General features: G+C 37.3%; 1 protein-coding gene across 1 annotated transcript; it reads right to left on the reverse strand.

The window, feature by feature from the left end:
• Positions 1 to 15,903: 15,903 nt before the first annotated feature.
• On the reverse strand, positions 15,904 to 119,782 carry PTH2R (parathyroid hormone 2 receptor). The gene is made up of 13 exons (XM_022567555.3): positions 119,457 to 119,782; positions 89,501 to 89,603; positions 70,712 to 70,822; positions 70,482 to 70,603; positions 62,660 to 62,757; positions 61,734 to 61,923; positions 60,649 to 60,802; positions 53,950 to 54,010; positions 46,789 to 46,855; positions 24,964 to 25,058; positions 22,014 to 22,152; positions 19,965 to 20,006; positions 15,904 to 18,862 (listed from the first exon to the last, which is right to left on the reverse strand). Exons 1-13 carry the CDS (start codon positions 119,517 to 119,519, stop codon positions 18,467 to 18,469), a joined length of 1,641 nt encoding a protein of 546 aa, XP_022423263.2. The 5' UTR covers positions 119,520 to 119,782; the 3' UTR covers positions 15,904 to 18,466.
• Between the last annotated feature and the right edge of the window lie 2,114 nt (positions 119,783 to 121,896).

A 121,896-nucleotide genomic window follows, 5' to 3' on the forward strand; every position in this document is an offset into this window, starting at 1 on the left:
CTGTATCTACCACAGAGCCTGGCACATAAAAGGCCTAAGTGTTAGTTGAATGAATAATATGTGAATGAAGTAGAAATCCATTTGGGTTAAAATGAGGGGTAGGATTTGTTCCTTGGTGGGGGGGACACCAAGCTCACCTCTCTAGTCACATCTTTCTTTCTTACTCATTATCTTCAAATAATACTGATTTTCATTGCATTTTTAGAATACTCAAAGGTCTTCCTTGCTGAAGAATTTGCTTTTGCTGTGCCATCTTCCTCAAACATATTTCCGTAGCTGGCTTTCTGGTCTCAACTCAGAAGCCACATCCTCAGAAAAAGACCTTCCCTGACCTACTGTATCTTAAGCATCCTCCCCAGTATTATTCTGTCACATCACTCTATTAATTTTCTTTATAGCAGCTAACTTAATCTGAAATTACCTCATCTATGTAAGACTTCATTTGTTTACTGTCTATGCTCTTTTCCCAAAGAATATAATCACCTTGAGAATAAAGACCCTGTCAATCTTGTTCACTGCTTTAATCCCAACTCCTTGAACACATGGCACATGTGAAATATTTGTTGAACAAATAAACTTCTGAATAAAGTGTGACTTTTTATATCAATATACTTTGGGCTGAAAAGGCAGAAAAACCTCAAGTAGCAGAAAAATAAGGAATTTATTGGTTTCATCATTAAAGAGCTCATACACGAAGTGAAGGGATTCTTACCACAAAACAATGTCACCAGGATGCATGCGTCAGCTTTGCCTCTTTGGGGCCAGCTCCATTGTCAAGCTCTGTATGATGGCAGCTTCAATAAGGGAGTGAGCTTCTTTTCCCCAAGAGCCCAACCTATTTCTTCTTCGTTACACCCTTGTCACCAACCCAATAACCGGCCAGAAGAAAGAGGTTGCTTAATTGAAACCTAACAGGTGGCTCTTGGAAGTCACAAGTGGCATCAATCCCACCCAAATCACATGGCTGAGAATGGCAGAGGGGTGGTTTCCCAAAGGAAATTTGGAGTATTATTACCAGAATGAAAGAGAACAGATGCTGGGCAGCAAACACAAGATGCTCTGTACAGTACCTTTCTTTGAATCCTTTAATTGACATCAATGATAGCTAGATTCAAACCTAGCATTTTATTTGAATGTTATTTAGTTTTACACAGTGCTGCTATTTCTGATCAGAATAAGGAAAACAGAAAGGAGGGCAGAGGCTATGTTACTTAATATTCCTTTCATTGTTCATGAATATTTCTACAGCTCCTAACAGCAGGTTACCACTCTGCCCTAACACCTCCACAGGGAGGGAGATCACCATCCCCATAGAGGCTCATTCCATCCTTTATCAGCCTTAAATTATGGGACCATGACTCTTTTCTTTTAGCTGAAACCCGATATATAATACTTAGGAAAGTCTCAGTGGTACAGCCTGCAAAGCTCTGGTTGCTAGAGCCATGGCAGACAGTAATTCCTTTGCCTCGGAGGAAATTTCCTCTGCCTTTCTTTCTGCTCCCATCCTCAGGCTACCTCGACTTAAAGAGCTCTCAAATTCAGCATGTCCAACACTGGAACTACCAGCTTCTCTCAGTAGTACTTCTGCCTGCCTTCTACGTTCTAAATACAGGTTTTCCCCCCGCTATCCAAAAGTAGAGTGTTTTTATGAAACCTTTCATAAAATGGTAGAAAGCAAGAAAGCACGTACCTTAGGACACATCTTGCTAAGGGATGCACACAATGAAATGAGATAAAACACAGACGCTCAAACCCAGTTCAAAGCTCTGGTGACTTGATGCTGTGGTGCTGAGTGTAGTTCCAGGTAAAGCAGCTTGGCGGTCCCACTTTCACTGCTCAGGGTGTACGCTGCCTCTGGCTGGAAAACAAAGGCTGAACGCTATTTTTGCTTTTCGCCTTTTTCCATAAAAGCGAAAATTCTCTTTAAATTTCTTTCAGTTAACGAAAACAGTACATGCTAATGTAGGTCTTTTCCTAATAGCGAAATGGTCTATAGCGAACTTTCGAAGGGGGTGGGGGAATACCTGTACCTTCTCTCCATTTTCACTGCCCTTGTCATACTTTAGACTCATGTTGTATCTCATCTGTGTCATTGAGTCACCTCCTAACTGCTTTCTTTGCTCCTACTTAACCTTTTCTAGCTCATTCTCAGACAGTTTTAGAGTTATTTCAAAAATACACACCTGCTTCTTTCCTGCTTATAACTGTTAGAGATGCCTTACTCCCTTTAGATTATAGTAAAGGATAAAAGCCCTTCCAAGTATCTGCCCTGTCTCTCTCTCCAGCCTCAGCTCTTACAGCTACTCCTTCACAGATCACACGTGATCATGAAACCCTGGAATCTCCCTGGAGGTACCGCATTCTCCCACACTTTTGTGGCTTTTCACCTGCGGTTTCAACTGCCTAGGACACCTTCCTGCCTTCTCTGACTGCTCACTTCTACTCTTCTTTAGAGATTCTACTTTACCTCCCAGGAAGCCTCCTTTTCACTCTGTGTCTGAACCAAGTGCCTCCTCTTTGTGGCCCCATAACTATCTTCTCTCATAACAGTCTTTACATTTGACTGTGAGCTTCCTGAGAGTAGGTATAGAACCTGTTATTTCTGTATCTTACACTTAGGGTTTTTAATCAGAGTTCAATAGATGTTGGTCAAACAAAAGAGTTGACAATCACTGTTGCTCAGTTGGAAATTTCCAAGATTGTAAGGGCACAGCCTAAAACTCGACAAAGATGAAATTCCACACATTACTTAACTCCAACTCTAGTCAATCAATGTATATATGTATAACAATTATGATGAAAGGAAAACATGGAATTATTGTGACTATTTCATTACAAAGGGAAATGTGTAATCTAGATTGCATTATAGAAACTGATACTTTCATAAAAGGGAAATTGCCAAAAGGAAACATGCAGAAGAGCACATATTATGTGCTGGATGGTGTCACAGCTAATATAATAAAACTACCGGATTTGAGCTCCAAGTCTGACCTTTTAGCAATTCTCTTCAGTGTAACAGAAATTCAACTAGAATAAAAACAGCATTCAAAAGATGGGAGGAGAGGCCTTACCAGTGAAGGAATGGTGACAAAATAACAACTCCAAAAGATAAGGCCTCCAGACCACACTTTCAGAATTTACTGTTTTTTTCCAAAGCTTTCAAAAACCTTAAGGTTCGATTGTAACTAGAAATTTTACATTGTAATAACTGAATATGAAAGAGGTAAAAGGTTTGTGATGGGAACAGATAAAAACAAACATTTAACATTTTAAGATAAAGGCATTCAGTAATTATTAATTATTCACAAAAGCGGGATTAATATTAGATATATATTTATAAGCCAAAGGATCCTGGTGTATGATTTTTGTTATATGTCAACTTATATTAAAAATTCAAGGAGGAGCTTCAAGATGGCGGAAGAGTAACACGCGGAGATCACCTTCCTCCCCACAAATACATCAGAAATACATCTACACGTGGAACAACTCCTACAGAACACCTGCTGAACGCTGGCAGAAGACCTCAGACCTCCCAAAAGGCAAGAACCACCCCCCCCCCACGTACCTGGGTAGGGCAAAAGAAAAAACAGAGACAAAAGAATAGGGATGGGACCTGCACCAGTGGGAGGGAGCTGTGAAGGAGGAACGGTTTCCACACACTAGGAAGCCCCTTCGCGGGCAGAGACTGCGGGTGGCGGAGGGGGAAAGCTTCGGAGCCGCGGAGGAGAGCGCAGCAACAGGGGTGCAGAGGGCAAAGCAGAGAAATTCCCGCACAGAGGATCAGGGCTGACCAGCACTCACCAGCCTGAAAGGCTTGTCCGCTCACCTGCCGGGACGGGCGGGGCTGGGAGCTGAGGCTTGGGCTTCGGTTGGCGCGCAGGGAGAGGACTGGCGGCGTGAATACAGCCTGAAGGGGTTAGTGCGCCACGGCTAGCCGGGAGGGAGTCCCGGAAAAAGGCTGGACCTGCCGAAGAGGCAAGAGACTTTTTCTTTCCTCTTTGTTTCCTGGTGCGCGAGGAGAGGGGATTAAGAGCGCTGCTTAAAGGAGCTCCAGAGACGGGCACGAGCCGCGGCTAAAAGCGCGGACCCCAGAGACGGGCATGAGGCTAAGGCTGCTGCTGCCGCCACCAAGAAGCCTGTGTGTGAGCACAGGTCACTATCCACACCGCCCCTCCCGGGAGCCTGTGCAGCCCACAACCGCCGGGGTCCCGGGAGAACGCACGGCGCGCCTCAGGATGGTGCAACGTCATGCCGGCGCAACGTCACGCCGGCGTCTGCCGCCGCAGGCTCCGCCCTGCATCCGTACCCATCCCTCCCCCCGGCCTGAGTGAACCAGAGCCCCCGAATCAGCGGCTCCTTTAACCCCGTCCTGTCTGAGCGAAGAACACACACCTTCAGGCGACCTATACGCAGAGGTGGATCAAAATCCAAATCTGAACCCCGGGAGCTGTGCGAACAAAGAAGAGAAAGGGAAATTTCTCCCAGCAGCCTCAGGAGCAGCGGATTAAACGTCCACAGTCAACTTGATGTACCCTGCATCTGTGGAATACTTGAATAGACAGCGAATCATCCCAAATTGAGGAGGTGGACTTTGGGAGCAACGATATATATTCCCCCCCCATTCTCTTTTTCTGAGTGTATATGTGTATGCTTCTGTGTGAGATTTTGTCTGTATAGCTTTGCTTTTACCATTTCTCCTAGGGTTCTGTCTGTCCGTGTTTTCTTTTTTTTACTTAAAATTTTTTTTCTTAATAATATTTTTTTATTTTAATAATTTTATTTTACTTTATTTTATTTTATCTTCTTCTTTCATTCTTTTTTTTCTCCCTTTTATTCTCAGCCAAGTGGAGGACAGGCTCTTGGTGCTCTAGCCAGGCATCAGGGCTGTGCCTCTGAGGTAGGAGAGCCAAGTTTAGGACACTGGTCCACAAGAGACCTCCCAGCTCGACGTAATATCAAACGGTGAAAATCTCCCAGAGATCTCCATCTCAAAACCAAGACGCAGCTCCACTCAATGACCAGCAAGCTACAGTGCTAGACACCCTATGCCAAACAATTAGCAAGACAGGAACACAACCCCATACATTACCAGGGAGGCTGCCTAAAATCATAATAAGGCCACAGACACCCCAAAACACACCACCAGACGTGGACCTGCCCACCAGAAAGACAGGATCCAGCCTCATCCACCAGAACACAGGCACTAGTCCCCTCCACCAGGAGGCCTACACAACCCACTGAACCAGCCTTAACCACTGGGGACAGACACCAAAACAACGGGAACTATGAGCGTGCACCCTGCAAAAAAGAGACCCCAAACACAATAAGTTAAGTAAAATGAGAAGACAGAGAAACACACAGTAGATGAAGGAGCAAGGCAAAACCCCACCAGACCTAACAAAGGAAGAGGAAATAGGGAGTCTACCTGAAAAATTCAGGATAATGATAGTAAAGATGATCCAAAATCTTGGAAATAGAATGGAGAAAATACAAGAAACGTTTAACAAGGACCTAGAGGAACTAAAGAGCAAACAAACAGTGATGAACAACACAATAAATGAAATTAAAAATCCTCTAGAAGGGATCAATAGCAGAAAAATGAGGCAGAAGAACGGATAAGTGACCTGGAGGATAAAATAGTGGAAATAATTACTGCAGAGCAGAATAAAGAAAAAAGAATGAAAAGTATTGAGGACAGTCTCAGAGACCTCTGGAACAACATTAAACACAACAACATTCGAATTATAGGGGTCCCAGAAAAAGAAGAGCGAAAGAAAGGGACGGTGAAAATATTTGAAGAGATTATAGTTGAAAACTTACCTAATTTGGGAACGGAAATAGTTAATCAAGTCGAGAAAGCACAGAGAGTCCCATACAGGATAAATGCAAGGAGAAACACGCCAAGACACATATTAATCAAACTATCAAAAATTAAATACAAAGAACAAATATTAAAAGCAGCGAGGGAAAAACAACAAGTAACACATAAGGGAATCCCCATAAGGTTAACAGCTGATCTTTCAGCAGAAACTCTGCAAGACAGAAGGGAGTGGCAGGACATATTTAAAGTGATGAAGGAGAAGAACCTACAACCAAGATTACTCTACCCAGCAAGGATCTCATTCAGATTTGACAGAGAAATTAAAACCTTTACAGACAAGCAAAGGCTAAGAGAATTCAGCACCACCAAACCAGCTTTACAACAACTGCTAAAGCAACTTCTCTAGGCAGGAAACACAAGAGAAGGAAAAAACCTACAATAATAAACCCAAAACAATTAAGAAAATAGTAATAGGAACATACATATCGATAATTACCTTAAATGTAAATGGATTAAATGATCCAACCAAAAGATATAGATTGGCTGAATGGATACAAACACAAGACCCGTATATATGCTGTCTACAGGAGACCCACTTCAGACCTAGGGACACATACAGACTGAAAGTGAGGGGATGGAAAAAGACATACCATGCAAGCGGAAGTCAAAAGAAAGCTGCAGTAGCAATTCTCATATCAGACAAAATAGACTCTAAAACAAAGACTATTAAAAGAGATAAGGACAGTACATAATGATCAAGGGATCAATCCAAGAAGAAGATATAACAATTGTAAATATTTATGCACCCAACATAGGAGCACCCCAATACATAAGGCAAATGCTAACAACCGTAAAAGGGGAAATCGACAGTAACACAATCATAGTAGGAGACTTGAACACCCCACCTTCACCAATGGACACATCATCCAAAATGAAAATAAATAAAGAAACACAAGCTTTAAATGATACATTAAACAACATGGACTTATTGATATTTATAGGACATTCCATCCAAAAACAACAGAATACACATTCTTCTCAAGTGCTCATGGAACATTCTCCAGGATAGATCATATCTTGGATGACAAATCAAGCCTTGGTAAATTTAAGAAAATTGAAATCTTTTCCAACCACAACGCTATGAGACTAGATATCAATTACAGGAAAAAATCTGTAAGAAATACAAACACATGGAGGGTAAACAACACACTACTTAATAACCAAGAGACCACTGAAGAAATCAAAGAAGGAATCAAAAAATCCCCAGAAACAAATGACAATGAAAACACGACGACCCAAAACCTATGGGATGCAGCAAAAGCAGTTCTAAGAGGGAAGTTTATACCAATACAATCCTACCTTAAGAAACAAGAAACATCTCCAATAAACAACCTAACATTACACCTAAAGCAATTAGAGAAAGAAGAACAAAAAAACCCCAAAGTTAGCCAAGGAAAGAAATCATAAGGATCAGATCAGAAATAAATGAAAAAGAAATGAAGGAAACGATAGCAAAGATCAATAAAACTAAAAGCTGGTTCTTTGAGAAGATAAACAAAATTGATAAACCATTAGCCAGCCTTATCAAGAAAAAAAGGGAGAAGACTCAAATCAGTAGAATTAGAAATGAAACAGGAGATATAACAACTGACACTGCAGAAATACAAAGGATCATGAGAGATTACTACAAGCAACTCTATGCCAATAAAATGCACTACCTGGAAGAAATGGACAAATTCTTTGAAATGCACAACGTTTTGAGACTGTACCAGGAAGAAATAGAAAATATGAACAGACCAATCACAAGCACTGAAATTGAAACTGTGATTAAAAATCTTCCAACAAAACAAAAGCCCAGGACCAGATGGCTTCACAGGTGAATTCTATCAAACATTTAGAGAAGAGCTAGCACCTATCCTTCTTGAACTCTTCCAAAATATAGCAGAGGGAGGAACACTCCCCAACTCATTCTACGAGGCCACCATCATTCTGATACCAAAACAAGAAAAAGATGTCACGAAGAAAGAAAACTACACGCCACCCTCACTGATGAACATTGATGCAAAAATCCTCAACAAAATACTAGCAAACAGAATCCAACAACACATTAAAAGGATCATACACCATGTTCAAGTGGGGTTTATCCCAGGAATGCAAGGATTCTTCAATATACACAAGTCAATCAACGTGATACACCATTTTAACAAATTGAAGGAGAAAAACCATATGATCATCTCAATAGATTCAGAGAAAGCTTTTGACAAAATTCAACACCCATTTAAGATAAAAACCCTCCAGAAAGTAGGCATAGAGGGAACTTTCCTCAACATAATAAAGGCCATATATGACAAACCCACAGCCAATATCGTCCTCAATGGTGAAAAACTGAAACCATTTCCACTAAAATCAGGAACAAGACAAGGTTGCTCACTCTCACCACTATTATTCAACATAATTTTGGAAGTTTTAGCCACAGCAATCAGAGAAGAAAATGAAATGAAAGGAATCCAAATTGGAAAAGAAGGAGTAAAGCTCTCACTGTTTGGAGATGACATGATACTATACATAGAGGATCCTAAAGATGCTACCAGAAAACTACTAGAGCTAATCAATGAATTTGGTAAAGTAGCAAGATATAAAATTAATGCACAGAAATCTCTGGCATTCCTATACACTAATGATGAAAAATCTGAAAGTGAAATTAAGAAAACATGCCCATTTACCATTGCAACAAAAAGAATAAAATATCTAGGAATAAACCTACCTAAGGAGACAAAAGACCTGTATGCAGAAAACTATAAGACACTGATGAAAGAAATTAAAGATGATACAAATAGATGGAGACATATACCATGTTCTTGGATTGGAAGAATCAACATTGTGAAAATGACTCTACTACCCAAAACAATCTACAGACTCAATGCAATCCCTATCAAACTACCACGGACATTTTTCACAGAACTAGACAGAAAATTCCACAATTTGTATTTAAACACAAAAGACCCTGAATGGCCAAAGCAATCTTGAGAAAGAAAAATGGAGCTGGAGGAATCAGACTTCAGACTACATTGCAAAGCCACAATAATCAAGACGGTATGGTACTGGCACAGAAACAGAAATATAGATCAATGGAACAGGATAGAAAGCCCAGAGATTAAACCCACGCACCTATGGTCACCTTATCATTGATAAAGGAGGCAAGAATATACAGTGGAGAAAAGACAGTCTCTTCAATAAGTGGTGCTGGGAAAACTGGACAGCTACATGTAAAAGAATGAAATTAGAACACTCCCTAACACCATACACAAAAAATAAACTCAAAATTAATTAAAGACCTAAATGTAAAGCCAGACACTATCAAACTCTTAGAGGAAAACATAGACAGAATGCTCTATGACATAAATCACAGCAAGATCCTTTTTGACCCACCTCCTAGAGAAATGGAAAAATAAACAAATGGGACCTAATGAAACTTGAAAGCTTTTGCACAGCAAAGGAAACCATAAATAAGATGAAAAGACAACCCTCAGAATGGGAGGTAATATTTTCAAATGAAGCAACTGACAAAGGATTAATCTCCAAAAATTACAAACAGCTCATGCAGCTCAATATCAAAACAACAAACAACCCAATCCAGAAATGGGCCAAAGACCTAAATAGACATTTCTCCCAAGAAGATACACAGATTGCCTAAAGACACCTGAAAGAATGCTCAACATCATTAATCATTAGAGCAATGCAAATCAAAACTACAATGAGATATCATCTCACACCAGTCCGAATGGCAATCATCACAAAATGTACAAACAATAAATGCTGGAGAGAGTGTGGAGAAAAGGGAACCCTCTTGCACTGTTGGTGGGAATATAAATTGATACAGCCACTATGGAGAACAGTATGGAGGTTCCTTAAAAAACTAAAAATAGAACTACCATATGACCCAGCAATCCCACTTCTGGGCATGTACCCTGAGAAATCCATAATTCAGAAAGAGTCCTGTACCAAAATGTTCATTGCAGCTCTATTTACAATCGCTAGGACATGGAAGCAACCTAAGTGTCCATCAACAGATGAATGGATAAAGAAGATGTGACACACATATACAATGGAATATTACTCAGCCATAAAAAGAAACGAAATGGAGTTATTTGTAGTGAGGTGGATGGACCTAGAGCCTGTCATACACAGTGAAGTAAGTCAAAAATAGAAAAGCAAATACCGTATGCTAACCCATATATATGGAATCTAAGAAGAAAAGAAAAAAGGTCATGAAGAGCCTATGGGCAAGACGGGAATAAAGACGCAGACCTACTGGAGAATGGTCTTGAGGATACGGGGAGGGGGAAGAGTAAGCTGGGACAAAGTGAGAGAGTGGCCTGGACATATATACACTACCAAACGTAAAATAGATAGCTAGTGGGAAGCAGCCGCATAGCACAGGGAGATCAGCTTGGTGCTTTGTGACCACCTAGAGGGGTGGGATAGGGAGTGTTGGAGGGAGGGAGATGCAAGAGGGAAGAGATATGGGGACATATGTATATGTATAACTGATTCACTTTGTTATAAAGCAGAAACTAACACACCATTGTAAAGCAATTATATTCCAATAACGATGTTAAAAAAAAATTCAAGTGGGGTTAGACTATAGTACTTATACTGATTTCCTAAATTTATTTCTAACTTGCTAAAATGAGATTTTTTAAAGACTTTTTATTTTGGAATAGTGTTGTATTTACAGAAAAGTTGCAAAGATAATACAGAGAGTTCCAGTGTACCCCTCATCTCACATTGGGTTTCCTCGTTTGTTAACATTTTATATTACCATTGTATACTTGTCAAACCTCAGAAACTAATATTGTCACATTTACTATTAACAAAATTTCAGACTTTATTTGGATTTGACCAGTTTTTGACCTTTGACTCTTCTTTCTGTTCCATGATCCCATTCAGGGTGATACATTGCATTTTTATTTTTTAAGTATCTTACTAGCTTTATTTAGATGTAGTTGACATATAACATTATATAAGTTTAAGGTGTACAATGTGTAGATTTAATACACTTCTACATTGCAAAATGATTACCACCATAGCATTAGCTAACACCTCCATCTCATCATGTAATTATCATGCCTTTTTTGTGGTGAGAACATTTTTTAAATTCTTATTCAAATTATTTTCCCAATTAGGTTGTTATATAATATTGAGCAGAGTTCCCTGTGCTATACAGTAGGTCCTTGTTGGTTATCCATTTTAAATATAGCAGTGTATACTGAGTGAAGTGAGTCAGACAGAGAAAGAGAAATATTATATGATATTGCTTATATGCAGAATCTTAAAAAAAATGATAGAAATGAACTTATTTACAAAACAGAATTCAGACTCACAGACTTAGAGAATGAACTTATGGTTATCAGGGGCGAAGGGTGGTGGCGAGGGATAGTTAGGGAGTTTGAGATTGACATGCACACATTGCATTGAGTTGTCCTGTCTCTCTGTCCCCTCTGATCATGACAGTTTCCTCAGTCTATTCTCTTTTCATGACTGACAGTCTTGAGAAATATTAGGCACGTACGCTGTAAAATGTTCCCCAATCTAGGTTCGTCTGTTTTCTAATGACTAAACTGAGACAAAATGAGATTTTTCAGGGAAATAGCACTTGCTTAAGTAGTCATTTTAAGAAGCCCTTTTCTTTGTGTGCCATAAAAGCCTGTGAAATCCTTCTTAGTTTATTCAGCCCCTAGTCAGACCCCAAAATAAGATCCAGCAAGATTAAATCACAATTGCCAATTTTTATTTTAAACAGTTGTTATGATTTATTCAGGCACTCTTTCCAAGTTACAGTAGCTTTGAAAATGTTAGATGTTCTGGTTGTCAATTGGAATGGAATTGGGAGTGCTGCCAGCGCCCCTCAATTAAGCTGAATTGGGGGTGCCCGCCTTTTGCCAGCTCAGGTTGGCATTTTTCTGAGGCACTGAACTCTATTGCCATGCTCTGGGGGGGTCAAGATCAGACTCTGGAAATGTCTTTGGTCATCAAGAATCTGCTGTATGTGCTAGAGTTGCGGGAAAAATGTTATACAAATTCAGAGCTTCATCTACTAAATTTGTTTTCCTATTTAGCCATTTAAATCATTAATCAAATGAGCCACGTAAGCCACCCAAACGAATGTGGTTTTGAAAGAGATTAAGGGTCTAAGTAGGGGCTGAATTTAAATGCTAACAGCATTAAATTAAGAGTCGGTGAGAGATAAGGACATTTACCATTTTGCCTGGCTCTACACCATTTACAGATACTTCCATTGCTGTGAGTGATTTTTATAATAGTGAATAAATAGAAGCCCTACATAAAAGTTCTCTTTAAATGCCAGAGAGATGAGTAATCTAAAGGTAAAGTTGTTCAAAGTCATTTTTGCAACAATACGGGGGCAAATTTTCCATGGTCTCATTAGGCAGCTTAAGAATAGGACTTAGATATTATCAAGATTCTTTAGCTAGATACGCAGGATAGAAACACTTATTTAATGGCTTGGAAATCTATGTGTCAAATATGAAAGTAAAAAGAATGTTCCTTATGTTTAAAAATATATTGTATATTCAGAAAAGAAATACATCATGGGAAGCAGATCCTCCTGTTTACATATTTACTGAAACTACATTTCCTTTAATAACTTGAGTCATTGATGTTGCACCTAATTCTTTATAATAATAATACTTTATTTTTACCAGGATTGAAGAATCCAAAACAAAACATGATCTGTGGCCTTTCTCTGGGTAGAAAACTGGGATTTCATTTGTAAAATAAGTAACTAAGAACAGATCATGTGCAAAGATTGGAGTATTGCATGTTAACTGGTGAAGAATAACTGAATTCCTTAGGAGTCAGAGCTTTTAGAGACGCTCTTCTGCATTCTGTGCCTTTAATTATATGACCTTCTCTTTTTTTTTATCCCTCCTTACTGTTTATAATGTAAATATTAGCTCCTACATTAAGGTCAGTAAGTTTTTAGAAGGGACCAAAGAGAAAAAATTTTATACTTACACAATGTTGAATTTATCATTTAATAATTTGACTTTATTATAATATTTATTACTACCTTCCCTAACAATATAGGTTAACAATATAAAATTGTCATTATTGTGAATCAAAGTGATTGAATATATTAATAACTTTTAACTATTAATTCCAAAGGAAGACTTTAGGAAAACAGGGATCAGCTATTTGGTTAGTAAATAAAATTGTCACTTTGAAACCCATTTTACTTTAAAATATATGCTGATACTTGTCATACAAATTGTTTCTGAAAAAGACCTTAATAAAATTCAGTTCTTATGTTTTCTTCTGCGGGGCATTAAGGGAAACTTACCTTGTTTACTGTACATCAAATTAAAAAGTTAACAAAATACTACTTTACATACCAACTGTCAATAAACACAGCATGCATATGTTCTTAAAAATAGGATTTAGACCTTTATAAACTTAAGTTAGATATTTTGGGTGAAATTTTAAAAAGAGCTTAGAGTCAAAAGTTTTTTTTTTATTTTGATAGTCATGAAATACTGGGAGATAAAAATGCTCTTATTAAAAACCATAATCATGTTATTATTTCTTTTTTACATTCTTGTAACTATTGCTAATTCTACCATCAAAATACTTGAAACTAAATCTTTTTTATTTCCTCATTGACTTGCCATACTATTAAGCTCTTGATAAAGAAAGTAAAAAAGGGCCACATGGGTGAGAGAACAATCAGGGGCCTTGGAGTCAAACTGAACTGGGTTCAAATCCTGACTCAGCTACTTTGATCTGGAGCAAATCATTTAACTTCTGATTATCATGACATTTTTGAAATGGTGATAACTGCATCATAGTGTGTGATGAAGATTATATGATAAAATATACTGAAAATACTGAGCTCAGTTCTTAAAACAACGCCAATGTATATTGACTGTTTATCTATGCTATTTCTAAACTGCCCATCTGTTCAGCATAGAACTTCTGGGAAGAGCAGGTTAGAGATTTACTGAGCAATTGCTTCCCTGTGTGTCTTAGGGACAGGGTCCAAGAGTGGAGGACATAGGCAGAACAGGTCTAAAGAGAGAAAAAATGAACTAAAATATTTAATAACTCATTAGAAAAAATGAGACTGTCCTCCACAGATTTTTGAATAAACTCAACCATATAAATATTTACTTTTCTAAAATGAAATAATCGCTGGTAAGAAAGTGAGTTCTAATGACCATACTACCCAAGACAATCTATGGATTCAATGCAATCCCTATCAAACTACCAATGGCATTTTTCACAGAACTGGAACAAAATAATTTAATATTTATATGGAAACACAAAAGACCCCGAATAACCAAAACAATCTTAAGAAAGAAGAACAGAGCTGGAGGAATCACGGTCCCTGACTTTAGACTATACTACAAAGCTACAGTAATCAAAACAGTATGGTACTGGCACAAAAACAGACACAGAGATCAATGGAACAGGATAGAAAACCCAGAAATAAACCCACACACCTATGGTCACTTATGACAAACAAGGCAAGAATATACAATGGAGAAAAGACAGAATCTTCAATAAGTCGTGCTGGGAAAACTGGACAGCTACATGTAAAAGAATGAAACCAGAACATTCTCTAACACCATACACAAAACTAAACTCAAAATGGATTAAAGACCTAAATGTAAGACTGAATACTATAAAACTCCTAGAGGAAAACATAGACAGGACACTCTTTGACATAAATCATAGCAATATATTTTGGATGTCTCCTAGAGTAATGAAAACAAAAATAAACAAATGGGACCTAATTAAACTTAAAAGCTTTTGCACAGCAAAGGACACTATAAACAAAATTAAAAGACGACCTGTGGAATGGAAGAAAATATTTGCAAGTGATACAACCAAGAAGGGACTAATTTCCAAAATATACAAACAGCTCATACAGCTCAATATCAAAAAGAAAAAAAAACCCAATCAAAAAATGGGCAGAAGACCTAAATAGACAGTTCTCCAAAGAAGACATACAGGTGGCCAAAAGGCACAGGAAAAGATGCTCAGTGTCACTAATTATTACAGAAATGCAATCAAACTGCAATGCAGTATCACGTCACACCAGTCAGAATGGCCAACATTAAAAAGTCTACAAATAATAAATGCTGGAGAGGGTGTGGAGAAAAGGGAACCCTGCTACATTATTGGTGGGAATGTAAATTGGTGCAGCCACTATGGAAAACAGTATGGAGTTTCCTTAAAAAACTAAAAATAGAGTTACCATATGATCCAGCAATCCCACTCCTGGACATATATCTGGAGAAAACTCTTAACTCGAAAAGATACATGCACCCCAATGTTCATTGCAGCACTATTTACAATAGCAAAGACATGGAAGCAACTTAAATGTCCATCAACAGATGAATGGATAAAGAAAATGTCATATATATATGTGTGTGTGTGTATGTGTGTGTGTGTATACACACATACACACACAATGGAACATTACTCAGCCATAAAAAATGAATGAAATAATGCCATTTGCAGCAACATAGATGGTCCTAGAGATTATCATACTAAGTGAAGTAAAAGTCAGAGAAAGACAAATATCTTATGGTATTGCTTATATGTGGAATCTAAAAAAAAATGAGACAAATGAACTTATCTACAAAACAGAAATAGACTCACAGACATAGAAAGCAAACTTATGGTTACCAAAGGGGAAAGTGGTGGAGGGATAAATTAGGAATTTGGGATTAACAGATACAGGCTACTACATATAAAATAGATAAACAACAAGGACCTACTGTATAACACAGGGAGCTATATTCAATATCTTGCAATGATCTATAATGGAAAAGAATCTGAAAATATATATACACATATATATGTATATGTATAACTGAATCACTTTGCTGCACACCTGAAACATTGTAAATCAACCACACTTTAGTAAAAGAATAAAAATTACAAAAAAAGAGTTCTAGTTTAATGGCAATCCTTGATAAGTGCTCAATATTTTACTTGATAAAATCAATGCACAGGTATAACTTACAGTCCTAGCTGTCTAATTGGATGCAAACATTATCAAAACCTAGAAGAAAAAATGTGTGTACACAGTTGAGATAAAGACTCCTAGCAACTGAGGGGTTGTTTGTTCCTTGAAGGAGTAGATTATGCCTTACTTTTTGTTATGTCCCTAGCACATAGCATAGTATCTGTCACATAATAGGCTCTAAGTAAATGTTCACTCAATTTGTGAATGACTAAACTTTGAGTCACTTGGTGACTCACTTAAACTTTGGTGAGTCTGAGGGCTTTATTCTTACTTGTTATTGTAAAGAAATAGTGGTCTAGCCTTGGAATTTGGGGGTGGCTTAGAATGTTCTCCACATTATCAAAATATATATATTCTTATAATTATTATGTTGCAATGACCAATGAGTCCTTTTATAATATAATGGGGCAAAATGAAATTTAAACAGTAAACAACCTAAACCAAGTATCAATATTTGTATGGAATTTTTATTTTACAAAGTGCTTTCAATATGTGATTTCTCTTATCACCTGAACATTTCTCTAAGGTAGTCAGATATCTTCATTTTAAAGATAGAGAACTTGAACTACAAAGAAAAGTAAGTGATTTATAAAGCCTTGCACAAAAGTAGCAATGGAACTGAACTTAATCTCTGGCTCAGCCCATGATGGTTCTCCTAACAGGGAGGTAGCATTAGTATGTGACAATATACTAATGATCTATAATGGGAAAGAATCTGAAAATATATATACACATATATATGTATATGTATAACTGAATGACTCTGCTGCACACCTGAAACATTGTAAATCAACCACACTTTAATAAAAGAATAAAAATTACAAAAAAAAGAGTACTAGTTTAATGGCAATCCTTGGTAAGTACTCAATATTTTACTTGATAAAATCAATGCACAGGTATAACTTACAGTCCTAGCTGTCTAATTGGATGCAAACATTATCAAAACCTGTGCATTCAATATAGCATTGAATCAAATGAATTAAGTATGCACAACGGCACCTTCGTAAACAGGATGGGAAGGAAATGACCTCTGTCTGTCACAGGGGAGGAAGGAAAGAATGAACATGGGAGAAAAGTGCAATATTTTTCAAGAGGGCATGTAGACATCAGAGTACCTTTTTCATCATAACACTATTTGCATATTTAAACCATTCAGCAAAGTAAGATGGATCAGCTTGACCTGTGTCATTTCACCTAAAAACACATTACTCTGTGATGTTTTCATTTCCTATGTGTATTTGGCTCTCCCATTAGAGTGGAAACTTCATGAGGGTCAGAGGCTAGACCATACTACAATAAGAGTTCCTAAAGCATTCTCTACCCAGAAGGAATTCATTTATTTTTTTGTGAATGGGCAATATATACATTGGCAACAGTATGCATATGGCTAAGAACATGGGACTTAAAGTCAGATCTGTGTCTGAAACCGTGTTCTCTCGATCACTAGCTGTGTGACTTTGGGCAAGTCATTCCACCTCTGTGAGTCATGCTGTTATCTGTAAAAAGGGGGACGGTGATAAGACTTACTCCATAACCTTGTGGTGAGGATTAAATAACTTAATGCTTGTAAAAACCTAGCAGGATGCTGGGTACCTAACATGCACTCAGTAAATGTTTCAATACTGCAATACACTGAAATTTCAAGCTCAGTGAAGTTCTGGGGCTACATGCTGATCTCTGTAGATGTGGAGAAGAGACATTTGGTTGATTCCCAAAAACAAAGGTAGGTGCTAAGAGAACACTTAAAAAAGTGACCCAAAATATATTTTTAAAACAAACTTTTAATTTATCCCACATGCCATCTGGAATAGAGTAACAGAACAAAGAAAAAAAACATAGAAGCAGTGTGACTATCACTATAAATGATTACAAACAAAATCAGCTTGCAGACACAAGCTCACTGACTAAGAAAACCTTGTGACATGTCAAGGTTTACAAAAGAGTGAAGACTTGAGATTTGGCTGGTCACAGAGGGGACATTCAAAAAGAGGAATACGTGCAATATTCTTTTTTGAGTAATTTTCCTTATTCCTAGAAACAAGTTTCTCACACAGTTATTATTTTAACAAAGTCCAGCCAGCTTATTTTCCAGTGTGTATTTGTTCCCAGATCTTTAATCTTTCAACGTATTTTCGGATCCTAATTGCTCCGATGAACAGGCTAAATGAATGCAATGATAGAGGTCCCTTAAAGTGAGAAAGAGAATACTAATTTGTTAAAAAGAAAATGACACATACTAAATGATCTCTATCATATTTCGAGTGATATTTATGAGAGAAAACTAGAGTAGAGCAACTGAAACGTTTGTTCTACCCAAAAGTAGCAGAAAAATGAACAATCACAGAGCAAGTACTACAGGTACTACACATCAATTCAGAAGACAATGTGATGCCAAAATAAGGTAATTATTCCACTGACACTTCTCCTTTTGTGGCTTTAGTATTTACAAGAGCCAATTCATAGAGCCTAAAAAGGCTGTGAACACTTGAATTCTGACTGTTCAGCTCTGGGGCTCAAGCAGAGGGACACTAGCCAAGCTCCTCTGCCACAGCCAGATGGATCAGCTCCTATAAGACACAAATGTTGATTCACAGCGCATCTTCGGTTTCTCCTTTGCTTCCTTCAGGGTCTGGGTTAAATTCTAATGGCGTGGATGACTCCTCCATTGGAATCGCATCTCCCTGCCTCCTGTCACTTTCCTTGGTCTCTGCATGGATCAAGTGTGGCAAGCAGTCCTGCTCCGAGTTACTCCAGACGTAGCCGGGTAAAGTCACGTGGTTGTCGGGCTGCCGGCTGGCCGTCTCGGCCGCTTTGCGGGAGATGAGCACCATGCGTGTGCTGGCCGCCACCTGCGACTGGCTGCTGGTGCTGGGCGTCACGGTAGTGAGCACGGAGCCGTATCTGTGGCCGCCGCATGGGGGCGTCCTTTTCCAGTCCACAGAGAGATTCCACCGACTCCACATCTTCTTCACCTCAGACTGAACCTAAACCGCAAGGACCATATTGTGCATCAGAAACCATCAGAGATCCCGGAACCTTGTTAGATGGATGTCTGCCTGATTTCAACGATAGTAAATCACTAAGGTTCCACTGTGCGCCAGGGACTTTATATATACAGTTGACCCTTGAAGAACACAGGGCTTAGGGGTGTCCGCATGCCCCTGAAAATCCCCTATGACTTCACAATTGGCCTTCTATATCTGGGGTTCTGCATTGGTGGATTCAACCAACCCCAGATGGTGCAGGACTGTAGTACGTATTGAAATGCAGCCAATACATATATCTGACTCATGGGAGAGGAAAAGAGGACATGGGGTTGGAGGAGAAAATGGGATAAATAGTGCCAGCTAAGGCTGTGGACGGGCATGGAAGGTACTCAGCTGGAAATGTAACTGTAACACCATCGCTTCTGCATGGGCATACTGAAGGAGGGAAATTGAGAAAAGGATTGGATGGTGAAAAGTGGGTGCTGCAAGGGCATTCGTTGTAGGGTGGGGCTCTTGTTTCCATTCTTGCTGCTGAAGATTCAATTCTGCTATTGCAACTTTCCAGAAGGGAGCTTTTTGAAAGTTCCATTGGAAGCAGTGGAAACCTGGTAAGCTGATGTCATCTAAAAGATCGGTACCATTCTTTCTCTCCAGCCAACTCCTAAATGAACTGAAATTGTCCCATCACCATCTTGTAGTTTAAAAAATGTCAAAATGTTCTAATGGATTATTCCCAGGGAAAGTTATATTTGAGTTTCTTATAGAACTTGAAATAAAATATAAGTTGAAGCATTGACTGGAATATGAAGTTCACGGTCCTTCCAAGTATCAATCTGCATTCCAGTTAAGTTGGGTTTTTGATATCAAGGGTTGCAACTGAATTGACATTGAAAAGTGCTGGAAGAGGAAGACCTTGGCTTATTTACATGAATTCTTCCTTTCTCAAAATAATTTATGATTAAAATATCTCCCTTCTCTGGGTCCACTTTGTCCTGTAACCCCTGAGGATTCTAAAGAGATTCCGGTCACATTGCGATGGCCATTTACGAGCTTACTCGGAGCTAGACCTGCAGGAGGTATGGGGTTCCTTCAAACTTACCTCTCCATTGCAGTAACAGTAGATGATAGACACAAAGAAACCCTGAAGGAGAAAATAGAATGTTTTAATTAATTAATTTTTAATTATGAAGATCACAGCACTGAAGTGTCTTGTGCCACAATGCGTAAGTTGAAAAACTGGGTTCTTTTTTAATGATTCCTCCAGAAAATTATGCAAATTATCTCTCCTAATATTTCGAAATCCTTAAATATACATGAAATTTGTCTGAGATCTTTCCTTGGTATGAACTGAACCAAATAACTAAATAAAACACGCCAAGATACATGAAGAACTGGTTTTTGTTACATTCGTTTCATGGGTTGCCACCCCAGGACCACAGAACATCCCCCAGTCAGTAAGTGAAATTTTTACACTGTGAATGCTGGAAACTACAGACATAGGGTCTTATAAGGTGAAAACACACAGAAACTTTTTTTTCACTCGTTCAAAAATATTTATTGAGTTTATACAGTGTGAAATGCTCAGCATGACAGGGATAAACAGCTTAATCAAGACAGACAAAGTCCCTGTTCTCTTAGGGCTTACATCCTAGTAGGAAATACAGATGGATAAAATATAAACAAATAGGGGCTTCCCTGGTGGCGCAGTGGTTGGGAGTCTGCCTGCTAATGCAGGGCACATGGGTTCAAGCCCTGGTCTGGGAGGATCTCACATGCCACAGAGCAACTAGGCCTGTGAGCCACAACTACTGAGGCTGCGCATCTGGAGCCTGTGCTCCGCAACAAGAGAGGCCGTGATAGTGAGAGGCCCATGCACCGCGATGAAGAGTGGCCCCCGCTTGCCACAACTAGAGAAACCTCTCGCACAGAAAAGAAGAACCAACACAGTAAAAATAAATGAATTAATTAAAATATAAACAAATAGCCACAGGAGAAAAATGTAAGATGATAAGATAAAGGCCATGCAGGCAAAACAAGTGGTATTGAAAAAGAAGATGGAGAAGATCTATCAAAGGGGGAGCTCAATGAAGACCTCCCTGAGGGGGAGACATTTAAGCTGGTTTGAGTGAGAAGAAGAAGCCAGGCCATGTGAATATTAGAGGGAAGAGCATTCCAGGCAAAGGAAACAGCAAGTACAAACCCCTGAGGCAGAAATGAACTTGAGGTACAGAAATTGTGGAAGAGCTAGTGTGGCTCAAACTTAGTGGGCATCAGGGAGCATGGTGTGAGGTGAGGTCACAGCTGGGCAGGCTCCCCGCCAGGAAGGGCTGTGCACACCAGGAAACTGCGTTTGGATTTTATTCTGACTGCAATGAGAAGCCTGTGGATATGTTCAGCAGTTCAGTGACATTATCAGATTTATTTGTTTATTTTATTTTTTATTTTTTTCCAGTACGCGGGCCTCTCACTGTTGTGGCCTCTCCCGTTGCGGAGCACAGGCTCCGGACGCGCAGGCTCAGCGGCCATGGCTCACGGGCCCAGCCGCTCCGCGGCATGCGGGATCTTCCCGGACCGGGGCATGAACCTGCGTCCCCTGCATCGGCAGGCGGACTCTCAAGCACTGCGCCACCAGGGAAGCCCTATCAGATTTATTTTTAAGATTCTTCAGACTATTATATGGAGACTAGATTGAAGGCAGGAGGTGGCAGCAAAGGAGTAGCCGGAAGAAGAGTTAGGAGGCGCCTGTAGCCTCCACGTGAGGGAAATGGTATCATGCTTTCAAATGAGATCAAATATAAGGAAGCAACCTCTTCCTCTTACTTGTCTCCCTTTCTCTTTTTTCCTCTCCCCTGCCTATCCCTTCTTTTGCTTTCACGCACATGCACACACACACATTCCTGCTCTGTAGGTGTCACATATTTTACAACAATGTGCTTTCTTGTCTCATAGCCCAAGCTTGTCTGTGAGAAACAGCTCCTGCTGTGGTCAGAGGTTAACCTGACTGACCGCTGCAGGATAGAAATGCGCAGGTGCCAGAAAATAGCCCCTTTCCTGGCCCTTGGGAGACAGGTGCGTGAACGCCAGAGGGAGGGGCAGAGGAAGGAAAAAAGCAAAATACAGGAATCAAATTACTAGTAGCACACTCTACCTGAAAGGAGTTGAAAAAGAGCTCACAGTGCATCCGGATCTCCCACCCAAGCCCAGCAAAGGAGTGGGGCAGGCACACGAACACGATGTAATGCACTCCAAAGACCAGCACCAGCACCAGCGTTGATTTGGCGAGTTTCCTGGAAGAGAATGGCAAGCCTTTTAATTAGTCAATGTAGAGTGCCTTTCCATAGAGACAGCTTGCTGGAAAACATAAAGCTCATTTAGCAGAGCTACCAGGGGCTGACGTTCCCCCATCTCTTTGGATCCACTGCTTCTGCTAGTTTTTTTTTCCTCTCCCTCTTCTTCCTGTCACTTCTATACTAAATCAGGTAGTTTATTCTCACTTCCCATGATTACTATCCCCTAAGTCTCTTTAATCTCATTTCCACTCTTCTTGCTTAAAGGATACTATTTTCATAAAATTGTAAAATGCCTTTTTTTTTTTCTCTGTCCTAAGTCTTCTTTAACTTCTATGTTTGAGACTTAAAGAGGTACCACCTCCATCCTCAATAACTGTCTTTACTTTCACAGGCAGCATTTTGGCTTGTTCTGTTCATTTTAGAACCAACTACTCCCTGGTCTCTTCTTACACTTGGATCTTCATTTATCATTTCATATTTTCTTATGAGCTACATGTGGTCAATACCTCTTGCCTTCCCTAAATATTCTCTGTCAAATATTCTGTCTCAAATTATCTATAGTTGTAGGTTTGTTTGTTTGTTTACAAACTAAGCAATGTGACTTTATTTCCTTTAACTGCTTCTTCATACACATTTTCTTGTGTATTTAGAGGAATCCCAGTTTCCAATATAATGGATTGACTTTAACATGGCCCCTAATGATTCCCAACCTTCTGGTATTTACATCCTTGTTAATCCTCTCTGCTTGAGTGTGGGCAGGACTTGGGACTTACTTCTAACCAATCAGTTATGGCCAAGATGGTGGGATGCCACTTCTGTGACTATGTTGTCCGAGAGTGTAACATACATTTTAGTAGCAGACTCTCTCCCTTGTTTGATTCAGTGAAGCAAGTTGTGAGCTGCTCTACTGAGAGGCCCATGTGGCAAGGAGAGGTGGCATCTGACCAACCCAGCAAGAACATAAATCCTGTCAACAATCACGTGAGCTTAAGAGTGGATTTTTCCCCAGTCCAACCAACTGACATCCCAATTATATCCTTGTAAAGAGACCCAGAAGCTGAGGACCCAGCTAAGTCACGCCCAGATTTCTGACAAGCAGAAACCATGAAATAGCCAGTGTGTTGTTTTAAAGCCACTAAGTTTGTGGTAATTCATTTTGCAGCAATAAAGAGCTACTCTATGACCCAAGCACATCATTTTCTAGTTAGGTTTTGGTTTTTTGCATTTTTTATCCAAGAAACAGCCAAATCAGGTTTCTTCTTTATTTCTCAAATATCCTTCTTTTTCTAAGAATCATTAATGCCCCAGTAATCTCAAATGATTATAACCTTCTTCCTTTCCTCACTAGTCTTTCTTTCAGTTTCTTTCTTCCTTTCTCCCTCCCTCCCTCTCCCTCTCTTTCCCTTTTTCTTTCTTTCTTTCTTTCTTTTTCTTTCCTTCTCTCTCTCTCTCTTTCTTTCTTTCTTTCCCTACTTACTTATTATTTTTTTTTTTTGCAAATAAGCTGTCTATTCTGTCTCGGTTTAAAGACAAGCCACTCTTTGTTCTCTCCAGAGTTTCTCAAATCTCCTCAGCAACTTTCTACTGAAAGTATAATTTCACATCATTCAGAAATTCTAGAAATTAGTAGCTTTTATTCAGAACTATAGAAATAAGTAGCTTTTATTCAGAATGAGAGAAATAAGTAGCCTTGATTCAGAACTAGAGAAATAATTAGCTTTCAAACACGACTGCACTTTTTCATTTTATGAAGAATGAAAGGCTACTTACATTTTCCATTTTTTATCATCCTTTGACCTTTGTCTTCACCAATGGAATGAGACATGAGACAAGCTATTCTAGTATAGCACAGACCCTTCACTGTAAACATAGGCATGCTTTTAATACTACCACTTGCAGCATATTGAAAATGACTGGAGCTAGCAGCTGACGGTTTGTTCATACTGTGCATCCTATTCTAGACGTCAGTCCATCTGTATCTGTACTCTTTTCTCCCTGACAGTAAATGCTGCCTACACGGTGCACGGGAATGATTCCACAAAGGACTTAGAGAACGTTTGTGAGAGAAGATCGAAATGTTGACTATGATTTCTTCCTTTCTGTGTCTGCGATAGCATTTCATGACAATGTGAGGCAGAAAGAAATGGATTCTTGTTTGGGGATTACAAAAACTAATCCACATGCACCTGACTAGTGGTGCATATGTTCAGGTGGATAGAAGCCACTTCCAAAATGATTCAGAACTTCCAAAATGATCATCGGGAGAAATGGACACACTCTTAAGATAGTTCGATAATGATTATAAATACTTAATTTGTCCTTTTCTTCAGCAAAGACTGAATAACAGACCTCCTTCAATCAGTACATTTGAAAGTTCTTAAAAATCAATATTTGGGAGGTACCAATTTGATGGGAAGATTGGAAACAATATAGCAAATACACTTTCTTGTTTTTTTTTCAGTTATGACATTATTTTAAGAAGGCAAGTGAAATTGTCTGCCAAGATCATCAACAAGAGATTACATAGTTACATAGGTTACACAGTTAATGGTAAAATCCCCGCTGCTAAGAACAGATTTTTTAAAATATACTTAGAATTTAAGCATATTGGGAAGGTTTGTTGTTATTTATATTTTCCTAAAATATATATATACTTTTCTGATAAATAACACAAGCACAATAAAACCAAACGAAAACACACATTCACAATTTAGTCTCTTACAGACATTTCAGATCAACTGATATCTGTCCTTTACTCTAAATAGTAACCAAAATATTTCCTCTGATGGATGTCTGTCCTGGAATTACCTGTATTGTTTCCTTGTGTCATGCCCAACCGCATTCGTCTCCCAAATTTTGGTAGCCAGAACTCTAACGGTATTCAGAAACAGAATAAAGTTCAGCTGAAAGAGAAGATAATATTACAAAGAATTATTAAGTTAGTCTTCAAGTTGTTTGTAAAAATTTACATAAATTGCACCTCTTTGTATTCAAAGACTGAACATTACCCATTCTGTAAATGTGAATGAGGAAATCTGAGGTAAGATACTGGAAAGATAGGGATTCTTGATTTGCCTTCATGAAAACACAGAGATAAAAGTTCAACAGCACTAGAAACTAGAAATACCAGATGATAATCTGCCAGAATCCATGGGGAATTTCCAAACCAAAGTTCAGATGAAGTTCTGTGGCAGACTTGCTGGATAAAGGATAATAGTTATTATACAAATGTAATTGACAGCCCTTTTTGAAATGAATTCCCAGCTTCCGTATCTATTTTAAGGAGAAGAATAATAGGGTTGATTTGGGGATGATGTCTCTCTTACGATGTATGAAAAGCACTGGGTGAAGTATACAAGGTTAAAAAAAAAAAAAGCCAGGTAAGATGCTGTATAAGAAAAAGTCTCAGTGTAGGCAATTAAATTGAGGTGTGGGCACCACCAGACAATCACGTTCTGGCTTTAAAACGAGGGAGGGAGGGCTTCCCTGGTGGCACAGTGGTTGAGAGTCCGCCTGCCTATGCAGGGGACACGGGTTCGTGCCCCGGTCCGGGAAGATCCCACGTGCCGCGGAGCAGCTAGGTCCGTGAGCCATGGCCGCTGAGCCTGCGCATCCGAAACCTGTGCTCCGCAACGGGAGAGGCCACAACAGTGAGAGGCCGTACCGCAAACAAAAAAAATAAAATAAAAAAAAAGGGGGGGGAGGGAAAGTATTGGTGGGATAAGACATTTTATGTCCAAGGGCCTCAAGGATCAGTGAAGAGGTCCAAAATGAAGAGGAAGAAAAGATCTCCAGGTCAGGGGTCATAAGGAGGTAGAAGCCCGAACCCCTTGGGTCCCTTAATTCAGGGAGATGTCTACAGTCCAGGAAGCGCTAGTACTTAGGAATAATGGAATTGTGGATTGCCAAGAGTGGGTTTCTGTTAATGCCAGAGCAACAGCTAGAAGAGAGGACCCATCAACTCTGCATTCCTGGGGATAAATTATCCTGCAGAGTCTCCAATCACTTCTGGAGTTTGGAGAATTTTGGTATTGGGTGATTCATGTGCCCCACTACCCAAACTAGTTGATTATCTGCATCAGCCCTTAATTCCAACCACCTTCTTGGCCATCCTACCACTGACTACCCCATGGGCAACTCTCACCAATTTCACAGCCTCCTACAAGAACTGGGGGCTGGCTTTTCAATAAGTGGTGCTGGGAAAACTGGACAGCTACATGCAAAAGAATGAAATTAGAACACTCCTTAACACCATACACAAAAATAAACCCAAAATGGATGAAAGACCTAAATGGAAGGCCAGACACTAAAAAACTCTTAGAGGAAAACATAGGCAGAACACTCTATGACATAAATCACAGCAAGATCCTTTTTGACCCACCTCCTAGAGAAATGGAAATAAAAACCAAAATAAACAAATGGGACCTAATGAAACATAAAAGCTTTTGCACAGCAAAGGAAACCATAAACAAGATGAAAAAACTACCCTCAGAATCAGATAAAATATTTGCAAACGAAGCAACTGACAAAGGATTAACCTCCAAAATATACAAGTAGCTCATGCAGCTCAATATCAGAAAAACAAACAACCCAATCCAAAAATGGGCAGAAGACCTAAACAGACATTTCTCCAGAGAAGATATACAGATTGCCAACGAACACATGAAAGAATGCTCAACATCATTAATTAGAGAAATGCAAATCAAAACTACAGTGACGTATCACCTCACACTGGTCAGAATAACCATCATCAAAAAAATCTACAAACAATAATTGCTGGAAAGGGTGTGGAGAAAAGGGAACTCTCTTGCACTGTTGGTGGGGATGTAAATTGATACAGCCACTATGGAGAACAGTATGGAGGTTCCTTAAAAAACTAAAAATAGAACTACCATATGACCCAGCAATCCCACTATTGGGCATATACCCTGAGAAAACCATAATTCAAAAAGAGTCATGTACCACAATGTTCATTGCAGCACTATTTACAATAGCCAGGACATGGAAGCAACCTAAGTGTCCATCGACAGATGAATGGATAAAGGAGATGTGGCACATGTATACAATGGAATATAACTCAGCCATAAAAGGAAACGAAATTGAGTTATTTGTAGTGAGGTGGATGGACCTAGAAACTGTCATAAAGAGTGAAGTAAGTCAGAAAGAGAAACACAAATACTGTATGCTAACACATATATGTGGAATCTAAAAAAAAAAAAAAGAAAATGGTTCTAACGAACATAGGGGCAGGACAGGAATAAAGACACAGATGTAGAGAATGGACTTGAGGACATGGGAGGGGGAAGGGTAAGCTGGGACGAAGTGAGAGAGTGGCAGTGACATATATACACTACCAGATGTAAAACAGATAGCTAGTGGGAAGCAGCTGCATAGCACAGGGAGATCAGCTCGGTGCTTTGTAACCACCTAGAGGGGTAGATAGGGAGGGTGGGAGGGAGATGCAAGAGGGAGGGGATATGGGGATATATGTATATATATATATCTGATTCAGTTTGTTAAATAGCAGAAACTAACACAACAATATAAAGCAATTATACTCCAATAAAGACTAAAAAAAAAAAAAAGAACTGGGGGCTGGGTCTTGATCCCCATACCCTAGAGGAAGGACAGAGCTGTGCTGTGAAATTGTGGAAGAAGGATGTTTTCAAGCTAATAAGAGCTACTAGTTATTGAACACTGCCTAGTTTAAATGCTCACATAAATATGATACAGGAATTTTTATTATGCCCATTTATTATGAATGAAGAAACTCTAGCTCAAAGAGATTAACTGATTTGACCTAGACTACCCAGCTAACAGCTGGAATTTGAACCAGGCCTATGTGAGTCTGTATTGTGAATTCTTAACCACTACCTTTATTTTTTAATTAAATTTAACTTTTTATTTATTGAGGTAACATTGGTTTATAACATTATGTTTCATGTGTACAACATTTAGACTTCTGTATATACTACAGCATGCTCACTACAAAAAGGTAGTTTCTATCCAGCCCCTTTACCCATTTCGTCCTCCCCACACCTTTCCCTTCTGGTAAACACTACTGTGTTCTCTGCATCTAGGTGTTTGTTTTTATTTGGTTTGTTCATTTATTTTGTTTTGGGGGGATATTGTTTCTGTTTTTATATTCCACATGTAAGTGAAATCATACAATATTTGTCTTTCTGATTTATTTCAGTTAGCATAATACCCTCAAGGTCCATCAATGTTGTCACAAATGGCAAGATTTCTTCTTTTTATGGCTGAGTAGTATTTCATTGTGTCTGAATAGATAGATAGATAGATAGATACAGATATAGCTATATAGATACAGATATAGATACGGATATCATACCTTCTATACCCCTTCAATGGGCACTTAGGTTATCTCCATATCTTGGCTATTGTAAAAAGTGCTGTGATGAGGCACTTAGGTTATCTCCATATCTTGGCTATTGTAAAAAGTGCTGTGATGAATATAGGGGTGCATATACTTTGAACTAGTGTCTTTGTATTCTTCATGTAAATACCTAGAAGTGGAATAGCTAGGTCATATGGTAGTTCTGTTCTTAATTTTCTGAGGAATCTCTATATTGTTTTCCATAGTAGCTACACCAATTCACATTCCCACCAACAATATGTAGAGTTCTCTTTTCTCCACATCCTCTCCAACACTCGTTATTTCTCATTTTTCTTGATAATAGCCATTCCAATGGGCATGGAATGATATCTCATTGTGGTTTTAATTTGCATTTACCAAATAATTAGTGATATTCAACATCTTTTTGTGTGCTCGTTTGCCATCTGTATGTCTATTCAGCTCCTCTACCCAAGTTTTTTTGTTGAGTTGTGCAAGTTCTTTATATATTTTGGATATTAATCCCATTATTGGGTACATGATTTGCAAATATCTTCTCCCATTTGGTAGGTTGTATTTTTTATTGTTGATAGTTTCCTTTGCTATACAGAAGCTTTTTAGTTTGCTGTAGTCCCATTTGTTTATTTTTGCTTTTGTTTCCCTTGCCTGAGGACACATATTCAGAAAGATATTGCTAAGACCAATGCCAAAGAGTATATTGCATATGTTTTCTTCTAGGAGTTTGTGGTTTCAGGTCTTACATTTAAGTCTAATCCATTTCGAGTTGATTTTTGTGTGTTGTGTGAGATAGTGGTCCACTTTCATTCTTTTGCATGTGGCTGTTCAGTTTTCCCAACACCATTTATTGAAAAGACCATCCTTTTCCATTGTATATTCTTTGCCCCTTTGTTTTAAATTAATTGTCCATATATGTGTGGTTTTATTGCTGGTCTCTCAATTCTGTTCCATTTATCTGTGTGACTCTTTTTCTGCCAATACCATGCTGTTTTGATTACTATAGCTTTGTAATACAGTTTGAAATCAGGGAGTGTGACATCACCAGCTTTGTTCTTTTCTCTTGGGATTTCTTTGGCTATTCAGGGGTCTTTTGTGGCTCTACACAAATATTTGGATTTTTATATTCTAGTTCTTTGAACAATGTCCTTGGGATTTTGATGGGTATTGCACTGAATATGTATATTGCTTTAGGTAATGTAGACATTTTAACAATGTTACTTCTTCCAATCCATGAGCATAGAACATCTTTCCATTTCTTTGCATAGCCTTCAGTTTCTTTCAGGCTGTCTTATAGTTTTCAGTGTACATGTTTTTCACCTCCTTGGTTAAATTTATTCCTAGGTATTTTATTCTTTTTGTTGCAATTGTAAATGGGATTGTTTTCTTAATTTCTCTTTCTACTAGTCCATTGTTAGTGTATAGAAATGCAACAGATTTTTGTGTGTTGATTTGTATCCTGCAACTGTACTGAATTTGTTTATTAGTTCTAACAGGGTTTTTTGTGGAATCTTCAGGGGTTTTTATATATAAAATCATGTCATCTGCAAGTAGCATCAGTTTCACTTCTTCCTTTTTAATTTGGATGCCTTTTATTTCTTTTTCTTGCCTAATTCCTCTGACTAGGACTTCCAATACTATGTTGAATAAAAGTGGTAAGAGTGAGCATCCTTGTCTTGCTCCTGATCTTAGATAGCTTCCAGTTCTTCCCTGTTGAATGTGTTAGCTGGGATTATGATGTTGTCATATATGGTCTTTATTATGTTGAGGTATGCTCCTTTTATACTCATTTTATTGAGAATTTTTATCATAAATGGGTGTTGAATCTTATCAGTTGCTTTTTCTGCATCTACTGAGATGATCATATGATTTTTATCTTTTATTTTATTAATGTGGTGTATCATGATTGATTTGCAGCCATTGAATCATCCTTGAATCCCTGGAATAAATCTCATTTGATTATAAGATATGATAATCTTAATGTACTATTGTATTCAGCTTGCTAATACTTTGTTGAGGATTTTTGCATCTATTTTCATCAAAGATATTGGCGTGTAAGTTTTGTTTTTGTGTGTTGTCCTTGGTGTCAGGGTAATGTTGTCCTCATAAAATGAGTTAGAAAGCATTCTCTCCTCTTCAATATTTTGGAAGAGCTTGAGAAGGATAGGTAATAAATCTTCTGAGTGTTTGCTAGATTTCACCTGTGAAACCATCTGGTTCTGGACTTTTGATTTTGGGGAGGTTTTGATTACTGTTCCAATCTCCTTAATAGTGATCAGTCTATTACAATTTTCCTATTTATTCATGATTCAGCCTTGGAAGGTTGTATAATTCTAAAAATTTGTCCATTTATTCTATATTGTCCAATTTGTTGGCATATACCTGTTCATAATATTCTATTTTAATCCTTTGCATTTCTGTGATATCCATTATTATTTCTTCTCTTTCATTTGTGATTTTATTTATCAGAGCCTTCTCTCTTTTTCTAAGTGAATCTAGCTAAAGATTTGTTAATTTTTTTTTAACATTTTCAAAGAAACAGCTCTTAGGTTCATTAATCTCTTCTGTTATCTTTTTAGTTTCTATTCATTTCTTTCCACTCTAATGTTTAGTATCTCCTTCCTTCTGCTGAATTTGGGCTTCATTTGTTCTTCTTTTCTAGTTCATTTAGGTGTAAAGTTAGATTGTTTATATGAGATTTTTCTTGTTTCTTGAGGTAGGCCTGTATTGCTATAAACGTCCCTCTTTGTACCTCTTTTGCTGCATCCCATGGATTTTGGCATGTTGTATTTTCACTTTCATTTGTCTTAAGGTATTTTTAAATTTCTACTTTGATTTCTTCTTTGACTCAATATTTGTTCAGTTGCATGTTGTTTAGTCTCCACATATTTATGATTTTTCCAGCTTTCTTCTTGTAGTTGATTTCTAGTTTCATCAGAAAAGATGCTGTTATTTTTTCAATCTTCTTAAATTTATTGAGACTGGTTTTGGGTCCCAACTTTTGGTCTGTCCTTGAAAATGTTCCATGTGCACTTGAGAAGAATGTGTATTCTGCTACATTTGGGTGGAATGTTCTGTATAAATCTATTAAGTCTACCTGGTCTAATGTTTTACAGCTGCTGTTTGCTTGTTAAGTTTCTGTCTGGATGATCTATCCATTGATGTAAGTGGGGTGTTAAAGTCCCCAACTATCACTGTGTTGCTGTCAATTTTTTCCTTTTGGTCTGTTAATTTCTTTATATATTTTGGTGATCATATGTTAGGTGCATGTTGGTGTTGTCCCCTTTATCGTTATATAATGTCCATCTTTGTCTCTTGTTACCTCTTTTGGCTGGAAATCTATTTTGTCTGCTATGAGTATGGCTACATCACTTTCGCTTGGCTGCCATTTACTTGGAGTATCATCTTCCATCCCTTCACTAGAGTCTATGTTTGTCTTTAAAGCTGACATAAGTCCCCTGGAGACAGCATTTCATTGGGTCATGTTTTTTTAATCCATCCGGCCACTTTGTGTCTTTTGATTGGTGAATTGAATCCATTTTCATTTTGGGTGATTATTGATAAATGAGGACTTAGCACTGCCATTTTATCTTTTATTTTCTAGTTGCTCTATATCTCCATTATTTCTTTTTCCTTGTGTTTCTGACTGCCATTTTAGTTTGGTGGCTTTCTATGATATTTTCTCAGTTTCCTCTTTTTTATGTTTCATGTCTCTGCTCTAGATTTATGCTTTCTGGTTACCATAATGTTTGTTTAAAATTCTCATAGATAAAATTGTTCTTTTTCTGCCAATAGCATCTTATCTTCATTTGACTACATGACTTCTGTACTTTCCTCTTCCATTTTTATGTTTCTGTCATCTCAAATTATCCCTTTATATGTTGTGAGTTTGTGACCAACTTGAAATAGCTATAGTTGTTTTTACTGCTTTTTTCCCCTTTAACCTCTGTGTTATTCTGATACAGAGTTGCAAGTTTCTGATTCTACTGATCACCTTACTCAAAGTTTTGCACACTTTTACCTTTTCGTTTAGGAAGAACAGCTCCTTTCAACATTTCTTACGAGGCAAATCTGATACTAATGCACTCCCTCAGCTTTTGTTTGTCTGAGAAATTTTATTTCTCCTTCATGATAACTTGATAACTTTGATAACTTTGCCAGATTATTTCTGGCTGACAGTTTTTATCTTTCAATATTTTGAGTACATCATTCCACTCTCTCTTGGCTTGTAGAGTTTCTGCTGAGAAATCTGCTGATATCCTAACTGGGGTTCCTTTGTAGGTTGCCAGTCTTTTCCCCTGGCTCCCTTTAAAATTCTTTCTTTGTCATTTATTTTGACAGCTTTAATATAATGTGTTGTGGAGAAGGTTTTTTCACATTTCACAATGTTTTTTCACATTGAAGTAATTAGTTGTTCTCCCAGCTTCATGGACTTCTATATCCAGTTCCTTCCTCAGGTTTGGAAAATTTTCTGCTCTTATTTCTTTAAATAAACTTTCTCCTCCCTTCTTCCACTCTTCTCCTTCTGGGATACCCATTAACATAATGCTGCTCTTCCTAATAGAGTCAAATAGTTCTCAAAGAATGTCTTCTTTTTTTAAGATTTTAATTCTCTCTTCCTTCTATCCGTATCATTTCTAGATTCCTATCTTCAAGCTCACTAGTCTCTCTTCCATATCATCTGCTCTATTTCCAGTGCTTTCTTCATCTCATTTATCAAGTCCTTCAGGTCCAGAGTTTCGCTTTGGTTCTTTCTTAGAGTTTCAGTCTCTTTGGCAAAATATTCCTTCTGTTCATCAATTTTATTCCTGAGCTTATTGAACTGCCTTCCTATATTTTCCTTTAGTTCACTAAGTTTCTTTATGACAGCTATTTTGAATACTCTATCAGTAAGATTGCAATATTCTGTGGCTCTAAGTTTGGTTTTTGGAGAACTGTCGCTTTCTTTTTGTGATACAGTGTTACCATGGTTCTTCATTGAGCTTGATGAGTTGTTCTTCTACCAGCATATTTGAAGTAGAGGACACCTTTCTTCTTTAGGTAAAGCTTTTAAAAAAAAAAAAAACTTGATTCAAAAGATTCAACAGATTAGTAGCTAGAGGCCTCTCTTATTTTCCAGTAGGGGTGATATAGCACAAGTTTTTGGTCACTTATCTGAGCTGCTTCTGGTTATATTTGAGCATCAGCATTTTCCACTCTCCACCACCTCTGTCAGAGGTGTCATCCATTGCCCTGGTTGTCGCTGCTTGTGCCTCTGGGGTCATTAATGCATTGCTGCTGCTGGCATCACTACCTGGGACATTGGTTTGGTGGGTACTTCTGCTATGTCCAGGGGCTCATGCTCCACTACCCCCCGGCAGGGTGGGGAGGGTAGGTAGCCAGGGTCCCAGGTGTCCTTACCATGTCCAGGGTTGTCAGGCTCATAGGCACTGCCACTGTGGATAGGGGCAGGCAGGGGGAGCCAGAGTAATAGGCATCTCCATAACTGGAAGGACAGGGTCATAGGCCCACTGTCACTGTTGCCTGGATCTCTTTGGCCAGGGGCATCACTTTGGCTGGAGGGCTGGAGTCATATGTTCTGCTTCCCCTGATATTACCAGGTTCTCTGGGGCTGCAGGCTCAGTTACCATGGCTGACGGTCCAGGATCATAGGCACCACCTCTGCTGTTCTGTCTGGTTCTGCCTCTTCCATGTGTTTCAGCCCACCCACCTTTAGATGTGTGGGATTCTCTGATGTCCTGCTGTGTTGAGCAAAGGCACCTTTGTTGAGTTATGGATGTTTTTACTGGTTGTAGACTGAAGGGGAAAGGCAAAGAGAGTGCCACACACTGCCATGATGCTGACGTCACTCTTAACCACTATCTTATACTTTGTTTTCAGAAGGATAAAAAGATTCAAAACATGAGAGTTGAGGATTTTCATTCATCCTCACCCACTACAACACCTGACTGATGTCCACATAATCTTTTTCAATAAGAAGGTGAGAAACTACTACTTGTCTATCACATGAGTGCTACTTTCTGAATGGCCAAACTTATTTCATGCTTCATTAATTCCCCTCTCCCTAAGACTATACTCCCTGGCAATACAAATGCAGCTGGGAGTGAAAATAGTGGGGAGTGATGCTGTAACTACTGTGTGAAGGACCAAGTGCTAGGAGCTGAAGCTGGCAGCGCTGTGGAAGCAATGTTAGCTGGGTAATGTCATTTGCCATTCCTTATTTCTGGAAAAAATAAAGAATTACAAATGGCTTCAGATGGGCCAAACTGAAACTCCGTCCATATTAAAATGCCCATGACCAGGGACTCTGTACTCAAGTCAGTAGACCATACTAAGTAAATACTGCAAACTCCCAGAAACTTATTAAAGAAGACACACACCAATTAGTCCATTGGTTTTATAACTCAAAGGACAGCAAAGTGGATTATGGAAAGAATTAAGAAAAATAGAACTTGCTGCCTTAAAAGATAGGTAAACAAAATACACACACACACACATATTGATACACGCAGTAACAGTTGAATGAATTTTCAAAAAATTATTATAAATAATTTAGGAAAGTATAGAATATAGGTTAACTAGAAACTAAGTTATTTACTACTTACTTACTATTCTAAGTGTTTTAGGTGAATTGACGCTTAGTCTTCACAGCAGCTCTATGAGATAGGCATATTGCCCCCATTATACAAATGAGGAATCTGAGTCACAGCTTACACAAATTATCCATGATCACACAGCCAGCAAGCGGCAGAGCCCTAATTAGTCCCATGCAGCCTGGATGCATAGCATGGACTCTTAACCACTGCACCAAACTGCCCATAAAATAGAGTTGAGTTAATAGCAGATTGAGATGGAGACAGAAATTTTTTAAAGAGCAGGATGGGTTAAGAAAAGATTGTAAAGAATCTAACTTATAACCCAGTTTTAAAGTCAGTATTAGAAACTTAAACATTAGGTCTAACAGAGTAGGAAAGTGGATTTAGCAATTTAGAAGACACTCGAAGAATCTTCCCAAATGAAGGGATTCCCAAATGAAGACTTCCCAAATGAAGGGATTCCCAAATGAAGACTTCTGTGATGAGGGATAGATGCTTACATGGAGAGCATGGAATTCAGAGTCATTATGAAGATTATTTCTCTTTCTGAAGGAAGTGATAAATAGAACAAATCAATGAAGACGTAAAAGAAAAAATCCTGCTCTAAAGAAAGATCCAAGTCTGCAGAAGGAAAAATGACTCTATATATGGGGAAATGGAATGAAAAAGAACAACACATTCTCGTGAGATTTTTAAAAAATTTTTAAATGAAATATCATTCAAAGAGAAAAAAAATCATTTAGAGAGTCCTTGCATATCTCAAGTAATCTTCTTGGAGGAAAAATTTTAAAGCTGTTAATAAGCCAGTAGCACATAGAATAAATTTTATGCAAGGGTGGTTTTAATAAGCCAGTAGCACATCGAATAAATTTTATGCAAGTGTGGTTTTAAGATAATGCAAATATAAACATTAGAGTCTCTGTCAATTAAATTTTTAAAGATTTATTCAAAGTGAACCACAGATGAGTTTCAAAGTCAAAATTTCAGCCATGAAACCTCTGGCTCCTCAGGCCATCTCAGAGACTGCTCCTAGAATCACCTTTGCCTGGATCATTCTCCCTACTCCCTCCACTCTCTCACCCTTACTAGGACAGCTCATTCTCAGGCTTTAAGCTGAATGCCACTTCTCAAAATCTATTCCCCACACCCCAGCCCCACCACAGCACTCGTCACATTTCAATGTCTGTCTCACCCACTATGCTTAAGTTTAAGGAGAAACTGATGCCTGTTCCCCCCATCTCATCCCCACTGCCTCACACAGCACCTGCCATGTTCTTGGTGTCTAATCAAGATTTGTTAAATGAGTGAATGAATAAATGAGTGAATGAAATGTGCACTCTCTAAACCCTACTTATATTGAGGTAAATCAGCATATCCCCCTTTAATGTAGAATTTTCACTTCTAGGTGTCTATCACAAAAGACATAAGTAGAGAAAGAAGTCAAAATTTATGTACAAGAAATTCCACTGTTATAAAATATATTTAAAACTATCTATTTACACTTAAAAATTTCATCAACGCCTTCAGATACACAATGGGGAAGATTTGCTATCTCCCCTTTCCTGATATTTCCTCCCAGGGAAGGTAGGTCAACTGATGTGCACTTCTGTTCTCCCTACTCCCTCTTACTGTCTCCAACCCTGGAGAAGATGGATTGAAGTATCTGATGAGTGAAAATGGGACAAATACTGAGTTTGCTTAACTCAGCCCATCCTTCTTTTCTTTGGGAGCTTGCAGTGAGCAGACTTTCTCTGCAGCATCTCCAGGCTTAGAAGCCTGCCCCTCAGCAATCTGTGCCTGGGTGGGCAGATCCTGCCTAATTATGGGGTTCTTCAACTGGCCCACTTGGCTAACAGACCAAAGATCACAACTTCCAACCCAGACTCTAACAGCTATAAGGGTTTTACTTTGTTTCTCTCTCTCCTCCTTTGTTTTATATCTCGACTTATTTAGAATCTGAGCAGCAAAGAGGGATGCTATGTATTAGCTGCCCTCAGAGATTCTCTAAATACATCACATCTCACCCCATATATTGGTTTCTTTTTCAATATCATGAACATGAGAAACATTTTTGCTTTGTTTATATGTGTATCAATTCTAAATGTTGAATATTTAAATGATAGATAATAAACTCCTTAATCTATATCAGCTACTATAATTTGATTATCTGTATAATAGATATGAAGACAAAATATGTAGTTCACTTCTTATCCGTTGGAATTCAATTTATAACTTAGGGGTAAATGCTAGAGCTTTAATTTCACTCAAGGTTCTATAGTTGACTGATTTAGAAGAGGAAATAGATTATGGAGCAGAGATTTTCCTCTGGGTAAAAAAAAAAAAAATTGTACTTGTAATTCCATCAAAGATCAGAGATTAAATTTTATCCATTTTACTTAAAACTTCTCCCTTACCAGTCATCCCTCTCATGCTCCCTTCTTGTGCTTCATGATCGAGCCTCCTTTAATAACAACTGGGCGGAAATGAATCACTGACTCAACAGCAGCTGAGAAGCTTATGTTCTGTTTGTCCCCTTCTTTTCATATTTTATAAAATGCACTGGATATGATTTTTTAAACATATCACTTTAGAATTCTTCTTAAAGGAATTTATTAGAAGTACCATCTTATTCCATCTGCCAGAATTCCCTGAGATATCCTTTGACAGGTACATGGAACAAAACATATATAAGAAAAAAAAAAAAATTGAAAGTCTGGAGCTCTCCATTTAATGCACTCTGAGTAGTATGCAGTCTCCTCAGGGGCCACTACTTAGTTAGTCATTCAAATTAGATCGTTATTCATAGAATGAGCAAGCCCATGACAAACACCACAAACTACTTGTTGACCACAGACATTAGTCCTTAGCTTGGGTACACAGTGGTGCTGTAAGCCATGGTAGACATCTAAAAACAAGCAAATATACCAATAACAAGGAAGGAAGGAAGGAAGGAAGAAAGAAAGGGAAGAAGGAAGGAAGGAAGGAAGGGAAAGAAAAAGGGAAGGGGGAGGGAGGAGGGAGAGGGAGGGAGGGAAGGAAGGAAAAGAAAGAGAAAGGTAGGAAGGAAGGGAGGGAGGAAAGGAGGGGAGGGGAGAGGGAAGGAGGGACGGACTATTGCCCTGTATTTTCCTAAAATCCATCAACATATATAAAGCAAACTATAAACTCTCACAGTTATCAGTTCTCTGTAGGGTTATTTAAAGCTCAAAAATCTCTGCAATAGTGTTGCCAGATTAACATCAGGCAAGAGCCCCCCACCAGAATGCTTCCCAACATGGACATTTTTTTATTCTATGGATTACTTTTGAGGAGTTACCAGAAAATGAACTACTGCTTATAGAAAAACAAGTACATAAATTCTAACGTCTCCGCGAGTGACTGGCCCTGATTTCCAATTTCAGTGTCTTTAATAAAAGCTTTGGGTTGGTTTAAGACTGAATCTTGGATTTTCTATTTTACCACTCCCACTGTATAAACATTGCTTAGATGTATGTACTATAAGAAAAGTAACTCTGGAAGAAATTTTGACCCTCCAAGTATAAAAGATATATTATTAAATAGTAATACATTAAAATTAGTAATTAAATTAGTAATACATTTACATTTTTATTGATGATATTTACCTTTTCTTGGCTCCTTTAAAAAAATAGTTCTTACTGCACATTTGCATTTTAGTTCAGCTAAGATGAAGCAACACATTGTATAGAGAAATATTTTGGGAGTTTGTGGTCTCTCCAAAGGAATGGATTTATATGAATTGAAGATATGGGCTTGACTCCTATCAAAAGAAGAAAAAAACATGGATTGCTGTCACCCTGCTCATGGTCACCAACTGCTGAAGCACTGATGTCCCTTTGTTGCTCACCTTAGTTTAACACTGTTTATGGTTGTTCCAATTTTAAATATTTATTTATTTGGCTGTGCTGGGTCTTAGTTGTGGCACGTGGGATCTTTGTTGTGGCGTGCGGGGTCTTTAGCTGCAGCATGCGGCATCTTTCAGTTGTGGCATACGGGATCTAGTGCCCTCATCAGGGATCGAACCTGGGCCCTCTGCACTGGGAGAGCAAAGTCTTAACCACTGGACCACAGGGAAGTCCTGGTTGTTCCAATTTTAATGCAACTCTTTAATTCCTGTATCTTTCTTTGGAAGCCTGCATCAAGAAAATGACCTCTCATATAGAAATCTGGGGACTTTTAAAATATCATAATTGATGTCAGAGTCAGTCAGGTAGAATTACGTACTTAAAAGTGAATAGCCAGGACTTCCCTGGTGGTGCAGTGGTTAAGAATCCGCCTGCCAATGCAGGGGACATGGGTTTGAGCCCTGGTCTGGGAAGATCCCACATGCCGTGGAGCAACTAAGCCCGTGCGCCACAACTACTGAACCTGCGCTCTACAGCCCGCGAGCCACAACTACTGAGCCCACGTGCCACAACTACTGAAGTCTGCGCGCTATAGCCTGTGCTCTGCAACGAGAAGCCACCGCAATGAGAAGCCTGCACACCGCAACAAAGAGCAGCCCCTGCTCACTGCAACTAGAGAAAGCCCATGTGCAGAAATGAAGACCCAATGCAGCCAAAAATAAATAAATAATTTTTTTAAAAAAAGTGAATAGCCAATAGCTCTCTTAGATAGATTGCCATACCTCCAGACTAGTTCATTTAATCCCCGTTCCTGATTTTTCCTTCCAGGGAAGGCAGCTCAACTGATGTGCATGTCTGTGCTCCTCAGTCCCCCATACTGTCTCCATCCCTGGAGAAGATGGGTTGAGGTATTTGATGAGTGAATGTGGGAAGAATACCGAGTTTGCTTGACTCAGCCTATCCTTCTTCATCTTGGGAGCTTGCGGTGAACAGATTTTCTCTGCAGCATCTCCAGGGTTAGGAGCATCTTGTGCCTGGGGCATCATCCCCATAAGGCCAAAACCCAAATCTAATCAGATCACTATCCTGCTTAAAATCTTTCAATGTCTTATAATTTTAAGGAAAATTCCAATGTCCTTATAGTACAGAATACGAGTCCAATCATGATTCAACCCCCATCCACTTCCAGTCTGATCTCTTGCATTTTCCACAGATGCACCCATCCTTCCAGCCACAGAAAACATGACCTGTCCATTTATACCCTTAACGTTCCTGAACACATGACACATATCTGACCTCCCACAACCATGTGGACACTCACTGGTTACACTGGTCAGGCCTTTTTCAGTAACTCCAAATTTCATTGTCAAAGGAACTGATCTAGTTCAGCGTTTTCCAAGTGGCTTAGGGTGTCACCACCATGATTTTGGCCACATCAATATTATTCATCTACTATTATTTACTTAATACCCTTCTTCAAGCAATCCACTTTTATTAAATTATTAAAATTTAAATTTCATATCATTACCATCAGTGGAAAACCAACAGAAGCTGCTACAAGCAAGAGGCAACTGTAAAAATACAATGGAAACAAGTCATATGAAATTTTACCTAGACTGGGTTGCCTGTCCCCCACCTCCATCCCCCAAAGGAAGACACCACACACATTAGAAAAGTGTTAAAGACCAGTATCAAAATGAGACCTCCAAGATGTGTTCAGAAGGGTTGGAGAGGGACCAATATTCTCAATGTTAATTGATTTTACTTAATAACCTTGCACGTATGCACCAGGGTGTGTGCTCTCACCCTGGCAAACACTGGCAGAACTTAAGTTCAATTACCACAAACAGGGATAACTGTGGGCTCTGGAACTACGCTGCCTGAACCTGACTCCGACTACAGCACTTTCTAAATGTATATACCTAAGCTAGTTGCATAACTGCTCTTGGACTCAAACTAAGAATAATGAAAATACCAATCTCAAAGTTGTTTGAGGGTTAATGAAGAAAACGTTTTGAGATAAAACATGAAGCAAAAAATGCACTCCAAAATATTTATTCATCAAATGATAAATAGAAAGAGATTTAACTCTGTCAAGGGACAAAAGAAAAGACATTTTGGTAAAAATCAAATTGAGCAGGGACTAGAAAGACCATTTGATCACACATCAGAGGATGATGAATGAAAGGATGGAGGGATGAAGCCGACTAATACAGGATGAAGGAAACAAGTAAAGACAAATACCACAGAGTTCTGTTTTTCTTTTCCCTAACCTGTAAATCCAAGATCTCAGATTTCTACTAAGACCAAAGCTCTCTCCACCCCATATTACTGGCCTCTTCAAAGACCATCTTGTAAATGCTCATGAGCAAATCTGCTCAATTTTACAATCTGTATTTTTATGTCTGTGGTTTTATTTCTCTTCAGCTATTATAGTCTCTTCTGATTGACACCAGTGAAAACGTAGGTTCTCGGGTGTCGGGGGCAGTGTCCCGCTTGGTCGGGATTTATCACCTCTGCCAACTTCACCTTCACCACTTCTAATCCATTCTGCCCTGCCTGTGGCTTCTCCTGCTCTGTGGGCCAAGCACACTGTTCCTCTTAATGCTGCTCTGGGAGGCCCAGGACCAAAACAATGCTTCATGTCCCGTTGTCAATTAGGAAATATTCCTTTCATATTTTTTTAATAAATTTATTTTTGGATGCGTTGGGTCTTCATTGCTGCCACAGGCTTTCTCTAGTTGCGGTGAGCAGGGGCTACTCTTCCGTTGCGGTGTGCAGGCTTCTCATTGTGGTGGCTTCTCTTGTTGCAGAGCACAGGCTCTAGGCATGCGGGCTTCAGTAGTTGTGGCACGCGGGCTCAGTAGTTGTGGTGCACGGGCTTAGTTGCTCCACGGCATCTGTGATCTTCACGGACCAGGGATCGAACCCATGTCCCCTAGGCAGGCAGATTCTTAACCGCTGCACCACGAGGGAAGCCCATTCCTTTCATATTTTAATGCTATATAGAACTTAAAATCATCTTCAAATCAACAGCAAGCTGTTGAGGGTGAATAATTAATTATATTTAGAGACATTTATTTTCAGAACAAAAATTAATGTTTCAAATGACCCTAATTCTCTTAAACATAATTTTACCACATATGAACAAAACACAGAAAACCATCGTGCTACAATTTTAGATTCTATGATTCCAAAATCAAGTTGTTCCTTCCAAATTTGTACTAAAGTCTGTCATTATCTCTGAAATTCAATTCTCTTGATATGACTTCTTCAAGTTAGAACCTATGAACACTCATCCATACTACGAAATGCAAGACTAAAAAACAAACTTTTTTTCTAAAGTTAACATATAAAAAATTATAAATGTAGCCATAAAATTGAAAAGATTATTTTCCCATAACTTCAAGAAAAAATTCTGACATGCTTTGGAATGTAAGTGAAAAGAACATGGTCCAAAAAGGCAGGTTATAGTCTTTGTTTTGTTACACTGGCTGTGTGACCTTTATCTGTGTGGGCTTTAGTTTCCTTCTCTAGAAAATAAAAAGGTTGCATAAAATGGACTCAAAAGTTCTGTAATTATACTGGCTTTCTGCTCTTATTTCACTTCTTCCCTCTTACCGTGTCCCAGAATATTTACTTTGTATGCATGTTTTATTTTTTCAGCAAGTGTTTATTGAGAGTCCACTCTGTGCCAGGAAAATTACAAGGCATTAGAATATAGAAGTTGAGAAAAATATGGTTCTTGTTCACAAAAGCCTTTCAGTTTAGTGGGCAAGATGGACATTCAACAAACCATCAGAAGCATTATACTTGATGATGATCTTGAGAAATAAAAACCTCACCGTGCTCTGCGGATTACGATAGGTGACCTAATTTTGATTGGGGGCAACAAGGAAGCCACAATGAAGAAGTGACATTTAAAGGGAGGAGTAGAAGGAAGCATATCCCAGCCTTCCGGGGGTACAGGGCAAAATGAAGAATAGTCTTGAGAGGGGCAGCCATGGAGAAGTTCAAGGAACCGAAAGGGAAACAACGAGGCTAAGGCAGAGAGCATAAAGGGGTGCAGGCATGAGTGACAGGGTCTCCTCTGGACTATCAGGGATGTTGGCTTTTACTATAAGTGTGGGATGTAAGCTTTTTATTATAAGAGCTCACATTATTTACTGTGAGCTCACTAGGTAGGGACATTGACCCTGAAATTAGAATCTGAGCTCCACCACTTACTAGCTGAGTGACCTTGGGCAGTTTCCTCATTTAGAGTTATTGGGAGGATTAGATCAATCAATGTAAATGAAGTGTTTAAAACAGTGCCCAATGGTGGTAAGCGCTTTGCTGTGTATGTTGTTATTATTAGCATCATTCTTCCTGGCTTCAGGACACAGAAGAGCTCAGAGGAAGGAGTACTACACTCCAGGTGCTGAGACCAGGGCTCCAGGTGCACCACTTCCCATATAGGCTGTTTCCACAGTAAAGTGAGGAAACCTTAAAAGGAATTGAGATAACCCTGAATTGTAATAAAGAAACAAAAATGTAACTTTAAGTGAACAGAAAGGTGCTCTTGAATCTCTTCTCTGATTTTTGAGATTAAATGGATGTTGTAATATTGGAAAAATATTTAAGAATTCTTGCTTTGCATTGCTCATAATATTAGTTCTAGAAGACGAAAATGGCATCCCACCTAAGTTTCCTTCAAAATTTATTGAGTATACCATCATTTCTGGTTCTCTTTCATCAATGGTGAATCTTTCAGAACCTCTATAATCACCTAACTGTACTGTTTCACATTGCAATTTAGAAACCTCAGCAAATAAACTTCTCATCCACACTGCTGATGTGAGTAACTAAGATCTGTAAATAAACAACAAAGCTTTGGATAAAAATCAACTATTTCAGTGAAAAAGGTCCTATGATTTACTTTTTTCTCCACTGTTCTTTGCCTCAATTCCTAGTAATTTTACAAAGATCCCTTGGATTTTAATAAGCCCTTCCTTTTCATCAAACGAAAACACAAACTTAATGTTCTTAAATTTGCCTCATTTTTATAATATTTAATTACCTCTTATTTATCAATTCAAGTACAAGGCACTGAAGACACAAAAAGTATTAAGACATGGGTCATCCCTTTAAAAAGATGGTAGTAAGAGATGGAGGAGCAAACATAATAAAGGAGGAAGAGAGAGAAAGGAAAGTTAAAGGCCTGGAAATGCAGACAAGTTAGCATATCAGTGCATAAAAGGGAAATCAGAGTAGTAAACCCCAGTTAATTTATAAAGTTAATTATCTTCTTTAAGTTTATTGATAATCTCTCAGGGATATAGTTTATCACTAGGTTTGATGGGATGGTTTATCACTACATTAATACAGCAGCACTTCATTAAAATTAATATGAGTTTCTAAACTGAAGTCATTCATTCATTTATCCACAACCCATTTTTAAAAATTTTATTGAAGTATAGTTGATTTACAACGTTGTGTTAATTTCTGCTGTATAGCAAAGTGACTCAGTTATACATATATCTTCTTTTTCATATTCTTATCCATTATGGTTTATCATAAGATGTTGAATATAGTTCCCTGGGCTATACAGTAGGCACCTTGTTGTTTATCCATCCTATATACAATAGTTTGCATCAGTTAATCCCAAACTCCCAATCCTTCCCTCCCCCACCCCCTCCCCCTTGGCAACCACAAGTCTGTTCTGTATATTTGTGAGTCTGTTTTTGTTTTGTAGATATGTTCATTTCCACAATCCATTTTTGAGCTTCCCCTAAGACTTAGAATCGGGTCTAATTTGATAACAGGCTGCTGTAGCAAGGGTACAAACTGGCTTCTCTAAAACTTCGGTACTTTATTTTCCCCTCTAAATATTTACAGCAATGAGCTTCTGAAGTGAAGATTCCTCTTCAATCCCTTCTACCTTGCTATCTGCATTTTTCCTATGAGATAAATAAGCTTTTACCTGACTATCTGGATAGATCTTACAAAACCTCAACCACATTAATGGCTGTCCTTCTGGATCCATCATGCCAACATGCTGACACACCTTGTCCAAAAGAAAACAAAATGAGAAAAGTAAGAAACTGGAGAACAAAGAAAGACTGAAAAAATTGGTTAAAAATCAGGCTGCTACTATTTACAACAGCCAAGACATGGAAGCAACCTAAATGTCCATCAATAGATGAATGGATAAAGAAGATGTGTTGTGTGTGTATACATATATATATATATATTAAATGTGTGTGTGTATACATATATATATGTATACACACACACAATGGAATACTATTCAGCCATATAAAAGAATGAAATAATGCCATTTGCAGCAACATGGATGGAATACTATTCAGCCATATAAAAGAATGAAATAATGCCATTTGCAGCAACACGGATGGACCTAGAGATTGTCATACTAAGTGAAGTAAGTCAGACAGAGAAAGACAAGTATCATAGGATATCACTTATACGTGGAATCTAAAAAAAATGATACAAATGAAAATATTTACAAAACTGAAATAGACTCACAGGCATAGAAACAAACTTATGGTTACCAAAAGGGAAAGGTTGGGGGGGCATAAATTAGGAGTTTGGGATTAACATATACACACTACTATATATATAATGGATAAACAACAAGGACCTACTGTATAGCACAGGGAACTATATTCAATATCTTGTAATAAACGATAATGGAAAAGAATCTGAAAAAGGATAGATAGCTAGATAGACAGATAGATATAGATAGATATGTATTACTGAATCACTTTGCTGTACACCTGAAACTAACACAACATTGTAAATCAACTATACTTGAATAAAAAAATAGACAGAAAAAAATCAGGTTGCTATATTACTTTCAAATTATTTAACATTTAATATTGGGACATCAGTCCTTTTTTAAAGATGTATATAATCTTGGGTTAATACATGAAAACCAGGAAAACACAAGGTGGTATAATTTCTTCATCAAACCACAGAGAAGCTAATACCATAAACTCTTCAGGGAAGGTCAAGAGTAAACATTTCTTTTTTAATTTTTATTTTATATTGGAGCATAGTTGATTAACAATGTTGTTAGTTTCAGGTGCAGAGCAAAGTGATTCAGTTATATATATACATGTATCTATTCTTTTTCAAATTCTTTTCCCATTTAGGTTATTACAGAATATTGAGCATTTTGGTGAGTTTTGTTAGACACAAAGTGTGTGATTTTGTTTTCTTTTGTAACACAGACATAATATACAGGCAGATAAGTCCTATGCAATATGACTGCCAACTCTAGTCTTTTTTGGACTAGACAGTCCAAAAGAGTATGGAATCCTCTTAACTCCTTGGGGAAAGTATGTGAAATAAAAGCTTTAGGCAATGTTTTATAATAAATCACACTATCATTTTTCTCTCTCGATAATTCCTCTGTTCTCTTGCTATTACATCTTTGCCCTCTCCTCCTACCTATTACCAGGTGATCAGGTGGTCAGAACTTTATAAAATAATGGCTGAAAAGGGGGAAGAGTTTAAGGACCGCCCCAACTGCTTGAACCTATAAATGTTCATAGATATTTTGAAGTCCCGGAATTTTCCCTACATGTTGGCAGATTAAAGGGAAGGTATGCACTTTCTTCATGGATCGCAGTGTCAGCCATGAATAAGGGTCTGATCCCCAATCCAGACTTTCCCAACAGCTATTGCTGTAATGTGAGGTTTAGGAAACAAAGTGACAGACAAGCTTTCTCTGGGTTTTAGCAGTAGTTTAATTATGCATCTTTTTCTTCTTTATTTAAACTATACAGGTTTTTAAACTTACCCCGATAGCTGCTAAGATTGGGGCTTGATAAATCCACTTGATGTCTCCAGCACTAAGTTCCCAGCATCTGAGACATGAAAAAGAACTCCCATTAAAGAATCAGCAAAGCAAATAAGCAGTGAGAGGTAACATTTTGTTTTACCAAAAATTCCAGACCCAGGTTTTTGATTAAGAAACAAGTAGACAGGGAAAAAAAATCTCCTAAAACACCCAAAACAGTAAAAAAAAAAAAAAAAAAAAGTGTAACAGTCCTGGTTTCCATACTAGTAGCTACTCCTTGGGGATAAGTAAAGTATTATAAATAGTGGTTTATTATTTTTATGAAAGAATCAAAACTATGTTTCTAGAGCCACAAAAAAATTAGTCTTCTAAATGTGGTACCAATGATTCTTTATTTTTGTTATCACTGGAAAGATCCATAACAATTAAACCTTGTTGATAGAGAAAGTCCTCTCACTTTCAGAATTTATTCCATTGGTTGTAGAACATTGACATTAGTACATTCTTATCCACAGAAATGCAACAGAAAACTGACAATCATGCAAATGATTCTTGTTGATAGGAATGTAGAAGAAAACTGAATGCAAATGATTTTTGTCCATAGAAAGGAAAATTAGCTGTGTTTGGTGGAATGTAATTGCTCAGTGATCTGTGAATATTGACCAGTTTTTACATTTGTAAAATTATTTCAGTGTACCTATTACTAGATATAAACATGTGATTCTTTTATTTCTCCTTTGAACAAGTTACAACATCTTACTGGTTTCCTCATTAATTAATGAGTTAAAAAATCTTGATAGGTGCTCATTTTATATTTGCATTAGATCATGATTTTATCTTCTATTTTAAAAAGTTAGTTTTCAACAGTACTTAATAAAAACACTATTTGATTTACTTATTTGTTATATTTATTTTCTGCTTCCTGCTCACTCCAACTAGAATTTAAGTTTACATAGGCAGGGATTATTGTTGTTTTTGTTTTCTGTTACAAGTGCCTAGAACAGTACATAGCATGTAGGAGGTCAATAAACACTTGTTGAATTGAATTGAGTTCAAAGTAAGTTAGACCCATCCTCACCCAATCTGGTTTGTGGTAAAGGTCTTACACTAGAATAAATGGAACAGAGTTGAGAAAAACTAGTTCCACTTGAAACTTTAATGTAGCATTTTAAATGGTTTTTTTTAAATTAAAGATACATAAATAAAAGCCTTCAGTTTCTTTCTCCTTAGACAAAACCTAGCATTGATTGTGGTAACAGTAAATGAAATTTTATAAAGAAATTTTAATGATATAATGATAATTTTTAAATTCTGGATAATAAACTTATTAAGAAAGTTACTTTTAAATTAATGAACAAATTATGGATAATAAAAAGCTATTTCAACTATTCCTTGGAGGTAAAACATTTTCAGTACACATGTAATAACAACATACTTTTTAAATATAATTTTGTATATAGGCAATACATTCTCATTTCAAAAAACAAACTATATAAAAAGATAGACATTGAGACATCTCAGTCCTCCCCATGTTCCTGTATACCTCTGACCTTGCCTTTCTCCTTACAGGTAACATCTTTTATTACTTTATGGTATATGCTTTCAGTATTTCTTTTTGCATATACAAACACATACAAATATTATAATCTTATTTTCCCCATCTTACAAAAATGCAATGTACACTCTGTTCTGTAACTTGCCCTTTCCTTTTAATAGTATACTTTTGATTTCTTTCCATATCAGTACCAAGAGAGCTTAGTAGCTCGGCATTCCATTGGAAGGAGGTACCACAGTTAAATCAAACAGACCCCTAGACCAAAGTGTAATTCTGGTCCAGCCACACTGAAATCTGCAAAGTCAATGGGCTTGAAGACTGAATAAGAATGGAAATCAAACACAGGGACATTTTATACTTGCATACACCTTACTTGTTTACACATTATTGAACATTGCCCATATTATTTGTATGCATCTATTTTCCACATTGTTCAGCCAGACAAGAAAGATAAAAGTGTTAGAGTCATGCAAAACATCTATCACACTATGCTAAAAAGGCTTCCCACTGTAAGGAAAGTGGCACATATTGTGAGAATATAAATTGAACTTTGATTCACTAAATTTTGGATTTCATAAATTTTCTTTTCAGCTTTGACATCTGGTAATATCTTCATAATCTTCCCTCTTTGCTTCAATGACATTTCATCGTGGTGTCTCCTAACACACCAGAATTCAATTACACAATTTCAGCTCTACAAAATACTTTCATCTGGAAGTAGGTCAAACCAGCTACTTCTAAAAACAGGAAAAACCTGACTTTGATCATTTTCAATGTCAAAGTTTCAAATTTGCCCTTTGATAAGAGGCAACTGAGGTTTCAGATATTTTAAAGAAAATGCTATTAATCCTTATTTTTCATTAATTCTTCAATGTCCCAGCTCACACCATGTTTGTTAATATGGCTGAGAAACTACCCTCTGTCCAGATTTTTTAAAATAAATTTTAACACTCTAGGAAATGCAGGACTAAATGTCGGTAAAAACGTAGTTCTGAATGGTAGAGCATGAAACACAGTAGTCTGTATGCTGAATGGTAAAGCAGACAGATTAGAAAGTATGATTTCCTGCAGCCAGGACTGGAAACAGGAAATGCATTGTTCCACCAGAGGGATCCAGGGAATTATATTCATTGAATACTGTATTGTCTCCACAACTCATACTCTGATAAGAGTAGAGGAAGTGAAGTTCCCTGAGAGCCATGCAGATTTCCTAGGAATGATGGAGTGTACCTTTTCTTGGTCCTTTCAATTGCAAGCCCTAAGGTTCCTGCTGGCATCTCTTATCTCCTTTGAATGAGCAGGGAGAAGGTAATAAGGTATCTTGTAAGGTGTTTTTGCTTTTGTAAGTAAAAAGAAAAACAAAATTATTCACTTTTTAAGTCATTTGTCCCATCTAAACTACCCAATTATCTTACCCTACCTTAGTCAAATAACACTTTGATAGAATTTTAGAACTGGAAGAGACTTCTTTTGTATATTCTATAGAGTTTAGAGTACCTTCTAAAACTGGGTCTTATCTGCTTATCTCTAAATGTCTAAGATACAGAGAAAGTCAGAGTTCTAGCTTTGAAAGGCCAGATTAGAAAACTATAAATCGCAACTATAAGAGACATGAGCAGGGGCCCCATCTGTCCTTTGGAGATGCTCCAAGTCTGCTCTCTCCACTTGAACTTTGTGACATGGCACTATACATAGGTCAGATGACGACACTCAAGAAAACCCACAAAAACTTTTTAACTTAGACAAGCTGAATTTCATGAGAAATCAAATCTGGCAACTATAAAATCATGCCATGAATGTGGTAATACAGTTTTATTTTCTATGCAAAATAAATATAAAATGACCCCTTAACCCAATTATCACACTCGGATCAGGGCACTATAGAATTCAAGATTTTATTCTAAGTAAGGTAGGAATAAATATTTTATGCAGAAGAGTCACATGATCTAACTTATATTTAATATTTTTACATTAATACATCTGGTTTAGAGCAATATTTAGTATCAGTTGTATTTTTCAAAGTATTACATACCTAATGGATTTTTTCTCAAAAATGATAAACATATATTTATTTTTTCAGCAAAAAGACTTATGATTATTAATGATTTAATATCTAGTTTATGATTTTTTTAAAAATGCAAGATAACTAAGAAAACTAATTAATTCAATATAAAATGTACTATGAATATATTTGCTTTCTTTCCTTGCTCAAGGCCTGGAATAGCTGTTGAATGGATGAATGAGTCAAAATTGCTCCAGGCTAGCTGTAGGCTTTGGAGATGTAACCTGATATCTCTGGGTCTCATTCTATTCATCTCTCAAATGTGGGGATTGGACCAAACAATGCCTTCCGTTCTACCTTCTCTAAAATTCCAAACCTAAGTGATTTGGTTACACATCTCAGGGTAAAATTATTTAGCATTATTTAGTACCTCTTTACTGACTCAACCTCCCTCCCTCCTCTAAGAAATCAAACAGCAATGCTGCAAGTTTTCTTTGAGATTTCTAATATCACTGGGTAAATGTAACAATAATGATAACAATGTAGATAACATTAACCCCCAATTGTCAACAAATCCAAATGGCATAAAGAGATAAAGTAAGTAAAAATGAAACCCTGCGGGACCCTACTGGGTACAAGCCCCTCTGTGTCCCCACTTCCTGTTTGTAGAAAAAAGCTTTAGTCTCCAAGGGTTTCCCCAAGTTCCAAAGAGCAGACTCAAACAGTTACTAATTAGTGAAGTGAGAAAATGCAGAAACAAAGGAAAAGCAGTCAAGCAAGAAAAGTAGTAATAGCTTGAAGAGCAGAGTCACAGGACTCCTAGTTCCTCCTGAAGGGATACAGGTAACAATCTGATGCATATCTTGCGCTGTTCTGCAGAAACTAAGACCCCTACCCTGTGGAGGATGTTGACTACATGCTGACCACAAGCATGTAGACCCTGGACTGGTTGGAACCAGAAAACTGATGATTAAGATTCCTAAAACATCACCTTGTTACCTCACCACCAACCAGTCAGAAGAATGTCCCTGAGCTAACCATGCACCTGTGACCCTCATCCTAATGTTGCCTTAAAAACCCTTGCTCCAAAGCAACAGGGAGTTCAGGTCTTTTGAGCATTAGTTGCCCATTCTCCTTGCTTTGCATCCTGCAAATAAAAGCTGTACTTTTCCTCACTACAATCCAGTGTCAGTAGATTCGCTTTGCTGCTCATCGGGTGAGTGAACCCAAAGTTCAGCTCAGTAACAATAATGCAAAGCCACAACCTAAGTGTCCATCGACAGATGAATGGATAAAGGAGATGTGGCACATATATACAATGGAATATTACTCAGCCATAAAAAGAAACGAAATTGAGTCATTTGTAGTGAGGTGGATGGACCTAGAGACTATCATAGAGAGTGAAGTAAGTCAGAAAGAGAAAAACAAATACCATATGCTAACACATATATATGGAATCTTAAAAAAAAAATGGTTATGAAGAACCTAGGGGCAGGACAGGAATAAAGATGCAGATGTAGTGAATGGACTTGAGGACACAGGGAGGGGGAAGGGTAAGCTGGGACGAAGTGAGAGAGTGGCATGGACTTATATATACTATCAAATGTAAAATAGCTAGCTAGTGGGAAGCAGCCGCATAGCACAGGGAGATCAGCTTGGTGCTTTGTGACCACCTAGAGGGGTGGGATAGGGAGGGTGGGAGGGAGACGCAAGAGGAAGGAGATATGGGGATATATGTAGATGTACAGCTGATTCACTTTGTTATAAAGCAGAAACTAACACACCATTGTAAAGCAATTATACTCCAATAAAGATGTTTTTAAAAAAAAGCAAAGCCAGTTAAGTTATAGAACTGAGGGAAAGCTGATGAATGGGGAGTTCTGGAGCAAGGCTGCACCTAAAGATAATGATCTGTAGACTTCAGATTTGGGGGAACAGTGGTACGTTCTTTGTAGAATTCAGGTGCTCACATGATGTGGCATTTTTTTCACTGCACAAGTGACAAAATGATTCTGAAGGAAATACTCAATGACTCAAAACAAAGGTACGGGCTCAAAGAAAGAAAGAAGCAAACAAAAAGGAGTTGCTGTCAGGAGATGTACACGATCTGTGGATATTAAACTGTATTCTGTTAACAGGGAAGAATGCTCAGCATTACTACATCTATAAGTTAAAACTGTCTCTCTTTAAATTGCCTTTTCATGTATCATAAGTGTATTAGTCTGCTCGAGCTGCCATAACAATATAGTATAGACTGAGGGCTTAAACAGCAGACATTTATTTTCTCACAGTTGGAGGCTAAAGTCTGAGATCAAAATGCAAGGCACTGTCATCTTGCTGTGTACTCATAAAACCTTTACTTCATGTTCATACACAGAGAGAAGGAGCTCCCTTGCGTCTCTTCTCATGAAGACACTAATCCTATCATATCAGGGCCATACCCTTAGGATTTCATTTAACCTTAATTACCTCCTTAAGGGCCGTATCTCCAAATACAGTCACACTGGGAATTAGGGCTTCCCACATATGAATTTTGGGGAGACACAATTCATTCCAACCAATAAGTTTGACCATGAAAGCAAAGAGCAGGCACTGAATGTTTCTCCATGTTCTCCTTTTCTTTCTTTGACTCACCATTACTAAAAACAGAAATAATATGAAAAAATGAATGTTTCAGTCTCCATTCATCATGTAGCACCCAAAGAGAAACAGACAACTGGGGGGCTAGTGATTCCCTAGGATGGATTCCACTTCTAATGTGCATTTGTTTTATCATTTAAGAACATTTAATTACACTATAGAAGACAAGAGAACAAACGGGGTGGATTAAACCTACAGTTTGCATTAAATGTAGATCAGTAGTTAGTAAGTAGAGCACATGCATGTTAAGCACAGGTACTAAATATCTGGGGCAACTGAGCACTAAATAATATATAAGAGGCACAAAGTATCCCCAAATATGCAGGAAGTACTTGATAGTCTTGATGTCTTAATTCAGCCACTGATTGGTGGAACCCATGGCCACATATCCTTTGCCCAAAGAACGCAAAAAAAACACCCAGAGCTGCTCAGCAGGCTAAGTGGCAAGCTAGAGCCATGGCCAACAGAACTTGCCCTTATATCTCTCTGAGACAGCAAGTGTGTGTCTCCAGCCCAAGGCACCTTCTGTCTGTGGGTCCCCTTGTTGCAACCACATTTCTGGTCCTCATAACCACACCATCAGTGGGGAATGCTGATGTGGCAGAGAGAGTGAGAGAGAGACCGAGAGGAGATATGAGCACTGCCTATCCCAGGACTCAGGTAGTGCAGTCCTTTCACCTGTGTGCATGATATCCTAAGTGTGTTAACTTACCCATCTCTTTCCCTTTGCTTCTCACTGTATGTTTCAAATTGATTTCATAAACCATGGAGTTTATGACCATCCTAATCGGGTCTGTGAGCCTTTCTGTCCCATGACTCTGGGATGGATAGCTTGCTGGTAATGTATCAGAGGCTACAAGGTAATTTCCCACATAATGTCCCTAAAGGGCAATGTCATCAAGAACAGCAGCAAGTCTTGAGAAAATCCCAGGCTCTTGCTTTACCTCTTCTTGTTTCCACTCACCTTGCATCAGCCAGAGTTGCTCGTGCCACAGCCCAGGCTATAACAAATGCCGCTGGGAACCCTGCAATCAGAAAAGGATTCAGAGACCATATTTCTTTTGAGATTAAGGGATTTTTTTTCTTATATTCATCACATAAAAATATATTACTAAAAGGTGAGAGAGAAAAACAGGCATGAAAAATGTTGCTATGTGAATATGAAAAGTCCACTTAATTTTCATCTTGTCCGTTTGAGAAGGTAGTGGTACACTGATGTTATTCGTTCTCAAAAGTCTGAAGATGAAGACTGGCTCTATTTTCCTTTGAAGGGTGTAAGGTTAAGCCATGTATGGAGGGGACTGAAGTTCCCGGGGTCAAAGGCAGGCGGTGGTCGGTGCATCCAACTTTGCCTCTTGAAATGCCGAAAGCCACATGCTTTCCAAGAGGAGTGAAGCAACAAGAGGGACTCATGAGAAGTGGCAGGAAGGCTGTTGTTCTAAAATACTCAAATTTTCTCATTCTAAAAGTTGAAGGCATAGAGAGGCTATACCGCAAGTTACAAAATTAGGAAGTTTTGATCAGTTTAGCCCTTCTTTTTTTGTTTGTATCGGCTCCAGACAGAAGCATTTGCAGGCACTGAAAGCTTAGCAAAGGGTGGTGCTATATTAGTTTGATGATTTGAGCGTGACATATTTGTCCTTCATAAACAATAAATACCTATGAGCTTGCAACATCAACTCTATTATACTGACTTTCCATGAGTCCTTTGCCCCCAGTAAAGGTTGACTGCTCAGTTCACGCTATACCTGGACTCTGACATCACAAAAAAATCACAAACCATAACTTTTATGCAGCACTGCAATAGAAGATCAAAGGATTTAATGGATAACTCTTCATTATGTGGCCTTTTAGAAAGAAGTTTAAAAAAAAGGAAGAGAAACCATAGGAAGCACCTTACAAAGAGAGAAAAAAAATTTAACTCAGAACATTTTTTTAACACAATATTCTTTACCTTTTAAAAAATACATTTCTAAATGTTCAGATATATTTTCTAAGCAAAAAAAGTAAACATAAAAATAGATTCAGATGAAAAAAATTTCAGAAAAAAATTAAAAGAAGGTGATATCCCACAAAAGGGAATTTCCCTTAGTGATCTAATTGAATTTAACCTCAGCCTGCCTGTGTGGCTATTTAATTTTATGACTCTATATTCCAATTTTATTTATTGTTTTTATATAACTCCTTTTTAAAAAATTCTGCTCGAATTCTATGTTCTAGGAAATTTTTGTCAAAAGAGATTTACCCAATTCTGGTTAATTCTTAGGTTCAGCTTGCTATTCTATCTATTTATCTAGTCCACCTATCCATCCATCTGTATAAACATATATCCACTAAGCACTTATTAAATGCCTTTTCATTTGTTAAGAACTGATATAGTCTCAGATGAGTAAAAAAAAGAACAGAATAAACAATATTCCTGTTTTCCTGAAACTTATATTCTGGTATGGGAGGCAAAATTAATAACACAACTTCAGTTATCAATTAGCGCTATGAAGAAAAAACAAGAATGATACTATGTAATGGAGACAGCATGGCTCCTTCTGACAGAATGGTTCAAAAAGGTCTGACCTGGATCCCTTTGCCGTTCTACTGCCTTGGTTATCTTTAAAAAGTGTCTGCCTTTGATCAAAATGTTCACATTTTCTCATTTGCAGGTCTTCATCTTCTGCTTCCTTTACAATCTCCTGATCAGGCAATTTCCTGAATGATGTTCTATATATAGGACATTGATTAATGGTGCTGGATTTGGAATTGTGTCTTAAATGATAATTATAGCAAATACTTTATATCAGACACCATGTCTTAATGAAATTGCTTTTCTCATCCTCTTGGAAGACCCTCATTCACAGATGAGCACAGAGACAACCATGGAGGAATAAAGAACAGAAACCACCTTGAGGCTTTCTAAGAATTTTTGGTCACCAATCTTAGTATCACATTATTATTTAATTAAGAACATATAAACAAAGGGAAAAATCTTTGAAATCTAGACGTTATTTTAAATTTAAGTGTTACTTTAAGTAAATTTAATGTAAATTGGAATGTTATTCTATATTTGCATTTATCTTAAGAGCTGAGTTATTTTCATAAAATACATCAGTATAAATAAGTGATTCTCAGAGGGAGGCGATCTCTGGTCTCAGAATAAGTAGACTCGAGTTTTGGTGTGGCTTCATTACTATTCTCCCTTAAAATGAAGGTTTGGACTAATAGTAGTCAAAAAAACTTTAGCAATTAAACACTTTCTTCAAATAAAAACTTATACAGCAGCCCACCACATAAGCCAGAGATGCCTTGAAGCCAAAGTGGGGTAAAAGGGCCTTGCCATATTGGCCCATGTAATTTTATCTTGTTTTGGACACTTCAGAGGCTTCACAGAATCCAACCTCAGCCTTACCATCCTCCTGAAATGCTACTGTGGCATTGCAAAGTCATAGCTTGATCATAAAGTGTAGAGTTAACCCTAAAAATTAGAAACCCATCATGACATGGGGATTCCCAGATTTGCTACAGACATACAATGTCTTACCAGAAAACTTGATTCCCCTGGGAATCCAGTCTGTTGACTGCTCAGATGTGAAGCTCCAAGCTATGTCTTCAGTTCCCTCTCTACTCACTGCAGGATGCTAGAATTTAGTATCTATCACTTGCTGATTCATTCTTTGAGGAACCTAGAAACTCGTCTATACAATTTTGATAGAATTGTTCTCAAGTCTCATAGGACTCTAAGGCCAATACTGAATGAGTCTTTCCTCTCTGTAAGGAAAACTGCAGAGCCTTTAATGTTTTCCATTGTTACAAAGGTGAGTGTCTATTTATGAAACTTCAGAAGAGTTACCCTCCCCTGAAATGGAATTACTACAGTAAACAAAAGAAATCTTTAAAAAATATATCTAATTCATAGTCTAAAATCTGCTCTAGAAGAAGAGTAAGGCATTATGAAAAAGGACCAATCTAAAACGAAGAGCTACAATAGAAAAGAAAATGTTTACTGAATTAAATATTGCCAGTGGGCAGAAACTGTAGAAGATCAATTGGTGGAGAGGAGGTGGAATCTTGAAACTGGGTGAACCCACAGAGATAAATCTACATAATGGTTACAAATATAAATTTGACTATAATTTATTTTCTTTTAAACAGATAATAACCTGTAGAATTTTTTAATGATAAGTAGTAAAACCCCAAATTACATCTTGAAGGTCTGGAAAAAGTAATAAGCAGGGAGAACCAAATTCCTTATCTTTCATAAAGCAGGGCCAAAATATAGATCTCTTATTGACTCTAATGGTTAAATATAATTTTAACTTTAAGATGACTTTAAGGTAGAATTAATAATGGCATTAAAAATCATAGGGCAAGGGAGAAACAGTTTTTCTAGATTTTTAAATTCAGCTTAAAGCAAACAACGAAGATTTTTAATTGTATAAAGGTGTTATATTGACTATCATAAATAATTTTATGAAGAACAGATTTTATAAATTAAATATTTTGAATATAATACATATGATGAGAATAGGCCTACAAAAAATAAAATAACCTAAAGGGTCAGACTCCATGCTTCTTGTGTGCTGGGACTTTAACATATATCTTGCATTTCAATTATATATACTGCCAAATGGATGATCAAAAAATGTTTGCTGGATTGAAATAATTTTATACAGAGATAATAAAACTGGAAGTGTTTTCTGATTATTTTTCTCCTGATTATTTTAAGATAATACAAAATATGAAAATATTCTACAAGAAAGCTTGGCAGCAGGGACGTGACTACGTGGTATAACCAGGATAGGTGCTTTTATATGATAATACATACATTCTGGCATCTCATCTGACAGGTGAAAATTAAGAATGGCTGCTAATACAGAGGTAAATTACCACATTCAATAAGGATAAAGAAACAAGAATGACACTTTTTTTCCTATTATGTTGTATATTATATCCCCAGTACTTATTTATCTTATAACTGGAAGTTTGTTACCTTTTGACTGACCTTTTAAATACAGAATTAAATATATTTTTAAAATATGTAGTTGGAACCGAGAATAAAGTGCCTTATTCATGAGAAAATTGAGCAGGGATAGGAAAAATTAAGAAAATGGTTAGTTGAAAGAAAAGAAGCATAGTCATCATTAGAATTTGCCTTTACTCCTCTACACATCTTGTTTTGTGATAAAGATATACAAAAAAGTCATTTTAAATATCTGCCTTCAATTTACTAAGGCAGACATGGCATATGTTCCTCTTTAGATGGTGATTTCCTTCCTTGCCAACTTATTATTAAGAACCAGCAAAATCAATGTAAATAATGCAACTCCACATATCATTACAAAGTGAGTAATAAAGTGCTGAGTATTTACCTAGCTGAAGAGAGCTTAAAGTTATAATAATTGGGTCCAAATGAACAACAAAGGAATCCAAGCAAATTCACTTCTCTAGTGAAGCCAATAAATCACTGGAAGAAAGTCTGAAACTGGGTTCACTATGGATTAGTCTAGCAAAGGATCCTGCAAAGCAGCTATAATGTTTTGATATTTATTTTTCTTATAGAAAGTTGGAAAAATGAGTCTGAAATAAAAATGATATTTTAAAATCATACTCTCAGTGTTGAGATAAGAGAAAATAGTCTATTAATCAAATAGACTTGGATATTTACTTCAGTAGCAGAGAGAAATTCTTAAAAGAATATTACTATTTTGGGGGGCTTCCCTGGTGTCCGCCTGCCTACGCAGGGGCCGCGGGTTCGTGCCCCGGTCTGGGAGGATCCCACATGCCACGGAGCCATGGCCGCTGAGCCTGCGCGTCCAGAGCCTGTGCTCCGCAACAGGAGAAGCCACAACAGTGAGAGGCCCGTGTACCGCAAAAAAAAAAAAAAAAAAAAAAAAAAAGAATATTACTATTTTTTAATAGTATATAGGCCCTAGCCTAGAGCATTTATTGTTTTGGAGTTGCAAAGAGAGAAGCTGGAAGATAGACCAACTATAGCACCATAACTCAGTAAAGATTACTTGTTACTGTTTTAATTGTGGTTAATTACATAATATTGCATGTAAGATGCTTTTTGTAAAGTGATCTTCCATGTAGATACTACTTGCTTTCATGCATGTTCTTAAACCATTTGGTGAAATGAGGATTTCAAGTTGTGATGCTTCTCTACTGTAATTGTCACTCTTATGACAAAATTTTGTGGACAAATAATTAAAGTTGTAAAGGAAGGTGAGAACCTCATACTTACATAGAAGCTCACTGGAACCCTCACTGTTTTTTTAAATTCTCATTTTCATAGAAAGATTTGAAAACTAGTTTCCTGGGTTTCAGTGAGGCAAACTCCTGATTTTACAGAGCGACAGACTGAGTGATACAGCCCAAATAAGAGCTGACGGGGAAATTTGCTATCAAACCAGTATGTAAATAAAGAAAAACAAGTTTATTACTAGTGTGACCAATGTCATAGAAAACCAAAAAATAAAATGGAACTCAGACAAATTCATTGTTGAATTTTCAATCAACATCTTTACTAACTTCTAGTAATTATGTGGGTACACAGATATAATTTTGCCTTGAAGGCAAACTACAAAAAACTGTTGAGAAAATCTCCAAAGAACCCTAAACAAATAAAGTGTATCTTTTTTTATTTTAGTAACTGTTAGTCAAAGATAAGGGAGAGCCTAAAAACAAACTGCTTTCATAAGTTTTTATTCACAACAATTATTATTTCATAATAAATAACGCTTGACAATAAACTGACCCTTTGTCTTCTTAAAGGTTATTAACTAACAGGAAATTCAATATCCTTTACTTCATGTTTTCAAACGTTAAGACAATATTAAGACAAAACAGGCCAAAAAATTCTTATTTTGATGGGGAAAAAAACCTTCAAATTTAATCTTGAGCCACTTAGTTGATTTTTTTCCCTGTGCTGAGCACGTCATAATTTGGATATTAAAATAGCAATTGTTAATATTGAGACTTCTTAATTTTAACCACGTATGAGTTTTAATTTTTCTTAAATTATAACAAACGAACAACATCCTTTCTCCACATCACATTGAGCTAGTGCCTAATTCAGTAATCCCTCTAGTACTGACAAGGCATTTTTGGAATGTGAGCTGAATATCCTTTGTTTTTAATTATTTATGCCGCAAGTAATTTGAATTATTTCCTTCCAAAAGACATCTACGTAATTAGTTTGTAATTTGCATTGTTAAATGCAGTCAAGATGGTCCTATAAATTCCTTTCTGGCATTCTCATCATATGACCTAGAATTACAAATCAAAGGTGCATCATTATAGCTTAGAAATTCAAAAATCAAAATTTTTAGGATGAAATTATTGTTAAATCAAGATATTGACATAAGATACGATGAGCACAGCAGTTCTAAGTATGCATGGCTAACAAGGTATTTCCCCCAAAGAATCCTCTCAAGAATCTGGCCTAAGAACACTAACCCTAAATTAAAAGTGAAAAATTTGTTACCACTGGGAGGATTATAGACTTGATCTTAATACATTTCCTGAATAATTAAAGAGAAAGAAAGGATAAAGATAGAATAGGGAGGGATTATTTCAGGAAAATGACAGAAAGAATGCTAATGACAGGCAAGACAGAAAGCCCTACAATCCATAATCCAGTTGAAAAGGAAAGGAGACAGAAATGCCTTACCCCAGCCTATCAAGGTGAAGCCCCACAGGTACTTGGTGTCCGAAAAGAACGCCACAAAGATTAAACTATGCAGATAGAGGCCTTCCACCAAGATCCAATAGTAGTTTGTAGCCAAGAAGTAAATAAACATCACAACAGCAATCTTGCACCCAATCTGTTACAAATAAACCAACATTGCACCATATTAGAATTCCTAATCGTACTGGTTCCAACATTAGACCACTAAAAAGCAGTTCCTCCATTTATTTTTTTATAATCTAATATCTCTTATACCTGGGAAGGCCAAGACTTTTGAAAGAGACCAGAACAAAGTTACTTTAACATAGCATTTCTAAGACTGCTGGCTTGATCCTATTTTTAAAATAAGATTTTTATTCCTTTAGGAGTTACAAGAAATCACTTTTCCTTAAGTTTTCTTGTTTATAAAAATACCTGATCATCAGAGAAAATTAGGAAAGTAAAGAAAAGCATAAAGAGGAAAACTTAACCATCATTCTACCATGAATTTATTTTATTCTGGTCTTTTTTATGCCCCAAAAGTTAATGGCTTAAAGTGATAAACATTTAATATGTCTTATGAATCGATTGATTGGCTAGATGATTCTGCTGATTTGGGCAAAGCTCAGCTAATCTTGGCTAGGCTCACTCATAGAGCTCTGCCCTCAACTGACACACCATCACACCTACTTCATTCTAGTTCATTTAAAAAGTCACAAAGCCAATCCAGAATTAGAATCAGCAGAGACAACAACGATCTACAGGGCAAAGGGCAAAGATACCGACAGCATTAATTCACACCATCAATACAATCAATCTATTCTACTTAATTTCCAGATATATTGCTTCAATGGTGATAATGCTTCTCATTAACTGAATTATTGGGTGATTCTACTTACTAAATAACAACAGGACGTTTAAGAGCAGAATCAAGTACCATGGAATCTTATTTGGGAAAAAGTCTTTGAGGCTACAATAAAGGAACTAAGTGCCCTGGGTTTTTAAATCCCAAGCTCCTGGTCTTGCAGGTGGGCTTTTTACTTTTGAAAGTGGTGAGCCATGCAAGGGCTCATGGTGAAAACACTTACATATTGTGATTTGTCCACAAGAGGCACTTCTACAGAACTCTGTAGGTCATCTTGCATTATCAGGGACTGCAGCTCCTTTACTCCTATGTGAGCATGGACCACTCTGTCCTTGACAAAGATGCTCGCAGCTCTCAGCATGAAAGACACAAATAAGTGCATGTGGATATAGTTCCTAGTACAATGCAATCGTCTATGGAGAGAAAATGTTCAGTATTTAGATTTGAATAAAATTAGAAATGGAGAAAGAAAATACATAAATGAGCTCAAACTCCTCCCAAAAAAGAAGAAATAAACCTGAACAAAGACAGAAACAATTGGGGTCAAAAACTAAAATGTAGCTTTTTGAGAATTAATTTCAAATTTATCCTGATCAGCTACCATGGTTATCCAGATTATGCAGTGTTAAATATTATGCTACATTATACTATAGCATTACATTATACTATATATTAAGGTAATAAATAATCGATGGAGAACCACCTTGAACAGGGATAAGCCTTATTAAAACTGGAATGTTCACATTTTCAATATATTCTCTATATGAAAAAGATATTTTGATAGAATTACACAGTTTTATTTCCTAGGAATGTTAGAGAGAAAACAAGCTTCCTTTAATATAAAAAGCTTTGGAATTATAAAAGGATCTTAGACACAAGTTAAGTCAGTAACATACTCAGGAGTAGATATAGCAGCATCAACTAGTACAGAAAGGTAACTCCAAAAAAAAAAGATTTCTTTTAAGTTTGATTAAAACAAAATCAAAAACACCAGGAAAAGGGATGTATAATCTGGTCAAAAGGCCCAGCTCTACCATTGCTTGTGTTTGGGAAAAGTATTTGGAGGTACAGATTATGAGAGGTCTGTGTCTTTGATGAATAAGAAACAGAACTACCCCTTCATGGAGAAAGTGACTGGGAATCACTCACCTGAAGTAACCAATGATGAGAATAGCCACAGCCAGAGATCCAAAGGAGACAGAGTAACCAATAGTGTACATGACATAGAGGCGTTCAAAGAATTCTTGCTGGAGGGCAACAGATTTAATCAGAAAAGCAGGTTTGAACAAATAATTTTATGTAGATAAACTTAAAAATCATGCTTTTAACCTCTTTAAAGATAGGCAACGTGTGACCACATTCGTACAATATACAGGTTATCTTTCTGGCCTTCCTTTTACTCCCTAAATTCAAGTCAGGGTTAAAGATATAATTAAAATATTTGGCATTTCTTCTTGCTTAAGTGAGGCCAAATTCAATGTTACAAAATTTACTTCATGTATTTTTACAGTGTTCATTTTAACTAATTGGAACTGTATATCTAACATGTGATATTTGGAGTAAATAAAACACATATTACAGACTATTTTAAAACTGGTAAAAAAAATATGTCACTTTTGGAATATTAGTTCTAGTTTTCTTTAGCTTTTTTATTGAGCTGTAGTTTACATGAAACAAAATGTGCAGATTTAAAATGAGCAGCTTGATGGGTTTTGACAAACCAAATTCGTTGTGCCACTTGCTAGTCAAAAATCCACCCACCATCCACCCCCAGGTAACTACTGTTCCAATTTCTGTCACCACAAATTGGCTTTATCTGTTCATGTACTTCATATATTTCTCAACTGTTCTTATATTTCTTGGAATTATATAGTATATACTCTTTTTGTCAATATACTGTTTTGATATTCACTGATATTGTTGCATTAATCAATGGTTCATTCCTTTTTTTTTTGTATTTTAAAATAACTCTAGATTCAAAAGAAGTGGAAAAGATAGTAAAAAGGGTCCTATGTACCCTTCACGCAGTATCCTCCAATGCTTACATCTTACATAAGTTCACTAAAGTATCAAACCAGGAATTTGGCATTGGTGCAGTTCATGTGTTTACAGTTTTGTGTCATTTTATTACATATGAAAATTTTTGTAACCTTCTCTGCAATCAAGATACAGAACTATTCCATCACCACAAAGATGTTCCTTGTGCTGTTTCCTTTACAGTCATACCTACCCTGTTCCTCTCCACCATCCTTATCACCTGCCAAACATTAATCTGTTTTCTATCTCGATAATTTTGTCATTTCATAAATGTTACAGAAATGAAATCATACAGAACATGATCTTTGAGATTGGTTTTTTTCACTCAGAGTAATAACCTCAAGATGCATTCAAGTTGTTACACATACTAAGTTTGTTCTTTTTTATTGCTGCATGGTATGCATGTGACCTACATATACCATATTTGAAAAGAGTTTCAAACTTTGTAGATAACATACAAAGTTGGGTCATGTTTTTTATAGACTCTTTCAATCTCTGTTAATTGGTATATTAAGACCATTTGCTTTTAATATAATATTGATATGTTAAGGCTAAGTCCATCATTTTATATTTTTATTTTCTGTTATGTTTTTCATTTCTGTGTTTTGCTTTTCCTGCCATCCCTGGTTACTTGAACATTTTGTAGAATTCCATTTTGATTTATATTTTTGTATAGTGCTTTCGGTGGTGGCTCTCGGTATTACATTATGTAGCTTAATGTGGAAGATTTGATCATTGAATTTTCACCTTTCTTCTATTCTAATTAAACATTGAAAAGTATAAATCTTTCTCTACACTCTGCTTTTGCTGTTTCCCACAATTTTTTATATATATTGAGCTTTCATATTTATTCAGTTCAAACTTTTGCCATTGGTCACATAATTTCCAACTATTTATGAATTGTATACATATTTTAATTTATTTTCAATTAATTCTTTTGTGGTCAGAGAACATACTCCATAAGATTTTAATCTTGAGATTTATTGAAACTTGTTTTATAGCCCAGCATATGTTCTATCTTGATAAAACTTTGGTGAGTACTTTAAAAGAATGTAAATTTTGCAGTTATTGTGAATACTAATCTACAAATGTCAATTTATTCAAATTGTTTGAAATATATTCTATAGAAGGTTTTGTCCAATTGTTCTATCAATTACTAAGAAAATGGCATTCTTTAAAATGTCAACATGCTGTAATTTGGTTATTTCTCCCTTTAGCTCTGACAAATTTTGCTTCATGTAATTTGGAGCTCCTAAATGCATGTATATTTAGGATTATTTCCTCTTGGTAAATTGATTCTTTATAATTTGAAATGTCCCTCCGTCTTGGTAATTACATTTATCTTTATATTTAGAGTACATTTCTCAAAGACAGCAAACTACTGATTCATACTTTTATTATCCATTCTGACAACCTCTGCCTTTTAAGCGAAATGTTCAGTTCACTTACCTTGAATACAATCATTGCTATGGCTGGGTTTAAATCTAACATACAGGTATTTGCATTCTAAATGTCCTATCTCTTCTTTGTTCCTCTGTACCTACTTCCTTACCTTTTATTGGGGGGTAGGGGATGGGGAAATCAATCAAGTATTTCTTAGTATTTCACATGTGGGTTTGTCTTGTTTTGTTTTGGGGTGGGGGGCAGCTTAAGGGATCTTAGTTCCCTGACCAGGGGTTGAACCCTGGTCCTTGGCAGTGAAAGCTTGGAATCCTAACCACTGGAATGCCGGGGAATTCCCAAAACTTGTGTTATTTTTTAGCAGTTACTATAGAGACTTGGTTATGCATCTGAACTTATTAGAGCCTACATTTAAGTAATATTGAACTATTTCACCATATAAATAGAACTTTACAATCATGTACTCAATTTTGCTCCCCTAGCCTTTGTCCCTTTTAGATTTTGTTCTGCATAATTTATAAACCCCAATAAGAGGCTATTATGTTTGCTTTAAGCAGTCAACAAATTTTAAATGAATTAAATTATAGATATAACGATAGATATAAACATAGCAATAAATAAGGATAGGTATATAGTTTTGTTTATTATTTTAGTCTGCCAATTTTATCCACATATACACCTGTTCTGGTACTCCTCATGCCTTTCTGACAATCTATGCTTCCATCTGGTATATTTCTCTCCTGCCTAGAGAATTTTTTTGAGCATTTCTTATACTGAAAGGCTGATGAAAATAACCTGTCTCGGATATTTTCTGTCTGAAAAATATCATTATTTTGCCTCTGTCTTAATGAATATTATCACTTTAAATATATCATTCCATTGTATTCTGGCCTCCACTGTTTATTACTAAAACACAGCATCTTTTTAGTTGTTGCTCCCCTGAATATAATGTGCCCTTTTTCTCTCACTGCTTTTAAGGTTTTCTTTTTACTTTGATTCACAGCAGTTTAACTATGATATGTCTAAGTATGGTTTTCTTTTTATTTACCCTGCATAGTATTTGCTGAATCTCTGGAACCTGTGGATTGATTTATTTCATCCACTTTAGAAAATTATGGGCTATTGCCTTCTCAGATATTTATTTTGTCCTATTCTTTCCCTCTCTCTTTACCTCTAATTTCACATATGTTTAGACAATTACATATTATCTCACAGTCTCAGATGGTTCTGTTTTTTTAATTTATTTTTTCTCCTAATGCTTCAGTTGGATAATTTTTACTGACCTCTCTTTAGGTTCACTGATCTTTATCATGCTGTGTCCAGTTTGCTGTTGAGCATATCAAATAACTTCTTCATTTTTTAATTGAATATTTCAATTCTACAATTTCCTTTTTCTTTAAGTTTTCATTTCTCTGCTGATTTTCCCACCTGTTTTATGCACATTTTTCACTAAATCATCTAACATATTTATAATAATTATCAAGTCCTCATCTGCAAATTACAACATCTGGATCATCTGTCTCTTCCTGCTTTTGTTTTTACTCTAGATTTTGGGTCCCTACCTTGTAATTTTTTATTACACTACAGGCATTGTAGGTAAAAGAAGAGTAAGGACTGGAGTATGTAATATTAACAGCCTGAAAAGGGCAGTCCTCTTCCTCTACCAGGCTTCTTGGGTTGGGAGGATGGATTACTTTGTTTTTAAACTGGGATTGGGTTTGCTGCAGTGCTTTGGTTTTTTTGTTTTTATGATTCCCTTTATCCTGATTTTAGGTTTTGAGAGCAGATTCGAGACTTTTCCTTCAGCAGATTGTGGGATCTGAGCACCAGCAGCCTCTAGTGGCCAGTATATGGGTTTTAGTCCATCTGACAAGTTTTCCAAGCCACAGAAGGACTCTTTCTGCTTTTTGAACCATCCATCAGCTTTGGAGCTGCTGGAAATTTCACTTTGCTCTCCAGCTCTGCCCTGGGCTTTCTGCATCTCAGAAGATGTCACTCCATTATGCTGCTCTGCTCCAGTTCTCAGCTAGCCACTGCCTTGCTTTGGATGAAGACATCATGTGCCTAGGAAAGATCTTTCTCAGCTCTATTTTGTCAGGCTGCTGCCTTTCACTTAGTGAGATTTGTCATCTTGGGGGTTTGTCTCAGCTTTCCTGCCCTCCCCCTGGTCTATGAGCTGCAGCAGTCATGCACTTAAAGAGAGCCACAGATACCCCAAGAGATGTCTCTTAGCTCCTCTGTTCCATGCCATGCCTTCAGCTTACAACTACCTCTCATTCTGTGAGGGTCCTACGCACATCTTGGGAAATTTCTCTTGGCTCTCACCTGCTACACCCCAGCCTTTGGCACACTGGCTCTAGACACTCAGTGAAGGCTTATGGGAAAGAACTGGCTGATGGGTAATAGCTCACTGTGACTGGGGTTCATTCCTTGGAATTCTAAGCCCTTATTCCAGTCCTTGTCTGATAAAAGTTGTTTTAAAAGTCTGGTTCTTTTCTTTTTATCCCCTTCCATAGCCTGGTTGCTCCTCTTCTGGTGCAGAGCCAGGGATAAATGCAGCCATAGGTCTTTTCTCTCATAAGAAGGGCTTTCCCACTTCTGCAATTAGGTTTATTTAGACTTCTTGGCATCCTCAGCTTACTGATAGGTTTTTACAAATTATTAATTTTGCATCTTACTCAACTTATTCTTATTGTTGCAACTTCCCACATCCTGACTTTGTCTCTTGTTTCTGTTTTAAAACATTTATTACATATTATTTTCTCTTAATAAAATGTTAAACTTTTTATAGAAAATATCTGGAAAATGTGTAAAATACAAAAAAGAGAAGGAAAAAAATTCCCTAATTCCAACCAAGCAAAAAGAAACACTGTATTTCATGTATTTCTTTTCACTCTATTTCTATGTATCATTTCCTACTGTTTTGAATATTTGCATTCCCAATTTATATACAAGTTTATTATCTGATTTTTTTTCCGGGTAACTGTATAACAAAGGAGTTTCCCAAGACCACAAACTCTTGACACAAAATATATATTTGAGCTTATTTAACCATTTCTTCATTGGAAATTTAAATTCTTCAGAATATTCACTATAATAATTAATGGTTCAACGAATATTATTCCATTCAGTTCCCCCCACTTCAAATCTTTATGCTTGAATCTTAGAATTATAATTATAAGATCAAAGGATATGACCCCCTTGAAATTTCTTAATATATATTGTTAAATTACTGTCCAAAAGTCCATATAACCTTTAGACATGAGATATATGGTAATTTCTACAGTATGCTACTATTTAAAATATCATACTCTAAAGAATTTAACAACCTCATGGTCCATCATAAGAGTTTTCTTGCTTTTTTTATTGAAAGTAATTAGCTCATTTTGTCAAGTCAATGATATGGAAATTATTTAAAGAACAAAACAATAGATGTTTTAAAAATCTTTACCTTATGTCCCCTATAAAGATGTGGCATTTATTCTAAATGCACTTTTTCATTTTTACCTTTTTTTATGCAAAAACTCTGATTATAACAATTAATAATTAATATCTCATAAGTAATATCATTTTGCCCTACACTATATCAAAACTTTAGAAGGTATCCAGTTTTCTTATTAAAAGATATTTACATTCTTAAGTTTTCTCAAGTTATTGCTTAAGGGTTATAAACAATAGAAAACACTCTTTATATTTTTGATTAAGGAGGTAAAATTACTTACACTAACAAAATCAAATTTTTCAGTTAACTTTTAAATCATGTTTATATAAAATAGTATATATTTTGGGTATTTCACCATCCTTAGCTATTTTGATTCTTGGAATACATAGTAATTAAAAAGAATGGTTGTAATATTCTGAATAGAGTTAAGTGTAAATAAAATCATGATATAATTTAATGGCCATTTAAAAGCTGTGAAGACTTGACCTTATCATCATTTAATGCACAAATTCATAGCAGAGTATACTAACTATTGTGAATGTTTATTTATATCAATGAAATTGAAATTATTTTGAAGTATTTTATATTAAGTCATTGTTGGCTTTGGTTCCATTGTAGAGTACATAATTGTCTCCTCACATTGACTAATTTTATCTAAGAAGTATGTCAACAGTGAAATACAAAACTGAGGTCTTTTGGCAATTTACTAAAGAGTCATTAAGGTGGTAGTGCTTTGTGCTAGAAAAAAAGTTAAGAAAAGAAGTTCTGACTATTAATGCAAAATCAAACAGGGACTTCCCTGGCAGTCCAGTGGGTAAGACTCTGCACTTCCAATGCTGGGGGTGTGGGTTTGATCCCTGGTCAGGGAATTAAGATCCGACATGCCGCTCAGCATGGCCAAAAAACAAAAATCAAACGAAGAAAACTCCAACTTACCACTTCTTCCACTGCTCTCCCTCCCTCCGCACCAAAAAATAAATATCATCAAGCATAAAGAAAAATGTCTAATGTTAGGAGAGTTATGTATTATGACTGTCCTCAGGATCCTCATAAAATCATTTATACATCAACTTACCATGTTCATTCCTAGAATCATATGCTTATAGCATCATGCATTTTACTGACGAGGTCTGCGTGATAGGAATTTAGGCATAACTTTTAATCCACCACATATAACCTAAAAGTAACTATCTAGAAGTTTTTGAAATTTACATATGATTACCATACCGGAAACAGCACTGACCCTGCCATGATCCAGCTGTGTCACTTTGACCAACACTTAACTTTTGGTTCTGAATTGCCTCACACGTGTAAAATTAAGGTATTGTGTGAGAAGACCTATAAGACACCCCCTGCTCCTCTTTAATTCTGAAACTCTAATCGTTCATACACTAATGAAATCACCTGCTGGCAAATCTTATGATATGGAAAATACATCTCAAAAATACAAAGCTCCTCCAGGAATAGAGTGAGATGAGATGTAGCCATTCATAGGTAACCAAGAAAAAAATCATGCATCACGTTGCTGACTACCAATTTGAATTTTTATACATAAATAATGTAGCATCATATAGTGTAATGTAAACATAATATAACAGACACATATTTATAAGTATATATGCATATATCTCAGCCAGGTCACTCTAACCTAAAGAAAATATCAAAATGTTTCAGGTCCTAAAATAGATAATGAATGAGAACCTACTGTATAGCTCAGGGAACTCTACTCAATGCTCTGTGGTGACCTAAATGGGAAGGAAATCCAAATAAGAGAGGATATATGTACATGTATAGCTGATTCACTTTGCTGTACAGTAGAAACTAACACCTTGTAAAGCAACTATACTCCAATAAAAATTAACTTTTAAAAAATAAAATAAAATACTAACTTCTTAAAACAGGAAAAAAAAATGTTTCAGATCCTAGACCTTTCCTTAACTAGGTATCTGAAAAGATTCCAACCTTGCTTTTATCTTTTTTGATCTTTGTGTCATATAATATAAGGATTTTTATAATAGTGGTTGACAATCAAGAATTGTATAAAGACTTTTGCTTTCCCTTAGGGGTTCACAAATACAAAGATACCATTACCTTTCCTATGCTGATATCTGGCTGCAGAAAGTGAAGGCAGTCTGAATAATTAGCCCATGTTTTATTTAAACTGTGCATAAAATCCCATGTTCCATTGGGGTTACAGTGTCGGAAAGCAACTCCTGTGAAGACATGAAGAAAAACACTGAGACTGCTCAGTTCTTGTAGAGTCCATTATAAAAAAAAAAATATTTCTATTCCAAATTAATCATTTCAGAAAAATTCAATACCTTTATGATTGAAGTCATAAATATAAGGAGGGCATGGGACAGCCAACATTTTCCCCACTGTTCCTCTAGGCCAACAGATGAGTCCATCCCATTCTGGGAAACAATTTCCCTCTGATAAGGAAAAAAATTAAAAAGCAAATAAACAAAGATGCAGTTAGAAGCAGAGAATGAATGCATTCAAAAGACAAAATTTCAGGTCACTGCCTATGTAAAACACAGGCACTGTAAAACAAATCGGTAGTTTAGGAAACTAGAATGGGGTAGATATGATGCAAATACCCCAAAACTCATCCACCTAGCCTCATCAAAGGCCCATTGATAGGAACATTTGATTTGCATAAATTAAACATATTTTAGTGACTCCAATATATATGAGTTATAGCAATTAATATATAAGAAAGACACAGACCTACTAGAGAATGGACTTGAGGATATGGGGAGGGGGAAGGGTAAGCTGTGACAAAGTGAGAGAGTGGCATGGACATATATACACTACCAAACATAAAATAGATAGCTAGTGGGAAGCAGCCGCATAGCACAGGGAGATCAGCTTGGTGGTTTGTGACCACCTAGAGGGGTGGGATAGGGAGGGTGGGAGGGAGACGCAAGAGGGAAGAGATATGGGAACATATGTATATGTACAACTGATTCACTTTGTTATAAAGCAGAAACTAACACACCATTGTAAAGTAATTATACTGCAATAAAGATATTTTAAAAAAAGAAACATCAGAATTCATTGAGAACAATTTCTTTTTTATTAATTTTTATTGGAGTATAGTTGCTTTACAATGGTGTGTTAGTTTCTGCTGTACAGCAAAGTGAATCAGCTACACATATATGTGTATCCCCTTTTTTTAGACTTCCTTTCCATTTAGGTCACCACAGAGCACTGAGTAGAGTTCCCTGTGCTGTACAGTAGGTTCTCATTAGTTATCTATCGGATAATATTGCTTATACGTGCAATCTAGAAAAAGGGTACAAATGAACTTATTTGCAAAGCAGAAATAGAGACACAGATGTAGAGAACAAACGTATGGATACTAAGGGGGGAAGGGGGCGGGGTGGGATGAATCGGGAGATAAGAACAATTTCTGTTCGTAAAAGTCTATCACAGTTGTAGCTACATTTTTTACCCTAGACTTTTTTTTAAATTGCTGTTAAAACATGTGACACATGAAACAGATTGAGCTTCACAGGTAAGCTCCAAGATTTGGGTTTGCCCTTTTACCAATTACTAGTAATTTCTTTGAGTCTCACATTCATCTTACACAAAATTCTCAGAAACTCTACTCTCCTCGAGATGAATCCAGAACCTTATTACTTCTCACAATGTCCACTGCCAAACCCCTGGTCCAAGCCACCACATCTCCAGACTGAATTACTGCAATGGCCCCCAATGGGTCTTCTTGATTCCATTCTTGCTCTCCTCTCATTTATTCTTCATACAATAGCCCCAAATCCTCCAAAGGCTTCCCATCTCACTCTGAGCAGAAGCCTAATGGCCTAATGGCCCCTCAGGATCTTCTCTCTCCCCTGGCTTATTCCCCACTCACCCACCCCAACCCATACTCCTTATCCCCTTTCCTACTATAGTTTTCACCTGAGCTCTCATCACCTTCCACTATTAAGTGTTATTTATCATTTTCTTAAACCATAGGATTTAAGGAGCTTGAGGGTGAGGAATTTTGTCTGTTTTTTTTAGTTAATTTTTATTGGAATATAGCTGCTTTACAATGCTGTGACAGCTTCTACTGTACAGCAAAGTGAATCAGCTATACATATACATATATCCCCTCTTGTTTGGATTTCATTCCCATTTAGGTCACCACAGAGCACTGAGCAGAGTTCCCTGTGCTATATTGTAGGGTCTTATTAGTTACCTATTTTATACATAGTATCAATAGTGTATATATGTCAATCCCAATCTCCCAATTCATCCCACCCCCGCTTCCCCCTTGGTATCCATATGTTTGTTCTCTACGTCTGTGTCTCCATTTCTGCTTTGCAAATAAGATCATCTATATCATTTTTCTAGGTGCCACATATATGCATTAGTACATGATATTTTTTTTTCTCTTTCTGGCTTACTTCACTCTGTATGACAGTCTCTAGGTCCATCCACATCTCTACAAATGGCCCAATTTCATTCCTTTTTATGGCTGAGTAACATCCCATTGTACATAATGTACCACATCTTCTCTATCCATTCCTTTGTTGATGGACATTTAGGTTGCTTCCTTGTCCTGGCTATTGTAAACAGTGCTGCAATGAACATTGTGGTACATGACTCTTTTTCAGTTATGGTTTTCTCTCAGTATATGCCCAGGAGGGGGATTGCTGGGTCATATGGTAATTCTATTTTCAGTTTTTTAAGGAACCTCCATACTGTTCTCCATAGTGGCTGCACCAATTTACATTCCCACCAACAGTGCAAGAGGGTTCCCTTTTCTCCACACCCTCGCCAGCATTTGTTGTTTGTAGATTTTCTGATGATGCCCATTCTAACTGGTGTGAGGTGATACCTCATTGTAGTTTTGATTTGCATTTCTCTAATGATTAGTGATGTTGAGCATCTTTTCATGTGCCTCTTGGCCATCTGTATGTCTTCTTTGGAGAAATGTCTATTTAGGTCTTCCACCCATTTTTTGATTGGGTCGTTTGTTTTTTTGGTATTGAGCTACATGAACTATTTGTATATTTTGGAGATTAATCCTTTGTCAGTTGGTTCCTTTGCAAATATCTTCTCCTGCCTTGTTTCATGCGTTTGCCACTCTGTGTTTTTCAGGACTCGCTTCCATTAGTTGTGTATGAAACTTTCAAGAAGAGAGCCTATCAGCCATGTCATATTCCAACTTACCCAAAAGAGACTATTTTTCATGAGTGCTGTATTCATTTTCCACTGCTTCCATAACAAATTAGCACAAACTTAGCAGCTTCAAATACCCCAAATTTATTATCTCACTCTTTCTGTAGGTCAGAAGTCCGGTGAGCTCAGCCAGACCTCTGCTTATAGATTCACAAGGCTGAATCAAGGGCTGGGCAGCACTGTGATGCTTTCTGAGGCTCTGGGGGAAAATCCATTTCCTTATTCATTCCAGTTGTTGGTAGAATTTACTTCCTTGTAGTGATAAGACTCAGGTTCCCATCTCCTTCCTGGCTGTCAGCTGAGGGCTATTCCCAACTTCTGAAAGCCACTTGCATTCCATGGCTCATGGCCCCCTTCCTCCATCTTCAAAGTCAGCAAGGGAGGTCAAGTCCTTCTCACATTTCAAGTCTCTCTTCCATTCTTTTTTTCCATTACTGACTATTCCGCCTTCCTCTTTCACTTTTAAGAACCCATGTGATTACATTAGTCCCGTCCAAATAATCCAGAATAATCTTCCTATTTTAAGGTCCACAACCTTAATTCCATCTGCAATGCCCTTTTGCCCTGTAATATAACATACACAGGCAGAACACCAGATATTAGGGTTTGGACATCTTTGAGGGGACATTATTCTGCTACCACAAGTACCATTACAGCTCTCTCAATTTTTTAGTTACCAATTACACTAACTGTAGCTGAGGATTTTTGTTATAGCTAACATTCGTTATGTCGAGTTGTTCAGTTTTGAATAGTCAGCATGATAGAACCTCATACAAACATCGATTTCTACAGAAAAGAATTCAGCATAAACCTGAAATTAACTTGCTAGTGTCCACCGTATCACATGGAAACAAGTACTTGATTTGCTTTGTGAATTGCTGAAGCAATAAGAAAAAGAAAATATCTTCCCTCACCACATTGTTCTCATAGAAGAGAATGTTTCTTGGAAACAGCCTCACTTTGCTCTCATAATAAAAGCCTGGGCTTTGCATATTGCAAGTAACCCGGGAACTCATTACGCTGGCTCCTGTTTCTGGTATACGGCTTCACCTGCTTCTTTCCACCATGACCTGCTTTTTGTGTGTTTATCTTCCTTCTTGTTTAAACAGAGTATAATGAATCAATCTCTTCCATAAACTTTGCACTAGATACTCTTCTACGTCTTGATAGCATTCCATATGGTTTCCCATCCATTCACTTTATCTTTAATAAGTCATGCATCCTTATTTATCTGGATCCAATCCTTTACCAGATACAGTATCTATGGTGCAATCTACATAAAATGGACCCAGACACATATTCCTGTGTTCTTGTAACTAGTTGTCCCTCTAAAATATATGCTGCAATGTCACGTGAGATTTTCTGACAAGAGTTGATCATGTGATGGACTAAGGTCTTCACAGAAGTCTAAAAGTCAATGACCAGTTTATTCTATAATTATGTAGTTTTTAAACTGCAATAAAGAACACTGCTGATATTTTCCTTATGCTTTAAAGGAATCTTTTTTTGTTCCCAAAAAGATACCAGTCCAAATATACATACAGTTCAAAATCTAAAAAAACAACCCAATCAAAAATGGGCATAAGACTTAGACATTTCTCCAAAGAAGATATACAGATGGCCAATAGGCACAGGTAAAGATGCTCAATATCACTAATTATTGGATAAATGCAAATCAAAACCACAATTAGTTATCACCTTACACCTATCAGAATGGCTATCAAAAAGTCTACAAATAATAAATGCTGGAGAGGGTGTGGAGAAAAGGGAACGTCCTACACTGTTGGTGGGAATGTAAATTGGTGCAGCCACTATGGAGAACAGTATGGAGGTTCCTTAAAAAACTAAAAATAGAACTACCATATGATCCAGCAATACCACTCCTGGATGCATGCACCCCAATGTTCATTGCAGCACTATTTACAATAGCCAAGACATGGAAGCAACCTAAATGTCCATCGACAGAGGAATGGATAAAGAAGATGTGGTATATATATACAATGTAATATTACTCAGCCATAAAAAATAATAAAATAATGCCATTTGCAGCAACATGGATGGACCTAGCGATTATCATACTAAGTGAAGTAAGTCTGACAGAGAAAGACAAGTATCATATGATATCCCTTATATGTGGAATCTAAAAAGATGATACAAATGAACTTATTTACAAAACAGAAGTAGACCCACAGACATAGAAAACAAGCTTATTGGTTACCAAAGGGGTTTATTGGTTACCAAAGGGGATAGTGAGGTGGGGGTGGCAGATAAATTAGGAGTTTAGGATTAACATATACATACTACTATATATAAAATAGGTAAACAACAAGGACCTACTGTAGAGCACAGGAAACTATACTCAATATCTTGTAATAACCTATAATGGAAACAACATATATAACATAGATATATATATAAAACTGAATCACTTTGCTGTATACTTGAAACTAACACAACATTGTAAGTTAACTCTACTTCAATTTTAAGAAGTTTTTTAAAATAAAATAGAATAGCATGTCCTTTAAAAAAAAAAAAAAGATACCATCCCACACACAGACATATTTCAAAATTCAGAAAACCAACATTCCCCCAGAATAATGTTTCTGTAGATTATAATCATCTCTCTGGTGGCTCTTTGACAAAGAGAATAATCAATATTCACAAAAGATTGAAAAGATTGTGAAAGCCATGCCCTCATACAGCTAACATAGAGATCTTAAATAACATCTCTTTGATCATCATTTCACATTCTATGCGAGTAAATACTTTCATTATTTAGCAAGAAACTAATAAATTGCCTAATGAGTCACCAAACTCCCTTTATAAATTAACACCATTAATTACACTCCCTGTAATCTTCTGTGTATGCCAGGACAAACTGATCATTAGTGAAATTTGTCAAACCATGATATTTACACAGAGCAATCTAAAATTTGGAAAATATAACTTTGACTCTTTTCGGTTCTACAGTTACCCATAACATAATACAACCATACAACTGTGAAATAAAACTGAGATCATTAATATTTGGGGTTTTGTTCTTAAATACCTAAATAGTTGTATAACGAGGTATTTGCATTTATGTTTTCTTTTCCTTCTTTCATAGACAAGAAGAAAAATTATATTTTATTTTTATTATAAAATTTTCTTCAGAAATAAAACAGAGGATATTACATACCCACAATCTAGGATTTACAGTTGGTAATATTTTACCATATTTATTTCACCTAAATGAATGCTATGGTATTTTAAAGTAAGTTGCAGGCAGCATAACAGCTCACTCCTAAATATTCTGATATGCATCTCTCAATTTTAGGAGAATTTTAAAATGAAAACTTCTTAAATTAACTAGTGAATTCAAAATGTCATTTATCTTTTCACACTTGTAAAGTGAAGAAATGCTAAGTCAATTTACATCTATAGACATTTTTCATTGAAAGGGAGACGAGACCAAAGTTCGACCAGATTTATTTCTATCCTATTGTATGGAGAAAGATTTCAAAGAAAGTGGCTTTTCTCTTTTAATATTTATTCATCTACACATTTCACATGAGTCGCACCATCACAAATTTTAGATGTTACATACGTTTACATCCAGATCTTTTACTCTTTTTAACTCTTGTGGTGTGTGACTGATTCCCAGTTGCTTGTCTTTGCCGACCCTATTCCCTCTGCCAGGAATGTCTTTTTACTTCCTCCTGTACACATCTAAATCCTACTCCTTTAATTTCAAGATTGCTCCTCCAGAAAGCTTTCTCTGATTCCTCCCTGATGAATTAGGATGCTTTTTCAGTGGTTCCATAGTTGTGATACCTCTGTTGTTACACTTACACACCATCTGAAAGGTGTCTACTTCCCTTATTAGATCATCATTTCCATGGGGTAAGGACAGACTTTGATTCATTTTTTCCAGTGCTTACTACAGAAGCACCACACTGTAGGCACATAATATCTTTGTTGAACTGTTAAAGGGACAATAAAGATGATAATGTTGGACTAGATAGTCTCTAAGATATCTTCCAGCTCAAAATTTCATGAGACTTCATAGAAAATAGTTCATTTAGCCCTCCTAGATAACAATCTTTATAAATGCCTTCATGACAGTGTTGCTCTTTGTTAGTAGACTACATGTTTGAGATATCAGGGTCAGTGTTCTTTAAAGGTAACGTAAGTGATTCCCCTTCCTAACATTATTAGTCTAGCCATTCAGAGAACTCTTTCTTAGTATAAGACACCTACAAAGGCTGAATTAATATAAAAACCTTCTTTGTTAAAACATGGCTTAGCTGGCTACAAATTAAAGGAATAAATCTGAGACCAGAAATTATTCCGTAGGATCAGTAGGCACTGCATTTGGGGCTTACATTAGAGGCCTCTACTGACTTATTGGCTAAGAGCTTGGATTTTGATTGTATTCTGGTAACAAAAGATGAGTCTGAGACGTGATGAAGTGGGAAACTGGACTGGAAACTCCTGTATAACTCCAGGATCCCCAAAATATGAACCCCTTAGTGAGTGAACAAGAAACAAAAGTATCTTTCAGAAAGAGATTGGCTTGTTTCACTCCTGGCTGCATTTAGAGTTGGACTAGGAAACAATGGAGAAAACGATTCTTCTCTGACAATTTCTAACCACAAGCTCACATTCATGTGTGGTCTAATATGTGGTCTTAGTTTAAACTGGAAATAGATAAACAGTTCCACTAGGCACCTTGCAGAAAACAGAAATTTTGGAAGAGTACCTCATTACATGAGTACCTTATAAGTTCTTTACCATAAGTCATTAGACACACAAGGAAATAAGCCCCCATGTGTGGTAGTCAGTATTGAAAAGCAAAGTCTGTGGTTCTTTTAATATCAAATGCAGAATATAAAATATGTCTAAGAAGGAAAAAGAAAAGAGATTAAAATGATATTTAAGATAAAGAAACTATCAAAATTAAATAGGAAGATCCCAAAAAACTGAAAAATAGAATAATCAAAATTAGCTTAATGGATGGATCAAAGAGCCATTAGACAAAGCTGAACAAAGAGTTGGTGAACTGGAAAATATATTTGCAGAAATTAACAAAACAGCAGTAGAAAAACAAAGAAAAGGAAATCATATAAGACGTAAAGATACAAAGGGTAATGTGAGAAGTTCCCATACTTGTCTACTTAAAGTTCCAGAAACAGAGAATAGGAGAATAGGGGAGAGCAAATTTTCAAAGACAAAATAGCAAAACATTCCCACCACTGAAAAAAGACACAGAACCTTAGACTCCAGAAATCAAATGAACTCATACCTAGATACAGAATGAAACTGCAGAACATCAAAGTCAAAGAGAAACTCTTAAAAGGAGCCAATGAGAAAAACAAATCACCAACAAAGATTGAGAACTGATTTGTCAACAACAACAATGGAAGCCAGGGTGGAAAAGTAAAACAATATCCTTAGGAGCTAAAAGTAAACAATTCTCATCCAACGATCATAAATCCAGAAAAAGTATCTCTGAAGATTGAGACCGAAATAAATACCTTTTCAGACAAACAAAAACTGAGAGAATTCACTATAAGTAGATTCCAATGTAAAGAAATCCTTTAAAAAGATGTATTTTGGGAACACCTTCAAGATGGCAGAAGAGTAAGACACAGAGATCACCTTCCTCCACACAAATACATCAGAAATACATCTACATGTGGAACAACCACTACAGAACACCTACTGAACACTGGCAGAAGACCTCAGACCTCCCAAAAGGCAAGAAACTCCCCACATACCTGGGTAGGGCAAAAGAAAAAAGAAAACACAGAGACAAAAGAAGAGGGACAAGACCTGCACCAGTGTGAGGTCTGCACCAGTGTGAAGGAGGAAAGGTTTCCGCACACTAGGGAAGCCCCTTCGCGGGCAGAGACGGTGGGTGGCAGAGAGGGGAAGCTTCAGAGCCACAGAGGAGAGCACAGCAACAGGGGTGTGGAGGGCAAAGCAGAGAGATTCCCACACAGAGGATCGGTGCCCGGCACTCACCAGCCCGAGAGGCTCGTCTGCTCACCTGCCGGGACGGGGAGGGGGGGCTGGTAGCTGAGGCTCGGGCTTCGGAGGTCGGATCCCAGGGACAGGACAGGGGTTGGCTGCGTGAACACAGCCTGAAGGGGGCTAGTGCACCACAGCTAACCGGGAGGGAGTCCGGGAAAAAGTCTGGAGCTGCCTAAGAGACAAGAGACTTTTTCTTGCCTCTTTGTTTCCTGGTGCGTGAGGAGAGGGGATTAAGAGCGCCGCTTAAAGGAGCTCCAGAGACAAGCGCGAGTCGCAGCTATCAGCATGGACCCCAGAGGCGGGCATGAGATGCTAAGGCTGCTGCTGAAGCCACCAAGAAGCCTGTGTGTGAGCACCGGTTACTCTCCACACCGCCCCTCCCGGGAGCCTGTGCAGCCCGCCACTGCCAGGGTCCCATGATCCAGGGACAACTTCCCCAGGAGAACGCATGGTGCGCCTAAGGCTGGTGCAACGTCACACCGGCGTCTGCCGCTGCAGGCTCACCCCACATCCATACCCCTCCCTCCCCCCGGCCTGAGTGAGTCAGAGCTCCCGAATCAGCGGCTCCTTTAACCCCGTCCTGTCTGAGCGAAGAACAGACACCCTCAGAAGACCTACATGCAGAGGTGGATCCAAATCGAAATCTGAACCCCGGGAGCTGTGCGAACAAAGAAGAGAAAGGGAAATCTCTCCCAGCAGCCTAAGGAGCAATGGATTAAATGTCCACAATCAACTTGATGTACCCTGCATCTGTGGAATACCTGAATAGACAACGAATCATCCCAAATTGAGGAGGTAGAATTTGGGAGCAATGATATATTTTTTTCCCCATTTTTCTCTTTTTGTGAGTGTGTATGTGTATGCTTCTGTGTGTGATTTTGCCTGTATAGCTTTGCTTTTACCCTCTGTCCTAGGATTCTGTCTGTCCATTTTTTTTTCTTTACTTAAAAAATTTTTTTTCTTAATAATTATTGTTTATTTTTATTTTAATAACATTATTTTATTTTACTTTATTTTATCTTCTTCTTTCTTTATTTCTTTTTTTCCTCCCTTTTATTCTGAGCCGCACGGAGGACAGGCTCTTGGTGCTCGAGCCAGGCATCAGGGCTGTGCCACTGAGATGGGAGAGCCAAGTTTAGGACAATGGTCCACAAGAGACCTCCCAGCTCCACGTAATATCAAATGGCGAAAATCTCCCAGAGATCTCCATCTTAACGCCAAGACCCAGCTCCACTCAACGACCAGCAAGCGACACTGCAGGATACCCTATGCCAAACAACTAGCAAGATAGGAACACAACTGCATCCATTAGCACAGAGGCTGCCTAAAATCATAATAAGGCAACAGACACCCCAAAACACACCACCAGACGTAGACCTGCCCACCAGAAAGACAAGATCCAGCCTCATCCACCAGAACACAGGCACTAGTCCCCTCCACCAGGAAGCCTACACAACCCACTAAAACAACCTTAGCCACTGAGGACAGACACCAAAAACAACGGAAACTATGAACCTGCAGCCTGCAAAGAGGAGACCCCAAACACAGAAAGTTAAGAACAATGAGAACACAGAGAACACACAGCAGATGAAGGAGAAAGGCAAAAACCCACCAGACCTAACAAATGAAGAGCAAATAAGCAGTTTTCCAAAAAAAGAATTCAGAATAATGAGAGTAAAGATGAACCAAAATCTTGGAAATAGAAGGGAGAAAATACAAGAAACATTTAACAAGGACCTAGAAGAACTAAAGAGCAAGCAAAGAGTGATGAACAACACAATAAACGATTTTTAAAATTCTCTAGAAGGGATCAATAGCAGAATAACTGAGGCAGAAGAACGGATAAGTGACCTGGAAGATAAAATAGTGGAAATAACTACTGCAGAGCAGAATAAAGATAAGCGAATGAAAAGAATAGAGGACAGTCTCGGAGACCTCTGGGACAACATTAAATGCACCAACATTCAAATTATAGGGGTCCAAAAGAAGAAGAGAAAAAGAAAGGGACTGAGAAAATATTTGAAGAGATTATAGTTGAAAATTTCCCTAATATGGGAACGGAAATAGTTAATCAAGTCCAGGAAGCACAGAGAGTCCAATACAGGATAAATCAAAGGAGAAACATGCCAAGACACATATTAATCTAACTATCAAAAATTAAATACAAACAAAACATATTAAAAGCAGCAAGGGAAAAACAACAAATAATGCATAAGGTAATCCCCATAAGGATAACAGCTGATCTTTCAGCAGAAATTCTGCAAGCCAGAAGGGAGTGGCAGGAAATATTTACAGTGATGAAGGAGAAAAACCTACAACCAAGATGACTCTACCAGCAAGGATCTCATTCAGATTTGATGGAGAAATTAAAACCTTTACAGACAAGCAAAAGCTAACAGAATTCACCACCACCAAACTAGCTTTACAACAAATGCTAAAGGAACTTCTCTAGGCAGGAAACACAGAGAAGGAAAAGACCTACAATAATAAACCCAAAACAATTAAGAAAATGGTAATAGGAACATACATATCAATAATTACCTTAAATGTAAATGGATTAAATGCTCCGACCAAAAGACACAGACTGGCTGAACGGATACAAAAACAAGACCCATATATATGCTGTCTATGAGAGACCCACTTCAGACCTAGGGACACATACAGACTGAAAGTGAGGGGATGGAAAAAGATATTCCATGCAAATGGAAATCAAAAGAAAGCTGGAGTAGCAATTCTCATATCAGACAAAATAGACTTTAAAACAAGACTATTACAAAAGACAAGGACACTACATAATGATCAAGGAATCAATCCAAGAAGAAGATATAAAAATTGTAAATATTTATGCACCCAACATAGGAGCACCTCAATATATAGGCAAATACTACCAGCCATAAAAGGGAAAATTGACAGTAACACGATCATAGTAGGGGACTTGAACACCCCACTTTCACCAATGGACACATCATCCAAAATGAAAATAAATAAGGAAACATAAGCTTTAAATGATACATTAAACAACATGGACTTAATTGATATTTATAGGACATTCCATCCAAAAACAACAGAACACACTATCTTCTCAAGTGCTCATGGAACACTTTCCATGATAGGTCATATCTTGGGTTACAAATCAAGCCTTGGTAAATTTAAGAAAATTGAAATCGTATCAAGTATCTTTTCCAACCACAAAGCTATGAGACTAGATAGCAATTACAGGAAAAAATCTGTAAGAAATACAAACACATGGAGGCTAAACAATACACTACTTAATAACGAAGTGATCACTGAAGAAATCAAAGAGGAAATCAAAAAATACCTAGAAACAAATGACAACGAAAACACAATGACCCAAAACCTATGTGATGCAGCAAAAGCAGTTCTAAGAGGGAAGTTTATAGCTATACAAGCCTACCTTAAGAAACAGGACACATCTCAAATAAACAACCTAAACTTACACCTTAAGCAATTAGAGAAAGAAGAACAAAAAAAATCCCAAATATAGCAGAAGGAAAGAAATCATAAAGATCAGATCAGAAATAAATGAAAAAGAAATGAAGGAAACGATAGCAAAGATCAATAAAGCTAAAAGCTGGTTTTTTGAGAAGATAAACAAAATTGAAAACGCATTAGCCAGACTTATAAAGAAAACAAGGGAGAAGACTCAAATCAATAGAATTAGAAATGAAAAAGGGGAAGTAACAACTGGCACTGCAGAAATACAAAGGATCATGAAAGATTACTACAAGCAACTCTATGGCAATAAAATAGACAACCTAGAAGAAATGGACAAATTCTTAGAAATGCACAACCTGCCAAGACTGAACCAGGAAGAAATAGAAAATATGAACAGACCAATCACAAGCACTGAAATTGAAACTGTTATGAAAAATCTTCCAACAAACAAAAGCCCAGGACCAGATGGCTTCACAGGAGAATTCTATCAAGCATTTAGAGAAGAGCTAACACCTATCCTTCTCAAACTCTTCCAAAATGTAGCAGAAGGAGGAACACTCCCAAACTCATTCTAAGAGGCCACCATCACTCTGATACAAAAATCAGACAAACATGTCACAAAGAAAGAAAACTACAGGCCAATATCACTGATGAACCTAGATGCAAAAATCCTCGACAAAATACTAGCAAACAGATTCCAACAGCACATTAAAAGGATCATACACCATGATCAAGTGCGGTTTATCCCAGGAATGCAAGGATTCTTCAATATATGCAAAACAATCAACGTGATACACCATATTAACAAATTGAAGGAGAAAAACCATATGATCACCTCAATAGATTCAGAGAAAGCTTTTGACAAAATTCAACACCCATTTATGATAAAAACCCTGCAGAAAGTAGGCATAGAGGGAACTTTCCTCAACATAATAAAGGCCATATATGACAAACCCACAGCCAACATCGTCCTCAATGATGAAAATCTGAAACCATTTCCACTATGATCAGGAACAAGACAAGGTTGCCCACTCTCACCATTATTATTCAACATACTTTTGGAAGTTTTAGCCACAGCAATCAGAGAAGAAAAAGAAATAAAAGGAATCCAAATTGGAAAAGGAGTAAAGCTCTCACTGTTTGGAGATGACATGATACTATACATAGAGAATGCTAAAGATGTTACGAGAAAACTACTAGAGCTAATCAATGGATTGGGTAAAGTAGCAGGATACAAAATTAATGCACAGAAATCTCTTGCATTACTATACACTAATTATGAAAACTCTGAAAGTGAAATCAAGAAAACACTCCCATTTACCACTGCAACAAAAAGAATAAAATAGGAATAAACCTACCTAAGGAGACTAAAGACCTGTATTCAGAAAATTATAAGACACTGATGAAAGAAATTAAAGATGATACAAATAAATAGAGAGATATACCCTGTTCTTGGATTGGAAGAATCAACATTGTGAAAATGACTATACTACCCAAAGCAATCTACAGATTTAATGTAATCCCTACCAACTACCACTGGCGTTTTTCACAGAAATGAAACAAAAAAAATTCACAATTTGTTTAGAAACAAAAAAGACACCGAATATCCAAAACAATCTTGAGAAAGAAAAACGGAGCTGGAGGAATCAGGCTCCCTGATTTCAGACTATACTACAAAGCTACAGTAATCAAGACAGTATGGCACTGGCACAGAAACAGAAATATAGATCAACGGAACAGGACAGATAGCCCAGAGAGAAACACACACATATGGTCACCTTACCTTTAATAAAGGAGGCAAGAATATACAGTGGAGAAAAGACAGCCTCTTCAATAAGTGATGCTGGGAAAACTGGACAGCTACATGTAAAAGAATGAAACTAGAACACTCCCTAACACCATACACAAAAATAAACTCAAAAGGGATTAAAGACCTAAATGTAAGGCCAGACACCAACAAACTCTTAGAGGAAAACACAGGCAAAATGCTCTATGACATAAATCACAGCAAGATGCTTTTTGACGCACCTCCTAGAGAAATGGGACTAAAAACAAAAATAAACAAACGGGACCTAATGAAACTTAAAAGCTTTTGCACAGCAAAGGAAACCATAAACAAGACGAAAAGACAACCCTCAGAATGGGAGAAAATATTTGCAAATGAAGCAACTGACAAAGGATTAATCTCAAAAACATACAAGCAACTCATGCAGCTCAATATCAAAAAAACCAAACAACCCAATCCAAAAATGGGCTGAAGACCTAAACAGATATTTCTCCAAAGAAGATATACAGATTGCCAACAAACACATGAAAGAATGTGCAACATCATTAATCATTAGAGAAATGCAAATCAAAACTACAATAAGATATCATCTCACACTGGTCAGAATGGCCATCATCAGAAAATCTACAAACAATAAAATCTGGAGGGAGTGTGGAGAAAAGGGAACCCTCTTGTACTGTTGGTGGGAATGTAAATTGATACAGCCACTATGGAGAACAGTATGGAGGTTCCTTAAAAAACTAAAAATAGAACTACCATACAACCCAGCAATCCCACTACTGGGCATATGCCCTGAGAAAACCATAATTCAGAAAGAGTCATGTACCAAAATGTTCATTGCAGCTCTATTTACAATAGCCAGGACATGGAAGCAACCTAAGTGTCCATTGACAGATGAAAGGATAAAGAAGATGTGGCACATATATACAATGGAATATTACTCAGCCATAACAAGGAATGAAACTGAGTTATTTGTAGTGAGGTGGATGGACCTAGAGACTGTCATACTGAGTGAAGTAAGTCAGAAAGAGAAAAACAAAACCGTATGTTAACACATATATATGGAATCTAAAAACAGAAAAAAAAAATGGTCAGAAGAACCTAGCAGCAAGACGGTAATAAAGATGCAGACCTACTAGAGAATGGACTTGAGGATACGGGGAGGGGGAAGGATATGCTGGGACAAAGTGAGAGAGTGGCATGGACATATATACACTACCAAACATAAAATAGATAGCTAGTGGGAAGCAGCCGCATAGCACACGGAGATCACCTCGGTGCTTTGTGACCACCTAGAGGGGTGGGATAGCGAGAGTGGGAGGGAGGGAGATGCAAGAAGGAAGAGATATGGGAACATATGTATAACTGATTCACTTTGTTATAAAGCAGAAGCTAACACACCATTGTAAAGCAATTGTACTCTAATAAAGATGTTAAAAAATAAATAAATAAAATACTATTAAAAAAAGATGTATTTCAGGAAGAAGAAAAATTATAAAAACATACAATTAAGATAAAACTATATGATAATAGCACATAATTTGTAAGCAAAGTATTTCAAAATGTTTTCATTATTTGAGAGAGGGAAGTTATTGATAACATTAAACTTTCTTAAATATACATGAAAAAATTCTAGGTTAATCACTAAAGAATTAAATATAACATATATCTTCCAAACTAGTAGGGGGAGGGAGGATAAAATAAGGAAAGAAGTTCCAATCAATTCAAAAGAAGCCAACAGAAGGTGGAAGCGGGGAGTAGAAGGGACACACAGGAAGAGCTGGTGAAATTAAAAGCCCAAATAAGATGGTAAAATTAAATTCAACTACTGTATATTCATTATCATAATTAATGTAACTGGCTAAACTCTTCAGTTAATAGACAAAGCCTAACAGAATAAATAACAAGAAGTCCACCTGTGTCTCCTTTATAAAAGATACTCCCCAAACATAAGTAAACAGAAAAGTTTAACAGAAGAATGGGAAAAGATAAGGAATTGCTGTTTAATGGATTTAGAGTGTCAATTTTGCAAAATGAAAATTTTCTGGCGATTGGTTTGCACAACAATGTGAATACACTTAACACTACTGAACTGTACATCTAAAAGCATTTAGTATGATTAATTTAATATTTTGTGCATTGTATCATAATTAAAGATTTTTTAAGGATGGGAAAAGATATGCAAGGCAAATACCAAAGAAGAAAGAACTAATGTTGTTTATTAAATATTATTATTTTAATATAATAATTTTATATTATATATTAGTTAATATTTTTTAACAGCTTTATTGGAGTATAATTGCTTTACAATTGTGTGTTAGTTTCTGCTTTATAAGAAATTGAATCAATAATGACTAATGAAATAATGATCACTTTTGTCCATTATATGTAGGGTGAGACTAATTCTTGCCCAAATGGTCTCAATACACTGTATGTGTTTACATAAAAAATAAAGAAATTGAATCAGCTATACATATACATATATCCCCATATCCCCTCCCTCTTGTGTCTCCCTCCCACCCTCCCTAACTCACCCCTCTAGGTGGACACAAAGCACCGAGCTGATCTCCCTGTGCTATGCAGCTGCTTCCCACTAGCTATCTATTTTACATTTGGTAGTATATATAAGTCCATGCCACTCTCTCACTTTCTCCCAGCTTACCTCCTTTCCCCCTCCCGTGTCCTCAAGTCCATTCTCAACGTCTGCGTCTTTATTCCTGTCCTGCCACTAGGTTCTTCATAACCCTTTTTTTTTTTTTTTAGATTCCATATATATGTGTTAGCATACGGTATTTGTTTTTCTCTTTCTGACTTACTTCACTCTGTATGACAAACTCTAGGTCCATCCACCTCACTACAAACAGCTCAATTTCATTTCTTTTTATGGCTGAGTAATATTCCATTGTATATATGTGCCATATCTTCTTTATCCATTCATCTGTCAATGGACACTTAGGTTGCTTCCATGCCTTGGCTATTGTAAATAGAGCTTCAATGAACATTGTGGTACATGACTCTTTCTGAATTATGGTTTTCTCAGGGCATATGCCCAGTAGTGGGATTGCTGGGTTGTATGGTAGTTCTATTTTTAGTTTTTTAAGGAACCTCCATACTGTTCTCCATAGGGGCTGTATCAATTTACATTCCCATCAACAGTACAAGAGAGTTCCCTTTTCTCCACACCCTCTTCAGCATTTATTGTTTGTAGATTTTTTGATGGCCATTCTGACTGGTGTGAGATGATACCTCATTGTAGTTTTGATTTGCATTTCTCTAATGATTAGTGATGTTGAGCATTCTTTCATGTGTTTGTTGGCAATCTGTATATCTTCTTTGGAGAAATGTCTATTCAGGTCTTCTGCCCATTTTTGGATTGGGATGTTTATTAGTTAATATTTAAAACAAAAGTAAACTAGAAATAAAGAAGGCTGCTTCATATCAATGGAATGTTTGATTTACTAGGAAGTATAACATTTTTAAACTTGTATATACTCAATAACATATTTTAAAAATATATGAAGCAAGAAAATTCATCCTCAGAGTGGGCTATTTTAAGATATATATATATCAGGAAATAATAGGTCAAATAGATGAAAAATCATAGACACAGAATACATGAACCACACATCCAATAAGCTTAACCTAGTGGACACTATAAAACACTGTACTCAGAAACTGGACAGTACACATTCTCTTGAAGACCATATAGGATATTTATCAAAACTGACTCCAATATAAGCCATTAAGTCTCAACACACTTTTAAAAATTAGTTATCATGCAGACCACATTCTCTGATCATAACCAACTGAGAAATCAATCACAAATTTTTTTTAAAGCATAGCTTTAAGGACATTATCTACTTCATTCAGATTGTTAGGAATTTAAAGAGTTCAGTAAGTAGCACCTCCCTCTTTTTAAAAAATGTCTTTGAATATATTCAACTATCAAGGCATTTCACTATATAAAACATTATAATCTTCCCACTACTCCAATTCAATAAATGACTTTACTCAGTGGCCCCATTTAGGACTGTGAGTGACCATCAGACCCCAAGGAACACAAGCCACAGGTCCCTGTGCAGCTGCAACGGTAGAGGCGCACAAGAGCACCAACACTACCACAAGCTCATCTGCAGCTTTGTAGTTTTGTTTTTGTAGTTTCCCACTTGAACTTGGAACTAACTGAGAAATTACATAAGGAGTCAGGCAGATGAAGATAAAATAATCATTTTATTAAGCAGAAAGTTTTTTGGAGAACATGGTCTATGTATGTATCAATGGGCTTGCTTATTGGCTCCTTTGAATTTTACATACTACCTAAAACTGCAGGTGATACCCACAAGTACAGAGCCTGTTCCTCCAAGCTTACTGCACAGTCAAGGGCAAAACAATATGCATGCTCTCTGCAGACAGACAGATCCCAAAGACAGGTCTGAGGGAGACGCTGATGTGCACGTGCCCGGTCATTCTCAAACTCACAAACCAGGCAAGTCACTCATCCACAGGGAGCGAAGAGCTGGTAGGTTAAAGAGATGAAAAGAGCGTTATTCTGCTACACAGCTCTCCACATGGAAACATGGAATGATTGATGAGGAACTCCCTAATACTCACTAAGGAGGAAATTTGCATTTTTTGTGAAGACCAGTGTTCTCAGTATCTTTACCTCCTTCCTGGAGCTGGGCTGTGATGTTGAGCTCACACTGCACTTTAGCTTTCAGCACAAGGACAATCTGCTCTTCTATAGTAACGGTGCCATCAGAATCCAGCTGTAGACATGAACAAAATACAAACAGAGAAAAACATGCCTGTTACTTTTTTTTAAAGCCACGATACAATCTTTCATTATTTCACCTTCTAATATAATTAAAAATTAGTTTTGATGTGAAGCTATCTGAAATAGTTCTTTATCTGAATCAAAATTCAAAAAATCCATCAATGTATAAGATTTTAGAATAATCATACTTTTACCCTGATTAGCCTAAAGAAAAAAATCCCCTTTGTTAAAAGTTAAAAAAACTCCAGAAACTTTTAATTTAATTAGGTAAGTCTAATAGATATAATATAATCAGAAAAAATAATAAACATATTGAAAATTTCCTGAAATGTTACAAAGACCAATATTTATTAATCCTCTTACAATATGTCAGTTATGGCACATAGAAAGGAGAAATGGACTAGAAGACTATGCTTAGCTCTACTGAAAATTTACCAATGAAACAAATCATTCCATGTTTTGGGGCTTTGGTTTACTCATCTATGAAATAAGAGGGTTACACCAAATGGTCTCTAGTTAACTTTTTGCTATTGAGATATTATTGACAGATAACATAAGTGAGTTTAAGGTGTACTATGTAATGACCTGATACATTTATATATTGTGAAATGACTACCACAATAAAGTTAGTTAACACCTCCTTCCCCACATAATTACCTTTTGTGTGTGTGTGATGATAATATTTTAGATCTACGCTCTTAACTTTCAAGTATATAATAAAGTACTGTTAATTATAGTTACCATGTTATACACTAAATCCCCAGAACTTAGTCATCCTATAGCTAGAAGTCTGAATGCTTTGACCAACGTCTCCCTATTTCCCCCACCTCCCAGACCCTGGCAGCCACCATTCTACTCTCTTATTTCTATGAGTTCAGCCTTTTTAGGTTCCAAACAAGTGAGAACATACAGTATTTGTCTTTCTCTGTCTGACTTATTTCACTTAGCCTAATGTGCTCAAAGTCAATCCATGTTGCACAAAAGGCAGGATTTCCTTCTTCTTTACAGATGAATAATATTCCTCTGTGTGTGTGTGTGTGTGTGTGTGTGTGTGTGTGTGTGTCACATTTCCTTTATCCATTCATCCATCCATGGACACTTAGGTTGTTTCCATGTCTTGGCAATTGTAAACAATGCTGCAATAAACAAGAGGGTACAGATATCTAAACTCTGAGACAGTGATTTCATTTCCTTTGGATATTATCCAGAAGTGAGGTTGCTGGATAATATGGTAGTTGTATTTTTAATTTTTTGAGAAACTCCATACTTTTTTCCAGAGTGGCTGTACCAATTTACATTCCCACCAACAGTGCACAAGGGTTCCCTTTTCTTCACATCCTTGCCAACACCTGTTGTCTCGTCTTTTTGATGATATTCTAACAAATGTGAGGTGATATCTCACTGTGGTTTTGAGTTACACTTTCCTGATGATTAGATGTATCTATTGACCATCTGTATGTCTTCCTTGGAAAAATATCTATCCAAGTCCTTTTCCCATTTTTTAATTGGATTATTAATTTTTGCTGTTGAGTTGTATGAGTTCCTTATATATTTTGGATATTAACCCTTTATTAGATAGATGGTTTGCAAATATTTTCTCCCATTCCATAGGTTGCCTTCTAATTTTGCTGATTGTCTCTTTTGATGTGCAGAAGCTTTTTAGATTGAGGTAGTCTCAATTGTTTATTTTTGCTTTTGTTGCTTGTGTTTTTGGTGTCATATCCAAAAAAATCATTGCCAAGACCAATGTCAAGAAGCTTTTTCCCTGTTTTCTTTGGGTGGGTTTACAGTTTTGAGGCTTACATTTAAGTCTTTAACCCATTTTGAGTTAATTTTTGTGAGTGGTATAAAATAGGGGTCCAATTTCATTCATTTGTACGTGACTACCCAGTTTTCCTAAAACCATTTATTGAAGAGACTGTCCTTTCTCCAGTAGGTATTCATGGCTCTCTTGTGAAAGATTAGTTGACCATGTATGTGTGAGTTTATTTCTGGGCTCCTGATTCTTTTCCATTGGTCTATGTGTGTTTTTATGCCAGAACTGTGCAATTTTGATTACTGTAGTTTTGTAATAAAGTTTTAAATCAGGATTTGTGATGCTTCTAGCTTTGCTCTTCTTTCTCCAGATTGCTTTGGCTCTTCAGAGACTTTTGTGATTTCACATGAATTTTAAGATTATTTGTTCTATTTCTGTAAAAGAATGCCATTGTAATTTTTATAAGGATTTCACTGAATCTCTAGATGGTGTTTGGTAGTATGGACATTTTAACTATATTAATTTTTCTGATCCATGGACATGGGATATCTTCCCCTTAATTTCTGTTTTCTTCAGTTTATTTCATCAATGTCTTGGAATTTTCAGTGTACAGATATTTACCCATTTTGGTTAAATTTATTCATTATCTTTTATTCTACTGTAAGTGGAACTGTTTTCCTTATTTCTTTTTCAGAAGTTTGCTGTTAGTGTATACAAACACAACTGATTTTTGTATGTTGATTTTGTATTCTGAAACTTTACTGAACTCATTTATTAGTTTTGATAGCATCTTTAGGGTTCTCTAAATACATGATCATAGCATGTTCCATTAGAGACAATTTTACTTCTTCCTTTCTAAGTTAGATGCCTTTTATTTCTTTTTCTTGACTAATTGCTCTGGCTAGGACTTCCAGTACTATGTTGAATAGGAATGGTGAGAGTGGGCACTTTTGTCTTGTTCCTGTTAGAGAGAAAACTTTCAACACTTCATCATTGCATATGATGTTAGCTATGGTTTGTCCTTTTTGCATTAATACTGTGACTCTATAATGGTAAAATGCATCAACATATCCATTATCCATTTAATCAATATTTGTTAAATATTTTTTAATGTGAAAAATAATATGCTTAATATTTTATAGTAAAGATTTTCATTTTCAATTATTTTTATGTCGTACATTTTCTTCAAATAAAACACCTCATGAGAAAACCTCGTGTGTGTGTGTGTGTGTGTGTGTGTAAAATAACAGAACTTCCCTGGCTGAAATCTAGGAAGAGGCAACTGCAGAATCACACTGTCTCACTAATCTGTACCTTCCTTTATACCTGAACTTGCTCTGAAAAACCACAGGGCTTTTTAAAGCATTGTCAGAAAAAATCACTATCAATAGGAATAGAAAGATGTATAACAACATTTTATAGGACTCCAACACAATGCTTCTTTCTACTGGGTATCTTTCACTAGATACCGTCATACATTTTCCCACCCTGGAGCATGTTTCTAACATATAACACATGAATAATAAATGTTTGTTGGATGAATTCACCTAGGTTTGGTTTTAACACTACTAGCATTAGAAAGAAATTCTATTATTGGAAAACTTCAATTTCAAAGAAATATCTTTTAAACATGATAAAACATTCATAAGCATGTGTTCAAAGTATGGTGCTTGGACCACCTGAATCTGATGCCTATGTAAAATGTAGATTCTTAGGCTGCACACCCACCCAGTGAATCAGAATTTTTTTCTGGAGGTAGAGACTGGTAATTTTCATGTTTCACAGGAACCCCTGATTCTTATACTTACTTTAATGGGTTTGAGAACAAACATATTTGAAGGTACAAGTTGATGATGAAGATCACGCTATTAGTCAAGGTTCATTCAGAGGAGCAGAACTATTAAGAGATTGAAATAGATTATAGATAAAAAGATAGAGGTAGAAATAAAGCTAGAAATAGAATAAAGTATGTGTTACAGAGATTTGACCTATACAGTTGTGGGAGCTGGTTTAACAGTCTCCAGAAGGCTAATATTTTTGTCTGATGCTGAAGCTAGAAATCTGTAGGTCAGGAGTCAAAAAGAGAAGATGAGTGTAAAGAGAAGGAGAGTGAAAACAAGCTGGAACCATCAGCATGAGCTAGAAACCATGAGGACACACTGGAATCCATGTGAATTCTTGGTGCCTCCAACCTTCATGATGGAGGTGCCCAGCAGAAGAAGCCGGCACTCTCATCATGGACCTAAATACATACTTGGCCAAGGAATCAGGTAAGTTAAAGGAGGACCCAGGGAAAGATGACATAGTTGCAGGCCTGGCTGCTATCCCTCTCCCATGAGATCAGCCAGCAGACAAGCAACAATGTCCATGAGATACAGAAGTGCCTGCTTTGACTCTCTGAGTGTAAAAAACAAAATAGGTGCTGCTTCACCTTTGCCCTCAAACACTCATGAAAAAATGTCTCTTGTGGCTCATCTTAGCCAAAAATATGAAGGGAAGGGAATTCTGGGTAATACAGTTAAACATAGCCAAGTTGACATTACAAAGCCACCGAAATCCACATCTGTCAACTTGGCACCCATATACAGCTCTTTAAACCACACAATTTCCAGAAAACTCAATAACAAAGTCATGCTTCCATCTAACATGATACAATTCATTTGGTACCAAGAGTGATTCCAGGGGGACAGAATTTTAAGGAGGGAAAAATCTGTATTTGTCATCTATAGCTGTGTAACAAATTAACCCAAAACTGTGTGGCATAAAACACCAAACATTGTTTATCTCACAGTTTAGGAGAGGATTAGCTGGGTGCTTCTAGCTTAGAGTCTCTTATGAGGTTTCAGTCAAGAATTTACCTATAGATGCTGTTAACGAAAGACTTGACTAGGACTGAAGGATCCACTTCCAAGATGGCACACTCACATGGCTATTGTCAGGGGGCCTCAGTTCCTCAGTAGCTGATGCTTCTCTCCATTTGAGTGCTTGAGTGTCTACAACATGACAACTGGCTTCCTACAGAGTAAGTGATTCTACAGAGAAAGAAAGGAGAAAGCTTCGATGCCTTTTATGATCCTCTCTCAGATATCACTTACAGTCAGTCCCATCAGATTCTACTGGTTAAAAGCAAGTCACCAACTTTCATTCCAGGGGAGAGGAATTAATCTCTACCTCTTAAAGAAAGGTATCAAAATATCTATAAATATATTTTTTCTTTCTTTAAAAAAAATTTTTATTGAGGTAATATAAAATTTTTTATTGAGGTATATTGGTTTATAACATTATATGTTTCATGTGTACAACATTATATTTCTAATTCTGTATATCCTACAATGTGTTCACCACCAAAAATTTACTTTTCATCTGTCACCATACAGTTGATCCCTTCTTTTTTTTTTGGCTGCATTGGGTCTTCGTTGCTGCACATGGGCTTTCTCTCTGGTTGTGGTGAGTGAGGGCTACTCTTTGTTGTGGTGCACGGGCTTCTCATTGTGGTGGCTTCTCTTGTTGCAGAGCACGGGCTCTAGGCGTGTTGGCTTCAGTAGTTGCGGCACATGGGCTCAGTAGTTGTGGCACGCAGGCACTGAGGTGCGTGGGCTTCAGTAGTTGCGGCATGCGTAGTTGTGGTGCACGGGCTCTGGGGTGTGCAGGCTTCAGTAGTTGTGCATGCACGGGCTCAGTAGTTGTGGCTCACGGGCTCTAGAGCACAGGCTCAGTAGTTGTGGTTCATGGGCTTAGTTGCTCCGCGGCATGTGGGATCTTCCTGGGCCAGGGATTGAACACGTGTTCCCTGCATTGGCAGGCAGATTCTTAACCACTGCACCACCAGGGAAGTCTCCAGTTGATCCCCTTTATCCATTTTGCCCTCTCCCTGCCACTTCCCCTTGATAACCACTACTCTGTTCTTTGTAGCCATGTATTTGTTTTTGTTTGGTTTGATTTGTTCTTTTTTTCTTTTTATTTTCCACATATGAGCAAAATCAAAAGGTATTTATCTTTCTCTGTCTGACTTATTTCATTTAGCATAATACCCTCAAGGTCTGTGATGTCACAAATGGCAAGATATTTTTAAACAATCACAATTTTCTGCAGGTGGTCATCTGTTTTCTAGAAAGAGAATACTGAAAATTATGTTTTCTGTGGATTTGTTAACAATAATAGGGTCCAGAGCTTTGAATTTCTGTTTTCTGTTAGGGACTTAGAGATTCTTTAATCAAATATGATAATAAAACCTATCAATTTACCTAAATTGATAGCCTCTCAATGATACAATCCTTTGCCATCCCCAAATCTTTAATATCAGGCTGCAAATAAAATTATCCTCTAGATTTGTTCTTTAAGGAAAGTGGGAAAACAAATCTTTAATGTTGTGCAATAAGACATTATGGACTGAACATTAGAAATAGAAAGATATTTACGCTACTAGCTATAGGAAGTACACTTAGAGATTATTGATCATTATGATTTTAAATGACATAAAATTACAGACTGGCAGGTTAAACTGAAATGAAGGATACAGAAAGAATATCTATCATAAGAACTAGTTTTAGCATCAAAAAATTGCCTTATTCCTGAAAATTATGAATTTATTATTTTCTAATGTATTTGTAATACAAAGAGTAGATCAGTAAAAAGGTATGTAGTTTAAAGATTTCTGGATAGTAGTCATAGTTCAATGCCCATATTTATTTTAATGTGAAAGGAGAAAATAAAACTAATTCGGGGGATTGGAATACACACCATAATTTAGGTATCAGGCTAACACAATGCAGATTCTGAGTTAAAAGCAGCTACATTAAAAGTAAGCCATAAAAATCTCACTTATCAAAAAGGGAGAACAAAATGGAAAGAGACAAGCCAAGTGAATGGGCCAGGAGGAAAAACTGACTTCTTCCCATCTATTATCTAGAAACACTCAGGCACCACTCAAATTGGTTGGCTTTATTTTTATTTTATTTTAATTTTTTCTGGCTGTTTTTTCAGTTCAATAGTTACTTTCTTTGACTTCAATCCCAGAGAACACTGGGTAATCTGTGACCAAGTTTCAGAACTATAAATTTGATTCAGAGAAATCTGACCTCAAATATTAAACATGAACATTTCAAATCACCCCTTGTACCATTTTTACCTGAACAAATTCATTTTTGTTTCCTTTTGTGCAGATGTAGCCTTTTTACTGGGATAACCTTTTCAGGCACATAATCATCAAATAAACTACAGCTTCTAAAGATAATTTTGTTCTAAAAAATGTGGCCAGTTTAACCAGGAGCAAGTTTGATTAGCATGTGCTAATTGATGACCTGTTAAATTGATTTTTAGTCATTTCAAATGAGAGTAAGAAAATGTTTCCTTTATATTGTTTTCTCTTCGGCCTTTGTTACAGAAACAAGTGTTCTTTACCATAGAGGGACATTAAAATCACAGTGTACTTAAAAGAGAAGAACAGTCTTCATATTCAATGACTATTACTCCAAAAGCAACAATTGCATCCAAAACAAAGTGGTACATTTAGAAAAACAGATGTTAGCAATTTTTCCTGGGCAAGTGATCATTTACAATTTGAAAGTAAATGTTAAATTTCAATCTGTCACATATTTGACGGCTAAAAGAAGCCGTAATTTGATCATGTATATTTTATTAAAAGTACGTAGTTATCCTTATATATATTAATTGTTACTGCCAGTACATGTGAATCTTCATAATTACAATATTCACATATGTTCCATTTTCAAACAACCATGAATCCATAAATTAGATGTAGTATACAAAAAGAAGCATTCTGGAATTTCTACTTCTGGCATTGATGGAGTATATGCATTTCCTTCTATTCCTCCCAATGAGTACAACTAAAAACTCTGGACATTATATATAAAATGAACATAAGATGAATCTGAAAAGTGGAGAGCAAAATATAGACCAGCTAAAGACCTCAGATCCTGAAGAACAATACTGTGGTAAATTCTCTGGGTTTTCTTTTTATCTCATATATTCCCAACTTGGAGTTGGAGAAAGTGGGCAACTCTGAAATATCAACAAGTGCTGGCCAAAAAAAAAAAAAACAGACCTCAAGAAAACCCTGCTCTCTATAGCAAAGAAAGGAACGGGGCAGCCTGACAAGACAGAAAACTTTTAGACAATAACAGCTTAATCCAAGCCAAACACCACAGAAAAACTGCAGTCCTACCCCAACCCATACCTACCAAGGCCAAGTGGAGAGCCTAGACTTCCATCCTTGCCAGGCTGTAAGGAGGGGTCCCTACACCCTCCCCAGAGTGGTTTCAGAGCAAAGTAGAGGGTCGGTACTCCTACCCACAGTGGTCTGTAACAAGGCCCTTCACATCCCTGGTATCAGTGGAGATTATATGGGGAGCCTAGACTTTCACCCCGAGCTGGCAGTAACGAGATGCCCCTACATCCCCTGCACTGGGGTGGTGTCAGAGAAGACCTAGTGGAGAGTCAGTCTAGTAACAATGAGGCTACCCCACTGTGGTGTTGGTGAAGACCACATGGGGAGCAGAATTCACACCCCCACCCAGCAGTAACAAGGAACTCTCCAACTTGAGTGCAACAGATGCTGGCTTGGGAACCTCAACTTCTACCTCCACTGAGCGGTAACAAAGAGATGCCCCCATTTCCTCAGTTATATTAACACCAGATAGTTGACTTCTGAGCAAACTACCAGAGACCAAGAGGGACATTATATAATAATAAAAGGGTCATTCCCCCAAGACATAGCTATCCTAAATGCGTATACATCAAAAAAGAGAAAAACATGTGAAGCAAAAACTGATAGAAGTGACAGAAGTAACAGACAATTCCACACTTATAGTTGGAAACTTCAATACTCCTCTCTCAACTGATAGAACTAGACAGAAGATCAACAAAGATACAACTCAACCAAGAGGATCTAATAAACGTTCATAGAACACTTCACTCGACAATGCAGAATACACATTCCTTCCAAGTGCTCACAGAATAGATACCAAAGTAGACCACATCCTGGGCCATAAAACAGATCTCAACAAGTTTAGAACTGAAATCATAAAGCATATGATCTCAGCCCACAGTGGAATCAAACTAGAAATCAATAAGAGAAAAATACTAGGAAAATCTCCAAACACTGGAAACTAAACACACTTTTAAATAATCCTTGGGTCAAAAAGAAAGGCTTAAGGGAAATTTTTTTAAAATGCATTGAACTGAAAGGAAATGAAAATACAACGTATCAAAATGTATAGGACACAGATAAAGCAATGCTGAGAGAAATTTATAGCACTAAATATCTATATTACAAAAGAAGAAAAGTCATATATCAACAACATAATCTCCCACCTCAAGAATAAAATAAAACCAAAGAAAATAAAAGGAAGGACACAATAAAGATAAAAACAGAAATCAGTGAAATTGAAACAGCAAAACAATATAGATTATCAATGGAACAAAGAGCTGGTTCTTTGAGAAGGCAATAAAGTTGATAAACTTCTAGCAAGCAGACAAAGAAAAAAAAGAGCAGATATATTAAATTATAGAAATGGAGAACAGATTAGCGGTTGCCAGGGGTTGACGAGGAGTGAGGAGTGGAAAGGAGGTGGGTGTGGCTATAAAAAGGCAACAGGAAGGATCCTTGTGGGGATGGAAATGTGCTGTATCTTGACTGTATCAATGTTAATATGCTGGCTGTGTATTGTGCTATAGCTTTATAAGATGTTACCCTGGGGGAACCTGGGTAAAGGATATACAGTTCTCTTTGCATTTTTTTTTACAACTGCATGTGAATCTACAATTATCTCAAAAGTTAATTTTTCAAAAAAGAATTATGTTGTCCTAATTTTTAAAAACACAATATGTAAAAACATTACCTCATTCTAGTAAATGAAGATTTGCCACAAGGTGGTTGTAAAAAACAAAGGTAAGTGAGAATTGTTCAAATATGATTATTTTATAATTTTGCAAAAACATTTCTCATAAAGTGAAGTTTCTTTAATGTTTAAAAGTCCTCTTAGAAAGTTACTATAACGTTCATATATCAAATTAGACTGTAATTTGGAAAAGATTAAAAGAATATGTTTATTGAATTCTGCTGAGGAATGGGATCTGGACAGCTGCTGACCCTCAGAGCAAGGCTGATAATCAGCTCATAGGACATAAATTTTAAAAAAGAATATGTTTAAAGAGAATGAATTCCCTTGGAGGCGACATTCTATTTTCCATAGTCCATGAGAAGGATGAGCTGGCCTAATATAAAGTATTTTGCTTGTAATTTAGGGTTTCTCGTATACTCTAGAATTGATTGCCAAATAATAAATCCATTTTATTAACTCTCTAATCCATGTTTTCACACAGGCCTCAAAAGAGTTCATATATACCTATTAATGTTTTATTTTACATTCTTAAATGCTGCTGTCACTCTCAAGAGTATGATTCCCTTGAGAGTGGCCAAAGTTTTTATATTGTAAAGGGAGTTTGAAAATGAAACATGTTTTTAATTATTTAGAATGTATTGTCTGTAATATTCAGTTAGAATAGAGACAGGAATCTGCCATAATAAACTGACAGTTTGGGGGAAAATATTATTGAACCACCCACCTTTAATTCAATCACCAGCTATGGAAGTGTTCCCCCAATTTGTCCTTTTTTTAATTCAAAGAAAAACAAGCAATATGTATAAAATACAAGCATAAGTACCATAAAAACCACAAAAGTGTCCATACTTCTCAAGTTTTATAATCCTTTCACAAACTGACCTCTAACCCAGAACTAAATCTGAAGACCAGGCCATGTTGCACATTTGGCTGTATAAAATTCCCCATGACCCTGTTCATATGAGAAGCAAATCAAAAGCAGTTTAAGAATAAAATGTATCTAAATGAATTTATTTATAAAACAGAAACAGACTCACAGACATAGAAAACAAACTTATCGTTACCAAAGGGGAAAGTGGTGGGGAGGGATAAATTAGGAGGTTGGGATTAACATATACACACTATTATATATAAAATAATCAACAAGGACCTACTGTATAGAACAGGGAACTCTACTCAATATTCAGTATTAACCTATATGGGAAAAGAATCTTCTGTACATCTGAAACTAACACAACATTGTAAATCAACTACAATACAAAATTTTTTTTAAAATTTTAATAAAAAAAAATTTCTTTAAAGAATAAAATGTGTCTTTCTATACCATGGCTCAGTAACAGTTAAGATGACAGCATTAGGAACGTGATCACATAGAGCTGTCATCCTGCACACCTATTATTCATTCTTTCTCTTTCATTTCAACCACATGAATTTATCGTAGGTATCCAATTAATAATTAGAATCAAAGCACAGTTAATTCTTTTAAGAGACATATAATGATTATAGAAATGGAGAACAGATTAGTGGTTGCCAGTTATTGGGGGAGCATGGGAGGCAAGAGAGGAGAGGGAAGTGGTTGTGGCCATAAAAGTGTAGCAGGAGGGATTCCTGTACTGAAACCATTCTATATCTTAGCTATGGTGGTGGTCACGTGCATCAACACGTAATAAAACTGCATAAAACAAAATACACAAATAAATGAGTATATGTAAACCCAGTGAGATCTGCGTAAAGTAGGTGGACTATATTGATGTCAATTTCCCGCTTGGGATATTGCACTGCAGTTATGACAGACGTTACCACCAGGAGAAAATGTGTGAAAGGTATACAATATCTCTGTGTTATTTCTTTTCTTTTTTTTTTTTTTTTTTTTTGCAGTATGCAGGCCTCTCACCGCTGTGGCCTCTCCCGTTGCGGAGCACAGGCTCTGGACACGCAGGCCCAGTGGCCATGGCTCATGGATCCAGCTGCTCTGTGGCACATGGGATCCTCCTGGACCGGGACACGAACCCGCATCCCCTGCACCAGCAAGCAGACTCTCAACCACTGAGCCACCAGGGAAGCCCTCTTTTTTTTTTTAATTTTTTAATTTTATTTTATTTACTTTTTTATACAGCAGGTTCTTATTAGCTATCCATTTTATACATATTAGTGTATATATGTCAATCCCAATCTCCCAGTTCATCACACCACCACCCCAGCCCCTGCCACTTTCCCCCCTTGATGTCCACACGTTTGTTCTCTACATCTGTGTCTCAGTTTCTGCCCTGCAAACTGGTTCATTTGCACCATATTTCTAGGTTCCACATACATGCATTAATATACAATATTTGTTTTTCTCTTTCTGACATACTTCACTCTGTATGACAGTCTCTTATCCATCCATGTCTCTACAAATGACCCAATTTTGTTCCTTTTTATGGCTGAGTAATATTCCTTTGTATATATGTACCACATCTTCTTTATCCATTCATCTGTCAAGGGGCATTTAGGTGGCCTCCATGAGCTGGCTATTGTAAATAGTGCTGCAATGAACATTGGGGTGCATGTGTCTTTTTGAATTATGGTGTTCTCAGGGTATATGCCCAGTAGTGGTATAGCTGGGTCATATGGTAGTTCTATTTTTAGTTTTTTAAGGAACCTCCATACTGTTCTCCATAGCGGCTGTATCAATTTACATTCCCACCAACAGTGCAAGAGGGTTCCCTTTTCTCCATACCCTCATCACCATTTGTTGTTTGTAGAGTTTCTGATGATGCCCATTCTAACCGGTGTGAGGTGATACCTCACTGTAGTTTTGATTTGCATTTCTCTAATAATCAGTGATATGTTGAGCAGCTTTTCATTTGCTTCTTGGCCATCTGCATGTCTTCTTTAGAGAAATGTCTATTTAGATCTTCTGCACATTTTTGGATTGGGTTGTTTGTTTTTTTAATATTGAGCTGCATTAAGCTGTTTATATATTTTGGAGACTAATCCTTTGTCCGTTGATTCGTTTGCAAATATTTTCTTCCATTCTGAGGGTGGTCTTTTCGTCTTGTTTGTAGTTTCCTTTGCTTTGCAAAAGCTTTTAAGTTTCATTAGGTCCCATTTGTTTATTTTTATTTCCATTACTCTAGGAGATGGATCAAAAAAGATCTTGCTGTGATTTATGTCAAAGAGTGTTCTTCCTATGTTTTCCTCTAAGAGTTTTATAGTGTCCGGTCTTACATTTAGGTCTCTAATCCATTTTGAGTTTATTTTTGTGTATGGTGTTAGGGAGTGCTCTAATTTCATTCTTTTACATGTAGCTGTCCAGTTTTCCCAGCACCACTTATTGAAGAGACTGTCTTTTCTCCATTGTATATCCTTGCCTCCTTTGTTATAGATTAGTTGACCAGAGGTGCATGGATTTATCTCTGGGCTTTCTATCCTGTTCCATTGATCTATATTTCTGTTTTTGTGCCAGTACCATATTGTCTTGATTACTGTAGCTTTGTAGTATAGTCTGAAATCAGGGAGTCTGATTCCTCCAGCTCCGTTTTTTTCCCTCAACACTGCTTTGGCTATTCGGGGTCTTTTGTGTCTCCATACAAATTTTAAGAGTTTTTGTTCTAGTTTTGTAAAAAGTGCCATTGGTAATTTGATAGGGATTGCATTGAATCTGTAGATTGCTTTGGGTAGTAGAGTCATTTTCACAATATTGATTCTTCCAATCCAAGAACATGGTATATCTCTCCATCTGTTTGTATCATCTTTAATTTCTTTCATCAGTGTCATAGTTTTCTGCATACAGGTCTTTTGTCTCCCTAGGTAGGTTTGTTCCTAGGTATTTTATTCTTTTTGTTGCAATGGTAAATGGGAGTGTTTCCTTAATTTCTCTTTCAGATTTTTCACCATTAGTGTATAGGAATGCAAGAGATTTCTGTGCATTAATTTTGTATCCTGCAACTTTACCATATTCATGGATTAGCTCTAGTAGTTTTCTGATGGCATCTTTAGGATTCTCTATGTATAGTATCATGTCATCTGCAAACAGTGGCAGTTTTACTTCTTCTTTTCTAATTTGTATTAGAAATACAATTTCTTTTTCGTCTCTGATTGCTGGGGCTAGGACTTCCATCACAATTTTATACACATTTCCAACACTCCAGAAAGTTCTTTCGTGCTCCTTTCAATTCAGTTCCTCTCTTACCCATTCCCACTCCCATCCCCAGCCCCAGGCAACTACTTTCACTACAGATCATTTTTATCTATTCTTGGATTTTATATAAATATAATCTTATAGTATGTATTTTTTAACATCTGTCTTCTTTTGCATAACAACTGTTTTTGAGATTCATCCATGTCGTTGCATGGATTGTTGGTTTTTATTTCTGAGTAATACTCTATAAATATACTACAACTACACTTGTTGGCTACTATAAATAAGGCTGTTCTAAACTTTCTTGTACATTTTGTTGGACATAGTTTTCATTTCTCTTTGGAAAATGTATAAGTGGAATTGCTAGGGAATAGTGAATGTATATGTTTAACTTTGTTAGAATCTGCCAAAATATTTCAAAAGTGATTATACCATTTTACACTGCCACTAGAAATGTATGAGACTTCACATAGTATACATCCTCTCCAGTATTTGATGTTGTTAGACTTTTTGATTATAGCCATTCTAGAGGGTATGAATGGTACCTTGTTGTGATCTTAATTTAAATTTTGTGTGTTTAATGGCCATTCCTACTATGATCTGTTACAAAGTGATCAAATTTTTGCCAATATTTTAATTGGATTTGTCCTTTGCTTGTCTTTAAATATTAGTACTATGTTATTAGTCATATACAATTGTATATCAGTTATGTATTTATTGTAAATTATACCTTTCTCTTTGGTATTTTTTTAATCTTGGATTTACCACTATACAATTCTAACATTTAACTTTCTTCCTGATTAAGTTTCCAGAGTAAATGTTTAGTTAGCCCTTTGACCTTAACCTTTCTGGAAAATGAGGAAATTAGTACACTTTTACTCTCTCTCAAGTTTTATCTACACCCAAGTATTTATTTCTGCCATACATAAGCTTTAACAGCTAGTTGAGCAGAAGTCCCTTATTTATGCAATTTTTCCATATTGATTACTAAAGATTAAATTTTAGTCCAATTAGGAAAAAGAAATCTGTTGGTTTTGATTGAAACTACACTTAAATGATGAACAGTTATATGCCAACAAATTAAACAGCCTAGAAGAAATGGATAAGTTCCTAGAAACATACAACTGACCACTACTGGATTAGGAAGAAATAGAAAATCTGAAATGACCAATTTTAGTAAGGAGATTGAATCAGTAATTAAAAACCTCCCAACAAACAATAGTCCAGGACTAGGTGGCTTCTACCAAGCATTAAAGAAAAATTAATACCAATCCTTCTCAAACTCTTCCAAAAAACAGAAGATGAAGAAATACTTCCAAACTCATTTTACCAGACCAGCATTACCCTTATATCAAAACTAGATAAGAACACTACAAGAAAAGAAAATTATAGGCCAATATCCTTGATGAACATATATGTAAATATCCTCAACAAAATATTAGCAAACTGAATTAAACAATATATTAAAAGGGTCATACATCATGATCAAAGGATTTATTCCATGGGTACAAGAATGGTTCAGTATCTGCAAATCAATCAATGAGATACACCACACTAACAAAATGAAGGACAAAAGTCATATGTGATCATCTCAATAGATTCAGAAAAAGCATCTGACAAAATTCAACATCCATTCATGATAAAACTCTAAACAAAATGGGTACAGAGAGAACGTACCTCAACATAATAAAGACCATATATGACAAGCCCACAGCTAACATTATACCCAAAGGTGAAAAACTGGTATATTTAAAATAGATAACCAATAAGAACCTACTGTATAACACAGGGAACGCTGCATAGGGAACCTAAATGGGAAAAGAATTTGAAAAAGAACAGATACATGTTTATGTATAACTGAATCACTTTGCTGTACACCTGAAACTAACACAACATTTTTAATCAACTATGCTCCAATATAAAATAAAATTTTTTTAAAATAAAGTCAATAGAAACCTGAAAAGAATAAACCTAATTACTTGCTAAAAACAAAACAAAGGTGAAAAGCTGAAAGCTTTTCCTCTAAGGTCAAGAATGGCCACTCTTGCCACTTTTATTCAACATACTACTGGAATTCCTAGCCAGAGCAATTAGGAAAGAAAAAGAAAGGAAAGGCATACAAATCAGAAAGGAAGAAGTAAAACTGTCTCTATTTTCAAATGACATATTATATATAGCAAACCCTAATGACTCCACCAAAAAAAACTGTTAGAATTAATAAACAAATTCAATAAAGTTGTAGGATACAAAATTAATACACAAAAATCTGTTGCATTTCTATACACTAATAATGGATTATCAGAAAGAAAAATATTTTTAATCTCATTTACAATTGCATCAAAAATAATAAAATACTTAGAAATAAATTTAACAAAGGATGTGAAAAACCTCTACACTGAAAACTATAAGACATTAATAAAAGACATTGAAGAAAACACATATAAATGGAAAGATATTTCATGCTGATGGATTAGAAGAATTAATATTGTTAAAATGTCCATACTACCCAAATAATCTACAGATTCAATGCAATCCCTATCAAAATTTCAATGGCATTTTTCACAGAAATAGAAAAAATTTTTCTAAAATTTGTATGGAATCACAAAAGACCCTAAATAGCTAAACCAGTCTCAAGAAAGAAGTACAAAGTTGGAGGCATCACACTTCCTGATCTAAAACTATATTACAAAGTTATAGTAATCAAAAAAGTATGGTACTGGAAGAAAAACAGATACAAGATCAATGGAACAGAACAGAGCCCAGAAATAAACCCACACATATATGGTCAACTAATTTTCAAGGATAGTGTCCTCGATAAATGGTGTTGGGAAAACTGGACATGCAAAAGAATGAAAATGGACCACTATCTTACACCATATACAAAAATAAACTCAAAATGGATTAAGGTCTTGAAGGCAAGACCTGAAACCATAAAATTCATAGAAGAAAATATACAAAGTCAGCTCCTTTACATCAGTCTTGGCAGGTGTTTTTGTTTTGTTTTGTTTTGTTAATTTGACACCAAAAACAAAGGCAACAAAAGCAAAAATAAACAAGTAGGACTACATCAAACTAAAAAGCTCCTGTACAGCAAAGGAAACCATCAACAAAATGCTATTTCACCCCTACATGTATGTTTATATTTTATACAATCAAATGAGTTATGGAGAAAAAGGTGGAAGGACACATATTACCTGAGTGGGATGGGGACGGTGGAATGGTGGTGAGAGGAAAGAAGGAGGAAAAGTGTGTGTCAAACAGAAAAAAAAAGTCAGTTTTTGGAAAAATATGTACTGTATGTCAAGTGAAAAAGTAACATATAAAGTTTCATTTATAACGTAACTGAAAGTATGTATTCATTGAATATGTGAATAGCCAAAGACTAAATGAGAATGTAGGCAGATTTTATCTTGGATTCCTATTATGTTTACATACTAATTTCAATAAAGTTCTTTCTAAAAGCTAAAACTATATTGATAATTTGAAGAAGTCTGAATCCCTAATATATTAAAGATCAAAACCTTCTACTCTTTACAAATAAAAAATGAAACCCAGAGTTTAGCCACTTATCTGTGGTCACCCAGCTCAGTTATAGTAAAATGTGCACTAAAAGCCAAGTTTCCTGTCTCCCAAGGAAATGTTCTCACACAGGACTGATTCTGTCATTCAAGCCTGTTCGATAATGTGCTACACTATGACAGAGTCCATCTCATGTGGAAAGGAAAGCAGACAATAATTAGCACTATCAAAACTGTGTTGACAGAAAGACAAATAGTATATGATCTCACTTATATGTGGAACCTAAAAAGTCAAACTCATGGAACCAGACACTAGAATGGTGGTTACCAGGGGCTGTGGGGTGGGGGAAATGTGGAGCTGCCGGTCAAAGGGTACAAATTTCCAGTTATAGGATGAATAAGCTCTGGGGAGCTAACCTAGAGCATGGTGACTAGAGTTAACAATATTGTATGTATACTTGAATTTTGCTAAGAGAGTAGTTTTTGTTTGTTTGTTTTTGCCACACTGCACAGCTTGTGGATCTTAGTTCCCTGACCAGGGATTGAACCCAGAAGTCCTAACCACTGGACCGCCAGGGGATTCCCACTAAGAGTAGATCTTAAGTGGTCTCATCACACACACACACACACACACACACACACACACACAAAAGATAACTACGTGAGGTGACGAATGGGCTACTTGACAGTGGTAATCATTTCACGATATATAGAGATATTAAATCATCAAGTTGTACACCTTTTTGCAAATCACATTATATAATATAAAAAAGAATAAAATAATAAATAAATAAGCCACTCCTCACACACACACAGTGTTGACCTTTGTGGGGACATAACAAATCATCAAGAAGATCATTTCCTTCAGGCAGTAGGCAACCAGAATTTGAGTTACAGAAAAATCACACTACAGGCCAAACTGCAGTGTCCAATATTCCATTTATAATTGGTGTTACCACCCCAGGCAACACATCTGTCATGTGGCACAGTTGTAGGATCCTGGGAAAGAGTAGTGGCTTGGAAAATTAACATGGTTGGTATTATATCATCAGCAGTGAAGAGAATAATTTTGAGCAAAAGCAATGAAGTAAAATCACCATTAATAGGTCAACAAACTATAAGGTAAAGTTTCACATAGTAGAAACACTATGCACTCATTAGCCATAAAAATTGTGCATGCTTATTAAGCGAATAAAGAAAAATTACAATGAGAACTTGTAAATTAAACAATGTTCTAAGGCCTCTCAAAAAAGGTGTGAATAAAACTTTGGTTTCCTAATTTATGATATAATGATATCAGAAACAGCTGGTTTTCCATCAGACAACAGCTAGTTTTATGAACGAAAAAGAGGAGGCCAAGATGTAACAGTTCTTAGATAGCTGAGTGAATAATAGGAGAAAAAAGGAGGAAAAGGTAGGCTGTATTGAGCAGTTTAGTTAATAGATTGGGAATGATAAAGGGGTTCTGAACAAGTAAGAAGTGAAAGTCTATGGTCTTACTGTAGGTAAAGTAAAACTGCTGGGGGAGGTTATCGAGAGGGCATGACCACAGGTAGAGCCGAGGGCTGGACCCAGGCAATCAGAGGCTCCTCACCCCCTCCCCTGCCCTTGGAATGCACACTTTGTCCACTGTTTCCACAGTGAGAGCTGTTTTCATGGACGCAGCCTTGAGAGGACATGTTGTTGAGACCATCCGGATGGTACACGTGACTGAACCTAGGTAAGGCCTCTATATCAACTTATAAGATGGTGGCAGGTGAGGGTGGAGATCTACTCATCTTGCTGCTGCCCAAGACAAGCTTCATATTAAGTTCCCTTGCTTATTAAACCTGCCACCTACCAATGTGGAGTGATCTGCCTCTTTCTTCCATCTCTCCTTGCCCTCCGTGTACAGAAGCCAGTTTCACATTTTACCCGGGGAGCTCCTGAGGTTTTGAACCAACAAAACTTAACCCACTAAGGGCAAAAACGGGAGTGCTATATTTGATAACATTGTGAGAGATCAGTGTAACTTGGGACACAAACCTTGGAGAGACTAGGGGGAGAGACACAAGAGGCTACAATTCAACAACAAGGTGTTTTGTCAAGTTGATTTCCTCTCCCAAAGGAACCATCATCACTCAAAGGCTGGTTTAAACATTAACTCAAATTTAGAAACATTTACAAAAATGCTGAACATGCTCTGCTTGAAAACGTGAGCATGTATTTCACTATATTTATATTTCCAGTGACTATCACATTGTCTGGTGCATGAGAGACCATCAAAGTATCAATACTTGCCGATTGGAACTGTCATGAATAAAAAGTTACGGGGTTTTTTTGTTTCTTTTTTTTTTTTTAATTAGATAGGACACCTTTTTTTTAGACAGCTTTTTTGAGGTATAACTGATATACAGAGAGCTGCACATATTTAATGTGTGCAATTTGATGAGTCTGGACATGTGCAAATACTCACAGTACCATCACCATGATCAAAATAAAAGATGTAGCCAACATCTCCCAAAGTGTACTTCTGACCCTTTTGTTAGTTTTCAGTTTTTTGTAGTAAGAACAGTTAACATGAGATCTACCCTCTAAACAAGTTTTAAGTGCATTAAGTGCCAAGAAAAAAAAAAACTAAGAAAAACTAAGGGGGGAAAAAGTGCACCATATTGCTCACCATGGGCCTTGTGTTGAATAGCCAATCTCTAGAACTTAGTCATCTAGCATGGCTGAAATTTTAATGAGAAGACGTTAATAGGTAAGTTATTCTTTGTTTTCCCATATCTACAGAATTAAAGCACAGATTTTATGTAATTTCAGCGTAAAACTGTGCCAACAATATGCTTAACTAGATAACATAAGGAAATTTCTTGGTGCATACATCTGACTCCATAGGTAGAGCAGGCTTCAGGAGAACGGGAGAATGTAAAATTCATGAGGGCAGGGATTTTCAGTTTTGCATTTTTTTTTTCACTTACTCTACCACTTGTCCTTGTTTGCCACAAAATTGGTAAGAAATGGAGTGGATTTTGGAGAGGCAATAAAAATGCTCATTACCTTCCTCATGAGATTGTTGTGAGGGTTAAAGAAAATAATGCATGGAGATGCCTAATTAAGTGCCTTTATATAGTGAACACTGTATAAATGTTAACTATTACTACTGCTATTATCACCAAGCCTATACTTTTATTACATTCTAAATATATTCGACCAAAATAAACTTAGTGAAGTAAAAAGAAAAAAAAAAAAAGGCTGAACATGAGAAACCTCTGGCAGAGGTTTTCCCAGCTCTAGCTGAGTATCTACCATTCACACTGCAAAAATGTGTAAGTCAAAGACAGACAAGATATATTAGAAAGAAGGAAAAGGAACAGATCCTGCAGGGAGGGGAGACAGAAGTCAAGAGCAGAGGCCAAGAGCTCCTTTTTGCAGTAGTAGCAATCTTGTCTCCTCCCGTAGAGTGAAAGCTCCTTGGAGAACAGAGCCATCTCTTAACCACTTTCGGAACCTGCACAATGAACATAATACTTAGTAACGCAGTGCAATTTTATTGAATTAAAAATGAGAAGTCTGGGGCTTCCCTGGTGGCGCAGTGGTTGAGAGTCCGCCTGCCGATGCAGGGGACACGGGTTCGTGACCCGGTCCGGGAAGATCCCACATGCCGCGGAGCTGCTGGGCCTGTGAGTCATGGCCGCTGAGCCTGCGTGTCCAGAGCCTGTGCTCCACAATGCGTACCGCAAAAAAAAAAAAGTCCTGGGGAAAAAGAATTTTCATTGGGGGCAACTCCTCAAATTCACAGAAAAGCCATCGGCCAGTCATCTACTCATTCTACACTGATTGTGCTGGTTTAGCACTGAGGAGTGTTGAGAGTATTTATTTCAACAGTATTCGTTTAATCCTCCCAAGGGCAAGATACTGTGGCAAAAGGTAGACATAAAAGAAATTCAAGCCATTGATCTTGCCTGGGGGTAGGTCAAGGGGTACAATATGGCTCTCAGACTACACTATAACCGTGAGTGGTAAGAAATGCAATAAACTCACAAACAAAATGTTATAACTAAATATTACCAATCTGATGGGAAATAGAAGTATGCTGTGTCTTTGGAATGATTTTAAAAGGCATTCTTGAGGATGCAGGAAAGCCCCACGTATCTACTCACGATTTCTTCCAGTTTTTAGATATCTCTAAGCTCAATTAATCAACATAAAATTGAGCTTAAGTTTTGTTTAGATAACTACCAAAAGCTTCTGAATATTGTGTCTTACAGACTTTATTCATCTAAGAAATGAGATGCCAGAATATATGTTGAGAGGAGAAGTCCCGCCTTGGTACTCATTACATGCATGAGTGGCTTGCTAAAGGCAGATTCTGTTACAGTGTAGGCAGAAGAATATTCAAGCTTAGGCATATCTCATGGCCACAAAATTGCATTGTTAAATACAATCTCTGCTGTCAAAAAAAATGTATTTTAAAAAATAACTGAGAAACTTTTTATCATGGAAAACATAACTAACCTGATTATAAAAGTAAGGAAAGTGACAAGCAGTATAAACTATTCTCATCTAGGAAATTTCAGCCAGTTTGCAATTTGATGTAAATGGTTTCATAAAAGAGAGGCAGTTTTACCTTAATTACCTTAATTATACATATAAGTTTCTTCCAATCTTCTCATATAAATATTTGGCCAAATAGTATTTTTTAATTTAAAATCAGAACACAATTTATTAATGTGTAATTAATGCCATTTCAATCAACCAAAATATTCATAATCTCTGCAGGACCAAGAAAACTTGGGAACTATATTTTATTACGGAGAAATGTTTATTTTACTTGACTAAATGTTCATTTATTCAAGTGGTGTTTATGATTTCTTGCTCTGTGCTGGCCATTTGGGATACAAAAAGGAGCAAAAACAAGTACAGCCTTTGCCTTCATGAAAACTGCAGTCTAGAAAAGGAGAAAGAGTAATTACACCATGATCACAGAAAATGTTAAGTTACAACTCTGAAAAATGCTACAAGAGAAAGTAAGATATACAGTGTTCTGAGAGCTTATTGTAAGGACATTTTTGCCTTACTGGGTAAGCCAGGCTTTCCTGAATAAGGTACACATGAGCTGATATCTAGAGGACAAACTGGAAATTAACTTGGTGATGCATACAGCGGAAAGAATCCAGGCAAATTCTTGAGAGAGGGCAGATAAGGAACTGAAAAGTTGGCCAAATAACAACATTTTTGTTTGTTTGCTAGACATTTGAATTTTTTATCCTATATCTCATAATAACAAAAGTATTTTACTTAGTTGCTAATTTAAGAAGCAATATATAATAGCCCTTCTACCTATGATTATGAAAACACTTACCAATATTTAATGAACATCTACTGGTACCATTCACTCTAGAAAAATGATTAAGAATCAGTTCCTGCCCTCAAGTAGTCCAATACCTGTGACAGGAGCTCAATACAACGAATATGACATTTTTTAAAGAAAAAACGTATCATTTGTGACTTAAAAATTATACATGTTGTCATTCAAAAGTTCTATACTAGCCTTACATTTAACAACTTAACAAAATTAGCAATGATGTTACTTCTATTAAAAACCTAGAGCAACTATCATACTTAATGATAAATCTTTAGAAGCATCCCACTGAAGTAATAAGCAAGGTAAGATGCCCACAATAATTACTGTTATCATTCAACTTTATATGGAATTTCTAGCTAATGTAACGTAAGAAAAAAGATAAAAAGAAATAACAGATAAAGGCTACAAATAAACTTATCTACAAAATAGAAACAGAGTTACAGATGTAGAAAATAAACTTATGGTTACCAAGGGGTAAAGGGGGGAGGGATAAATTGGAAGATTGGGATTGACACATACACACTATTATATATAAAATAGATAACTAATAAGGACCTACTGTATAGCACAGGGAAGTCTAGTCAATACTCTGTAATGGCCTATATGGGAAAAGAATCTAAAAAAGAGTGGATATATGTATAACAGACTCATTTTTCTGTACACCTGAAACTAAGACAACATTGTAAATCAACTATACCCCAATAAAAATTACAAAAAAAAATAAAGTATTCAAAACAAAAAAGATGTACCTTCTAGAAATCCATGAAATACTAGTTCTCATAGTCCTGATCTATACAAAGTGAACAAAATAAAATCTACACTCTTGGGCTATAATCTGAGATAAATAATATGACGGTAAAACACAGTCACAGATGAAGTGCTCAGTAACTGTTTGTTATTAATGTTATTATTGTAAATAAAAGTTATCTCTAAAAAAAGAAAGAACAGATACAGATATTGGAGAAAGTTGTTACTGTTCAGGAATAAACTTCATAGGTATGAATCAAAAAATAAAAATAATAGAGATTCTCTATACAAACAATAACTAATTTAAAATGTGATAGAAAGTATGGTAATGATGATGATGACGACAACACTGATGGCTGATACGTACAGTGAGCAAACTCTGTGACAGGCACTACATTAAATGCTTCTCATGAGGTTTTCATGTAATACACATGTCAGAAAAAAATAACTGGCATTAGGTCATCCCATTTTTTTACTTTTCCTCACCCCAATTTTTGGGATGAAGAAACTGAGTTTTTGAGATAAGTAATAGCATGAGAACAGGAAACACAGATTCCAAATTCAGTTCCTATTAGAAGGTCCATAATCTTGACCATTTTGTGTAGTTCCCTCTTCCTCCAGAAAGCTATGATTTACTTTCTTTGAGAGTCTATAAAATTCTACCATCCAGTGGACTAATTGGCAAGCTCAACATTTAGCCTGCTAGTTTGTCAGTTATTAAGACAAGAGATCTCTGGAAACACTCAACTCCCTCAGGGTTGCTTTACCAGCAGCTCTCTTTCCTCCATCTTTGTGACCAGATATACGTTCCACTGCATCATTTGTACCCAGGGCAGTCATCTCTGATCCTTAGAATAGAATGACATTTTTTCAATTAAAATTGGAGTAGGGCTTCCCTGGTGGCGCAGTGGTTGAGAATCCACCTGCCGATGCAGGGGACATGGGTTCGTGCCCCGGTTCGGGAAGATCCCACATGCCACGGAGCGGCTGGGCCTGTGAGCCATGGCCGCTGAGCCTGTGCGTCTGGAGCCTGTGCTCCGCAACGGGAGAGGCCACAACAGTAAGAGGCCTGCGTACCGCAAAAAAAAAAAAAAAAAAACTGGAGTAAATGATCAAAGACTTGAGTTCCAAGTGGGATCAAAGAAGATGAATAAAAGAAATACAAATTACCTTAATCAAACATTTATGGAGAACCTACCACCCAAAGGCACCATGCTAATTGTCACAGAGGGTTCCAAATTGCTTATTAGCCCCTTTTCCCCTGTGAATTTACAATTCAGGGGTAATCTTATAGAAAACCAATCTGCATGTCTTTTTTCAAACTAGTTAGCCAACCCTTTTAATTCCACTATACTCTCACTGAGAATATCATTCTTTCATGTGTTTTCAAGTACTCCCTATTTAAAAAGGGATGATGCTAAATCCAGAGCTTCTCTTAAACTCCATAATCCAATACCCAACCCTATCCTAAATATCTCACAGGCTCCACCAGCTCAGCTTATCTAAAAATCTAACTCATCGATGATACCTGCCCCAACCCACTCTTCCTTCAGTTGAATGTACCTTCTACCTCTCGAATGCATCTGCCTCCCTGCATCTCCACTTCTACAAGGACACACCAGTGATTATAAGACTGCTGCAACTGCCTTATGATTAGCTGTACTGTCTTCAGAACGACTTCTTCAAAGGAGGAGACAGATGTTAATCAAGGACTCATTAATAACTGGCAAACTATAACATCTATCAGCATTATGAATAAAATGTCCTATTGTTATCTGAAGGAGTTGGGTTCTGAAAAAGAAAGCATAAGGAATAGACAGAAGAGTGTTGCAGGCAGAGGGAATAGCCTTGCAAAATTCACATACACACACACACATACACCTTTTAAAAGCCTTCACTTACCCCCAATCTTGTTTAGAAATTATCTCAATCTAATAATCATTCCATTAAAAAGCTCTTTACTAATTGGCTGACAGAAGGAAAGAGCTGACATTTTCATTATCAGACACCTTAAGGCTTTTGTTGTTTATATGATTTTAATACTCTCACATTCTATGAGATAAATGTCATTATTGCCCCCATTTTATTTATTTATTTGTTTATTTATTTTTGGCTGAGTTGGGTCTGTGTTGCTGCGCATGGGCTTCTGTAGTTGTGGCGAGCGGGGGCTGCTCTTTGTTGCCGTGCACAGGCTTCTCGTTGCAGTGGCTTCCCTTGTTGCAGAGCAGTGGCTGTAGGTGTAAGGGCTTCAGTAGTTGTGGCACGTGGGCTCAGTAGTTGTGGCTTGTGGGCTCTAGAGCGCAGGCTCAGTAGTTGTGGCACACGGGTTTAGCTGCTCCACAGCATGTGGGATCTTCCCAGCCCAGGGCTCGAACCCGTGTCCCCTGCATTGGCAGGCAGATTCTTAACCACTGTGCCACCAGGGAAGCCCTGTCTTCATTCTTAAGTCTACCAATAATGGCTTGTTGGTAATTCCATTTATTATCACTACAATTTCCAGTACAGCATGTTGGTTTATTTGATTGATTGATTGATTATCTATCCCCTTGTATCTCTATACCCCACTCCTCCTTCTCTACCTTCCCATACACAACCATTTACGTGAAATATATATACAAAATATTAACTAAATATGTTGAAACAATATGTATTGCTGTTTTATGTGTATGTATTTGAATGTACGTAAATGGTAATATACATCTCATTGTTTCTGTGCTGTATCTCAGCCTATTTTAAGGATTTCATTCATGCTGCTTCGTGTACATTGAATCCATTGCTTTTTATTGCTGCCTGATACCCCACTGAACACCCAGATTGTTCCCAGCTCTCTAACACCACAGAATTACTGCAATAACCATTATGGACTTGTGTGAGAAATTCTTGGGGAAATAGACCCAGGGGTGGATATTGCTGAGAAAGAGCATGTGTGTATACATAATCCAGCTAATCGATGCCCGTCTGATCTCCACGATGAGGGCACCAGTCTGAGGGGTGGGTTCAGGAGCAGAAGGCCCCATGTGACTCATGGCTACTCTACTTGTTAGCGGTGTGACCCAAGAATGCTACATAACATCCCTTAGCCCCATTTTCTCATTTATAAAGCGTGAACAATTTACAGTGCCTAGCTCATAAAGTTACTGTGAGAATTAAAGGAAATAATGATAAAGTGCTTACCACAGTATGTGGTATGTGGTCATCATTTTCTTCCCACCCAGTAAGAGATTTCTGACTTTCCAGGAGACCCTGAATCATCACACTGGAAGGTCAGTAAAGCCCATCCTCCTAACTGCACAGAGGAAGAATGGAGAGATCAAGTTTCATGCCCCGAGGAGGTTGCATGTTATCAGAGGAGGGATCTGAATGCAGCTTTCCGGGCCCCCAGGCCAGTGTTCCTTCCCCTGTACCAGAATGTCCACGGTGGTGCTGGGATTCCACTCAGGCAAAAATGAGTAATAACTAGAAAACGAAACCTGCCCTGCGTTGGTATCTGCTCACACCTGGTACTCTATGGAACTGAGGTACTTCCACTCAGTATGTCACGAGCTCCTGGGAATTTTTTAGTTGTGGTGGTGGACTTGTACTCACTTCCTCTCACACACTGTCTGAGAGCCCCACTGATCTGCAGCCCTGGAGCCTGGAGAAGGTGCCTGCATCATGTGGCGTCAGCCCATTCTCAAACCCAGCAAAACCAGTGTTGTTCCTTGATAACTTTGTAAAGGAGGGAACAGCCATGGAGGTACACCACTGAGACAGTCCTTCTAGAAGGAACCAGCTACCTGTCTGGAAGGAGTGCAGTTGGCTGACAGCCTCCAGCTGCAGTGCTTTCAAGCATCTGTCTCAGCTCTGGATCCCAGTCAACAATCATACAAAAAACCCTAGCCGATGACTGCGCACAGTGGAAGAACCAGGACATGGCCATTTCTTCACCATGTAGGATGACTATGATGGGCAACCTTTGCCCCAGAGCTCTCCATGGGGTTGGCCAAGGCTTTGTCAGGTTTGCAGCCCAGTCTGAGTCTCTCCTTGTCCAATCCTGCTTCCTCACCCTGTAACCTTTCTCAGGTTTTACCCTCCAATAAAGAAAATACTACACATATTCACACAGTTGTCCTCACTCTGACTCTAGGAACTGCATTGCTGGGCTCTTCAATGATGCCTGATGCATGAATTCATGGCTTTTGAACTGTGCAGTGAGGCAAAGGCAGCATCTTCACCAACCAAAAACCACAGGGATATTTAAAACAATTGCAAGTACTAGCCTATGTTGCCTATTGTGTAATGTAATCCAATGTTTGCCAGATAGTAAACATTTATTCTACACAAGCTCATTCTGCTTGGATGAGTTTCCTTTGTTGTTCTATCAATATATTACATTTTTTAATATATGTCTTTGCTGGGAATGAAGAAACTGAAGATCATAGAAGGTGTCAGCGTGTCAATGTAAATCACTTTAATGTAACCTTCACATTTTGTTTAGAGTGCCAGAAATGTAACGTATTATCACAAACTCATTTCACATAATTCTTAATCCATAAATATAAATGGAAATGGGTTTTAAGCAATGGGCCTTAACCAGAGGCGATTTTGCCTCCCAAGGGACGTTTGGCAATAGCGGGAGACGTTTTTGGTTACCACAAGGCAGGGGTTGGGAGCTGCTACTGGTTTCTAGTGGAGAGGACAGGAATGCTGCTAAATAACCTGCAATGTACAAGTCAGCACCCATAACAAAGAATTATATGGCCCAAAATGTTGAGAAACCTTGGTTTAAAATCATAGAAAAAGCGTTCAATGTCCTGATCATTTTTTTGAAAGCTAAATATTCTTCCCATAATCGCACAGTGATTTTCTTCTCCGTTGTACTAAACAATGTCTCTCTATTTCCTTAGAAAAAGTAATCTGGAACGCTGAATAAAATAAACGGCTAGAGGTCACTTGTCCCTTATACAAGGAAGTGGTGTTTTCAAGCATATTATCCAAATATCTTATGAGAGAGAAATGCAGGAAATACATTAGAGATCACCTGAGCTCTATAACTGTCACCAAATTCTTAAGAGTTTTTCCATTCATTCATAATTCCTTCTGTTACCTTGGTGAAATTTTTCAGGTTAGAGCATACTCTACTTTTGAGCATTCATTGACCATCCTATTAGTCAATGTATAACACACATCGTTTGATTTTTTTAACATATTAAGTTCACTTGAAATATCCTGGTCATATTACGTAAAGCCCAGTATTTAGGAGAACACCTATTTCTATTAACGTATGTAGCTATGTGGTTAAAAAACAAAACAAACAAACAAAACCCTGCACGTTTAGAATAACAAATTTAAACCGGCCATTTGAAAGCCAAGAACATAGTATTAAGTTTAGACAGTACCAGTACATAAATTAATGCCTTAATTTTCTCATGGGGAAAGAATTTTAAAAAAAAACAAAAAACACCTAATTTGGGGCTTTATTTGACGGTCAAAGTGCGCCCCCTCCCGAACAGAAAAGAGAAATAACATTGATTTCCATTTAAAGTTACAGGGCTCTTAAATTGTATTACACTACAAGCATCTCTTTCTAGCTCATCTAAAAAGCTGAGTGTAAATCCTACATTTTATTTGACTCAAAAGAATGTGAGGATGAATTGTGGCTTGCGCATTAGAAAGGCTCCATTGTGAAAGATCACCCAGAAAATCTCTAAACGATATTAGCAGTACGAAAATGACAACTACCATTTAGTCTAAACATAACTCAGCTTTAACAAGTTATATGTATTTTTCTATCTAGTCTCCTCGCTTTAATGATACGTGATTTCTGTAACAGGAAGAGTCAATTATCCTTTCAGACAGTGGTCACAAACAATCCTAGAAATTTAAGTTCTCAAAAGTGACGGTAAGGGCTTCCCTGGTGGCGCAGTGGTTGAGAGTCCGCCTGCCAATGCAGGGGACACGGGTTCGTGCCCCGGTCCGGGAAGATCCCACATGCAGCGGAGCGGCTGGGCTCGTGAGCCATGGCCGCTGAGCCTGCGCGTCCGGAGCCTGTGCTCCGCAACGGGAGAGGCCAAAACAGTGAGAGGCCCGCGTACCGATTAAAAAAAAAAAGAAAAAAAGTGACGGTAAATTGCCAGCAGACAAAAAATAATTTGAATTAATTAAACGGGGATCAAGGAGACTAAGAGTAAGAAAAGTTCTTCACCTCTCAACCCTCCTGACCCGGAACCCCGTTGTTCATAAATATCCTCTTACTTTGCAGATGCCAAGATGCTGGTCGGAATAGTGCCCACCCCCAGGACATCACTCACCTATAGCATATCTTTGCAGCTCCACTAAATGCCTGTCAAACCTTGCCGGGTGCACTTGTGTGTGTTTATGTCTCTCTCTGAGGGTGTTAGTGCGTGAATGTGTAAGCGTCAGCGCCCGCGCGCGCCTTGGTCTCGGCCGCCCTAACGTTGAACACCGGCCGGAGGCTCCGGGAAGCAGGTGCCGCGGGACAGGGGCTCTTACCTGGGCTCTGGCGAGGAGGCAGCCGCCGAGCAGCAGCCACCCCCAGAGGTGGGGTCCGGCCATACCCGAGCCAGCCCGAGCGAGGAACAGGGTCCTGAAGCCCGAGGAAAGATTCACACTCGCAACTTGGCCGGCGCGAGGCAAACTTGTGGCCGGGAGCGCGGCGCAGCTGGGGTGTCGGGCTCGAGCCCACTAGTCGGGGATGCCCGGGGCCAGGCTGTCCGAGCCCCGTGCCTTTCGGTCTCCGTTCTGCCGCGCGGAGGCTCGCGCCTTGGTTGCTACTTCCGGGGAGAGCTGCTCGAGTCCCGGCCTTGACTCGCGGCCCCAGCGCCTAGTGGATCCGTGCGCGCCCGGAGTGGCTGCGACGGCGACGGCGGCGGCGGCGGCGGGGAGGCGCTCGCGCTCCTCTTCCGAGTCTCTCTGTCCCGCAGCCCGGGGAACCCGAGGGCGACAGATCCAGAGCGCTGCTGCCGCCACCCCCGACTCACACTGTCTCTTCCTCCCTCCACTCTGTCCCTGGTTCCAACGCCCTGTCTCTAGGGAAGCCCTGGGTCGTCGGGGAGTGTCCGAAAGTTCCCTCCTGTCCAGACGCGCGCTGACCACTAGCCACCGCGACCTGGACAGTGTGGTTAAAGGTTTCCGAGGCCAGGCGCATTCTCCATCCAGGGCTCTGGGCTCAGCAGTCTCTACAGCGCTAAAGTTCTCTGATTGCCGTTCTCCTAACCACTGTAATAATACTGTGCGTGCATGCGTGCGTCTGTGTGTGAATGAAGGAGAGAGAGAGAGAGAAAAAGAGATTTTGCTCCAGCAGAAATCTCTGGGTCGAAACATTTGGGGATCGTTTTATATTTTGGATCCATGCATTAAAAGAAAGACAACTATTTAATATTCTTTAACAGTTTTTTGTGTGTGAACGCCTTCTTTTTCTTTATTTTTCTTACAGGCATAATCATCAAGGTGCCAGAGACCTTGCTTCACAGACACTGAGTTGAAGAATATACAGTCTCCGAGGATCTGATACAGTTGGGAAGGAATGAGTCCCATAGATGAAACACAAAAATTCCCTCACCTCCTCGGATTTGACATTTGCCACCATTGGTTTTCATTTGAGTGCCAAAGTGAAAACTGGGTTTGTTTTTAAAACAGATAACTAATGACTGGCCAGGTCTAAAACACTAGAAATAGATGACTTTTACTTCTAATTCTATGTCTCTGAAAAAGTTCACTCCTATCTCTATTTTTATTGTTTATAGTACAGATATTTATTATAAACAATTTCATGTGCTTTTTGAAAGTAGCAAGATCTAAATAAGGGGTCCTCAACCCCGGGGCTGCGGACCAATAGCGTTCACTTTTTTTTGGAAACTCAAGGGAAAAGATATATTTAAAAATTCTTAGTCACATTTTTTATTATAATACATATTCAAAGAGAAAATTTTGCAAATGCATAAAATCACACGGAGGAAAATAAAATCCAACCAAATTTCTCTACCTAATCTTTTGTCTACTCATAATTATTTTGAATTAAGATTGGCCTTGTACTGTACATACCATTTTTTTAAATAGATCTTTACTGGAGTATAATTGCTTCACAATACTGTGTTAGTTTCTGTTGCACAAGAAAGCAAATCAGCCACATGCATACACATGTCCCCATATCTCCTCCCTTTTGTGTCTCCCTCCCACCCTCCCTATCCCACCCCTCTAGGTGGTCACAAAGCATGGAGCTGATCTCCCCGTGCTATGGGGCTGCTTCCCACTAGCTATCTGTTTTACCTCTTGTAGTGTATATGTGTCAATGCTACTCTCTCACTTTGTCCCAGTTTACCCTTGCCCCTCCCCGTGTCCTCAAATCCATTCTCTACGTCTGCGTCTTTATTCCTGTCCTGGCTCTAGGTTCTTCAGAACTTTTTTTTTTTTTTTAGATTCCATATATTTGTGTTAGTATACGGTATTTGTTTTTCTCTTTCTGACTTACTTCACTCTGTATGACAGACTCTAGGTCCATCCACCTCACTACAAATAACTCAATTTTGTTTCTTTTTATGGCTGAGTAATATTCCATTGTATATATGTGCCACATCTTCTTTATCCATTTATCTGTGGATGGACATTTAGGTTGGTTCCATGTTCTGGCTATTGTAAACAGTTTCAGGTTTCTCAGGGTATCTGCCCAGTAGTGGGATTGCTGGGTCATATGGTAGTTCTATTTTTAGTTTTTTAAGGAACCTCCATACTGTCCTCCATAGTCGCTGTGTCAATTTACATTCCTACCAACAGTGCAAGAGGGTTCCCTTTTCTCCACACCCTCTCCAGCATTTATGCGTGGGTTTATCTCTGGGCTTTCTATCCTGTTCCACTGATCTATATTTCTGTTTTTGTGCCAGTACCATACTGTCTTGATTACTGTACCTCGGTGGTATAGTTTGAAGTCAGGGAG

The sequence above is a fragment of the Delphinapterus leucas genome, chromosome 8 (genome assembly GCF_059928025.1).
Source record: "Delphinapterus leucas isolate spDelLeu-1000000601 "Yukka" chromosome 8, BTC_Dleu_Yukka2, whole genome shotgun sequence".
Lineage (NCBI taxonomy): Eukaryota > Metazoa > Chordata > Mammalia > Artiodactyla > Monodontidae > Delphinapterus > Delphinapterus leucas.

Bases quoted from the DNA above. Each gene is read 5' to 3' on its own strand.
- PTH2R (XM_022567555.3), bottom strand. From the start codon at position 119,519: ATGGCCGGACCCCACCTCTGGGGGTGGCTGCTGCTCGGCGGCTGCCTC. The intron at 70,823-89,500 runs GTAAAGATACTG...TTTCCTTATCAG, and splicing joins AGCCCAGCTCCAGGAAGGAG to AGGGAAATTGTTTCCCAGAA. The intron at 60,803-61,733 runs GTAAGTGTTTTC...TATTTGTAACAG, and splicing joins TTGTGGACAAATCACAATAT to ATTGGGTGCAAGATTGCTGT.